We start from the raw sequence: 144,179 nt of genomic DNA on the forward strand, positions 1-144,179 counted from the left end.
TCCCTATCCACATTTGTTTGCAGGGGATTTACCTACATGTTGCTGCCTTTTGCAGCCCTCTAGCTCTTTCCTGGGCTTTTTTACAGCCTTTTTAGTGCCGTAAAGTTCGGGTCCCCATTGGCTTCAATGGGGTTCGGGTTCGGGACGAAGTTCGGATCGGGTTTGGATCCCGATCGGCCGAACTTCTCGAACCCGAACATCCAGGTGTTTCGCTCAACTCTATTGGAGAATCATGTTCTGCTGCCAAATTTACCTCATAAATGCACCACCCTCATTTATAGGCAGATTCTAAGTGAGAGCTATTCTAGCGTACCGCCCTGGGTTGCTGAGTGGGGAAAAGAACTCCACCTTGAATTTAGTGACACTGACAGTAAATGGATTCAGAAATCTTCTCACAGCTTTTCCAAGTGCATAAAAATTCAAGAAAACTCTGTTAAGACAGCGTTGCGTTGGTACAGAACCCCTGAGTTCCTTTTTAAAATCCGGTTGCTCTCTACGGATCTTTGTTGGAGGTGTGCTGCTGCCACCGGATCCTTATCCCACATCTGGTGGTTATGTCCTGCCATCAGATCCTTCTGGACAGATGTAGAAAGCGCCATTAACAGGATCTGTGCAATGACCCTGAAACTTTCAGCCCAGCTAGTACTACTCTGGATCCCTACCCCAGATTTTCGCCCCGGATAAAAATAACTTGGCCACGCATCTGCTTATGGCCGCAAAGCTCTTAATCCCAGTAAAATGGAGATCAGTTGACCCACCAGTAGGGTCCAACAGATATGCCAGATGGAGGAACTGATAGGCTGGACATACCATAGCAGAAATAGATTTTTACAGATCTGGCAACCGTGGTTAGATTATAGGACAAACCTTCTCAACGCTCAACAGTGGGACTCTGATTAAGGATATGGGAAGACGGTCACTTCTTTCAATCATTATGCAGAACCCCCTTTTTTATTTTTTTATTTCTTTTATTTATTTTTATTTCATTACATTCCTTCTTTTCGGCACGCCTCCTATCCTCCCCTGTAGTTGTCTCCATTGATATAGTCAAAACTTGTTTGTGCCAGGTTATCTATAAATATACATAACCTTAGATAAATATAACTAGTCTTAGTTATATAGACGTTCCTGAGCGGGACCCTAACTGCACCTTGGGTTGACACACTGTTAGGGCTGTTATCCCCATCCCACCTCCCCTCCTCTTACTGTTATGTATCTAATGTTACCCGCATTTGTTTTGTAAGATCAATCACTTTAAGGGCCCCTTGCCCTAGCTGAGTGGTTGTCACATCCTAACCTGTATTGTTAGGCTATGCCTTCGATGATCTATGACTAGATTTGATTGTGATGTGTCACCTGCTGTACTGCGCTACATGCGATTTGGTGATATTTCTTTGCTTGTCTAATAAAAAGAGATTTCAAACATTGAGGTTCTGATTAGTGGTCTGACCTGAGGTGTAATGAAAAATATTATTTTTTTCCATATTGTCCTCCCCCAAAACCTATGTGCGTCTTATAGGGTAAAACGTTGTGGAGTGAAAGAAGATGTAGTGTCGAGGATTGAGAAAGGTATGTTCAGATGGTTAGGAATACCCTTATGAAGTAAATAACAATGTACCTTACTATATATTTGAAGTTTAAAAAATTTGGCTCTCAAAAAAATAAAAATCGCTGTTTTGTCGATATTTGGCTCATTTTACTAATAAGGTTGCCCACCACTGATCTAGGGTAATACAGCGCCATATACCTCCTACATTCAGTGACGTCTCTTTGATGTAGATGTTCTCTTTCCTCATCTTCTCCTTTCAGAGTTCAGATCAGACCATCATTTTTCATCAATTTTTCATCCATTTTTGCAGTTTGACAAAAAAATAATAATCTTAGTTTACTACTTTTCCATAATTCTCGCATCTTTTGGACAAATCATCCTACTACCCCCAATACTGTGCCGCTGGGCTCCCCAATATTATACTGCATAAATGCCCTTATAATACTAGTACCATGCAGAGCCCCCCATATAAAATACCCCTTTTTTGTGGCCTCAGTAGATGCCCCTATAGTGCCCCCAAATAATGTGCTAGTAAAAAGGGACCCCCATAATGCCATAATGCCCCCCAATAAAGTGCCAGTAAGTGTCCCCATAGATGCCCCCAATCATGTGCCAGTATCAAGTGCCTCTCTCTTCTTCCCACATGTCCCAGTATCATAGTGCCATCTCTCCCCCAATGTGCCAGTACCAAGTGCCTCTTTCCTTCCCCCTAATGTGCCAGTATTAAGTGCCAAACCCGCCCATGTGCCAGTATCAAGTGCCTCTCTGCTCCCCCCCATGTCCCAGTATCATAGTGCCATCCCTCCCCCCCCCCCCAAAGTGCCAGGATCAAGTGCCTCCCCCGTGTGCTAGTATCATAGTGCCATCTCCCCCCAATGTGCCAGTATCATAATGCCATCTCCCCCCAATGTGCCAGTATTAAGTGCCTCTCTCCTGCCCACCCCCCCACCCCACATGTGCCAGTATCATAGTGCCATCTCCCCCCCTCCAAATGTGCCAGTATCAAGTGCCTCTCTCCTTCCCACCCACCCCCCATGTGCAAGTATCATAGTGCCATCCCCCCCAATGTGCCAGTATCAAGTGCCTCTCTCCTTACCCCCCCCCCACATGTGCCAGTATCATAGTGCCACTCCCCTCCCAATGTGCCAGTACCAAGTGCCTCTCTCCTTCCCACCCACCCCCATGTGCCAGTGTCATAGTGCCACCCCCCATGTGCCAGTATCAAGTGCCTCTCTCCTTCCCCCCCCATGTGCCAGTATAAAATGCCTCCCGCTCCCCCCATGTGGCAGTAACAGTCAGGTATAAAAAAAACAAGAAAAACACTTATGCTTACCTGCATGTCAGCCTATATGTCCATATATGGAGTCAGTGCTTGTGTATTCTAATTTAGCCTCTATTTCAGAAAAGTTTCTGCTGGGACTCAAACCCAAAACCTTCTGTATCAGAGGCAAAGCACTTAACCACACAGCTATAAGAGCTGCATAGCCACTGACTGAGTGTGCAGGGGCAGATGTCATGTGCATAGATGTAGCAGAGCTGGGTGTGCTGGGGCAGCAGTCAAGTGTATAGATGTAGCAGAGCTGGGTGTGCTGAGGCAGCTATCATATATAGAGATATAGTAGAGCTGAGTGTGCTGGAGCAGCTGTTATGTGTATAGATGTAGCAGAGCTGGGTGTGCTGGGGCAGCTATCATATATATAGCTATAGCAGAGCTGAGTGTGCTGGGGCAGCTGTCATATAGAGATATAGCAGAGCTGAGTGTGCTGGGGCAGCCTAGCAGAGCTGGGTGTGCTGGGGCAGCTGTCATATAGAGATATAGCAGAGCTGGGTGTGTTGGGGCAGCTGTCATGTGTATAGCTGTACATGGTTATAACAGCTATAACAGAGTCTACAGTATAAATAAGTGGGTATGCAGCTCTTATAGCTGTGTGGGTAAGTGCTTTGCCTCTGATACAGAGGGTTGTGGGTTTGAATCCCAGCAGACACATCTCTCCCTCTCCTGCTGCAGCAGAGGCAAGGTCCTGGCAATACAGATGACTATGCCTGGGATTTGTCGGATTTGAATCTAGTATTGTGCAAGTTGTGACACAGGCAGGGTGTCTATACAGTAGTAAGGGTGCTGCCGGGAGGTGAGAGAAGGCCGCCGTCGTTACAGTATGTGGTGTTTGTGGCAGTCGCTACACCAGCCAAGGAGCCTCCTTGCTGCCGGCCGTGCGGCAGTGAAGTCTACCGGCCTAACGGGAATTTTCACGGTAGGCCAGTCCGGACCTGGTTGTCTGTAACTTTTTGCTTTTTGTCATCCAGCTGAGCTGCAGAGCTCAGACTGGGAATGATGATCAATGTCTCAGCCGAGACAAGATCCTGACTTTCTTCTCTATCTCAGGTAGCTCCTAACATGCACACCCTACCCCTAGCAGGGGGTGGGCTACACTCACTCTAACTTCCTTCTCTCTCCATACTGCAGGAAATGGACACAGCCCACTCTGGTCACAGAGGGGGGAACTAAGCTGGAATGAACTATTCCAGCTTAGAAATACTAAACTGAACCTAAGTCCTTGCTAACACATTGCCATCTGCTGGTGAACATGGAAATTGCAACTATATACATTTAACATGGTTTATAATGAACAGTTGTGAGGATATAATGTAAAATTACATCAGATGACAATGTAAAGGCTCTTAACAGATTTTAGCGGGGTAGAAGAGTTTTTTTAACACAACCCTGGGGTGTTACACATCCACCTAAGGTAGTCGCACACGCTCAGTTTAAAGGGGTTGTCCGGGTTCAGAGCTAAACCCGGACATACCCATAATTCTACCCAGGCAGCCCCCCCTGACATGATCTCGCAGGGCAAGGGCTCTTTTATTTACAATAACACACTGCCGGGCGGAGGCTTCTGACGTCTGAACCCAGACAATCCCCTTTAAATCTTCAACTGCCACCAGCCATATCTTCTTTTAGAAGTTTTGTCAGTTATAGGGAAAGAACTGAACCAGAAATGACAGGACCCCTGAGAAAGGACAGACCCCTTAGAAAAGAGATGCCCCCTGAGACACACAGCCTGGGCTGCCAGCTAATAAATCTAGCAGAGTAATTGTAGCAATAGATGTGGAGATCTCTGGATCCATGTGCGCACGGCGCTGGTTCTAGCTTTGTTAGAAAGAGATTGGCATGTACGACATGATGTCTGAGTTGAATGTTTTACATCAATCATGGCATAACCCATTTAAGAGATTAAGCATGTATTTACACAAGACCTTGTTTTTCATAGATTTGTTATTTTTCTTGACAGCAATTTTCATAATCATAGCAAAGTCACGCTGGTCTTTATGTGCTATAGAAAGAGAAGGCAAACAATATGCAGATTAGTAAAACCAACTAACCATTCACCCTACACCTCATGTTTATGTGAATCAAATAATTTCTTCCAACCTATTAATGTGTAAATACATCATCATAATTAATTATATGAGGACAGTGCAGCAAGAAGGGCACATAAACAGTTCTCGGAAGCCCATTCAAAAGTTATCTAAATGGCTGTATCTCCTCTGTCACAGGAGAGCATATCATTACCAGCATCTCACAATGCAGCTACTGTATGCAGCTACAGACATCTAATATCACCCTGGGCTCCTAGAACACAAAATAACAAAAAGGCAGAATAAAGGAGCAGACACCAGTATAAAGGTTCATACAAAGCAATACATTGGTGATAATACAGTCTTGATCAAAAGTTTAAGACCACTTGAAAAATGGCAAAATCATATTTTACATTGTTGGATCTTAACAAGGTTCCAAGTAGAGCTTCAACATGCAACAAGAAGTAATGAGAGTGAGACAAAACATTTTTTGAGCATTCAATTAATTTAAAATAACGATTAAACTGAAACAGGCTGTTTTTCAGCTGATCCAAGGTTTAGGACCACATGCCTTCAAAAGGCCAAATCTGTGCAAAGATGTGGATTCATTGTCATTTTCTGTCAGGTAGTCACACGTTGTAATGGCAAAGGCACAAAAACTCTCCCTTTTTTTTAACGTGGTCGGGTGGTTGAACTGCATAAGCAGGGTCTCTCACAGCGCACCATCGCTGCTGAGGTGGGACGCAGTAAGAGAGTCATTTGGAATTTCTTAAATGATCCTGAGGGTTATGGAACAAAAAAGTCAAGTGGAAGACCCAAAATAAATTTAATCAGCACTGAGCCGGAGGATCCAATTGGCTGTCCGTCAAGACACTGGACGATCCTCGACCCAAATTAAGGCCCTTACTGGTGCTGACTGCGGCCCCATAACCATCAGACGGCACCTGAGATTGAAGGGCTTCAAAAACAAAAAACGTCTTTAAAGACCTCGTCTCCTTCAACGCCACAGAACTGCTCATTTGGACTTTGCAAGAGAGCACCAAACATGGGACATTCAAAGGTGGAAAAAAGTTTTATTCTCTGATGAGAAAAAATTTACCCTTGATGGTCCTGATGGTTTCCAACGTTACTGGCATGACAAGCAGATCCCACCTGAGATGTTTTCTACGCGCCACAGTGGAGGGGGCGCCATAATGGTCTGGGGTGCTTTTTCCTTTAGTGGAACAATGGAGCTTCAGGAAGGGCAGGGGCGTCAAACGGCTGCTGGCTATGTCCAGATATTGCAGAGAGCATTCCTCATGACTGAGGGCCCTCGTCTGTGTGGTAACAACTGGGTTTTTCAACAGGACAACGCTACAGTACACAATGCCCGCAGGACAAGGGACTTCTTCCAGGAGAATAACATCACTCTTTTGGCCCATCCTGCGTGTTCCCCTGATCTAAATCCAATTGAGAACCTTTGGGGATGGATGGCAAGGGAAGTTTACAAAAATGGACAACAGTTCCAGACAGTAGATGGCCTTCGTGCGGCCGTCTTCACCACTCACCTCATGGAAACGCTTGCACTCACCTCTCACCTCATGGAAACGCTTGCAGCAAGCATGCCGAAACAAATTTTTGAAGTGATCAACAATAATGGCGGAGCTACTCTTACTGAGTTCATGTTGTCAGAGTGCAGAGATAATAAACACAGTGATGTCAGAGTGTAGAGATAATAAACACAGTGATGACACGAAACAGGGATTATAAGGAATGATCCCACCCTCAAGAATGTGTTACCCATTTCACCAGTTGTTACCTTTAGGCCTCTTTCAGACGGGCGTTGCGGGAAAAGGTGTGGGTGCATTGCGGGAACATGCACAATTTTTCCACGCGAGTGCAAAACATTGTAATCAGCATGTTTGGTACCCAAACCCGAACTTCTTCACAGAAGTTCGGGCTTGGGATCGGTGTTCTGTAGATTGTATTCAGAATGCTATTATTTTCCCTTATAAACATGTTATAAGGGAAAATAATAATGATCGGGTCTCCATCCCAATCGTCTCCTAGCAACCGTGCGTGAAAATCGCACCGCATCCGCACTTGCTTGCAGATGCTTGCGATTTTCACGCAACCCCATTCATTTCTATCGGGCCTGCGTTACGTGAAAAACGCAGAAAATAGAGCATGCTGCGATTTTCACGCAACGCACAAGTGATGCATGAAAATCACCACACATGTGAACAGCCCCATAGAAAAGAATGGGTCGGGATTCAGTGCGGGTGCAATGCGTTCACATCACTCATCGCATCCGCGCGGAATACTCGCCCGTGTGAAAGGGGCCTTAGTAGGCCTCAGAATCTGAAGGGATTATTGACAATCAGCACCCTCAGAGCAAGTCCAGTTACAGCTTTCACCTCCACTAGCCAACCCTTTGGCTGCTATATATGTGGCAGCTCTTTGTGCACCTTTTGAGATGTTATTGCCCCTGGTACCACTCTCTACTCTTCCTATTTCACTGGTGAATCCTTTCATACTAAAAATCATCTGACCTGCCAGCTGCTTTGTGATCTATCTACATTCGTGTAGTTGAAATATACAGTACGTAGGCCGCACTGCACAACCCATTAGAGTCAGGTTAAACAAAAACTGGTATAATAGCCTTAAAGGCCTCCATACACACAGTGTGTCCGAACACTTTGCTCTGGTACATGACATGGACCTCAGTGACCTTTGACTGGTGGTCATTGATGACATCCCTGTGTCCTATACGTACAGTACATCCAGATTCACCAAAATAGTAAATAGAGAATCTTTCTGTATTTTCAAGTTAAATACATTATTTCCAGTTGGCCTTAATGAGACCATCAAACGTTAGTGTCTTTTTATATACATATATCATTTTATAAGTTTGATCTTGTTTATGTGTGTTCTACATATGGTATTATTCATGTTCTATCTTTATAGTAAGGTGACAGTGGTAATGAATAGGGATGAGCGAACTCGAACTGTATAGTTCGGGTTCGTACCGAATTTTGGGGTGTCCGTGACACGGACCCGAACCCGGACATTTTCGTAAAAGTCCGGGTTCGGGTTCGGTGTTCGTCGCTTTCTTCGCGCTTTTGTGACGCTTTCTTGGCGCTTTTTGAAAGGCTGCAAAGCAGCCAATCAACAAGCGTCATACTACTTGCCCCAAGAGGCCATCACAGCCATGCCTACTATTGGCATGGCTGTGATTGGCCAGAGCACCATGTGACCCAGCCTCTATTTAAGCTGGAGTCACATAGCGCCGCCCGTCACTCTGCTCTGATTAGCGTAGGGAGAGGTTGCGGCTGCGACAGTAGGGCGAGATTAGGCAGATTAACTCCTCCAAAGGACTTGATTAACTGATCGATCTGCAGCTGTGGATCATTGAGCTGCTGATCCTCAATTGCTCACTGTTTTTAGGCTGCACAGACCGTTTGTCAGTCACATTTTTCTGGGGTGATCGGCGGCCATTTTGTGTCTTGTGGTGCGCCAGCACAAGCTGCGACCAAGTGCATTTAACCCTCAATGGTGTGGTTGTTTTTTGGCTAAAGCCTACATCAGGGTGAAGCTGTCACACCAAGTGCATTTAACCAGCAATAGTCTGTTCATTTTTTGGCCATATACAAAATCAGGGGCAAGCTGCGCCTGTCACCAAGTGCATTTAACCCTCAATGGTGTGGTTGTTTTTTGGCTAAAGCCTACATCAGGGTGAAGCTGTCACACCAAGTGCATTTAACCAGCAATAGTCTGTTCATTTTTTGGCCATATACTAAATCAGGGGCAAGCTGCGCCTGTCACCAAGTGCATTTAACCCTCAATGGTGTGGTTGTTTTTTGGCTAAAGCCTACATCAGGGTGAAGCTGTCACACCAAGTGCATTTAACCAGCAATAGTCTGTTTATTTTTTGGCCATATCCCAGTCTAATTCTGTCACTAAATCCATACCGGTCACCCAGCGCCTAAATACTAGGCCTCAAATTTATATCCAGCTAAATCTGTCCCTAGTGCTGTAGCTGGGCGAGTTATTTAGTGTCCGTTCAAGCACATTTCTTGTTCTGGGTTGAAATACAATTCCCAATTTAGCAATTTCATAATTTAGTGGTTTCTGCTATATCAGAGCTATTTGAAATCTATCCCTAAAAGGGTATATAATATTCAAGGTGCACATTGGGTCATTCAGAATAACTTCACACACACCCGCTACTGTGTATTTCCAAGTCTAATTCTGGCACTAAACCCATACCTGTCACCCAGCGCCTAAATACTAGGCCTCAAATTTATATCCCGCTAAATCTGTCCTTAGTGCTGTAGCTGGGCGAGTTATTTAGTGTCCGTTCAAGCACATTTCTTGTTCTGGGTTGAAATACAATTCCCAATTTAGCAATTTCATAATTTAGTGGTTTCTGCTATATCAGAGCTATTTGAAATCTATCCCTAAAAGGGTATATAATATTCAAGGTGCACATTGGGTCATTCAGAATAACTTCACACACACCCGCTACTGTGTATTTCCAAGTCTAATTCTGGCACTAAACCCATACCTGTCACCCAGCGCCTAAATACTAGGCCTCAAATTTATATCCCGCTAAATCTGTCCTTAGTGCTGTAGCTGGGCGAGTTATTTAGTGTCCGTTCAAGCACATTTCTTGTTCTGGGTTGAAATACAATTCCCAATTTAGCAATTTCATAATTTAGTGGTTTCTGCTATATCAGAGCTATTTGAAATCTATCCCTAAAAGGGTATATAATATTCAAGGTGCACATTGGGTCATTCAGAATAACTTCACACACACCCGCTACTGTGTATTTCCAAGTCTAATTCTGGCACTAAACCCATACCTGTCACCCAGCGCCTAAATACTAGGCCTCAAATTTATATCCCGCTAAATCTGTCCTTAGTGCTGTAGCTGGGCGAGTTATTTAGTGTCCGTTCAAGCACATTTCTTGTTCTGGGTTGAAATACAATTCCCAATTTAGCAATTTCATAATTTAGTGGTTTCTGCTATATCAGAGCTATTTGAAATCTATCCCTAAAAGGGTATATAATATTCAAGGTGCACATTGGGTCATTCAGAATAACTTCACACACACCCGCTACTGTGTATTTCCAAGTCTAATTCTGGCACTAAACCCATACCTGTCACCCAGCGCCTAAATACTAGGCCTCAAATTTATATCCCGCTAAATCTGTCCTTAGTGCTGTAGCTGGGCGAGTTATTTAGTGTCCGTTCAAGCACATTTCTTGTTCTGGGTTGAAATACAATTCCCAATTTAGCAATTTCATAATTTAGTGGTTTCTGCTATATCAGAGCTATTTGAAATCTATCCCTAAAAGGGTATATAATATTCAAGGTGCACATTGGGTCATTCAGAATAACTTCACACACACCCGCTACTGTGTATTTCCAAGTCTAATTCTGGCACTAAACCCATACCTGTCACCCAGCGCCTAAATACTAGGCCTCAAATTTATATCCCGCTAAATCTGTCCTTAGTGCTGTAGCTGGGCGAGTTATTTAGTGTCCGTTCAAGCACATTTCTTGTTCTGGGTTGAAATACAATTCCCAATTTAGCAATTTCATAATTTAGTGGTTTCTGCTATATCAGAGCTATTTGAAATCTATCCCTAAAAGGGTATATAATATTCAAGGTGCACATTGGGTCATTCAGAATAACTTCACACACACCCGCTACTGTGTATTTCCAAGTCTAATTCTGGCACTAAACCCATACCTGTCACCCAGCGCCTAAATACTAGGCCTCAAATTTATATCCCGCTAAATCTGTCCTTAGTGCTGTAGCTGGGCGAGTTATTTAGTGTCCGTTCAAGCACATTTCTTGTTCTGGGTTGAAATACAATTCCCAATTTAGCAATTTCATAATTTAGTGGTTTCTGCTATATCAGAGCTATTTGAAATCTATCCCTAAAAGGGTATATAATATTCAAGGTGCACATTGGGTCATTCAGAATAACTTCACACACACCCGCTACTGTGTATTTCCAAGTCTAATTCTGGCACTAAACCCATACCTGTCACCCAGCGCCTAAATACTAGGCCTCAAATTTATATCCCGCTAAATCTGTCCTTAGTGCTGTAGCTGGGCGAGTTATTTAGTGTCCGTTCAAGCACATTTCTTGTTCTGGGTTGAAATACAATTCCCAATTTAGCAATTTCATAATTTAGTGGTTTCTGCTATATCAGAGCTATTTGAAATCTATCCCTAAAAGGGTATATAATATTCAAGGTGCACATTGGGTCATTCAGAATAACTTCACACACACCCGCTACTGTGTATTTCCAAGTCTAATTCTGGCACTAAACCCATACCTGTCACCCAGCGCCTAAATACTAGGCCTCAAATTTATATCCCGCTAAATCTGTCCTTAGTGCTGTAGCTGGGCGAGTTATTTAGTGTCCGTTCAAGCACATTTCTTGTTCTGGGTTGAAATACAATTCCCAATTTAGCAATTTCATAATTTAGTGGTTTCTGCTATATCAGAGCTATTTGAAATCTATCCCTAAAAGGGTATATAATATTCAAGGTGCACATTGGGTCATTCAGAATAACTTCACACACACCCGCTACTGTGTATTTCCAAGTCTAATTCTGGCACTAAACCCATACCTGTCACCCAGCGCCTAAATACTAGGCCTCAAATTTATATCCCGCTAAATCTGTCCTTAGTGCTGTAGCTGGGCGAGTTATTTAGTGTCCGTTCAAGCACATTTCTTGTTCTGGGTTGAAATACAATTCCCAATTTAGCAATTTCATAATTTAGTGGTTTCTGCTATATCAGAGCTATTTGAAATCTATCCCTAAAAGGGTATATAATATTCAAGGTGCACATTGGGTCATTCAGAATAACTTCACACACACCCGCTACTGTGTATTTCCAAGTCTAATTCTGGCACTAAACCCATACCTGTCACCCAGCGCCTAAATACTAGGCCTCAAATTTATATCCCGCTAAATCTGTCCTTAGTGCTGTAGCTGGGCGAGTTATTTAGTGTCCGTTCAAGCACATTTCTTGTTCTGGGTTGAAATACAATTCCCAATTTAGCAATTTCATAATTTAGTGGTTTCTGCTATATCAGAGCTATTTGAAATCTATCCCTAAAAGGGTATATAATATTCAAGGTGCACATTGGGTCATTCAGAATAACTTCACACACACCCGCTACTGTGTATTTCCAAGTCTAATTCTGGCACTAAACCCATACCTGTCACCCAGCGCCTAAATACTAGGCCTCAAATTTATATCCCGCTAAATCTGTCCTTAGTGCTGTAGCTGGGCGAGTTATTTAGTGTCCGTTCAAGCACATTTCTTGTTCTGGGTTGAAATACAATTCCCAATTTAGCAATTTCATAATTTAGTGGTTTCTGCTATATCAGAGCTATTTGAAATCTATCCCTAAAAGGGTATATAATATTCAAGGTGCACATAGGGTCATTCAGAATAACTTCACACACACCGCTTCTGTGCATTTCCAAGTCTAATTCTGTCACTAAATCCATACCGGTCACCCAGCGCCTAAATACTAGGCCTCAAATTTATATCCAGCTAAATCTGTCCCTAGTGCTGTAGCTGGGCGAGTTATTTAGTGTCCGTTCAAGCACATTTCTTGTTCTGGGTTGAAATACAATTCCCAATTTAGCAATTTCATAATTTAGTGGTTTCTGCTATATCAGAGCTATTTGAAATCTATCCCTAAAAGGGTATATAATATTCAAGGTGCACATAGGGTCATTCAGAATAACTTCACACACCCGCTACTGTGCATTTCCAAATCTAATTCTGTCACTAAACCCATACCTGTCACCCAGCGCCTAAATACTAGGCCTCAAATTTATATCCCGCTAAATCTCTCGTTACCGCTGTCCTGTTGTGGCTGGGAAAGTTATTTAGTGTCCGTCAAAGCACATTTTTTGTTCTGGGTTGAAATACAATTCCCAATTTAGCAATTTCATAATTTAGTCGTTTCTGCTATATCAGAGCTATTTGAAATCTATCCCTAAAAGGGTAGATCATATTGAAGGTGCACATAGGGTCATTCAGAATAACTTCACACACACGCTTCTGTGCATTTCCAAGTCTAATTCTGTCACTAAATCCATACCGGTCACCCAGCGCCTAAATACTAGGCCTCAAATTTATATCCCGCTGAATTTGAATACAATACATTGGGCCAAATAATATATTTGTTGTTGTGGTGAACCATAACAATGAGAAAAACATCTAGTAAGGGACGCGGACGTGGACATGGTCGTGGTGGTGTTAGTGGACCCTCTGGTGCTGGGAGAGGACGTGGCCGTTCTGCCACATCCACACGTCCTAGTGTACCAACTACCTCAGGTCCCAGTAGCCGCCAGAATTTACAGCGATATATGGTGGGGCCCAATGCCGTTCTAAGGATGGTAAGGCCTGAGCAGGTACAGGCATTAGTCAATTGGGTGGCCGACAGTGGATCCAGCACGTTCACATTATCTCCCACCCAGTCTTCTGCAGAAAGCGCACAGATGGCGCCTGAAAACCAACCCCATCAGTCTGTCACATCACCCCCATGCATACCAGGGAAACTGTCTCAGCCTCAAGTTATGCAGCAGTCTCTTATGCTGTTTGAAGACTCCGCTGGCAGGGTTTCCCAAGGGCATCCACCTAGCCCTTCCCCAGCGGTGAAAGACATAGAATGCACTGACGCACAACCACTTATGTTTCCTGATGATGAGGACATGGGAATACCACCTCAGCATGTCTCTGATGATGACGAAACACAGGTGCCAACTGCTGCGTCTTTCTGCAGTGTGCAGACTGAACAGGAGGTCAGGGATCAAGACTGGGTGGAAGACGATGCAGGGGACGATGAGGTCCTAGACCCCACATGGAATGAAGGTCGTGCCACTGACTTTCACAGTTCGGAGGAAGAGGCAGTGGTGAGACCGAGCCAACAGCGTAGCAAAAGAGGGAGCAGTGGGCAAAAGCAGAACACCCGCCGCCAAGAGACTCCGCCTGCTACTGACCGCCGCCATCTGGGACCGAGCACCCCAAAGGCAGCTTCAAGGAGTTCCCTGGCATGGCACTTCTTCAAACAATGTGCTGACGACAAGACCCGAGTGGTTTGCACGCTGTGCCATCAGAGCCTGAAGCGAGGCATTAACGTTCTGAACCTGAGCACAACCTGCATGACCAGGCACCTGCATGCAAAGCATGAACTGCAGTGGAGTAAACACCTTAAAACCAAGGAAGTCACTCAGGCTCCCCCTGCTACCTCTTCTGCTGCTGCCGCCTCGGCCTATTCTGCTGCTGCCGCCTCGGCCTCTTCCTCCGCCTCTGGAGGAACGTTGGCACCTGCCGCCCAGCAAACAGGGGATGTACCACCAACACCACCACCACCACCTCCGTCACCAAGCGTCTCAACCATGTCACACGCCAGCGTTCAGCTCTCCATCTCACAAACATTTGATAGAAAGCGTAAATTCCCACCTAGCCACCCTCGATCCCTGGCCCTGAATGCCAGCATTTCTAAACTACTGGCCTATGAAATGCTGTCATTTAGGCTGGTGGACACAGACAGCTTCAAACAGCTCATGTCGCTTGCTGTCCCACAGTATGTTGTTCCCAGCCGGCACTACTTCTCCAAGAGAGCCGTGCCTTCCCTGCACAACCAAGTATCCGATAAAATCAAGTGTGCACTGCGCAACGCCATCTGTGGCAAGGTCCACCTAACCACAGATACGTGGACCAGTAAGCACGGCCAGGGACGCTATATCTCCCTAACTGCACACTGGGTAAATGTAGTGGCAGCTGGGCCCCAGGCGGAGAGCTGTTTGGCGCACGTCCTTCCGCCGCCAAGGATCGCAGGGCAACATTCTTTGCCTCCTGTTGCCACCTCCTCCTTCTCGGCTTCCTCCTCCTCTTCTTCCACCTGCTCATCCAGTCAGCCACACACCTTCACCACCAACTTCAGCACAGCCCGGGGTAAACGTCAGCAGGCCATTCTGAAACTCATATGTTTGGGGGACAGGCCCCACACCGCACAGGAGTTGTGGCGGGGTATAGAACAACAGACCGACGAGTGGTTGCTGCCGGTGAGCCTCAAGCCCGGCCTGGTGGTGTGTGATAATGGGCGAAATCTCGTTGCAGCTCTGGGACTAGCCAATTTGACGCACATCCCTTGCTTGGCGCATGTGCTGAATTTGGTGGTGCAGAAGTTCATTCACAACTACCCCGACATGTCAGAGCTGCTGCATAAAGTGCGGGCCGTCTGTTCGCGCTTCCGGCGTTCACATCCTGCTGCTGCTCGCCTGTCTGCGCTACAGCGTAACTTCGGCCTTCCCGCTCACCGCCTCATATGCGACGTGCCCACCAGGTGGAACTCCACCTTGCACATGCTGGACAGACTGTGCGAGCAGCAGCAGGCCATAGTGGAGTTTCAGCTGCAGCACGCACGGGTCAGTCGCACTACAGAACAGCACCACTTCACCACCAATGACTGGGCCTCCATGCGAGACCTGTGTGCCCTGTTGCGCTGTTTCGAGTACTCCACCAACATGGCCAGTGGCGATGACACCGTTATCAGCGTTACAATACCACTTCTATGTCTCCTTGAGAAAACACTTAGGGCGATGATGGAAGAGGAGGTGGCCCAGGAGGAGGAGGAGGAGGAGGAGGAAGAGGGGTCATTTTTAGCACTTTCAGGCCAGTCTCTTCGAAGTGACTCAGAGGGAGGTTTTTGGCAACAGCAGAGGCCAGGTACAAATGTGGCCAGCCAGGGCCCACTACTGGAGGACGAGGAGGACGAGGATGAGGAGGAGGTGGAGGAGGATGAGGATGAAGCATGGTCACAGCGGGGTGGCACCCAACGCAGCTCGGGTCCATCACTGGTGCGTGGCTGGGGGGAAAGGCAGGACGATGACGATACGCCTCCCACAGAGGACAGCTTGTCCTTATCCCTGGGCAGCCTGGCACACATGAGCGACTACATGCTGCAGTGCCTGCGCAACGACAGCAGAGTTGCCCACATTTTAACCTGTGCGGACTACTGGGTTGCCACCCTGCTGGATCCACGCTACAAAGACAATGTGCCCACCTTACTTCCTGCACTGGAGCGTGATAGGAAGATGCGCGAGTACAAGCGCACGTTGGTAGACGCGCTACTGAGAGCATTCCCAAATGTCACAGGGGAACAAGTGGAAGCCCAAGGCCAAGGCAGAGGAGGAGCAAGAGGTCGCCAAGGCAGCTGTGTCACGGCCAGCTCCTCTGAGGGCAGGGTTAGCATGGCAGAGATGTGGAAAACTTTTGTCAACACGCCACAGCTAACTGCACCACCACCTGATACGCAACGTGTTAGCAGGAGGCAACATTTCACTAACATGGTGGAACAGTACGTGTGCACACCCCTCCACGTACTGACTGATGGTTCGGCCCCATTCAACTTCTGGGTCTCTAAATTGTCCACGTGGCCAGAGCTAGCCTTTTATGCCTTGGAGGTGCTGGCCTGCCCGGCAGCCAGCGTTTTGTCTGAACGTGTATTCAGCACGGCAGGGGGCGTCATTACAGACAAACGCAGCCGCCTGTCTACAGCCAATGTGGACAAGCTGACGTTCATAAAAATGAACCAGGCATGGATCCCACAGGACCTGTCCGTCCCTTGTCCAGATTAGACATTAACTACCTCCCCATAACCATATATTATTGGACTCCAGGGCACTTCCTCATTCAATCCTATTTTTATTTTCATTTTACCATTATATTGCGATGCTACCCAAAGTTGAATGAACCTCTCCTCTGCCTGTGTGCTAGGCCTAAATATATGCCAATGGACTGTTGCAGTGGTGGCTGACATGAAGCCTGATTCTCTGCTATGACATGCAGACTAATTCTCTGCTGACATGAAGCCAGATTGTCTGTTACGGGACCTCTCTCCTCTGCCTGGGTGCTGGGCCTAAATTTATGACAATGGACTGTTGCAGTGGTGGCTGACGTGAAGCCTCATTCTCTGCTATGACATGCAGACTGATTCTCTGCTGACATGAAGCCAGATTGTCTGTTACGGGACCTCTCTCCTCTGCCTGTGTGCTAGGCCTAAATATATGCCAATGGACTGTTGCAGTGGTGGCTGACGTGAAGCCTGATTCTCTGCTATGACATGCAGACTGATTCTCTGCTGACATGAAGCCAGATCCTCTGTTACGGGACCTCTCTCCTCTGCCTGTGTGTGTGCTGGGCCTAAATATATGCCAATGGACTGTTGCAGTGGTGGCTGACGTGAAGCCTCATTCTCTGCTATGACATGCAGACTAATTCTCTGCTGACATGAAGACAGATTCTCTGTTACGGGACCTCCCTCCTCTGCCTGGGTGCTGGGCCTAAATATATGCCAATGGACTGTTGCAGTGGTGGGTGACGTGAAGCCTCATTCTCTGCTATGACATGCAGACTAATTCTCTGCTGACATGAAGCCAGATTGTCTGTTACGGGACCTCTCTCCTCTGCCTGTGTGTGTGCTGGGCCTAAATATATGCCAATGGACTGTTGCAGTGGTGGCTGACGTGAAGCCTCATTCTCTGCTATGACATGCAGACTAATTCTCTGCTGACATGAAGACAGATTCTCTGTTACGGGACCTCTCTCCTCTGCCTGTGTGTGTGCTGGGCCTAAATATATGCCAATGGACTGTTGCAGTGGTGGCTGACGTGAAGCCTCATTCTCTGCTATGACATGCAGACTAATTCTCTGCTGACATGAAGACAGATTCTCTGTTACGGGACCTCCCTCCTCTGCCTGGGTGCTGGGCCTAAATATATGCCAATGGACTGTTGCAGTGGTGGGTGACGTGAAGCCTGATTCTCTGCTATGACATGCAGACTAATTCTCTGCTGACATGAAGACAGATTCTCTGTTACGGGACCTCTCTCCTCTGCCTGTGTGTGTGCTGGGCCTAAATATATGCCAATGGACTGTTGCAGTGGTGGCTGACGTGAAGCCTCATTCTCTGCTATGACATGCAGACTAATTCTCTGCTGACATGAAGACAGATTCTCTGTTACGGGACCTCCCTCCTCTGCCTGGGTGCTGGGCCTAAATATATGCCAATGGACTGTTGCAGTGGTGGCTGACGTGAAGCCTCATTCTCTGCTATGACATGCAGACTGATTCTCTGCTGACATGAAGCCAGATCGTCTGTTACGGGACCTCTCTGCTCTGCCTGTGTGCTAGGCCTAAATATATGCCAATGGACTGTTGCAGTGGTGGGTGACGTGAAGCCTCATTCTCTGCTATGACATGCAGACTGATTCTCTGCTGTCATGAAGCCAGATTGTCTGTTACGGGACCTCTCTGCTCTGCCTGTGTGCTAGGCCTAAATATATGCCAATGGACTGTTGCAGTGGTGGGTGACGTGAAGCCTCATTCTCTGCTATGACATGCAGACTGATTCTCTGCTGTCATGAAGCCAGATTGTCTGTTACGGGACCTCTCTGCTCTGCCTGTGTGCTAGGCCTAAATATATGCCAATGGACTGTTGCAGTGGTGGGTGACGTGAAGCCTCATTCTCTGCTATGACATGCAGACTGATTCTCTGCTGACATGAAGCCAGATTGTCTGTTACGGGACCTCTCTCCTCTGCCTGTGTGCTAGGCCTAAATATATGCCAATGGACTGTTGCAGTGGTGGCTGACGTGAAGCCTCATTCTCTGCTATGACATGCAGACTAATTCTCTGCTGACATGAAGCCAGATTGTCTGTTACGGGACCTCTCTCCTCTGCCTGGGTGCTGGGCCTAAATTTATGACAATGGACTGTTGCAGTGGTGGCTGACGTGAAGCCTGATTCTCTGCTATGACATGCAGACTGATTCTCTGCTGACATGAAGCCAGATCCTCTGTTACGGGACCTCTCTCCTCTGCCTGTGTGTGTGCTGGGCCTAAATATATGCCAATGGACTGTTGCAGTGGTGGCTGACGTGAAGCCTCATTCTCTGCTATGACATGCAGACTGATTCTCTGCTGACATGAAGCCAGATTCTCTGTTACGGGACCTCTCTCCTCTGCCTGTGTGTGTGCTGGGCCTAAATATATGCCAATGGACTGTTGCAGTGGTGGCTGACGTGAAGCCTCATTCTCTGCTATGACATGCAGACTAATTCTCTGCTGACATGAAGACAGATTCTCTGTTACGGGACCTCTCTCCTCTGCCTGTGTGTGTGCTGGGCCTAAATATATGCCAATGGACTGTTGCAGTGGTGGCTGACGTGAAGCCTCATTCTCTGCTATGACATGCAGACTAATTCTCTGCTGACATGAAGACAGATTCTCTGTTACGGGACCTCTCTCCTCTGCCTGGGTGCCGGGGCCTAAATATCTGAGAATGGACTGTTCCAGTGGTGGGTGACGGGAAGCCAGATTCTCTGCTATGGAACCTCTCTCCAATTGATTTTGGTTAATTTTTATTTATTTAATTTTTAATTTAATTCATTTCCCTATCCACATTTGTTTGCAGGGGATTTACCTACATGTTGCTGCCTTTTGCAGCCCTCTAGCTCTTTCCTGGGCTGTTTTACAGCCTTTTTAGTGCCGAAAAGTTCGGGTCCCCATTGACTTCAATGGGGTTCGGGTTCGGGACGAAGTTCGGATCGGGTTCGGATCCCGAACCCGAACATTTCCGGGATGTTCGGCCGAACTTCTCGAACCCGAACATCCAGGTGTTCGCTCAACTCTAGTAATGAATACAGTGATGTCACAGTACAGAGATAATAAACACAGTTTATTTCCTTAATCCAGGTCTCTCCACCTCCATTGTGTTTCTTGTCTTCTGCTTATCTTGTGCCAGTGTACTTTTTCTCCTCTGTACGCCACATCATCCTCTGGTTGTATACTGCATTATACCTCTGACTACTGCCTGTTTCTAATCACGGTTTCCCTTCACTCTGGCTTTTTGGGATTTTCGCTCTGTATATTCTAGGTGTGTACATTAATGTTTACCTGTCCCTAGGTAACGCTTGTGATCATGGGGCGGACACAGACAGCAGAGGGCCTCTGTGCAAAGAATGTACAGTGGGATGCGAAAGTTTGGGCAACCTTGTTAATCGTCATGATTTTCCTGTATAAATCGTTGGTTGTTACGATAAAAAATGACAGTTAAATATATCATATAGGAGACACACACAGTGATATTTGAGAAGTTAAATGAAGTTTATTGGATTTACAGAAAGTGTGCTATAATTGTTTAAACAAAATTAGGCAGGTGCATATATTTGGGCACCACAAAAAAGAAATAAAATCAATATTTAGTAGATCCTCCTTTTGCAGAAATGACAGCCTCTAAACGCTTCCTGTAGGTTCCAATGAGAGTCTGGATTCTGGTTGAAGATATTTTGGACCATCCCTCTTTACAAAACATCTTTAGTTCATTCAGGTTTGGTGGCTTCCGAGCATGGACAGCTCTCTTTAAGTCACACCCCAGATTTTCAATTATATTCATGTCTGGGGACTGAGATGGCTGTTCCAGAACGTTGTACCTGTTCCTCTGCATAAATGCCTTAGTGGATTTTGAGCAGTGTTTAGGGTCGTTGTCTTGTTGAAAGATCCAGCCCCGGCGCTGCTTCAGCTTTGTCACTGAATCCTGGACATTGGTCTCCAGAATCTGCTGATACTGAGTGGAATCCATGTGTCCCTAAATTTTGACAAGATTCCCAGTCCCTGCACTGGCCACACAGCCCCACAGCATGATGGAACCACCACCATATTTTACTGTAGGTAGCAGGTGTTTTTCTTGGAATGCTGTGTTCTTTTTCCTCCATGCATAATGCCCCTTGTTATGGCCAAATAACTCAATTTTAGTTTTATCAGTCCACGGCACCTCATTCCAAAATGAAGCTGGCCTGTCCAAATGTGCTTTAGCCCACCTCAAGCGGCACTTTTTGTGCTGTGGGCGGAGAAAAGGCTTCCTCTGCATCACTCTCGCATACAGCATCTCCTTGTGTAAAGTGCGCCGAATGGTTGAACGATGCACAGTGACTCCATCTGCAGCAAGATGATGTTGTAGGTCTTTGGTGTTGGTCTGCGGGGTGACTCTGACTGTTCTCACCATTCGTCGCTTCTGTCTATCCAAGATTTTTCTTGGTCTGCCACTTCGAGCCTTAACTTGAACTGAGCCTGTGGTCTTCCATTTCCTCAATATGTGGAAACAGACAGCTGAAATCTCTGAGACAGCTTTCTGTATCCTTCCCCTAAACCATGATGGTGAACAATCTTTGTCTTCAGGTCATTTGAGAGTTGTTTTGAGACCCCCATGTTGCTACTCTTCAGAGAAAATTAAAAGAGGAGGGAAACTTACAATTGACCCCCTTAAAAACTCTTTCTCATAATTGGATTCACCTGTGTATGTAGGTCAGGGGTCACTGAGCTTACCAAGCCAATTTGAGTTCCAATAATTAGTTCTAAAGGTTTTGGAATCAATAAAATGACAACAGTGCCCAAATTTATGCACCTGCCTAATTTTGTTTAAACAATTATAGCACACTTTCTGTAAATCCAATAAACTTCATTTCACTTCTCAAATATCACTGTGTGTGTCTCCTATATGATATGTTTAACTGACATTTTTTATCGTAACAACCAACGATTTATACAGGAAAATCATGATGATTAACAAGGTTGCCCAAACTTTCGCATCCCACAGTACCTGGGTAAGGCATACTTTAACAGAGTAAGGCTACTTTTATACCTGCGGCACTACGCTCCAGCCACCTGATCCGGCAGAAAATGTAATGAATCGGCGGAACACAAACCGCAGCATGCGGCCCCATTATAGTCAATGGGGCCGGCGGGCATTCTGTCTGGATCCAGTGAATTCCAGCAGGCTGTTCTCTGCTGGAACAGCCTGCCAGAATCACTAACGCAGATGTGAAAGTAGCCTAATACAGGTCCACATACCTCTTCCATCCAGTGATGTCTCCTTTGATGTAGATGTTCTCTGTCCTCATCTTCTCCTTTCAGACCAGACCACCATGATGATTTATTTCAGCCATCTCTTCTCTCTGCAGAGTTTGACAGACATCTTAGTGTCCTACTTTTCCATCATCCTCCCACCTTCTGAACACCCCATCCTGCCACCCCCAATACTGTGTCTGCTGGCTCCCTATACAAGTTGACCATTCAATAATTATTGGCACACTGTGCCCAGGAAACAGTGTCCCTGACACTAATAGTGTAAACATAATGTTCCCCAAAAATGTGTGCCAATGCCCCCTACTGTGTGCCCAAAAATCCTTTTAGTTCCCACAGTTGAGACAAGGTCCCCATAGTGCCCTATAATTTGCCCCAGTATAAAATACTCCTATATTGTGTCCCAATAGTGCGACTCCCCTTATGCCCATGGTGCCTGACAATGTGCCAGTATAAAATGCCCCCATAATGTGTGCCAGTATAATTCCCCTATATAATGACCCCAATAGTGCTCCTCTCCCCCCTTCTCCATAGTGCCCCCCATGTGTGCCAGTATATAAGATAGGGTCCCCAGTAGATGCCCCCATAGTGTTCCCCCTTTTCCATAGTGCCCCCATATGTGCTAGTATATAAGATAGGGCCCCCAAAGTTCTCCTTCCCTCCATAGTGCCTCCCATGTCTGCCAGTATATAAGATAGGGCCCCAGAAGATGCCACCATAGTGCTCCTTTCCCCCCTTCTCCATAGTGTCCCCCACGTGTGCCAATATATAAGATAGGGTCCCCATAGTGCTCCTCCCTCTCCATAGTGCCCCCCATGTGTGCCAGTGTATAAGATAGGCAGGCCCCCCATATGTCAATTGCACAGGACCCCCCCCCCCCATATGTCCTTTCTCAAAACCCCCAGAGTCAGGAGGACCCACCTAATATCATTTGTTATTTATTTATTCAGGCACCCCCCATAGGCTCATTCAGGGCCCCCATCAGACCTCAGATCAGACTAAAAATAAATAATTAAAACTTACCTCTCCTGCTCCGCTGCTCTCCATGTCCGCCAAGGTGTCCTGATGTAAGTGCCTGCCCTGCTGGTCTCCAACAGCCCGAGCTGCACAGTCACGTGACCTGACTGCGTACAGTGTCAGGTCATAGTGTGCGCTGTAAGCAGTTATGCTTGAGGAGACCAGGGAGGAAGCGGAGCCGGAGGGGTAAGTAAGCACTTCTCTATACCGCCACCCTCTCTCTCTTGCATACTAGAGGGGGCCCATTCATAGTAGTGAGCGCTTCTGGAGGCGCTCACTAGTATGATACTTCCCTGCATAACGGAAACGGGACAGATCCGTTTTACAACCCATAGACTTCTATTATGATGGAATGAATAACGGAATGCCTCTAAAGGCATTCCGTTATGCATTTCATCATAGAATTGCGTTATGGTCCGTGGTAAAGGAATACATAACGCAGTTCTGCTTTTACCACCAAACAAAGTGTGAACGAATTTCAAAATATGAAATTCGCTCATCTATAGTTGTGATATATATCCTGTTAATTATCGCTGTATTTGCAAGGCTCTGTGGAAAGGGTTAATGGACACTGAGGGACTGTTAGGACTTTGAATGAGAAGCTGGTAAGTTTCCACAGATGCCATAGAGTTTAAAGAAGCGTGTTTTGGAGGGGAAAAAAAGACGTTGTTTACCACCAAACCCACACAGACCGACCTTTTGATTGTCTGGTTTTAGCTATGTCGTTATGTCTGGAAACTTGTTTTTGTTTGGAAAAACTGCTATGTCATTGCCATTGAGTATCATTGAAGCTCTAATGTAAGTCTATGCGAGACGGAAAGTGTAACATTGAATTTGTTTGTGTCGAGATTCACCACTCCACCCCTCCCACTAGAAGGTTCTAGTCTAGTAAAACTGTATATAAGAAGAGCAGTCATAGCCCCTAGTGTGCTGCAGTTAGGGACCAGTGCTTAGAAGAGGAGACTCTGCCAGACTACTGAGTGACCAGAAGACGATGCTGAGACGTGGATACGCTGTCACAGACCCTAGATCACAATTCTTGGACCATGGTACCAGCCTTCTGAAGAGAGAGAGAGGGACAGTTAGCTTAGTACTTTCATCAGCATCAAACCCTTCTTCTGCCAGGCAGGAAACTGGAAAAGCCCGCCCTATGCCTCGCCAGTATTGTTTTGCACATGAATTCCTCCAGTACAGAAGCACTCTGGTTTACTACAGACCCTTACTTTCTGGACTTATTTCCCATTGGGGTGGACCACTCTTTACGATCCCTTTCGGAGCGCAGCAACACATGGTGACACCACGACGATGTCCGCGGGACCCAGAGTAGCGTTGGGGCCACCCCAAACCCAGCCACTACAATGTCACTTCCTGTCATTCAATACTCATATTTCCCCTTTGCTTGTTTTAATCATTTAATCATTTATTTTTAGCACAGCCGTCCTAATGCTGGGATCATTTTTCAATTTCCTTTATATGCTGTTTTTGCATCATGTATTTATCAGTGTTTCACACATTACAACCAATTATATACCATTCACTTCCAGGTCATCATCGTGTATATCTTGTACCTACTTTGATGAAGCAGACTGATGAAGATGGCATGAAACACGTAACAGTTTTTTTAATTAGTTTTTATATGTTTTTATGCAATAACACCTACCTTGAATTATCCGGTGCAGCGCGCTGTTTTTATTTGCTACCTTTTTGTCTTCAGTACAGAGATAATAAACACACTGATATCACACTACAGGGATTTTTTTATAGCCATGTCACCTACCAAGATAATAAAAACAGAGATGACACATTATAGGGATAATAAGTCAAGTGATGTCACAGGACAAGGACAATAAACACAGTGATATCACAGTGACATAGTAGCATAGTTTATAAGGCTCAAAAAAGACATCTGTCCATCCAGTTCAGGGTACTTTCACACTAGCGTTTTTCTTTTCCGGCATAAAGTTCCGTCACACAGGGGCTCTATACGGGAAAAGAACTGATCAGGCATATCCCCATGCATTCTGAATGGAGAGTAATCCGTTCAGGATGCATCAGGATGTCTTAAGTTCAGTCGTTTTGACCGATCAGGCAAAAGATAAAACCGTAGCATGCTACGGTTTTATCTCCGGCGAAAAAAACTGAAGACTTGCCTGAATGGCGGCATTTTTCCCCATGGGAATACCGGAATGCCGGAACCGTCCTTCCGGCCTGCACATGCGCAGACTTGTAAAAATGTGAAAAATATGAGACGGATCCGTCTGTCCGCATGATAAGCGGAGAGACGGATCCGTTCTTGCAATGCATTTGTGTGACGGATCCGCATCCGGATCCGTTTCACAAATGCTTATGGTCACATCCAAATCGGTGGACCACACTGCCGCAAGTGTGAAAGTAGCCTCAGCCTGTTATCCTGCAAGTTAATAGTAAATACAGGAATAGTATACACAGTGCTTTAACAGTACAAGGATAAAAGAGGGAAGGAGTACTAGAACCACCATCCTTGCTTATATCCAGCTATCAGGGATAATCTGCACTGTGAATTGTTTGGAACTGTTTTGATACTGTTGCATAAACAATAACTCCAATTCAGGACATTAGTAAAGAGAAACATATATTTTCTCTTTACCATTTGCCAGCCACTGCACCTACATCTCCTGCCTTGCTCCCATACAACACTAATAACACCAAGCCCACCCCACCTACTATCAGCTCCAACATCAGCGTGTGCCCTGAGGGAAGAAAGGGTGCACCCCCTTGTCAATGCCCAACCCACTGTCAACACAATACCCAGGCCCGAACCGCTGAACAATACCTGCCCTGATGATGGAAACCCTGTATCATTAAGCTAGTTTGGAGGCTTAGAAAGAAAGCTAAAAGACCTGTGATGATGTAATTACAGGTCTTGAACCTTCTAAGAGTAAAAGAACTGCACTGTCAATAGGGTAGTTCTCCAGTTAGGCTACTTTCACACTAGCGGCACGGACCTTCGGCAGGCTGTTCCGTCGGGTGAACAGCTTGTCGGATCCGTCCTGCCGCTAGTGAACGTGTGCCCCCGGACTGCCGCTCCATCCTCATTGACTATAATGGGGGTGGGGCGGAGTTTCGGCAGAGGCATGGCAGCGCATGGCGAGAGGCTGACGGAATAAAACTACGACATGTCCGACATTTATTCCATCAGTCTCTCACCGTGCGTTGCTGTGCTTCCTCCGGAAATCCTCCCCGCCCCCCATTAAAGTCAAAGGGGAGGGAGCAGCAGTCCGGGGGCACACGTTCACTAGCGGCAGGATGGATCCAACAGGCTGTTCACCCGACGGAACAGCCGGCCGGAGGTCCGTGCCACTAGTGTGAAAGTAGCCTTAGGGTGGTGCAGGTGCATAGAAGAACTGCAAGAGAGGCTCTCTCCCTTCAAGGTTGAGAAAAGAATGGATTGGTTTAAAGGAGGTCCTCCCTCTGGAGTCAGTAATCTAGGCTGAACGTAACCCCAGCCCTTAGCCCTAACCCCAGCCCTAAACCTTAACCCTAGGTCCTAACACTGAGCCCTAACCCCTAACTAACCCTAAAAATACACTAGTCCTAAACCTTAACTCACACAGCAGCATTTAGGCTAAAAAAAAGTGCTTATGCACTTTACCTGTGTAGCCTAGAGCCACATTACCATCGGCAACATGTGACCAGCGACGTCCTTTTACCCACTCCATTCTATCTTCTACTGTCCCACCAACTCCAGCCTCACTGTGTACTGCAAGTGTCCAAGAGAGGTGAGAATATAGAGACAATACTGCAGCCAGTGTGATGGGTAGTCAGGAGACAATACTGCAGCCAATGTGGGAGGAGTTGTCAGGGGACAATACTGCAGCCAGTTGAGAAATTTTACTAGTACTACTCAGAGTGTGCCTGCTGTGTTAACTCCATTTAGTTCCCCACGATAATAATTTTCCATATTAACTCCACAACAACCAAGCGCTGTACATGTCATTATGCTCATTACCCATTGCAGTCACCTTTTCTATGAACTGGCCATAGGATTTTCTATTGCCGCTTACCTCACGGTTCTCCTTTTGTCACACGTGTAATGACCGGTGTCACGCACAGGGAGGAAAACAGGGAAAGCCCTGCCTAAGGGAGAGGGAAAGGTGGTGACCCCTTACTCACCTTGCGGCTGGCACCTGACTGCCCTGACGTCCCTAGACGGGTTCCTCACCCGTGCGGCGATCACGTGCCTAAACCCTGGCTTTCCCTGAAATGAGCCCTAGAGAGTGAACGGGCCGGTGGGATCGCTAGTCCTCACCACTGCACTAAGAGGGAAACACCAGGGAGAGGACAGACAAACACAGACAAACACAAACACCCAGGTGGACGACAACAACTGTCCACAAAGGTCCAACAGGGATCCGGAGGGTAGCGTTCTGAATCAACAGTCAAAGAACGCAGCAACACAGCTCCAGTGGGTCAGGATAGATGTCCAGGCAGGAAGCTCTATCTCTGGCAACCAGAGAAGTGTGAGAGAGGAATATAAGGAGGTTTGGGAGTGCTGGACAAGGAACAGCTGAGGAGAAGGAGCTACGGATCCCTGAGTGAGCCAAAAGGGTTTGCAAAGCAAACCCAGAAAGCTACCATAAGGAAAACAGCCCTATCTTAAATAGAGCGTGCAGCCAACCGCTGCGACTTCCTGACCCCGGGTATAACGGAGTCCGGCGTGGTTCTCGATACCCTCGTGACAGTACCCCCCTCTCTACGAGGGGCCTCCGGACACTCAGGACCAGGTCTCTCAGGATGAGAGGCATGAAAAACCCGAACTAACCTGTCGGCGTTTACCTCAGACGCAGGAACCCACATTCTTTCCTCGGGACCGTAACCTCTCCAATGCACCAGATATTGAAGAGAGCGGCGGACCCGACGAGAATTAACAATTTTGGATATCTGAAATTCTAGATTACCATCCACGACAACAGGAGGGGGTGGCAGCGGTGATGGTTCTAGAGGTGGAACATATTTTTTGAGTAACGACTTATGAAAAACATTATGAATTTTAAAAGTCTGAGGTAACTCCAGGCGAAAAGCCACGGGGTTGATGATGGCTACAATTTTGTAAGGGCCAATAAACCTAGGACCCAGTTTCCAAGAGGGAACCTTCAATTTAATATTCCTAGTAGACAACCACACATAGTCATTCACTCCTAGGTCCGGACCTGGCGACCGTCTCTTATCAGCCATGCATTTGTATTTACCTCCCATATTTTTCAAGTTAGCTTGCACCTTCTGCCATACCGATGAAAGAGATGACGAAAAACGTTCCTCTTCGGGAACCCCAGAAGACCCCCCCCTCTTTGAAAGTACAGAATTGGGGATGAAAACCATATGCACCAAGAAATGGTGACTTGCCAGTGGATTCCTGACGACGATTATTTATGGCAAACTCAGCTAACGGTAAAAATGACGACCACAACTCTTGGTTTTCAGACACAAAACATCTTAGATATGTCTCAAGGTTTTGGTTGGTTCGCTCAGTCTGTCCATTCGACTGAGGATGGAAAGCTGAGGAAAAGGACAAGTGTACCCCCAAACGGGAACAAAAAGCTTTCCAAAATTTAGAAATAAACTGGGTACCCCGATCCGAAACAACATCGGAGGGGACCCCGTGAAGCTTCACGATTTCACTGACGAATACCTGAGCAAGAGTCTTAGCATTAGGTAGTGCGGGTAACGCAATAAAGTGTGCCATTTTGCTAAACCTGTCCACTACTACCAAAATCACTGTTTTACCCGCAGACAAAGGTAAGTCAGTGATAAAATCCCTTGACAGATGTGTCCACGGTCTATTGGGAATGACGAGTGGTAATAGAGACCCTGCAGGACGTGTATGTGAAACTTTTGCGCGCGCACAGGTAGAACAAGAAGACACAAAATCCAATACATCCTGACGCAACCTTGGCCACCAAAAACGACGAGACAATAGCTCCAAGGTTGCTTTACTACCCGGGTGCCCAGCAAGTGCAGAATTATGATGTTCCTTTAATAATTCGAAACGTAGGTTCAACGGTACAAACAATTTCTCTGAGGGGCAAGAGACCGGGGCGTCCCCCTGGGCCTCTAACACCTTCCCCTCCAAAACAGAGTGTACCGCAGAGACAACCACTTCTATTTGTAGAATGGGCACCGGATCACTCACATTACCCCCTCCAGGGAAACAACGAGATAGTGCATCAGCCTTGGTGTTCTTTGCCCCAGGACGATAGGTAATAACAAAGTTAAACCTGGTAAAAAATAGCGACCACCTAGCCTGTCTAGGGGTGAGACGCTTAGCTGATTTGAGGTACAGGAGATTTTTGTGGTCCGTAATCACAGTGACGGGGTGGACTGCCCCCTCTAAGAAGTGGCGCCACTCCTCAAACGCAAGTTTAATAGCTAATAGTTCCCTATTGCCAATATCGTAGTTCTTTTCTGCTGCAGATAGTTTTTTCGAAAAGAAAGCACAAGGACGCCCTTTGCCAGGAGACGGACCCTGAGACAGCACCGCCCCCACTCCCACCTCTGACGCATCGACTTCAACAATAAAAGGCTGAGAGACATCAGGTTGGACTAGTACAGGTGCTGAGGTAAACCTCTCTTTTAGAGAGGAAAAAGCAACTTTAGCGGCGTCAGACCATTTAGAAAAATCAGTCCCCTTCCTAGTCATGTCAGTAAGCGGTTTTACAATAAGTGAATAATTTTTAATTAATTTCCTATAGAAATTTGCGAAGCCCAAGAACCGTTGTAGTGCTTTGAGGATCTCAGGAAGATCCCAATCTAAAATTGCCTGGACCTTCCTAGGATCCATACGGAAACCTGAAGCAGATAAAAAATAACCCAGGAATTGTATTTCCTGAACGGCGAAGACACATTTTTCAATCTTAGCATATAATTCATTCGTCCGTAGGACCTGCAGTACTTGTCTGACATGCTCCTCATGTGTTCTCAGATCAGACGAATAAATTAAAATATCATCTAGGTATATTACCACAAACCTGCCGATTAGATGACTAAAAATGTCATTAACGAAATGTTGAAAGACGGCAGGAGCATTGGTCAGACCGAAAGGCATAACTAGATTTTCATAATGCCCCTCAGGGGTGTTAAAAGCTGTCTTCCACTCATCCCCCTCCTTAATACGAATCAGATTGTAGGCCCCCCTAAGATCAAGTTTGGAGAACCACCTAGCACCCGCAATCTGATTAAACAGGTCAGGAATGAGAGGAAGAGGGTATGGGTCTCGGATGGTTATCCGATTTAATTCGCAAAAATCTAAGCAAGGACGCAGGCCCCCATCTTTCTTTTTAACGAAGAAAAACCCTGCAGCCACGGGTGAAGAAGAGGGCCTGATGTGTCCCTTAGCCAAGCTCTCGGAGATATAATCTTTCATGGCTTGTCTCTCTGGACCTGAAAGATTATATAACCTGGTCTTGGGTAATTTTGCGCCGGGAATAAGGTTAACCGGGCAATCATAAGGACGATGAGGTGGTAACTTCTGACAACCCTTTTCAGAAAAAACATCCTCAAAATCCGAAATAAATGTAGGTAGAGTAGTTATGGAGGCGACTAAGCAATTGCTATTTAAGCAATTTTCTCTGCACTGCTCACTCCACTCCAATATCTCCCTGGCCTGCCAATCCACTACTGGATTGTGCGCTACCAACCAGGGAAGACCCAGCACCACCGGAGTGGGAAGCCCCTCCAGAACATAACCTGAAAGCATCTCGTTATGGTGGTCCCCTACCCGAAGGTGTATATTATGAACAATGTGGGTGAGGTTTCTCTGAGACAGGGGAGCAGAATCAATAGCGAATATGGGAATGGGTCTCTGTAACGTACAGAGAGACAAACCCAAAGTGCGGGCAAAATGGGCATCTATCAAATTAACCCCTGCTCCACTGTCTAAAAAGAAAGAAATAGTCTCCGTCTTATCACCAAAAACAATAACCGCTGGCAACACAAATTGCGATGTACGTATGGAGGAGACGTATACCCCCCGGCTGACATCCTCCACACAGCCTGGGGTTAGTAGTTTTTCTGATGGTCTTTTGTTTCTGAGGAAAGAAGGACAGACATTAATGAAATGACCCCTCTCCCCACAAAAAAAACAAACCCCACGCCTACGGCGAGCCTCAGGAGGACGGACCTGACGAGTAGTTCCTCCTAGCTGCATAGGCTCGTCTAAGTCCGTACAGACTAACTGCTGCTTGAGAGGAGTTACCAATCTCTCCGGATCTTTCAACCTGTCCCTAAGGCGTCTCTCTATACGGATAGAAAGGGACATAACCGCATCAAGGGAAAAGGGGGTCTCATATAATGCAAGCGCATCCTTAACCCTTTCGGATAACCCAGAGCAGAACTGACTCCTGAGAGCCGGGTCGTTCCATTGGGTATCCGTAGCCCACCTACGGAATTCAGAGCAATACTCCTCTACCGGCCGTTCTCCTTGTAAGAGTCTCCGTAATCTTGATTCAGCCAGTGCTACTCGGTCAGGGTCGTCATATATGAGACCCAAGGCCCCGAAAAACTCATCCACTGACCGAAGAGCCTGGGAATCAGTAGGTAAAGAGAACGCCCAGGACTGCGGGTCCCCCTGCAGCAGGGAAATAACAACCCCCACCCGCTGATCTTCATTACCAGAGGAGTGAGGGCGCAGTTTAAAATATAACTTACAGGCCTCACGGAATGCCAAAAACTTGTCCCTTCCCCCAGAAAATCTGTCAGGGAGAGGGACCTTGGGTTCCGCAACAACCTGGTTACCAGTAGCAACCGCTGGGCTTGCGGTCAGTTGTAATTGCTGCTGTTGCTGGAGGACCGACGCCTTCAATCCTACCACCTCCAAAGACAGGCCATGAAATTGTTTGGACAGAGCAGCAATTTGATCCATACTGGATTCTAAGTAGGTAAAAAAAAAAAATATATATAAATATTTTTATTTTTTTATTTTTTTTTACCTACACAAAAGATAATGTAATGACCGGTGTCACGCACAGGGAGGAAAACAGGGAAAGCCCTGCCTAAGGGAGAGGGAAAGGTGGTGACCCCTTACTCCTCTTGCGGCTGGCACCTGACTGCCCTGACGTCCCTAGACGGGTTCCTCACCCGTGCGGCGATCACATGCCTAAACCCTGGCTTTCCCTGAAATGAGCCCTAGATAGTGAACGGGCCGGTGGGATCGCTAGTCCTCACCACTGCACTAAGAGGGAAACACCAGGGAGAGGACAGACAAACACAGACAAACACAAACACCCAGGTGGACGACAACAACTGTCCACAAAGGTCCAACAGGGATCCGGAGGGTAGCGTTCTGAATCAACAGTCAAAGAACGCAGCAACACAGCTCCACTGGGTCAGGATAGATGTCCAGGCAGGAAGCTCTATCTCTGGCAACCAGAGAAGTGTGAGAGAGGAATATAAGGAGGTTTGGGAGTGCTGGACAAGGAACAGCTGAGGAGAAGGAGCTACGGATCCCTGAGTGAGCCAAAAGGGTTTGCAAAGCAAACCCAGAAAGCTACCATAAGGAAAACAGCCCTATCTTAAATAGAGCGTGCAGCCAACCGCTGCGACTTCCTGACCCCGGGTATAACGGAGTCCGGCGTGGTTCTCGATACCCTCGTGACACATGTGGTCATATCCTCATGCCTAATATAATTATCGGGATCAACAGGTACTGCCTTCCACAAAGTCAGACTCAGCACACATATTTTCCTCTGCTGTCACCATTCCCATGAACTTGGTAGATGGTTTTCTTAAGCCACTCATTTCATGGTACTTTACATGGGTGGACAGGCCACTGCCTCCTAAAAAAATCTATGTATAAACAGCAGCAGAAGATGAGCATACTGATCTACAGCCAGCGCTATGAATATTTGATTTATAGATTGGTCTGTGTCGTCTGATCAAAAAACAAACAAACATATGATTACCATAGCTATATGAAAAAATAAAATAATGCATGATAGAACACTGAATATGGTTTATATAAACCAAATTCTAAATGTAGGTAGACCCAGGGGGCATAGCTATAGTGGGAGTAGAGTCAGAGGTTATACCTAGGCTCTTGATCCTGAGGAGGCCAATGACTACTCTGCCACTTACAGATGTAGTAGAGTTAACACTCACACTTTCTGAGATGTGTTATCTAAACTAAATGCGTTAAGCAAACACCTTCAATTGCTTTTCAATGGCCTTTGTTTCAAGATAACGCGATGAGTTAAGAAATGTAAGTTAAGAGTTTGTGTGTTACCCCTGGTACATCTGTATAAAGGCACATGGTTGGTGGGGGCTTCTCTACACATTTTGCAATGGATCCCAGGAGCTTCAACTTACAACTTGACCTTCTAATTTCTGGATAACTTAAAACCTGTTAAATAATATGGATGATATTGAAATTTGTATTCTCAGTTCCTTTCTGTTAGGGTACTTTCTTACTAGCGCTTTCCGGTATTGAGTTCCATCACAGGAGCTCAATACCGGAAAAAAAACGGATCGGTTTTATCCTAATGCATTCTGAATGGAGAGCAGTCCGTTCAGGATGCATCAGTTCAGTCCCTCTTACGTTTTTGGACTGAGAAAATACCGCAGCATGCTACAGTTTTCTCTCCGGCCAAAAACACTGATCACTTGCCAGAATGCCGTATCTAGCATTAATTTACATTGAAGTGTATTAGTGCCGGATCTGGCATTAAGTGTTCCAGAAAAACGTATCCGGCTTTCCGGTCTGCGCATGCGCAGATTTTTAAAAATGCAAAAAAATAAAAATTATACCGGATCCGTTTTTCCGGATGACACCGGGGAGACGGATCTGGTACTGCAATGAATTTGTCAGATGGATCCGCATCTGTCTCACAAATGCATCCGTTTGTGTCCGGATTGCCGGATCCGGCAGGCAGTTCCGGTAACAGAACTGCCTGCCACAAGTGTGAAAGTAGCCTTAGGCGTAGATTAGAAATTCATTGGAAGGTTGACTACCGCCTAAAATCACAGATGCAATTTCCATATATAGAGAGAATTAAACAATGTTATAACATATCTAATTTGGATTATTTTCTAATATTGTGAACTAGAAAACAGAAATCCATGATTTGTGCCAGATGATACAGATCTATAAAATGAATCCCCCTCCCCCGCTAATTAGAAACAGATGGAAAATGAAATGTAATTTAAATACAAAATCTTACAGTCACTTATACTAAAAGAAGAGGTAACAAAATGCATGTATTTCACAGCAAGGAACATCTAAAATTAACAAATAGCATTACTATAAATCCTTCAAATCAAGCACATCATGCATAATGTAATTAGCTGAAATGCCGTGAACCGTGTTTCTTCAGCTCCATCACAAATAGATGGAAAAACACATCTATTGAAGTTATGGAGTATCATATTTATATGTGCAATGTGCCAGCCTGCAGGGGAGCGGTGGAGAGGATGGAATTGGGGGCTGCAGCAATTAGGGTGGTTGTAGTCCTCACAGTGACTAACCCTGCTCCATCGCTCTCCCATGCTAGACCTGCACTAATGGGAAGGGCACAACCCTTTTTCCTCTCGGTGCACATCCTGAATTTTGGGGTCTCCTGCCTGGAGGTGGCCTTTGGTGTTAGATAAGCAGTGGGGTGCATGGAGAACAAATGACCAGTCCTACTTGGTTAAAACAAAGTATAGTCTCTTTGTTACTGAGTTGATAATGAGTGGCACAGGACAAGAAATGGGCGCAGTTATATATCACAACATAAGCTTTTACCTAAGGATGTGCATAGGGGGTGGAAATGATAAAAGTCTCCTCCAAGTGTCTCTCTAACTATACAGTGAAATCTTGCTGACTTACCAAAGGGGTGCAATAAATGTTAACATTTCTCTGCAATGCTGAGGCAGTCCTAGAACAGATGGACAGTCCATCTCAGTACTGTGGAGGCAAAAACCTCAGTCACAAGCAGTGAAGTCTACAGCCAAAAATATTACCTTTCACTGACTTTCTTGTCCAAGCCCTGTCCCTTTTTTATTGGTCCTAAAAAGTGATGAGCGAACCTTTTAAAATTTCAGTTTTGCTAAAAAAAAATTGAAAGTTCGGTTTGGACCTGAATAGATTCTACTCGAGCCAAAGTTGCTCCAATTTCCCTTAAATTGGGATATCACTCTCTCTAGTCTCCTAGAACTCAGAATTTTTAGGAAAATATGTTATCTCTTTTTGGCTTTTTGTTAATTTTTTATGAATTTTTGCTTTTTCTCTCCCCCCTATAAGCTCTTGAACACAATGACAGTAATAGCAAATAATATCAGAGTGACACTGACATACATAGCTATGGCTAAAGGCATGGTCAACAGTAGGGATGAGCGAACCCGAACTGTATAGTTCGGGTACGTACCGAATTTTGGGGTGTCCGTGACACGGACCCGAACCCGGACATTTTCGTAAAAGTCCGGGTTCGGGTTCGGTGTTCGTTGCTTTCTTGGCGCTTTTTGAAAGGCTGCAAAGCAGCCAATCAACAAGCATCATACTACTTGCCCCAAGAGGCCGTCACAGCCATGCCTACTATTGGCATGGCTGTGATTGGCCAGAGCACCATGTGACCCAGCCTCTATTTAAGCTGGAGTCACGTAGCGCCGCACGTCACTCTGCTCTGATCAGCATAGGGAGAGGTTGCAGCCGCGACGTTAGGGCGAGATTAGGCAGTGATTAACTCCTCCAAAGGACTTCATTCAGAGATCGATCTGCAGCTGTGGATGATTGAACTGCTGCTATTGAATTGCTCACTGTTTTTAGGCTGCCCAGAGCGTTTTTCAGTCACTTTTTTCTGGGGTGATCGGCGGCCATTTTGTGTCTTGTGGTGCGCAGCACAAGCTGCCACCAAGTGCATTTAACCCTCAATGGTGTGGTTGTTTTTTGGCTAAATCCTACATCAGGGTGAAGCTGTCACACCAAGTGCATTTAACCAGCAATAGTCTGGTTATTTTTTGGCCATATACTACATCAGGGGCAAGCTGTCACCAAGTGCATTTAACCCTCAATGGTGTGGTTGTTTTTTGGCTAAATCCTACATCAGGGTGAAGCTGTCACACCAAGTGCATTTAACCAGCAATAGTCTGTTTATTTTTTGGCCATATACTACATGAGGGGCAAGCTGTCACCAAGTGCATTTAACCCTCAATGGTGTGGTTGTTTTTTGGCTAAATCCTACATCAGGGTGAAGCTGTCACACCAAGTGCATTTAACCAGCAATAGTCTGTTTCTTTTCTGGCCATATACTACATCAGGGTGAAGCTGTCACACCAAGTGCATTTAACCAGCAATAGTCTGTTTATTTTTTGGCCATATACTACATCAGGGGCAAGCTGCGCCGTTCACCAAGTGCATTTAACCCTCAGTAGTGTGGTTGGTCAAGCTGTCACACCAAGTGCATTTAACCATCAATAGTGTGGTTATTTTTTGGCCATATCCCAGTCTAATTCTGTCAGTAAACGTATACCTGTCACCCAGTGCCTAAATACTAGGCCTCAAGTTTATATCCAGCTAAATCTGTCGTAACTGGTGTGGCTGGTCAAGTTATTTAGTGTCCGTCAAAGCACAGTTTTTGTTCTGGGTTGAAAAACAATTCCCAATTTAGCAATTTCCTAATTTAGTGGTTTCTGCTGTATCAGGCCTACTTTAAATTTATCCCTAAAAGGGTATATCAGATTCAAGGTGCACATAGGGTCATTCTGAATAACTTCACACACATGCTACTGTGCATTTCCAAGTCTAATTCTGTCATTAAACCTATACCTGTCACCCAGCGCCTAAATACTAGGCCTCAAATTTATATCCCGCTAAATCTGTCGTTACTGCTGTACTGTTGTGGCTGGTCAAGTTATTTAGTGTCCGTCAAAGCACAGTTTTTGTTCTGGGTTGAAATACAATTCCCAATTTAGCAATTTCCTAATTTAGTGGTTTCTGCTGTATCAGAGCTATTTTAAATCTATCCCTAAAAGGGTATATAAGATTCAATGTGCACATAGGGTCATTCTGAATAACTTCACACACACGCTACTGTGCATTTCCAAGTCTAATTCTGTCAGTAAACCTATACCTGTCACCCAGCGCCTAAATACTAGGCCTCAAGTTTATATCCAGCTAAATCTGTCGTTACTGCTGTACTGTTGTGGCTGGTCAAGTTATTTAGTGTCCGTCAAAGCACAGTTTTTGTTCTGGGTTGAAATACAATTCCCAATTTAGCAATTTCCTAATTTAGTGGTTTCTGCTATATCAGAGCTATTTTAAATCTATCCCTAAAAAGGTATATAAGATTCAAGGTGCACATAGGGTCATTCTGAATAACTTCACACACACACGCTACTGTGCATTTCCAAGTCGAATTCTGTCAGTAAACCTATACCTGTCACCCAGCGCCTAAATACTAGGCCTCAAATTTATATTCAGCTAAATCTGTGGTTACTGCTGTGCCTGTATTAGTGTAATACGGTACCTAAATAGATAGCCAGATAGTGTTAGGTGTCTGTAAAAAAAGGCCTGAATTTGAATTCAATATATTGGGCCAAATAATATTTTTGTTGTTGTGGTGAACGATAACAATGAGGAAAACATCTAGTAAGGGACGCGGACGTGGACATGGTCGTGGTGGTGTTAGTGGACCCTCTGGTGCTGGGAGAGGACATGGCCGTTCTGCCACATTCACACGTCTTAGTGTACCAACTACCTCAGGTCTCAGTAGCCGCCAGAATTTACAGCGATATATGGTTGGGCCCAATGCTGTTCTAAGGATGGTAAGGCCTGAGCAGGTACAGGCATTAGTCAATTGGGTGGCCGACAGTGGATCCAGCACGTTCACATTATCTCCCACCCAGTCTTCTGCAGAAAGCGCACAGATGGCGCCTGAAAACCAAGCCCATCAGTCTGTCACATCACCCCCATGCATACCAGGGAAACTGTCTGAGCCTCAAGTTATGCAGCAGTCTCTTATGCTGTTTGAAGCCTCCGCTGGCAGGGTTTCCCAAGGGCATCCACCTAGCCCTTCCCCAGCGGTGGAAGACATAGAATGCACTGACGCACAACCACTTATGTTTCCTGATGATGAGGACATGGGAATACCACCTCAGCACGTCTCTGATGATGACGAAACACAGGTGCCAACTGCTGCGTCTTTCTGCAGTGTGCAGACTGAACAGGAGGTCAGGGAGGAAGACTGAGTGGAAGACGATGCAGGGGACGATGAGGTCCTAGACCCCACATGGAATGAAGGTCGTGCCACTGACTTTCACAGTTCGGTGGAAGTGGCAGTGGTGAGACCGAGCCAACAGCGTAGCAAAAGAGGGAGCAGTGGGCAAAAGCAGAACACCCGCCGCCAAGAGACTCCGCCTGCTACTGACCGCCGCCATCTGGGACCGAGCTTCAAGGAGTTCCCTGGCATGGCACTTCTTCAAACAATGTGCTGACGACAAGACCCGAGTGGTTTGCATGCTGTGCCATCAGAGCCTGAAGCGAGGCATTAACGTTCTGAACCTTAGCACAACCTGCATGACCAGGCACCTGCATGCAAAGCATGAACTGCAGTGGAGTAAACACCTTAAAACCAAGGAAGTCACTCAGGCTCCCCCTGCTACCTCTTCTGCTGCTGCCGCCTCGGCCTCTTCTGCTGCTGCCGCCTCGGCCTCCTCTGCTGCTGCCGCCTCGGCCTCTTCCTCCGCCTCTGTAGGAACGTTGGCACCTGCCACCCAGCAAACAGGGGATGTACCACCAACACCACCACCTCCGTCACCAAGCATCTCAACCATGTCACACGGCAGCGTTCAGCTCTCCATCTCACAAACATTTGAGAAAAAGCGTAAATTCCCACCAAGCCACCCTCGATCCCTGGCCCTGAATGCCAGCATTTCTAAACTACTGGCCTATGAAATGCTGTCATTTAGGCTGGTGGACACAGACAGCTTCAAACAGCTCATGTCGCTTGCTGTCCCACAGTATGTTGTTCCCAGCCGCCACTACTTCTCCAAGTATCCGATAAAATCAAGAGTGCACTGCGCAACGCCATCTGTAGCAAGGTCCACCTAACCACAGATACGTGGACCAGTAAGCACGGCCAGGGACGCTATATCTCCCTAACTGCACACTGGGTAAAGGTAGTGGCAGCTGGGCCCCAGGCGGAGAGCTGTTTGGCGCACATCCTTCCGCCGCCAAGGATCGCAGGGCAACATTCTTTGCCTCCTGTTGCCACCTCCTCCTACTCAGCTTCCTCCTCCTCTTCTTCCACCTGCTCATCCAGTCAGCCACACACCTTCACCACCAACTTCAGCACAGCCCGGGGTAAACGTCAGCAGGCCATTCTGAAACTCATATGTTTGGGGGACAGGCCCCACACCGCACAGGAGTTGTGGCGTGGTATAGAACAACAGACCGACGAGTGGTTGCTGCCGGTGAGCCTCAAGCCCGGCCTGGTGGTGTGCGATAATGGGCGAAATCTCATTGCAGCTCTGGGACTAGCCGGTTTGACGCACATCCCTTGCCTGGCGCATGTGCTGAATTTGGTGGTGCAGAAGTTCATTCACAACTACCCCGACATGTCAGAGCTGCTGCATAAAGTGCGGGCCGTCTGTTCGCGCTTCCGGCGTTCACATCCTGCCGCTGCTCGCCTGTCTGCGCTACAGCGTAACTTCGGCCTTCCCGCTCACCGCCTCATATGCGAGACCTGTGTGCCCTGTTGCGCTGTTTCGAGTACTCCACCAACATGGCCAGTGGCAATGACGCCGTTATCAGCGTTACAATACCACTTCTATGTCTCCTTGAGAAAACACTTAGGGCGATGATGGAAGAGGAGGTGGCCCAGGAGGAGGAGGAAGAGGGGTCATTTTTCAGCACTTTCAGGCCAGTCTCTTCGAAGTGACTCAGGGGGAGGTTTTTGGCAACAGCAGAGGCCAGGTACAAATGTGGCCAGCCAGGGCCCACTACTGGAGGACGAGGAGGACGAGGATGAGGAGGAGGTGGAGGAGGATGAGGATGAAGCATGGTCACAGCGGGGTGGCACCCAACGCAGCTCGGGCCCATCACTGGTGCGTGGCTGGGGGGAAAGGCAGGACGATGACGATACGCCTCCCACAGAGGACAGCTTGTCCTTACCCCTGGGCAGCCTGGCACACATGAGCAACTACATGCTGCAGTGCCTGCGCAACGACAGCAGAGTTGCCCACATTTTAACGTGTGCGGACTACTGGGTTGCCACACTGCTGGATCCACGGTACAAAGACAATGTGCCCACCTTACTTCCTGCACTGGAGCGTGATAGGAAGATGCGCGAGTACAAGCTACTGAGAGCATTCCCAAATGTCACAGGGGAACAAGTGGAAGCCCAAGGCCAAGGCAGAGGAGGAGCAAGAGGTCGCCAAGGCAGCTGTGTCACGGCCAGCTCCTCTGAGGGCAGGGTTAGCATGGCAGAGAGGTGGAAAAGTTTTGTCAACACGCCACAGCTAACTGCACCACCACCTGATACGCAGCGTGTTAGCAGGAGGCAACATTTCACTAACATGGTGGAACAGTACGTGTGCACACCCCTCCACGTACTGACTGATGGTTCGGCCCCATTCAACTTCTGGGTCTCTAAATTGTCCACGTGGCCAGAGCTAGCCTTTTATGCCTTGGAGGTGCTGGCCTGCCCGGCGGCCAGCGTTTTGTCTGAACGTGTATTCAGCACGGCAGGGGGCGTCATTACAGACAAACGCAGCCGCCTGTCTACAGCCAATGTGGACAAGCTGACGTTCAGAAAAATGTACCAGGCATGGATCCCACAGGACCTGTCCATCCCTTGTGCAGATTAGACATTAACTACCTCCCCTTAACCATATATTATTGTACTCCAGGGCACTTCCTCATTCAATCCTATTTTTATTTTCATTTTACCATTATATTGCTAGGCTACCCAAAGTTGAATGAACCTCTCCTCTGTCTGGTTGCCGGGGCCTAAATATATGCCAATGGACTGTTCCAATGTTGGCTGACGTGAAGCCTGATTCTCTGCTATGACATGCAGACTGATTCTCTGCTGACATGAAGCCAGATTCTCTGTTACGGGACCTCTCTCCTCTGCCTGGGTGCTGGGCCTAAATATATGCCAATGGACTGTAGCAGTGGTGGCTGACGTGAAGCCTGATTCTCTGCTATGACATGCAGACTAATTCTCTGCTGACATGAAGACAGATTCTCTGTTACGGGACCTCTCTCCTCTGTCTGGGTGCTGGGCCTAAATATATGCCAATGGACTGTTGCAGTGGTGGCTGACGTGAAGCCTGATTCTCTGCTATGACATGCAGACTAATTCTCTGCTGACATGAAGCCAGATTCTCTGTTACGGGACCTCTCTCCTCTGCCTGGGTGTCTGGGCCTAAATATATGCCAATGGACTGTTCCAATGTTGGGTGACGTGAAGCCTGATTCTCTGCTATGACATGCAGACTGATTCTCTGCTGACATGAAGTCAGATTCTCTTTTACGGGACCTCTCTCCTCTGCCTGGGTGCTGGGCCTAAATATATGACAATGGACTGTTGCAGTGGTGGCTGACGTGAAGCCTGATTCTCTGCTATGACATGCAGACTGATTCTCTGCTGACATGAAGACAGATTCTTTTTTACGGGACCTCTCTCCTCTGCCTGGGTGCTGGGCCTAAATATATGCCAATGGACTGTTCCAATGTTGGGTGACGTGAAGCCTGATTCTCTGCTATGACATGCAGACTGATTCTCTGCTGACATGAAGCCAGATTCTCTGTTACGGGGCCTCTCTCCTCTGCCTGGGTGCTGGGCCTAAATATATGACAATGGACTGTTGCAGTGGTGGCTGACGTGAAGCCTGATTCTCTGCTATGACATGCAGACTGATTCTCTGCTGACATGAAGCCAGATTCTCTGTTACGGGACCTCTCTCCTCTGCCTGGGTGCTGGGCCTAAATATCTGACAATGGACTGTTGCAGTGGTGGCTGACGTGAAGCCTGATTCTCTGCTTTGACATGCAGACTGATTCTCCGCTGACATGAAGCCAGATTCTCTGTTACGGGACCTCTCTCCTCTGCCTGGGTGCTGGGCCTAAATATATGACAATGGACTGTTGCAGTGGTGGCTGACGTGAAGCCTGATTCTCTGCTATGACATGCAGACTGATTCTCTGCTGACATGAAGCCAGATTCTCTTTTACGGGACCTCTCTCCTCTGCCTGGGTGCTGGGCCTAAATATATGCCAATGGACTGTTCCAATGTTGGGTGACGTGAAGCCTGATTCTCTGCTATGACATGCAGACTGATTCTCTGCTGACATGAAGCCAGATTCTCTGTTACGGGACCTCTCTCCTCTGCCTGGGTGCTGGGCCTAAATATATGACAATGGACTGTTGCAGTGGTGGCTGACGTGAAGACTGATTCTCTGCTATGACATGCAGACTGATTCTCTGCTGACATGAAGCCAGATTCTCTGTTACGGGACCTCTCTCCTCTGCCTGGGTGCTGGGCCTAAATATATGACAATGGACTGTTGCAGTGGTGGCTGACGTGAAGCCTGATTCTCTGCTATGACATGCAGACTGATTCTCTGCTGACATGAAGCCAGATTCTCTTTTACGGGACCTCTCTCCTCTGCCTGGGTGCTGGGCCTAAATATATGCCAATGGACTGTTCCAATGTTGGGTGACGTGAAGCCTGATTCTCTGCTATGACATGCAGACTGATTCTCTGCTGACATGAAGCCAGATTCTCTGTTACGGGACCTCTCTCCTCTGCCTGGGTGCTGGGCCTAAATATATGACAATGGACTGTTGCAGTGGTGGCTGACGTGAAGACTGATTCTCTGCTATGACATGCAGACTGATTCTCTGCTGACATGAAGCCAGATTCTCTGTTACGGGACCTCTCTCCTCTGCCTGGGTGCTGGGCCTAAATATATGACAATGGACTATTGCAGTGGTGGGTGACGTGAAGCCTTATTCTCTGCTATGACATGCAGACTGATTCTCTGCTGACATGAAGCCAGATTCTCTGTTACGGGACCTCTCTCCTCTGCCTGGGTGCCGGGGCCTAAATATCTGAGAATGGACTGTTCCAGTGGTGGGTGACGTGAAGCCAGATTCTCTGCTATGGGACCTCTCTCCAATTGATATTGGTTAATTTTTATTTATTTTATTTTTATTTTAATTCATTTCCCTATCCACATTTGTTTGCAGGGGATTTACCTACATGTTGCTGCCTTTTTGCAGCCCTCTAGCCCTTTCCTGGGCTGTTTTACAGCCTTTTTAGTGCCGAAAAGTTTGGGTCCCCATTGACTTCAATGGGGTTCGGGTTCGGGACAAAGTTCGGATCGGGTTCGGATCCCGAACCCGAACATTTCCGGGAAGTTCGGCCTAACTTCTCGAACCCGAACATCCAGGTGTCCGCTCAACTCTAGTCAACAGCATTAACAAACAGCGTGTTCAAAAACATGTTTCGATTTTTTATAATACAAAGCTTCTATAAATTGTCCTTTAAACAGGAGCAGATGATGTTTAAACACCCACGCTGTTATGAGGAAAAAAACATTGACTTGTTGGGAGACCAAGCGTCCAAAAATTGTGCTTTAATGGGGGCACTGGGGGTCATTTTACTGTATGGGGGTCACTGGGAGTCATTCTACTGAATGAGGGCTCTGGCAGTCATTATACTGTATGGGGGGTCACAGGGGATCATTATACTAAATGGGGGGCACTTGTGGTCATTATACTGTGCAGGGGGGGGGCACTGGGGTCATTATACTGTGTAAGGGGCCCTCACACAGTATAATGACCCCCCCCCCCAGTGGCCCCCTTCTACAGTATTATAACCCTGGCCCCCTCACAGTGTAATGACCCCCTCCCAGTGGCCCCCTCACATACTTATCATTGCTGGAGTGCAGGGGATCCGGCAGTCCTTTCATTCACTAACCACAGATGATCTCCCTGCATTTCTTCTCTCCTCCGGCCCAGCGCAGCAGTGATACAGACATCATGACATCACCGCCGGGCCGGGCCTGGAGTATTGAAGGAGCGCAGGAAGATGAGATGTGGTTAGTGAATGAAAGGACCGCCATCTCCCCTGCACTCCAGCAATGAGCGCTTCCATCTGTATTGATGGAGGCGCTCATAGCAGCCGACCCGGCACCCCCCTGAGAGCACTGGGACCCCCCAGGAGCAGTGGGCCCGGCACTTGCCCAGGTATGCCGGGTGCTGACGCCAGCCCTGGCCTTGAGTATTCCTTTAATTTTCATGTCTTATATCGGACTCACTGAAAATACTGTATTTAATTCCCAGTGCAATGAGTTAAAATCACAATGAACATCATAATAATCTAATTCTGACAGGTTGATTGAACAATTACGAACTAGAATAGACTGCAATAAAGTCACATTGCCAATGCAAAGATAAAAAATAAGGGAATAATTAATGGTCCTGCCTCAAAACTGCTCAAATAAACATGAATAGATCATCAAGAATCCGCTACGTTTACCGCCAATTATTTCACTTTGATTGGATATTTCTGGAAATCTATTATTACAGAGCAGATTTTCCAGTTGATGCCTGGAGGATAGGCAAAGCTATTGTATCTAATAATATGAATAGATTATGTCTACATTCGAGATGACATCTCCATATTGTAAATTATTTAACCTCCCCTCCTCTCGAAATGACAGAACATCAGGTGAAGCGACACTCTTTCTATCGAAATGTCTCATTTCCAGGGCCACGTCTCACATTTCCATGATAAATGACATATTGTCCAGAACATGGTATTTATCGTACATCTCCAGCCACCTGCACATTTTCATTTGTGTAAACTCAGTCATAGGAAATTAAATCCAAATTGCAGCAGGGAGGAAATGTACGAATTAATTGATAAACTGCAGACAGACCACTGTGAGCTTCAGTGTGATCAAAATTGTGTATCAGTCACAGCTGAAATTGCATTTCCTCCTTTTGGCTTTGTAGAAAGTCACATCAAGTAATTAGTGGGTAGAATGGGATTTTTAAAATTTAGAGTAAGGCCTCATGCACACGACCGTGCTGTTTTTAGCGGTCCGCCCGTGTTGCCTATATAAAGCGCGGACAAGAATAGGACATGTTATATTTTTTTAAAGGAGCCGCGGAACGGAGCCACGGATGCGGACAGCACACGGAGTGCTGTCCGCATCTCTTAGAGGCCCCATTGAAGTGAATGGGTCCGCATCCGAGCAATTAAAACGGCGGCTCGGATGCGGACCCAAATAACGGTCATGTGCATGAGGCCTAATGCTTTGATTTTGCTCCATTCCCCTACAAAAAAATTGGAATTTTTGCAAAATGTATTAAAAAGGAAAAATTAAAATTTTTGGATGTTTCTTCACATTGGAGTCCATCTGTGGTAAATTCCGTTGATCGGGTATGATTTGGAAAAACTCATCCCTGTCTATAGAAGGTGTCACAGCTCATAATGCATATCAGAGCAAAGAACAAGTCATAAGGAGGAAAGAACTGCCTGCAGAGCTCAGAGACTGGATTGTGAGGAGGCACAGATCTGGAGAAGGGTACAAAACATTTCTGCTGCATTGAAAGTTCCCAAGAGAACAGTGACCTCCATAATTCTAAAAAATTGAAAAAGTTTGGAACAACCAGAACTGTACCTAGGGCTGGCTGCCCCACTAAACTTAGTAAAGGGGGAGAGGGGCATTGGTAAAAGAGGTGACCAAGAACCCAATGGTCACTCTGGCTAAGTTCCAAAGATCATGTGTGCAGATGGATGAAACTTCCAGGAGGTCAACCATCACTGCAAAATTTTTCTAATCTGGGCTTTATGCCACAAAGAAGCCTGTCCTCAATAAAATACACATAAAAGCCCATCTGGAGTTTAAATAAGCACCTAAAAGACTCTCAGACTGTGATAAACAAGGTTATCTGGTCTACTGAAATCGAGATTAAACTTTTTGGCTTCAATTCTGTTATATCATTCCTGGAGGAAACCAGGCACTGCTCATCATCTGCCAAATACCAGCCCTACAGTAAAGCATGGTGGTGGCATCTTGTTGTGCAGGTGTATTTCAGTAGCTGGGACAGGGAGACTGGTCAGAGTTGAGAGAAAGCTGAATGGAGCAAAGTACAGAGATATTCTTGTCCTTGTCCAGAGGCATTTTTTTAGTCAGTTCAACCATCTTCATACTTTAGTCTATACTGTATCAATATATGTATACCAAATACCGAATGCATTAAAACTATGATTACTAAATAATAGTGTTGATCGAGCACCAAAGTGCTCTAGTGCTCGAGTAGAACACTTTGAGATGCTCGGGTGCTCTACAGAGCCCCTGAGCACAATGGAAGTTAATAGGAGAACCCGAGCATTGAACCAGGCATCCCCTGCTCTGAAGAGGGGAGGGTGTTTGGTTCATAAAAAAAGGTCAGAAATTGATGGAAAGACCAATTAAATGGTTTGGGAACAGCATGGGGAAGATGTCTGGATGCATCTTGGACTCCCAGGTCGCTGCTGGGAACAATGTTGTCCGAGTAGTACGCCACTTTTACAGACTGGCAATAATACGCACCAAACCGAAGATAAAATCGATTTTAGAGGAAAAATAGTTAGAAAACATTCTTTCCTGTTCAGGTAGTGGGACTCCTACACTCATAAAGCCTATGCACTAAGTGAAAGGTCTGCCAAAAATTACAAGGAAGCGGCACTCCAATACACCCTTTATTACACATAAAGGAGGGCATCATACACAGCCTTGAAAAATTATGATTGCTGGCCTGCTGGTGACCCTCTAAAACATTAGTGGCGAGGGACTGCTGCTGAGCTGACCATCTAAAACATTATGGGCGAAGGGCCTGCTGGTGACCCTCTTAAACATTATGGTTGAGGGCCTGCTGGTGACCCTCTAAAACATTAGGGGTGAGGGTCTGCTGCTGAGCTGACCCTCTAAAACATTAGGATTGAGGGTAACCTAATAAGCATGTTGATATGATGGAGGAGGAGGAGGAGGATGAGAAAAGGAAGATTGAACCATATACCCTTTTTTGTGGTGGAAGGGGTGCATGGGAATACAGTGTATTCAATACACTATAAAAGCCACATTTAAAGTACCTTTATGTTCAGCCGCTTTCCTCTGGTGGAGTACAGAAGTCAGGGGCAATCCAGGCCTTGTTCATTTTGATAAGAGTCAACCTGTCAGGCGTGTCCTGGGCACCTGCAGGAATAGCAGCGTGAAAGCCGAGCTCCGCCACCTGAACTCATAAGGGAGACTTATATGCTTCCTTAGTGCAGCTCATGGGGAAGAAACTACACCTCAAGCACCCCAACAGCTCCCAGGTTCCCAGCAGGGCAAACTCCACGCTTGACGCTTATCTCCGCCGACCTCCTGCGAGAGCACTTACAGCGGCCTGCTTCCATCCTCTGCATTTGGTGAGTGCGGACCTGCAGCAGCACTAGAGGGTCTCCCGCCACGGAGCGAGACACGCGAGCGCTCCTAGGGACTTACCTCCCTATCCCTGTCGACGAGGGTATTTCCCCCCAGGTCCCCTGGGTGCCCCGCAAAGGACATTGTCGAAGCGACCATAAGGCCAGACTACGTGGCCAATCAAACTGCCATTATGCCATCAAAAGCAGCGCCTAAGGAAACTAAAAAGGCGGCTACACCATCCCAACGGCGCCGAGAATGGACTGAGCCCCCTGGTGACCCTATTGAACTGGTTCATCACCGGCCAGGAGTTGAGAGTGACGCTGCTGCTTGGGATCACTTATCAGATTCTATGGATGAAGGGGAAGAGGGATCCATACTATCCACACAGACCTCTGCACTCCTCCACCAGACCCTGCAACATCTACCCACCAAAGCAGACTTCAAAGTGTTAATAGAAGAGGTCAGAAGTGCTTGCAAGTCTGAAATATCCTCCCTCAGGCAAGATTTTACACAGTTGTCTGGTCGCATGGACTCCATAGAAACAGAACATGACGACACACGCAGAAGTGTCGCCCACCTACAATCTATCATAACCTCTCAGTCTCAAATTATTAGAGAAAACACTCGTCATTTGGAAGATTTGGATAATAGAGGACGAAGAAACAATATTCGCATTAGAGGCCTGCCTGAGTCTGACGCGGATGAAAACTTGCAGGACATATTGTCAGATCTCTTTAACGCTATATTGGGAACTCAGAAGCCGCAAACTATTAAACTAGACCGAGCCCACAGAGCACTGCGCCCCAAGTCCTCTGCTGCGCAGCCATGAGATGTGATCTGCTGTGTGCATAATTTTCAGCTAAAAGAATGTATAATGGCCAGATCCATGCGGTCTATCGATTTCCGTGGTAGAACCGTCCAATTATTTCAAGATCTCTCCTGGTGGACACTCCAGAACGTTGAGTTCCAGCGCATACTCATGTCGCACAATAGTCAGTGAGCTCACAATTGCAAGCGCTGCTGCAGCGTTGCCAGACCGGCGGCAGCTGTAGATGACTTTCGGAAATAGGCACACACACGGCACACCTTCACCAGTAGCTCAGGCAAATTGGGGTAGGTTTTGAGAAACCGCTGAACCACTAAGTTGAACACATGGGCTAGGCATGGTATGTGTGTGAGCTTTCCAAGCTTAAAAGCCGCCACCAAGTTACAGCTATTATCAGACACAACCATGCCTGGTTGTAGGTTTAGTGGCGAGAGCCACAGCTCAGTCGGGTACCTTATACCCTGCCACAGCTCTGCGGCGGTGTGCTGTTTGTCACCTAAGCTAATTAGTTTCAGCTCGGCCTGTTGCCGTTTCCCCACTGCAGTGCTACACTGCTTCCAGCTACTGACTGATGGCTGACTGGTGCTGCAAGATGACAATTCTGAGGTGGAAGTGGAGGAGGAGGTGGCGGAAATCCTGATGGAAGTAGGGCCCGCAATCCTCGGTGTCGGTAGCACCTAAGCCACCTATGCCATCCCAGGGAATGACTAGCTCCCAGCCTTCGCAACGTTCACCCAGTGTGCCGTCAGGGAAATGTAGCGTCCCTGGCCAAAAGTACTTGTCCATGTGTCAGTTGTTAAGTGGACCTTCCCAATAACTGCGTTGGTCAGGGCACGGGTGATGTTATGGGACACACGCTGGTGTAAGGCGGGGATGGCACACCAGGAAAGACGGGGACTGAGTAACGGGGGATGGCCGCCGCCATCAGGCGCGGAAAGCCTCAGTGTCGACAAGCATAAATGGCAACATTTCCAGGGCCAGCAATTTGGAAAGGTGCGCCTTTAGTGCTATGGCCTGTTGGTGGGTGGCTGGGTATTTGCTCTTTTGTTCAAAGGCCTGGGGTATGGACATCTGTATGCTGCGCTGGGACACAGAAGAGGATGTGCTAGCTGTTGGTGCTTGTGAAAGTGTAAGCAGGAGGCATCCGGTCCTGTGTCTTGGACAGGGGATTAGCCAGCACGTAACACAGGGGAAGAGGAGGCAGTGGTGTGACCCACAGACACTGATTGTGGACCCAGGCCTTAGGCCCACATATTAGGGTGCTTTGATGCCATGTGGCGGATCATGCTGGTGTTGGTGAGGTTGCTAGTGTTCACGCCCCTGCTCATTTTAGTATGGCACAGGTTGCAAATGACCATTCTTTTATCGTCCGCACTTTCCTCAAAAAAGCGCCAGACTGCGGAACACCTACCCCTTGGCAAAGGGAGATTTCCACAAGGGGGTGCTCCGGGGAACAGTTGTGGGCCTGTTTGGTGTCACTCGCCTTCTCCCTTTTGCCACCCCACTGCCTCTTCCGGCCTGTTGCGGTGCTGCAGATCCCTCCTCCTCTGTGCTGCTGTCCTCGCTCGGCTTGCACCCTTCCCAGGTTGGGTCAGTGATTTCATCGTCCGCTACCTCCTCTTCCACTTCCTCACTCTGGTCATCCTTCTGACTTGTTGACCTAACAAGAACCTCACTTATTGACAACTGTGCCTCATCCTCATCATCAACCTCTTGAGTCACTAACTGCCATTAACTTATTGGCAACTCTGTCTCATCATCATAATCCACCTTGTGAAACACTAATTGCCATTCCCCACTGTCATCTTCTTCTGACTGTGGATGCTTAAGTGTTTGGGAATTAGTGCACAAGATCTCCTCATGTCCCTCTTCAAGCGGGCTTGGCGAGAGGCCCAAATCAAGGAATGGCGCTGAAAAGAGCTCCTCGGAATATCCGAGTGTGGGATCATTTGTTTGACAAGACTCTCCATGTTAAGAGGAAGGAGGATCAGGGTGAGGATTAAGACTGGACTTTGTGGAAGACAAGGTGGTGCTTAACCGACTGGAAGCATTCTCTGCTGCAATCCAACTGACCACCTGGTTGTAATGGTGTGACTTTGAGAGTGGTGTCCTGTGCCGCCCTGCAAACTGGGACATGTAGCACACTCGTGGAAGAGTGTGTTTCTTGTGCTCTGGCAGCAGACATGGTTTCACCGCGCCCAGGTCCACGGCCTCTGCGTGCACCATCAGCAGCACAGCTACTTCCCCGTCTCTTACTGCTCACCTTGAGCATATTAAATGGTATATATGCTTGCAAGAATGTCACACGTACAGTAGCTCAGGTTTTGTAAGTGTATGGGCAAATAAATTACACTGAATGTCACAGATATTTTGGATGCGCAAACATTATACTGGAGATGTAGCGCAGGTTATGTCGCTGTCACCAGCGGCCAAACAATTGCGCTGAATGTCACAGATATTTAGGATGCGAAAATGTAACACAACAGATGTAGCAGAGGTTGTGTCACTGTCAGCAGCAGCCAAACAATTGCACGCAATTTAGCGCAGGTTGCGCTAATAATATATATGATATTGCAGCCAGATTAAACAATAGTCCTTAACAGAACTTTTGGGTCTCTAACACCTTTCAGCAGTAAACTCTGCCGGGAAAAAAAACTATTCCAGTCCCTACACTATCTGTCCCTTCTGCTGCAGCTCTCCCTGACTAAGACTGAGCCGAACCACATGTCATCGGGTGCTATATAGCACCTGATGACGCGTTCCGACCAGCCAATCACTGTAATGCTAGTAACCAACATGGCTACGGCATTACAGTGTGTACTTCCCCTCATGTTTATTGGCTGGGTAGCAGCCAAAAAACGTGCTGGGAAGAGACTCGGCCGAACACCGCGATGTGCCGAACATCGCAATGCTCGAGTCAAAATGGTGTTTGGCTGAGCATGCTCGCCCAACACTCCTAAATAGCCAATCACGTTGTATGGAGCCCATTTATGTATTGATATACGCCACTTTTGTGGTGTATATCAGTCACAGATTTAGTCGCAAGCCATTTGGCAACAAAATCTGCGACTTTTCTCCACTCATGCCACTTTCCCAACAGGTCTAAAAAAGAGGGTGTGGCGTGGGCAGGGAAGAGGGTGGGCTGGCAGGCTCATCTCATTCATCATTTCCTATGCCAGTTTTTGGTGTACAAAAGGACTTAAATCTACGCCAGCAAGGGAGCTTGCGTGGATTTTAGATTGTCACACATCCTACTAAAGGAAGGCTTAAAGTTATGTAGAGGCCTGTGCTTCCACATAACTTTTGCATTTCCTCCAGCAGTGCAGGCACAATTAAGACTGTATCATTGCCTGAAAAGCAAATGCAGTTTATTAGTATACCAAAAAGTGAGCTGTCCGCCCTATATAGTACCACATCAGGCCTCAGGTGGCAAAAACCAGAGGGGTAACAAGATTTACCTGATATATGGTTGGGGTGTCAAGGGCCAGCTCCACTAATCACATCCTCCTAGTCTAGCATGTATTCACTGGGGAAGCAAGAAGAGGAGGGGCAAGTGTGCACATCCTGTATGTATGCTGCAAAAGGAGTTAACAGGCCAGTAGTTACCTTTACTAGGCAGGATTTATAAGCCCTCCCCATAGTGAGCAGTAGAGTGAGAACAGTGGGAGACATAGCAGGGAGAGTAAGCAAACATAAAACAGCCCTGTATAAGAGACCAGCCAGAGTGGAGAGAAGTCTAAACCTTTTTTTAGAGATTTTTGTGCAGCATTCCAAATGCAGTGTTTAGAGGTGGTGCATGCAACAAAGACTGTGGAGATAACTTGTCTAAAAAGATAAATTGTCCAGGAGAGGTAAGGCTTTGGGAGCCTGGACATACTTTGGAGGTAGACCGAGGAAATGCTAAGAACTGCATCACACAGTTGAAATCTGTAGTGTGGCATTGTGAGTACGGAGAAGAGTAAGGGAAAGTGTGAAAGCGGCAAAAGAAGAGTTGCACCCATATGTCTGGATCCTTGAGCTTGACGGAAAAGTGCAGTGTTGGGAAGAATAAATCAGAGAGACAATTACTGTTATCCACATTTGCAGCTTGTAAATCTGTTAGAACTGTGGAGGTTGCAAAACTGTGTAAGATCTGCTAAAAAATGTTACTGTACTCTAATGTGTAACAGACTGTGTCATAGACTAGAGAACCCAACTCCTCCCAAATCGTGCTGACAGGGGTGACCTTCCAGGTTGTCTATAGGTAAGCAAATCTGCTATCCTGCATGCAAGAGGCTACCTACCTAAAGTATAAGGGGCTGTTCAAATTGAGTTATTTTGTATATTGAATATTGTATATTGTGGATTTTTGGTGCGGACTGTACCAATGTTCCTCTGGTAGCCATGTGGTGTCTTCCACCCATTGTTTTCAATTTGAGGTGGGCCAGTGGTTTAAAGCCACAACCTCGCCAAGAAGGGACATGTCCCTTCTTTGTGTAGTGTAGCTTCTGAAAGCGGCAGTGGCTGTCCACTTGCAGCTTAGAAACATAGAAACATAGAATGTGACGGCAGATAAGAACCATTTGGCCCATCTAGTCTGCCCAATATACTGAATACTATGAATAGCCCTGGCCCTATCTTATATGAAGGATGGCCTTATGCCTATCCCATGCATGCTTTAACTATTTAACTGTATTTGCAGCTACCACTTCTGCAGGAAGGCTCTTCCATGCATCCACTTAGCTCCATCCAATGGACCTTATCCATGAGTTAACAACCACAGCAGAAACTGCAGCAGTTTTTGTCGCTGTAAACGCAGCAGATTTTGACATTATCAAGATCTGTCGTGTAAACGGACCCTAAATGTGCTGTTTGTATTGTAAGTTTTTTTTAAGTACTGATTGGTTCTGTCCATTTAATTCCCTTTCATTATTACCATTCTCTGTAATGAGGTTCTTTGTAATCTAGTACCCATCCCCCATTGGCCTGATAAGACCCACATTCCTGAGTGATCTCAGTGACAGGTGTGCTGCACACTGGAGGAGGGGCTAAAATGTTTAAACTCTGACACACATTCCCTCAGGGCACTCCATTGAAGACTCCATTCTAGGTAGGATGTAAGTATTGATTTGACCTATTTCTTGTACATCCTAATGCAGGGATGCTCAACCTGCGGCCCTCCAGCTGTTGTAAAACTACAACTCCCACCATGACCTGCTTAGGACAGTAGATGTAGGCTGTCTGAACATGCTAGGAGTTGGAGTTTTGTAACAGCTGGAGGGCCGCAGGTTGAGCATCCCTGCCCAAGGGTGTTGTCCATGTGCTACGACATGGTGACCGGAGTGCCACCCCATATTGTATGTTGCATATTTGTGATGTCTATTTGCTTTTTATTACTCAGTATGTGATTTGTTTGTGTTATTTACTTAGTAAATATATTTATTCACTTAGCCTGCGTAAGCTTATTCATTCTCAAATCTTTAGAATTCACATTATGTTAGACTGTTCAATGCGTTTCTGTGCTCAGATACTCTTGGCGGTTCTTCAGGAACATAGGCTAACAGTAAACAAAGTTGTAATCTGCTCACCATCACTGGTATCGTGTATCAGCAGAGCCCTCCAGCACTAATGTGGCTGTGACTGGCCGTCGGGACCCCAGCTCTTGCATAGGTCAGACTCCTACCATTGAGGGGTGTATGCTATTGATGGCAGATCAATCAGTTGTGGGGGTGTGGATCAAGCCATGCTTCTGATGGTGTGCAATCTTTCAGTAGTTTAAGACATGCCTCCCAACTACAACCAATGCATGCTAGGAATTTGGAGGATACGTAAAGAGAACTTAGATTGATCAGTACACAAAATGGATGATGTGATTAGAAGCAAAGTGTCTCATAAATTATGTAAACAAAAAATTCCCTCTCTTCTAAAATGTACTTTTCTAAAACTTCAATGTGGCAGATTTTAGAAGCAAAAGAGGAATGGGTTAAACTCTGTGAATTACTACTGCTAATGAAAGTCTCTGTGGGTTTAGATGACAGCAAGTATCAGATAAGGGAAAATAAGTCTCTTACCAAAGTACTACAATTCAGATCCCTTACTTAGAACCCTCATTATAACAAACATTGGGTTGATGTGTGCAAAAAGTTGATGTGTGGGAGCGGAGATCACATTTTCATGTATTCTTAAAGCTGGGCATGCCTGATATACAGTACATGACTGATTCATTGAGGTGACTATGTGGATCATGAGGTCATTAGTATGGTTTGGCCAAAATACATTTTTGCATTGCGTTTCATATCGTTGGCAGACTTTCTATCTGATGTAAAATCGTTGTGCTTACTGGCCCGGCAATAAGATTAAGTAAAAGGTCGGTGACTGAATTTATCAGATAGGTTGCCATGGAGCCATTGCGTAGCTCAATGTAAAATTGACTGGTGCTACAAAACCACTTAAGAACTCGGAGCCTTGCTGTCTCAGATCTACATAGAGGGCATTTCGTTACAATGGATATTTTCAGAGCTTTTGCTTACAATGACATGTATATATCCACCAAGAAATACAAATATAGTGAGATATTGCTTGGAGTGATGATATGCTACAATAAAAATCCATAAGAACAATATAATCATGTGTAGATTTTTCTGTTTATGCTCTAGGCTAATAACTTGCCCAAGAACACTGACATGATGTATGTTATAGATATTACTTTAGATTGATACCAGCATAAAGAGACCTAGAAATCACAGCGGCTTTAATCTATATCCCAGAATGAAGATGTTCCCTTGATCAAGATTCATGTTTCAAACATGTTGGGGGAGCAAGTTAGTTTATTATTTTAAAAATGCAGTTTGTTTCTCAATGTTAAAAAAGGGAGAGTTTTTTTGCCTTTGCCATCACAACGTGTGACTACCTGACAGAAAATGACAATACATCCACATATTTGCAAAGATTTGGCCTTTTAAAGGCATGTGGTCCTAAACTTTTGATCAGTTGAAAAACAGCCTGTTTCAGTTTATTCGTTGTTTTCATTAAATTGAATGCTCAAAAAATGTTTTGTCTCACTCCCATTTCTTCTTGTTGCATGTTGAAGCTCTACTTGGAACCTTGTTAACCCTTTCATGACCAAGGGTCATTGATGCCCCAGTGTCCAGGTCAAAATTTACAAATCTGACATGTGTCACTTTATGTGGTAATAGCTTTGGAACACTTTTACTTATCCATGCCATTCTGAGATTGTTTTCTCGTGACACATTGTACTTCATGATAGTCATATATTTGAGTCAATATATTTCACCTTTATTCATGAAAAAATCCCAAATTTACCAAAAATTTAGAAAAATTCACAATTTTCTAAATTTCGTTTTCTCTGCTGCTAAAACAGAAAGTCATACCTAATAAAATATTTATTACTTAACATTCCCCATATGTCTACTTTATGTTGGCATCATTTTGGAAATGTCATTTTATTTTTTTAGGACTTTAGAAGGCTTAGAAGTTTAGAAGCAATTCTTACAATTTTTAAGAAAATTTCCAAAACCCACTTTTTAAGGACCAGTTCAGGTCTGAAGTCACTTTGTGGGGCTTACATAGTGGAAACCCCCCATAAATGACCCATTGTAGAAACTACACCCCTCAAGTTACTCAAAACTGATTTTACAAACGTTGTTAACCCTTTAGGCGTTCCACAAGAATTAAAGGAAAATGGAGATGAAATTTCTAAATTTCACATTTTTGGCAGATTTTCCATTTTATAAAAAAAAAATCTTTAACACATTGAGGGTTAACAGCCAAACAAAACTCAATATTTATTGCCCTGATTCCACAGTTTACATAAACACCCCACATGTGGTCGTAAACTGCTGTACGGGCACACGGCAGGGCACAGAAGGAAAGGAATGCCATACGGTTTTTGGAAGGCAGATTGTGCTGGATTGGTTTTCTGAACGCCATATGTTTTTTATTTTTCTGCCGATCGTCTTGTGCAGGGGCTAGTTTTTTGCAGAAAGTGTTGAGGTTTTTATTGGTACCATTTTTGGGTACATAGGATTTTTTGATCATTCATTATTACACTTTATGGGGGGGCTTCAACGCAGCCAATAAACGTGCAGGTAAGTACTGCCCTTCACTTTAATGCATAAGCCGTGTTGGTTACTGGCACGTGTACGGCTCAGTGTTAGTCAGGGAGAGCTGTGCTGAAGAAAGGAAAGATAGTGTAGGGAGTGAAATTTTCTTTTTTTCAGTTGAAAAACTTGTCAGAGACCCAAAAGTCATTTTAACCTCTTACAGACCCAGGGTGTACCTGTACGCCCTGATGTCCGAGTCCTTAAGGACACAGGGCATACAGGTACGTCCTGTGTATTTCCGATCACCACTGCACGGCGGGCGGTGATCGGAATGGTGTGCCTGCTGAAATCATTCAGCAGGCACCCTGTGACAATGCCGAGGGGGGTCCTGTGAACCCCCCGTATCGGCTATCGCTGCTAAGCGCAGGTCAATTCAGACTGAGAACCCCATAAAGTGCCATCAGGCATATAAACATTTAGGGAGAGCTTTAGGTTAGGTGTCCCCCCAGGGGTGTTGCAGCTTGTCCCCCCCAACATATTTTGGGGCGCAAGCGCAGATCCCTCTACCTCCACATATGAGGTATTTTCTGACTCAAAAGAAATTAGGCTTTTTCTCCTATTAACTCTTGTCAAAATTATATAAAAGGGGCTACAAGAACATGTTAATGGTAAAAAAAGGAGATTTTGAATTTTCTCCTCCACTTTGCAGCTATTCCTGTGAAACACTTAAAGGGTTAACAAACTTTCTGAATGTAATTTTGAATACGTTGAGGGGTGCAGTTTTCATAATGGGTTCATAAAGACCCTCAAATTCACTTCAAAACTGAACTGGTACCTGAAAAAATCATGAAATTTTCATGAAAAATTGGAAAATTGCTGCTCAACTTTGAAGCCCTGTAGCAGCTTCAAAAAGTAAAAACATGTCAACTTTTTGATGCCAACATAAAGTAGACATATTGAATATGCGAATCAATATATAATTTATTTGGCATATTCATTTTTCTTACAATCAATACATAATTTATTTGGCATATTCATTTTTCTTACAAGAAAAGAGTTTCAAAGTTAGAAAAATGAAAACTTTTCCAATTTTTCATGAAATTTGGGAATTTTCACAAGGAAATGAGGCAAGTATCGGTGAAAATTTACCACTAACATGAAGTAGAATGTGTCACGAAAAAACTTTCTCGAAATCAGTATGATAGGTAACAGCATCTAAGAGTTATTAATGCATAAATTGACACTGGTCAGATTTGCAAAAAATGGCTTGGTCCTTAAAGGATAACTGTCACACTTAGAACCTAATTTCAATTTTCATATATGTAGTTACTAATAACATGATATTCCAGAATCAGTTACTATTAGACTGACTGACCCCATATTCAATAAGATTCAGCCCTTAGAAACCAGTCTGCATAAAACTGCAATTTCACTATTCTGTTAAGATGGCCGCCACTACCCTCACCCTGAGGCTAATCCCGCCTGCCCTCACTAGCCAGTAACAATAGCCCCCCAAAAGTGTCAGTAACCAGAGCCCTCCACCTAAAGGGTTAATCTCCTGCAGCACAAAGGGGTCCTCTTACCACATGTTGCTTTCATTTATACACTGAGCAGACAGCAGATCTCCCTTCTCTGCTCTGCGCTGCTTCAACTCTGCATTCTCCAGCTCTGCTGAGTGAGGGAGCGTCTGCCAAGCGCAGGGACAGGGAGAAGTGCACACAGCCCAGGCACTGTTATCAGCTGCTGGGGAGGACCTGGCTTTAATCTTTTACTTACAGTCCCTGGCTGTCTGTAATCTGACCTTGCTCTCAGCCTGCACGCTGCGTCCTCCGTCCTTCAACACATAGACGGACCCTGCATAGCAACCTGATTTTAAGCACAGGTAAAAGTAGGCAGTACAGGGAACAAAACTGTGGAATTAAGGGGCAATTGAATACACAGTGAAAAGTTGAAATAGGGCCACCAAGGAGATATTAATCACCACAATCCAATACTCCAAAAAATATATATATATATGACAGTTATACTTTAAAGTGAAAATAAGCCCGGTTAGATAGTCAGCTAAGCAGTAGAGATGTCGCGAACATAAAATTTTCCGTTTGCGAACGGCGAACGCAAATTTCCGCAAATGTTCGCAAACGAGCAATAGACTTCATTAGGAGGGTGAATTTGAAAACCCACAGGTACTCTTTGTGGCCACAATAGTGATGGAAAAGTTGTTTCAAGGGGACTAACACCTGGACTGTGGCATGCCGGAGGGGGATCCATGGCAAAACTCCCATGGAAAATTACATAGTTGACCCAGAGTGTGGTAAGTTGAAATCGCAATTCAATTTATAGAACTTGAATTAATTGCATTGCGATTTCAACTTTCTCAAATCCGACAGTACATTCTAGCATGGAGTCGTTCCCATGGTGATGGGGACGCTCCATGAGCACGGAAGTCGGCAGAAGTTCTAAGTTGAAATCGCAATGCGATTTATAGAACTTCAATTAATCGCATTGCGATTTCAACTTAGAGCTTCTGCCGACTTCCGTGCTCATGGAGCGTCCCCATCACCATGGGAACGGCTCCATGCTAGAATGTACTGTCGGATTTGAGAAAGTTGTAATCGCAATGCGATTAATGCAGGTTATATTAATCGCATTGCGAATTCAACTTAGAGCTGCTGGGTTCCTAATGGTTGTATTGTTAGAATATAACGAAGATTGAGAATATAGTGCTATATTCGTTATATTCGTCAATTCTAGCAATACAACCATTAGGAACCCAGCAGCTCTAAGTTGAATTCGCAATGCGATTAATATAACCTGCATTATTCACATTGCGATTACAACTTAGATCTGAGTTCCTAATGGTTGTAGTGCTAGAATTGACAATGAATATAGCACTATATTCTCAATCTTCGTTATATTCTAGCAATATAACCATTAGGAACCCAGCAGCTCTAAGTTGTAATCGCATTGCGATTACAGCTTTGTGACACTGCAGCTTCAGAATTTATCTAAGATGGCTGCTGTCCCTAAGATGGCTGCTGTTCTTGCTATTTGATAGGCGGTGGGAGGTTCTGGGAGGGAGGGTCTGCTGCTGATTGGCTGGAATGTGTCTGCTGACTGTGAGGTACAGGGTCAAAGTTTGCTCAATGATGACGTATAGGAGGCGGACCGAACATCGCATATGTTCGCCCGCAGCAGCGAACGCGAACAAGCTATGTTCGCCGGGAACTATTCGCCGGTTAATAGTTCGGGACATCTCTACTCAGCAGCAGACCCTCGCCCGTAATGTTTTAGAGAGTCACCAGCAGGCCCTTGCTCCTAATGTTTTTGAGGGTCACCAGCAGGCCATCAATCATAATTTTTTGACTCTTATCAAAATGAACAAGGCCTGGATTGCCCCTGACTTCTCTACTCCACCAGAGGAAAGCGGCTGAACATAAAGGTACTTTAAATGTGGCTTTTATGGTGTATTGAATGCACTGTATTCCCTTGCACCCCTTCCACCACAAAAAAGGTATATGGGTCAATCTTCCTTTTCTGATCCTCCTCCATCATATCAACATGCTTATTAGGTTACCCTCAATCCTAATGTTTTAGAGGGTCAGCTCAGCAGCAGACCCTCACCCCTAATGTTTTAGAGGGTCACCAGCAGGCCCTTTCTCCTAATGTTTTTGAGGCTCACCAGCAGGCTATCAATCATAATTTTTCAAGGCTGTGTATGATGCCCTCCTTTAGGTGTAATAAAGGTTGTATTGGAGTGCAGGTTCCTTGTAATTTTTGGCAGCCCTTTCACTTACTGCATAGGCTTTATGAGTGTAGGAGTTCCACTACCTGAACAATTGTACCACAATGATTATGTGAATGCGGCTTTTCATTATGTGATATAAAGGTTGTATCGGAGTGCCTCTTTCTTTTAATTTTTGGCAGCACTTGCACTTTATCTACAAGTAAATATACAGGAAAGAATGTTTCCTAACAATTTTTCTTCTAAAATCATAGAAACATACAATGTGTCGGCAGATAAGAACCATTTGGCCCATCTAGTCTGCCCAATATACTGAATCCTATGGATAGCCCTTGGCCCTATCTTATATGAAGGATGGCCTTATGCCTATCCCATGCATGCTTAATCTCCTTCACTGTATTTGCAGCTACCACTTCTGCAGGAAGGCTATTCCATGCATCCACTCTCTCAGTAAAGTAATACTTCCTGATATTACTTTTAAACCTTTGCCCCTCTTATTGTAAACTATGTCCTCTTGTATCAGTTTTTCTTCTTTTAAATATTCTCTCCTCTTTTACCTTGTTGATTCTGCGTCCTCCGTCCTTCGGACCATGCCTAGCAGCCCTATTTTAAGCACAGGTAAAAGTAGGCAGTACAGGGAACAAAGATGTGGAATTAAGGGGTAATTGAATACACAGTGAAAAGTTGAAATAGGGCCACCAAGGAGATATTAATCACACAATCCAATACTCCAAAAAAAATAATAATACGACAGTTATACTTTAAACCTTTGCCCCTCTAATTTAAAACAATGTCCTCTTGTAGCAGTTTTTCTTCTTTTATATATTCTCTCCTCTTTTACCTTGTTGATTCCCTTTATGTATTTAAAAGTTTCTATCATATCCCCTGTGTCTCGTCTTTCGTCCAAGCTGTACATGTTAAGGTCCTTTAACCTTTCCTGGTAAGTTTTATCCTGCAATCCATGTACCAGTTTAGTAGCTCTTCTCTGAACTCTCTCCAAAGTATTAATATCCTTCTGGAGATAAGGTCTCCAGTACTGAGCACAATACTCCAACTGAGGTCTCACTAGTGCTCTGTAGAGCGGCATGAGCACCTCCCTGTTTCTACTCCTAATGCCTCTCCCTATACACCCAAGCATTCTGCTAGCATTTCCTGCTGCTCTATGACATTGTCTGCCTACCCTTAAGTCTTCTGAAATAATGACCCCTAAATCCCTTTCCTCAGATACTGAGGTTAGGACTGTATCACTGATTTTATATTCTGCTCTTGGGTTTTTACGCCCCAGGTGCATTATCTTGCACTTATCAACATTAAATTTTAGTTAAAGGTAAAAATAGTAGGGCACACCACCACTTGATGTCAAACGGATATTTATTATAACATATACTATCTAGAACATATAAAATACAATCAAATACGATAAAATTGTTAAAATGTAAATACTAAAATATAGTCATCAATACAAATCAAATGTAAGTAAATGGATTCGGCTACGGCCGCAAATTTCCTTATATGATGGTAGCTTCAATATATGTCTTTGAAGATTACAATTTCATCCTATAATTTCAATGCTGTTTAAAAAGTCACTTGTATCTATGTGTTTTAACACTGAGTTGTGGCAATGCCGCAGAAAAAAGAAGAAGACTTCTACCGGAGTGGTTTTACTCACTATTTTTAGATAATGCCGGCTTCCTTATCACTCGTGGCGTCCCACGTACAGTGAGAGTCTCTTATAGGCTGCGGCAGAAAAAAATGAAGTGTAGACTTGCGGGATCCTCGGTGATTGTGAATTGGTTGTATCGTCTCACAGGTCACCTGGCAGTATATGCCCTCTGCGTTGTTTGTTCACAGTGTGCAGGGTTAACTTTCACCAGGAAATAAAAGACTCAGCGTAAAGACGAATGTTCTTTTCCATAAAGTGCAACTTCACCGATCCCTTCTTTAAAGTGCTTATAGGTCTTCAAATCTGTATATCATGGGCTTCATTACCAAACGCGTTTCGGAGACTAAGGCTCCTTCTTCAGTGGTTAAGTTCCCATGAGAATGGCATGTCTTTATATACCTATACAGGTGCGGATTTAATTAATTGATTGGCTCCAGCCGTCTTGTAGGGAGTGACGTGAATTCTTTTTCAAAGTTCATGATGACAGACTTTTTCTTTGTTTCAGCCTTTATTTCTAATTTAAACTTATATAAAACTTATTTAAAAGGCATATTAAATCAATATATTGCATATGTTATAAATATATAAATATATCCAAATAAATTTAGAATAAAAATAAAAAGGTTAAGTTATAATTTACAACGACATAAATACTGCATTTTATAATATTTATATCATGTGAATCTGTTATCTTCATACACTTAACATTGCGGCCGTTTAAAGTATCGCAAACAGAGAACAAAAATAAGTACATCGACCGCCATGCGGTATGCGTGCGTTTTTTATTTATTATTTGCGGTAATATTCATACTGCGTTTTTACCATATTTATATTCTCTGTCCGTACTAATGCTATTACTATTTAATTGTACCCCACAGTTTCGCATTGATCACATGTGGTTATAAAAATATAAAAATATAAAAATATATATTTTTAAAAAAGATAATTTTAACTATGTTATACAAATTTTATATAAAATTATTTATACACTTTATATAGCAGCAATAAGGCTCGGAACGCGGGCATGGAGCAGGAAGCGTGATGGGAGGAGTTTCCACCAGGGGGAGGCCCGGAAATTTTAACGACTCACGGGTCTCTCCCTGGTGAGAACTCCCCCCAACTCGGACAAGTCACAGGAACCCATATATTTCTATTTCTGCGTTTAAACCTGCAGGGAGTAAGGTGTTAAACTCAAAGATATGTCTTGATTCAATTCTCGACATTCTTTTTATATGATCTCCGCCTCTCCAATCAATTTCTACTTTTTCAAGGGCTGAAAAAGTAAGACCCTTTGGGTCCTGGTTATGCACAGTTTTGAAGTGGTTTGACAGGGTATGTTTTTCGTATCCCTTTTTTATGTTCGAAATATGTTCCGCTATACGGACTCTAAGTTGTCTCTTAGTCCTCCCCATCATATAAGGAAATTTGCGGCCGTAGCCGAATCCATTTACTTACATTTGATTTGTATTGATGACTATATTTTAGTATTTACATTTTAACAATTTTATCGTATTTGATTGTATTTTATATGTTCTAGATAGTATATGTTATAATAAATATCCGTTTGACATCAAGTGGTGGTGTGCCCTACTATTTTTACTTCTTTTTGAAATATTTTTTAAAGGATTGGGTGAATCCTTTTTGTAGGTGCACCCTTTCATTGCCTGAGCAGTAGGTGAGCCCTCTCCAAGTACTTGAATTAACTCTATATTTTCACCCATTGAGAGTGAGCTCCCTCTGTTTCAGAAAATGGACATTTGGAGCCATATGGAAAATAAGCGTTTAAAAGTGGAAACTTTTTCATTTGATAAAAATAATGATATTCAGAGATTTGGAAAATTTATTGCAAAAACAGCTAAAACAACGCTGGGAAATTAGAGCCTTGAGACAATATATTATACAAGGGATAATACCATCAGGATTGTTATTGACCAAAATCCCAGCATATGATCTATCTAATATTGAGTTTGATACAGAATGGAATAATTTCCTGCAAACACAATCTATTATGCTAATGGAAATGATCATAAAAAGAAGATCGCAGATTTTGGAGCAATTAACAACCCAAATAGAGGAATTAAAAATAGTGATGGTTAATTTACCAAAAAATGAAGAATATAAATTATGGCAAGAAAGAGTTTGTAAAAATATTGATAAGATTGAATATGACATAATTACCAAAAAGAGTAAGAAGATTCGGAACGCGAAAAAGGAGCCAAGGAAAGAACCCCAAAAAAAGACTAATAGTCAGTATACAAAATCGACTATAGAATTGCAGGGGACCCAGAATATAGATCAGGGAGAATTTAATATCCCGACCTCTAATAGATATGAAGTATTTACAGAGAATCATTTTTTAGACCAAACTCCACCTCATCACAAAGTAAGATCACGACAAAGAACACCAAGACAATCACCTCAGTCACATGTAGTACAGACAGAGTCCCCAACACACCGATACAATTTACGACACAGAAATATCAGTCGGGACCATTATTATCACAGGTCTCACCAACAATACAAGACTCCTCAATCGAGGACACGACACGAGGAACCACAGAATACACAGAGATACCAACACCAATCACAAAGACACGAAAAAGGAAATTACGTCGGGGACTCAAACAGAAGAAAACACAACAATCACTACAATTAAATAACTCAGATTCAATTGTTAATCTGAGTACATTTATCCTTACTCCGTCACAAATTCACTTACTTAATAAAGGCCTAAAATTTGCACCTTCAAGTCAACTAAATAAGTTTGATACATTAATAGGCATAGAAAAATATATAAGGAAACTTTGCCTAAAGAAATACTTCATCAAAAATCCAGTAATGAGTGGAATAAACCCAATAGAAGGTAGGAAATATGTACATACGGACGTAAAAAGTAAATCTGTAAAATACCCACGACAAGAGATCAGTGAGGAAATGATAGCCTTTAGAAAAGCAGTAGAATTTGACATCAGAAAAATTAAAACAAATAATAGAGAAAACAATTTATCTAAAGCAGAGATACAGGCAATAAAACAATTACAAAAAGACCAGAAAATAATAATACGTCCGGCCGATAAGGGTGGAGCTATTGTAGTATGGGATGTAGATAATTATAATAAAGAATGTGTCAGACAATTGTCAGACACAACTACATATAAACGTTTACGTAGCGACCCAACAGCAGAATTTTATAAACAACTACTAAATTTATGCGAGGAAGGGCAAAAAGCTGGCATTTTATCTCAACAAGAATTTCATTACATTACCAATAGCCCATGTAGGCTGCCAGTTTTTTATTGCATTCCCAAACTGCATAAGGATCCGATAAATCCACCAGGACGGCCAATAATTTCTGGCATAGGTTCACTTACAGCTAATCTCTCGCATTATATTGATAAACTACTACAGCCAGCAGTTAAAACAATTGGATCCTACATAAAAGATACTACTTCTATAATACAAATAATAGAAAAATTAAAGTATAACCCTGAATGGACTATAGGGACATTAGATGTACAGTCTCTATATACTGTGATTAATCATAAACAGGGGATAGAAGCTATGGGATACCAATTACAAGAAATGAATCAATTACCCATAGAACAGATCCAATATTTACAAAAAATTACACAATATATTTTAGATCATAATTATTTCTGGTTTAATTCTGATATATATTTACAAATTTGCGGTACTGCGATGGGCACCAGGTTTGCCCCCAGCTATGCCAATTTGTTTATGGCTAATTGGGAACGGAAAAACATTAATCCCAAGCTGGGGTCAAACCTGGTGCTCTGGAAAAGATATATAGACGATGTCCTCTTCATATGGAAGGGAGACCAAGAATCGCTGGATGCCTTTTTGAAAGATATAAATAAAAACGACTGTAACTTACGGTTTGTAGGAAACATCAGCCAGGTGAAAGTTGAATTTTTAGACCTTCAAATTAAAATAGAGGATAATAAACTGGTTTGTAATACATACTGTAAACCAACTTCAAAAAACAGTTATATCTTATACAATAGTTGTCATCTACCGCAATGGCTCCTTAATATACCAATGGGGCAGTTTAGAAGAATTAGGAGGAATTGTTCAAAATTGGAGGACTTTGAGGAAGAGGCAGTAAGGTTGAAAGATCAATTTCTAGAAAAACAATATCCTGAGAAAATTCTAGAAACAGCTATAAATACAGTCAGACAAATAGAACGAAAATCTTTCTTTGACATAAAGACTAAATCGGAACAGAAAGATGGAAATATGAGATTAATTCTACCTTTTAATACCCACCATAAAAAAGTGAAGTATATAATAAATAAGCACTGGCACTTTATAAATAAAGATAGGGTGATAGGACATTTAATTCCCCAGTTTCCGCAAATTTCATTCACTAAAGCACCGAATCTAGCATTAATAGTAGCGCCTACAATTCCAAAAAGAAATAAAAACAAAGTAGGTTTGTCCATACAGGAATGGACAAATACCACTGGCTTCTTTCGGTGCGGAAAATGTATGGGTTGCAAAAATACCATATTTCCCAAGAGAACACTGACAGTAAAATCGATGACAAATTCCCATGAACATACAATTAAAGAGTTCCTCACTTGTAACTCTAATAGTGTTATCTATATTATGCAATGCCCCTGCAAAAGACAGTACGTGGGGAGGACTAAGAGACAACTTAGAGTCCGTATAGCGGAACATATTTCGAACATAAAAAAGGGATACGAAAAACATACCCTGTCAAACCACTTCAAAACTGTGCATAACCAGGACCCAAAGGGTCTTACTTTTTCAGCCCTTGAAAAAGTAGAAATTGATTGGAGAGGCGGAGATCATATAAAAAGAATGTCGAGAATTGAATCAAGACATATCTTTGAGTTTAACACCTTACTCCCTGCAGGTTTAAACGCAGAAATAGAAATATATGGGTTCCTGTGACTTGTCCGAGTTGGGGGGAGTTCTCACCAGGGAGAGACCCGTGAGTCGTTAAAATTTCCGGGCCTCCCCCTGGTGGAAACTCCTCCCATCACGCTTCCTGCTCCATGCCCGCGTTCCGAGCCTTATTGCTGCTATATAAAGTGTATAAATAATTTTATATAAAATTTGTATAACATAGTTAAAATTATCTTTTTTAAAAATATATATTTTTATATTTTTATATTTTTATAACCACATGTGATCAATGCGAAACTGTGGGGTACAATTAAATAGTAATAGCATTAGTACGGACAGAGAATATAAATATGGTAAAAACGCAGTATGAATATTACCGCAAATAATAAATAAAAAACGCACGCATACCGCATGGCGGTCGATGTACTTATTTTTGTTCTCTGTTTGCGATACTTTAAACGGCCGCAATGTTAAGTGTATGAAGATAACAGATTCACATGATATAAATATTATAAAATGCAGTATTTATGTCGTTGTAAATTATAACTTAACCTTTTTATTTTTATTCTAAATTTATTTGGATATATTTATATATTTATAACATATGCAATATATTGATTTAATATGCCTTTTAAATAAGTTTTATATAAGTTTAAATTAGAAATAAAGGCTGAAACAAAGAAAAAGTCTGTCATCATGAACTTTGAAAAAGAATTCACGTCACTCCCTACAAGACGGCTGGAGCCAATCAATTAATTAAATCCGCACCTGTATAGGTATATAAAGACATGCCATTCTCATGGGAACTTAACCACTGAAGAAGGAGCCTTAGTCTCCGAAACGCGTTTGGTAATGAAGCCCATGATATACAGATTTGAAGACCTATAAGCACTTTAAAGAAGGGATCGGTGAAGTTGCACTTTATGGAAAAGAACATTCGTCTTTACGCTGAGTCTTTTATTTCCTGGTGAAAGTTAACCCTGCACACTGTGAACAAACAACGCAGAGGGCATATACTGCCAGGTGACCTGTGAGACGATACAACCAATTCACAATCACCGAGGATCCCGCAAGTCTACACTTCATTTTTTTCTGCCGCAGCCTATAAGAGACTCTCACTGTACGTGGGACGCCACGAGTGATAAGGAAGCCGGCATTATCTAAAAATAGTGAGTAAAACCACTCCGGTAGAAGTCTTCTTCTTTTTTCTGCGGCATTGCCACAACTCAGTGTTAAAACACATAGATACAAGTGACTTTTTAAACAGCATTGAAATTATAGGATGAAATTGTAATCTTCAAAGACATATATTGAAGCTACCATCATATAAGGAAATTTGCGGCCGTAGCCGAATCCATTTACTTACATTTGATTTGTATTGATGACTATATTTTAGTATTTACATTTTAACAATTTTATCGTATTTGATTGTATTTTATATGTTCTAGATAGTATATGTTATAATAAATATCCGTTTGACATCAAGTGGTGGTGTGCCCTACTATTTTTACCTTTTTTTGAAATATTTTTTAAAGGATTGGGTGAATCCTTTTTGTAGGTGCACCCTTTCATTGCCTGAGCAGTAGGTGAGCCCTCTCCAAGTACTTGTATATAATTTTAGTTGCCAGATTTTCGACCATTCCTCTAGTTTTCCTAAATCCTTTTCCATTTGGTGTATCCCTCCAGGAACATCAACCCTGTTACAAATCTTTGTGTCATCAGCAAAAAGACACACCTTACTATCGAGGCCTTCTGCAATTTCGCTGATAAAGATATTAAACAATATGGGTCCCAGAACAGATCCCTGAGGTACCCCACTGGTAACAAGACTCTGGTCTGAATATACTCCATTGACTACAACCCTCTGTTGCCTGTCCCTCAGCCACTGCCTAATCCATTCAACAATATGGGAGTCCAAGCCCAAAGACTGCACTTTATTGATAAGCCTTCTATGAGGGACAGTATCAAAAGCCTTACTAAAGTCTAGATAAGCGATGTCTACTGCACCTCCTCCATCTATTATTTTAGTCACCCAATCAAAAAAATCAATAAGATTAGTTTGACATGATCTCCCTGAAGTAAACCCATGCTGTTTTTAATCTTTCAATCCATGGGATTTTAGATGTTCCACAATCCTCTCCTTAAGTATGGTTTCCATTAATTTCCCCCGATTCCTCTCTACTACCTTCCTTGTGAATAGGTACAACATTTGCCAATTTCCAATCTTCTAGGACGACGCCTGTTGCCAGTGATTGGTTAAAAAAATCTGTTAATGGTTTTGCTAGTTCACCGCTAAGCTATTTTAATAGCTTTGGGTGTATCCCATCAGGCCCCTGTGACTTATTTGTATTAATTTTAGACAGCCGACTTAGAACCTCTTCCTCTGTAAAGACACATTTATCAAAAGATTCATTAGTCTTCTTTCCTAACTGAGGTCCTTTTCCTTCATTTTCCTTTGTAAAAACTGAACAGAAGTATTCATTGAGGCAGTCAGCTAGTTCTTTATCTTCTTCCATATACTTTCCTTCTTTTGTTTTTAATTTGGTAATTCCTTGTTTTAGTTTCTTTTTTTCATTTCATCTTTGGTTTTGTGCCTATTAGTGTCAGTCTGTAAAAGTGGCGTACTACTTGGACAACATTGTTGCCAGCAGCGATCTGGGAGTCCAAGATGCATCCAGACATCCTAACCATGCTTTTCACAAACAATTTCGATGGTGTTTCGAACTATTTCTCACCTTTTCCTATGAACCAGACAACCTCCCCTCTTCAGAGCAGGGGGTGCCTGGTTTAATGCTCGGGTTCTCCCATTAACTTCCATCTCGAGATGTTTGACCCGAGCACCTGAACACCCGAGTACTTTGGTGCTCGATCAACACTAGTAAGAATCAATTGACCCCTATTTCCAGATCTCTTCTGGAGCTTGCAGAAATGTTGCAAATGGACCTTTGGACCACCTCTGGCACCAGGCTTGGGATACAATTCCTACTTCTGCACAAAAAAATGGCAGTTTCCCCATTCTAAGTATTATATTTCAGTTGGTGATATATAATCAGTTTAATACAACAGGCCCTACAATTGTTGTTACAAATGCTAATTATTGATCAGGTTGCATAAAATTTATATATTCTTGGGTGTGATCAGTTAGGAGCTCCCCTTGTGATAGTGTCATGGTAGATTTTTTGTATGATCCCTAAACGAGGGTTCTAACCATGTTTTCTGCAATGCTCCAAATCTTAAAATATAGTCTACAAACAAGCAAAAGAATTGGAAAAAAATGCAATTCCACCACACTTTTATGGGTTGTGTTTTTACAGAGTGCACTATGCGGTAAAACTAACTTGTGGTCTTCATTTTATGGGTCAGTACAATTGCAACAATACCACATTTGTATTGTTTTTATAGTTTTTCTTGCGTTTTAATACTGAATAAAAAATTTACGTCTGTAATGCTCCCTCCCTGTGATAGCTTCCCTCATTTGCTACTGTGCGGCCATTTCCTGACTTTGATGGGCGGGGTTAGGGTGAAATAGGAGTGAGGAGGATGCGGCCCCTGCGGGGACTAACATGTGTCCCCTGGGCTGACAGATACCCGGGATCCAGAATCAGAGGTCCCCAGTGCTCCCAGCTTTGTCCTCCCAGGCTCTTTGGGAGTTCTATGAACTCCAGGATGCAATGCTGCAGCACACTCTCTGCCTGGTGCGCAGGTGTGTAAGGGTGTCCAGTGAAGGATACGATGTGGCAGGCGGCGGTTGCAGGGCCTGGGTGTGAATCGACTGCAGAAGAAGCCGGAGGGGGAGGAGGAGGCACGGCGGAGCTGGGCACAGCAGTGGGCCTGCGAGCAGGTGTGGGCGGTGCAGCGGGGCGTGTGGAGCGCTGTGTGCTTATAGCTCCCCGCACCATGCATGCCCAGTGTAAAAATCGGCACACACACACGGACACAGTGCACTTACATAGCGCTTTTATGTAGGATATTTTAATAGTATGGAGATTTTCGCAGCAATGCCCTTAACCCCTTAGCTACCGTAGTTTTTTTTTTTTTTTTTTCGTTTTCATTTTTCTTCCCTATTTTCCGTGAGCCATAACTTTTTTATATTTATGGTCACATAGCTGTATGAGGGCTTTCTTTTTGTGGGACAAGTTGTACTTTCTAATGCCACCATTAATTATGGTATAAAATGTAGTGGGAAGCGGGAAAAAAATTCCAAATGGGATGTAATTGGAAAAAAAACGCAATCCCTCCACCGTTGTACGGGTTTTGTTCCGACGGCATTTTGTTTATGGCAAAACTGACCCATGCCCTTCATTCTCTGGGTCAGTAGGATTGCAATGATACCCCATATGTATAGGTTTTTTATGTCTAAATAGTGTAAAAATAAATTTAAATTTTGAGAAAAATGTTTTTTTTTTACATCACCATATTCTGACCCCCATGAGCTGTTTAGGGGCTAATTTTTTTGCGGATTTATCTGTAATTAATTTTTTATACCACTTTGGAGTGTCTGTGACTTTTTGATCACATTTTATTACATTTACAAATAGATATTAGAGAAGGCTCACCTTCTGATTAAAATATGGAATGGGTGCACCTACAAAGAAGAATTCACCCGATCTTCTAGAAGGTAATTGTAAAAATAGAAAAGTAGCAGGGCACACCTTCACTCAGCTGCACATGGAGACTTTGTAAAGGCAATATATTTATTCTAAATTGTATACAAAATTGCAGTATTTTTCGCTTTATAAGACGCACTTTTTTCCCCCTGTTCATTCATAAAGTGAGATAAGCAGGCAGGCGGCGCATGACTGAGGGAGCTGCAGCAGGCGGCGCATGACCGAGGGAGATGCCGGTCTGCGCCGAACAGTGCGTATTCATTTAGATATAGATCAGATTGAATTTACTGCACTGGGCCCCGCCATGAGTGTCCCCGCCTCCTCCCTCCACACTGATGCATCTGATGGGGGATCTGTGGATGACACTTATGGGGATCTTTGGATGACATACCGGTAAATGTCATCCACAGAGCCCCATAAGTGTCATCCACAGATCCCCCATCAGTGTAATCCACAGATCCCCCATCAGTGTAATCCACAGATCCCCCATCAGTGTCAACCACAGATCCCCCATCAGTGTTATCCACAGTTCCCCATAACAGTGCGTCATCCACAGCTCCCCCATAACAGTGCGTCATCCACAGATCCCCCATAACAGTGCATCATCCACAGATCCCCCATAACAGTGCGTCATCCACAGATCCCCCATAACAGTGCGTCATCCACAGACCACCATTAGTTTAAAACCTACCAAAAGCACACCTTTTGGTTCAAAATATTTTTTTCTTATTTTCCTCCTCAAAAACCTAGGTGCGTCTTATCATCAGGTGTGTCTTATAGGGCGAAAAATAAGGCACATAAAATACACATGTAGAGAAATATAGACATATATTAAAATATACCAAAAATAAAAAGTATTAATAAAATCATAAAAAGTATAGTCCTGGTGGATCCCTGATGTGTTTGAATAACAATCCCAATAAAGTGGTTCTGTATAAATGGCGTTATTCGTCCGGTAACTTCACTGCCCCAACTAATATCGCGGTGGGGCGTACTCGAGTTAAAATCTATAGTCAGATGGAATTCTCAGTATAATCGCTTGTATTTACTTGGTTAGATTGCTTTATATATTTGGTATAGTACCTCAGATATCGCTGCCTGCATATACATTCACTCGGCGCTGGTTTACTCACTGTTCTGCTGAGTTTGCCGGTTATGCTTCGTCTATCGTGGTGTCCCACGTGTAGCTCGGTTGTTGCAGGCAGTAATCTGGCTTCCAGGAGACTTGTCTGCGGGTTTAGAGATCTTCGTTAGCTGTTTGTGGGTGTGCCGTACTAGAGATTTCCTGATGATATTCTTGTGCAGGTGATTAGTTAAGCGCAAGGTCAGGTTTCACTGGAATTGTCTATTTTTCGGCATTTCCTTTACAAATCGCGTTATCGATCCTTCTCCCTGTGTATTACTTGAAGCGCTTCAGTGTTCCTGTCTTGTACTTTATTTCATGAGATTGTTGATCACCATACGCGTTTCAAAGTTAACTAAGACTCCTTCCACAGTGGCTATTTTTTCTCATGAAAATGATCAGATCCCCTGCTACACACCCTAGGGTGTTCACTTGGAGACAGCGACACTGCATGTATCCATGCAGTGTCGTGGCAGCTCTAAATATTACTGTGCCTAGTGGCACCAGGGATGACATTGTTTTAAAGAGGAAGGTCTAGCTGGGTTTTACCAGTTCGGGGTTGTCCTTGCACAGTCTTCCTATGGCAGCTTTTATTGGATAGTGCAAACTGTCCAGGGACACCCCCAACTGATAAGACTTAGCTAGACTTTTATTTGAAACTGATGCAAGAAATAATAGAGGAATGGCCCAACATAGATGCTCCAGAACTCATATTACATGACGAATGCAAGTAGTTACTAAAACAGACACATCAGTAGAGGCGACGGGTCCTTTTTAATTACTTGGGTAAAACCATATTAGTAGCTATTAAACAATTACTTGTCCTCCCTTCACTGGCCCTTGAAACAAGTACTGAATTACTAATATATGGTTGATTAAACCTTGTTCCCCCTAAATCATATAGGTTTTTGCCTTGTAACACCCCACGTGGATCACCATCAACCATCATATTTGGAAGTGGCTCAAGAGCGAAACATTATCAGGACTTCTCATGTAGAGAAATTGCATTATATGCAGCCAGAAGGGTCCCAGAAATGTAATGGCAGTCAACTTTGTACAATGTATGACTTTAAAATGACGACTTTGACAAAGTTTTTGGAAAAAGTTTCTTTAGAAGTTATATACATCCCTTCATGTATCTAGGGACACGGCCAAGGATGGCAGAAGATAAGAGTGACATTAATACACTGTCAAATAGACAGGAACTGCAAGTGCTGTGAAGATTTTATTCCAACATGCTGACAGAGTTGTGCCAGCCCGTGGTTTATTACAATGTTCTAAAATTACAAGAATAATTAGCAATATATAGAAGGACCCATCACTCCCTGTCAGCGCGATTAAGCCCAGAATGTCTTACCTAGTCTGACAGGTCGAATAAATAGATCTGGGAAATAGATCTAATGAAGCGCTGTGCACTAGACAAGCCATAGGACTCATTTTGTTCTCTGCTTGGCATCCATCATACTTTGGTTGCCTTAAGGCATGAGATAACTGGTTGACATTTTCAGCATATCTAGAAAGATTACAGGATATTCTATTCACTTACCTTAGACTTTTAAGGTGACAAATGCATTAGTAATGCTATACAGTAGTCTATAAACAAGAGTAGGAGGTGTGGAATAACCAGATCTCAATTAGGTAGACAATGTTCAACAAATGATAACATCACTAAAAAAGTTTCATGTAAAGAAACCTACAGTTATGAAAAGTTCTAGTCATCATTTTTCATTGTATGTAAAGATATCACTTACGGTAATGTCGATGAACTTCATGGTTTTGACGTATCTTTGACATTGCAGAAGGCTAGAGCAGCGATGCACAGACTTGGTTGACTATAACTCTTAAGGCGCATTTACACTGTACCGACGAGCAGACAATTAGGGTACTACCACACACTTAGGTTTCCTGAGGCAGTTTTGAAAGCCAAAACCAGGGGTGAATTCAAAAAAGAGGAGAAGTCGTATCTGTCCTTTATACTTTCTCTCCTTTTATGGTCCACTACTGATTTTGGCTTCCAAAACTGCATTCAGAAGCCTGACTATGTGGTCTTACCCTAATCGAGAAGGAACCGTTCCTTCCCGATAACTGGCTGCTCGTGAGTGGAGATGAAGAGCAGCATTTACATGTAGCAATCACCTCCACTGTATGGAGAAGAGTAATTGCTATTGCCATTGCTCATCATCATACAGATTTATTGTTTCTGGGCAGCAGACCTCTGTTCACGCAACATGGTTGAGGTGTCTGCATGAAATATAAATTCACTCAATGATCGAGCATTTTGCTGGTTCATACGGTGATCTGCAGCACCTTTAAACGGAAAGATTATTGGGAACGAGAGTTCATGGTAGTGTTCCTTCCCAATAATCTGCCCGATAATCAGGCAGCATAAACCCACCATTATACCAGATGAATACTATAGCTTCATAAGAATTATCCAAACCCATGTTCTCAATATAAGGACATTCAGAAATGTCTGCTATTTTCTCATCAAAATGTCTTCCATTGTTATGTCAGTCGTCTGGTATGGTAATTTACAGTAATGTACAGGCAGTAGAGAAGACCCCAAAACATATGCCCATTTGTGTAATAAGAGTTCTTGTGTGCTGTAGAATATATGTGTATATCCTAAAAATGTATAGTGGTAAATGCATATGGAGTCTGAAAGTCGGCCATTTGATGGTAAGGTGTGTCTTCTCGATGGTAAGGTGATGACACAAAGATTTGTAACAGGTTTGATGTTCCTGGAGGGATACACTAAATGCAAAAGGATTTAGGAAAACTAGAGAAATGGTCAAAAATCTGGCAACTAAAATTTAATGTTGATAAGTGCAAGATAATGCACCCAAGAGCAGAATATACAATCAGTGATACAGTCCTAACCTCAGTATCTGAGGAAAGGGATTTAGGGGTCATTATTTCAGAAGACTTAAAGGTAGGCAGACAATGTCATAGAGCAGCAGGAAATGCTAGCAGAATGCTTGGGTGTATAGGGAGAGGCATTAGGAGTAGAAAGAGGGAGGTGCTCATGCCGCTCTACAGAGCACTAGTGAGACCTCATTTGGAGTATTGTGCTCGGTACTGGAGACCATATCTCCAGAAGGATATTGATACTTTGGAGAGAGTTCAGAGAAGAGCTACTAAACTAGTACATGGATTGCAGGATAAAACTTACCAGGAAAGATTAAAGGACCTTAACATGTATAGCTTGGAAGAAAGACTAGACAGAGGGGATATGATAGAAACTTTTAAATACATAAAGGGAATCAACAAGGTAAAAGAGGAGAGAATATATAAAAGAAGAAAAACTGCTACAAGAGGACATCGTTTTAAATTAGAGGGGCAAAGGTTTAAAGTATAACTGTCGTATTTTTTATTTTTTTTGGAGTATTGGATTGTGTGATTAATATCTCCTTGGTGGCCCTATTTCAACTTTTCACTGTGTATTCAATTACCCCTTAATTCCACATTTTTGTTCCCTGTACTGCCTACTTTTACCTGTGCTTAAAATAGGGCTGCTAGGCATGGTCCGAAGGACGGAGGACGCAGAAGCAGGCTGCATGCAGGGTCACATTTAGTGATGAGCGGGAGGTGCCATATTCGATTTTGCGATATTTTGCGAATATTCGATTGAATATTCGTGTTATATTCGTCGAAATCGAATATTCGTAATTATTCCATTTATCGCGAATAATATGCGATTTAATTAATCTCGTATTGCGATTTTTCTTTTGATAGTATAAGGCAACGTTCCTATGACTAATTGACTATGGCTAGGCTAATATGTGTATTTTACGAATATTCGATATATTTCTCTAACTTCGTCTTTTAGAATATTCGTAATATTCTAAAAGACGAAGTTAGAGCAATATTACGAATTTTTGTAAAATACACATAGATTGTAATTTAGCTAATACAGTACTATAATGCTTTTTTTTTTTTGCCTCTTCTGAACTTTAGCTTTGGAAAATATGTACACTATTAAAAAAAATTACTATAGCAGTATATTAGCTAAATTACAATTTATATGTGAATTTTATAAATATTCTTAATATTGCTCTAACTTCGTCTTTTAGAATATTCGTAATATTGCTCTAACTTTGTCTTTTAGAATATTCGTAATATTGCTCTCACTTCGTCTTTTAGAATATTACGAATATTCTAAAAGACGAAGTTAGAGCAATATTACGAATATTCGTAAAATACACATATAGTGCTATATTCCATATTCGTTAATTCTAGCCTAATATGGAATATAGCAGTGCTAAGTTGAAATCGCAATTCGATTAATTCAAGTTATAATAATCGAATTGCAATTTCAACTTGGACCTGGTTTAGTTGTGATTAAAAATTAGCACTGCTAGATTCAAAATCAGTTAAGTTTGTTAATTCTAGACCCATTCCATTTGAGAGACCCAGCAGCAGCATCAAGTTGAAATTGCAATGCGATTAATATAACTCAAAGTAATCGCATGGCGATTTCAACTTAGTACTGCTATATTCCATATTTGTTATTTCTAGCCTAATATGGAATATAGCAGTGCTAAGTTGAAATCGCAATTTGATTATTATAACTTGAATTAATCGAATTGCAATTTCAACGTAATTCTCAAATCCGACAGTACATTCTAGTATATGGAGACGTTCCCATTGTGATGGGGACGCTCCATGAGCACGGAAGTCGGCAGAAGCGGCAACGGGCACTGACTGGAGCAGCCAGGAAGCCAGAAATCCTAAGGACGGGTAAGAACAACTTTAGGGAAGTGGGAAAGAAAAAAAAAAAAAATATTCGATTTCGCGAATATATAGAACTATATTCTAAATATTTGCGAAATCTCGAAGTTACGATATTCGAGAAAAAAGTTTGCAATTCGAATATTCACGCTCAACACTAGTCATATTACTGACAGACAGGGAGTGTAAGTAAATGATTAAAGCCAGGTCCTCCCCAGCAGCTGATAACAGTGCCTGGGCTGTGTGCACTTCTCCCTGTCCCTGCGCTTGGCAAACGCTCCCTCACTCAGCAGAGCTGGAGAATGCAGAGTTGGAGCAGCACAGACCAGGGAAGGGAAATCTGCCGTCTGCTCAGTGTATAAATGAAAGTAAATGTGGTAAGAGGACCCCTTTGTGCTGCAGGAGATTAACCCTTTAGGGGGAGGGCTCTGGTTACTGACACTTTTGGGGGGCTATTGTTACTGGCTAGTGAGAGCAGGCGGGATTAGCCTCAGGGTAAGGGCAGTAGCAGCCATCTTAACTGAATAGTGAAATTGCAGTTTTATGCAGACTGGTTGCTAAGGGCTGAATCTTATTAAATATGGGGTAAGTCAGTCTAATAGTAACTGATTCTGGAATATCATGTTATTAGTAACTACATATATGGAAATTGAAATTAGGGTCTAAGTGTGACAGTTATCCTTTAAAAGTAATATCAGGAACTATTACTTTACTAAGAGAGTAGTGGATGCATGGAATAGCCTTTCTGCAGAAGTGGTAGCTGCAAATACAGTGAATGAGTTTAAGCATGCATGGGATAGGCATAAGGCCATCCTTCATATAAGATAGGGCCAGGGGCTATCCATAGTATTCAGTATATTGGGCAGTCTAGATGGGCCAAATGGTTCTTATCTGCCGACACATTCTATGTTTCTGTTTCTTCTGATACTCACTGTCTTTCTACCTAGGTTTCTCGTCCTTTGACTTTGCTCTGTTCTTTTTGCTATGCTTCTTCATGGTTGCCAGGTGCTGATTTTCAATCCACTCTTTGGCTAAAGGGCTTAAAATGGTTTTCTGAGATTTAACTGATGACCTATCCTCTGGAGAAGTCAACAGTATCTGATCAGTTGGGGTCCTGGGGGTCCCCGGGACTCCTACTGATCAGTTGTTTGAGAAGGCTCTAGCGCTCACACTAGTACCACGGCCTTCTCGTAGCTTAGCCTAAGACATATGACGTCCGTTCATCAGTCTCTTGCAATGCGGCTATCCAGACAAGATAATTGATAGAACATATATAAATGCATCCAGCCCCCAAGAGGTTAACCCTAGGTCTGAAGCTAATAAGGATAGAGCAGTGTTCACATTTGACTACACCCCTATGGCTGTCACCATGTCACCGCCACTTCTGTGAGAAGGTCTGACAGACGTCCTTTTCTACCTTTTGCATGATGTTCTTTGTTTTGGTTTCACTTTCGCATCTCATTTCCTTCTCCCAGGTGTCACCTATTTAGACTAATCCTCTTTCCTTTATATTCCCTCCCATACTGCCTCACTTTGCAGTTTATACTACTTCCTGGATTGAAGTGTTCACTGCTGTAGACTTATGCTGCTGCTTGTTCAGATAAGTCCTTTCATGTATTGTGTTTCCTTGCTGGATTGATTCTAGGTGACCCTGACTCCCTCCGTATGAAGTGCAGGGAGTCGGTGGTCGTGTCCCCTCACTATTATAGGCTTTTCAGGTGTCACACAGTCTAGGTACGTAGGCATGCAATCGTCTACCTCTGAGACCCTTGTATGTGCTTAGCAGTCAGGGTGAGCTCTTAGGATTTTATAGGGGTCACCTATATGCTCCTTAGTTTGGGATCAAGCCAGTCGGACGTTTATTCATAACTTCCAGCTATCTGCAACATCATCCGTGACACACCATCAGGAGTGCTATTCTTAAAAATTGGCACATTACAGCACAGGATAATCTCTTGAAAGAAAAAACACAATGTACTCCTATTGTCAGCTTTAAAAGTAAAACAATTAGGGATGTCATTGTGAGGAGTAATTTTCAAACACCAGAACGAAATTGGTTAGAAAAATGCCCCCTTAAAGGTAACTTTGTATGCGGCCACTGCTCCATGTGTAAATACATGTATAGAAAGATATTTTTCTAGTTAGGAGGTACTGAGTGCGTGCTCAATCAATTTATCTCTAGTAACATTTTAAAATGTGCAGGGATTAAAGTTGTCCAGCCCCTAACATGGGGTGGTGATAGAGGTCGTATTTTACTCCAGAAAGGAGTTTTCATACATGTGTCATTCATTTAATCAGTGACGAAGGTGTGGGAGTATTTATGAACCACGCCGATTCAGTCACTGACGGCTTGAAAAAGCCCAACAAGAGCAAAACGGCTGTTGCCTCCTAGCTTTGTTTGGCCCGCATGACGCTGACCTTTTAATGTGAATAAAGCTACAAAGAGTATTTTTTGGTGAGTGCCGCATTCTTTTTTCTTTTCTCTCCTTTGTTGCATGTTTTTCATGCTGAGCACCCCCGCTACTCACATTCAATCAGTGCAGCACCAGATTAAATCCCACACCTACAGCAGCGCCGACTGTATCCTCTACATATTACTGTTTTTGGGATGTTTGGACCAGAGAGGGAAAATCGGACAGCTGTGATTTGTTATCATCTCCAATGGCGGGAAGGATTCCCCTTTTTAAACCCGGTTATCTGGTGATTCGTGTCAGTTGGGGCACAGAACAGCTATAATACCAAGCCTCAACCACGCTCCCCCATTCAGTCGCAATGTTTGTTGTAGGGGTGTTGTCATCCAGCTTTTGCTGGGTGGACTTGTTTTATGACTGCAGTATGGTATGTTGGTTTTAACTATTTATTTATTAAAAGGTATATATTTTATTATAAATTATTCTGTTTTTTATTTATTAATTATCTAACCTTAAATAAACATTGCGGCCAATTTTATCCACACATGGAAGTGTCTTTATTTATTGTTTGTCTGTTTCAGTAAGTAATGGGAGTTGTGCTGCCAAGGGGCTGAGCTGAGATACCAAGCCCAGCCACTATAAAATGTACGGTGAGTTGATAGAAGACCACCCTGCTACGGCGAGTGCCGATGCCTTCTCAAACAGCTGGGGTCAGATACTGATGAACTATCCAGAGGATTTGGTCTGAAGTTTAGGAACAAATCCTAATTTCCTCATGCTTCATGGTAACGAATCAGGTTTTCCTAAAATGGCAGCTGCAGGTGTTACAACGCGAAACTAAGTGTAGAGGAGGCAAGCCCAGGAACACAAGATCACCCATAATGCCGTGCAGCCAGCCATATGACAGATATCCATCCCCTGTGATGTCACAGCCCTATAATATCCTCATCCCACCAGTCATTGTCATTGTCCTGTTAGCTGAGAGCAGGGAGAGACATGGCAAGCACTCATGCGTTAGGGACAGTGTTGCTGAAAACAATTATTATTGTTTATTATTATTAACTTTATTATTCCGGCACCTGTGTGCCAACCAATACCATCCATTCTGCACCTCCTAGGGGGGCCAGCTCTTAATGATGACCATCCTTATCTTTTGCTGGCTTTACCTCCTAGAAATGTCAGCAAGATGCAGAGAGAGGAGGAGCTGGATGTTCCTGATGACATATTCTCATTGATATTAGATTATGTGGAAAAGGAGGAAAAGCAGATGGCAGAAGAAGGGCTCCCACCTGTAGCACAGTGGAGCTCTGGGGTTGGAGAGGTGAGTATGCCAGCATATTGTGCCCCCACCTAACCAGCCAAACCCCATGCCAGCAACTTTTTAAAAGTGCATTAAAGTTTTCGCGCAGCCATCAACAATGATCTTCATTATTAAATAAAAGGCAGCTGCAGGCTAATTGGCCATGTGATTCTTCACCGTAGCATGGCTTTGTGTGGCCTGGCTATGTGTGGCCGTACCATAAGGCAGAGTGTCCTGGGTATATTTCTGATTTATAGCGATTTGTGACTAATTAAATCGTAACAAATCGAATTTCTTGGGAAACTTCGGCAAAGCTGCCAAATCAAATTTTTTAAAACTTCGCTCATCTGTAGTCATCAGTAAAAAAGTCTCCAAAAACCCCTTTAAAGGATAAAAAACAGGGAGCATATATGTTTGATGGCACAGCAGTGCGACGGTACATGGTAGGGCTTAGCGGTTCTATATGGTAGAGCTTAGTGGTGCGACCATGACCTTGTCTGCTGTCTGGAATCACTCACTTCCATCTGACCTTTGGCTTTACCAAGCCATTAATTGCTAGCTCTTCTGCAGTTGCTCTTGATCAGAAGCTATAAGGAGGGACGCAAGCCAAGGGAGTACCCTGCTACAAGAACCATGCCTAGCTGGGGGTTCAGAGTGAAGACAAGGACTTTTTTATACAGTCAGGTCAATAAATATTTGGACATCGACACAATTCTAACATTTTAGGCTCTATACACCACCACAATGGGTTTGAAATGAAACGAACAAGATATGCTTTAACTGCAGACTGTCAGCTTTAATTTCAGGGTATCTACATCCAAATCAGGTGAACGGTGTAGGAATTACAACAGTTTGCATATGTGCCTCCCACTTGTTAAGGAACCAAAAGTAATTGGACAGAATAATCATTAATACTTGGTTGCAAATCCTTTGCAGTCAATTACAGCCTGAAGTCTGGAACGCATAGACATCACCAGACGCTGGGTTTCATCCCTGGTAATGCTCTGCCAGGCCTCTACTGCAACTGTCTTCAGTTCCTGCTTGTTCTTGGGGCATTTTCCCTTCAGTTTTGTCTTCAGCAAGTGAAATGCATGCTCAATCCTATTCAGGTCAGGTGATTGACTTGGCCATTGCATAACATTCCACTTCTTTCCCCTAAAAAACTATTTGGTTGCTTTTGCAGTATGCTTTGGGTCATTGTCCATCTGCACTGTGAGGCGTCGTCCAATGAGTTCTGAATCATTTGGCTGAATATGACTAGATAATATTGCCCGAAACACTTCAGAATTCATCCTGCTGCTTTTGTCAGCAGTCACATCATCAATAAATACAAGAGAACCAGTTCCATTGTCAGCCATACATGCCCACGCCATGACACTACCACCACCATGCTTCACTGATGAGGTGGTATGCTTAGGATCATGAGCAGTTCCTTTCCTTCTCCATACTCTTCTCTTACCATCAATCTGCTACAAGTTGATCTTGGTCTCATCTGTCCATAGGATGTTGTTCCATAACTGTGAAGGCTTTTTTAGATGTCGTTTGGCAAACTCTAATCTGGCCTTCCTGTTTTTGAGGCTCACCAATGTTTTACATCTTGTGGTGAACCCTCTATATTCACTCTGGTGAAGTCTTCTCTTGATTGTTGACTTTGACACACATACACCTACTTCCTGGAGAGTGTTCTTTATCTGGCTTTCTTATTGTGAAGGGTGCTTTCTTCAGCAGGGAAAGAATTCTTCGGTCATCCACCACAGTTGTTTTCCGTGGTCTTCCGGGTCTTTTGGTGTTGCTGAGCTCACCGATGCGTTCCTTCTTTTTAAGAATGTTCCAAACAGTTGTTTTGACAACGCCTAATGTTTTTGCTATCTCTCTGATGGGTTTGTTGTGTTTTTTCAGCCTAATGATGGCTGATGACTGATAGTGACAGCTCTTTGTATCTCATCTTGAGAGTTGACAGCAACAGATTCCAAATGCAAATAGCACACTTGAAATGAACCCTGGACCTTTTATCTGCTCATTGTAATTGGGATAATGAGGGAATAACACACACCTGGCCATGGAACAGCTGAGAAGCTAATTGTCCCATTACTTTTGGTTCCTTAATAAGTAGGAGGCACATATGCAAACTGTTGTAATCCCTACACCGTTCACCTGATTTGGATGTAGATACCCTGAAATTAAAGCTGACAGTCTGCAGTTAAAGCATATCTTGTTCGTTTCATTTCAAATCCATTGTGGTGGTGTATAGAGCCAAAAATGTTAGAATTGTGTCGATGTCCCAATATTTATGGACCTGGCTGTATCTAGACCTTTGCTCTGTGTAGCCTCTATGATGTGTATTCGGAATAAATAGTCCATTTGTCAGTGTAACAGCATGTGCTTTTTCTTTTGCGAAAATCACAAAAGCTGACTTGTATTAAGAAAATCCAATAGTAAAAACTCTAGAATTCATCACCAGCAGGTTCATGGTATTGTGTTCTCAGAGGTTTTAGTCTGTAGAATAGATAAGTTGGTCTTTTATGCTGATACACTCGGTCTGACTTGTCCATTAGCCATTTCAGGTCACTAATGGAGCCCATTCCATCATGTACACTGTATACTACAAAATAATAAAAAAAAAAAGGAAAGAAATTGTTGGGCATGCGGTATAGCACGGAATTGATATAAAAATCTAAAATATACAGTTATTTCTTAATAATTTCATATTTCAAAAAACATATAGATAAATACTGTATGATTGCATTTGTACAACCTACCTGCCAATAGGTAATAAAGTACATACAATTAGGGTCAATTCTAGCTTTTCTACTACCTGAGGGAAAATGGAAATGGTGCACCCCCCCATCTCATTAAAAATCTAAGGTAAAAAGGGAAAGTAGACAACTGAATATACTGCACACATAAATATATGCTAGCAATGTATATACCGCACACACTAATTTATACCAGCAGTGAATATACCGTACACATTAGATAATGATAAGATTAAGATAATGGGTTGCATCAAAAGGGGCATAGATGCCCGTGATGAGAACATAGTCCTACCACTTTACAAGTCACTAGTCAGACCACACATAGAGTACTGTGTACAGTTCTGGGCTCCTGTGAACAAGGCAGACATAGCAGAGCTGGAAAAGGTACAGAGGAGGGCAACTAAAGTAATAACTGGAATGGGGCAACTACAGCACCCTGAAAGATTATCAACATTAGGGTTATTCACTTTAGAATAAAGACGACTGAGGGGAGATCTAATTACTATGTATAAATACACTCACCTAAAGAATTATTAGGAACACCATACTAATGCAGTGTTGGACCCCATTTTGCCTTCAGAACTGCTCAGGTAGCCCGTGGCATTTAAACGATGGCCAATTGGCACTAAGGGACCTAAAGTGTGCCCAGACAACATCCCCCCACACCATTACACCACCACTACCAGCCTGCACAGTGGTAACAAGGCATGATGGATACATGTTCTCATTCTGTTTACGCCAAATTCGGACTCCACCATCAACAGAAATCGAGACTCATCAGACCAGGCAACATTTTTCCAGTCTTCAACAGTCCAATTTTGGTGAGCTCGTGCAAATTGTAGCCTCTTTTTCCTATTTGTAGTGGAGATGAGTGGTACCCGGTGGGGTCTTCTGATGTTTTAGCCCATCCGCCTCAAGGTTGTGCGTGTTCTGGCTTCACAAATGCTTTGCTGCATACCTTGGTTGTAACGAGTGGTTATTTCAGTCAACGTTGCTCTTCTATCAGCTTGAATCAGTCGGCCCATTCTCCTCTGACCTCTAGCATCAACAAGGCATTTTCGCCCACAGGACTGCCGCATACTGGATGTTTTTCCCTTTTCACACCATTCTTTGTAAACCCTAGAAATGGTTGTGCGTGAAAATACCAGTAACTGAGCAGATTGTGAAATACTCAGACCGCCCCGTCTGGCACCAACAACCATGCCACGCTCAAAATTGCTTAAATCACCTTTCTTTCCCATCCTGACATTCAGTTTGGAGTTCAGGAGATTGTCTTGACCAGGACCACAACCCTACATGCATTGGAGCAACTGCCATGTGATTGGTTGACTAGATAATCGCATTAATGAGAAATAGAACAGGTGTTCCTAATAATTCTTTAGGTGAGTGTATATCAGGGGTCAGTACAGAGATCTCTCCCATCATCTATTTATCCCCAGGACTGTGACGAGGGGACATCCTCTGCGTCTGGAGGATAGAAGGTTTGTACACAAACATAGAAGAGGATTCTTTACGGTAAGAGCAGTGAGACTATGGAACTCTCTGCCTGAGGAGGTGGTGATGGTGAGTACAATAAAGGAATTCAAGAGGGGCCTGGATGTATTTCTGGAGCGTAATAATATTACAGGCTATAGCTACTAGAGAGGGGTCGTTGATCCAGAGAGTTATTCTGATTGCCTGATTGGAGTTCGGAAGGAATCTTTCCCCCCTTAAGTGGGGATAATTGGCTTCTACCTCAGTTTTTTTTTTTTGCCTTCCTCTGGATCAACTTGCAGGATGACAGGCCGAACTGGATGGACAGATGTCTTTTTTCAGCCTTATGTACTATGTTACTATGTTACAGAAATATGTACCAACATTGAATATACCGCACACAAATATATACCCCCCTATTGTGTGCTCTGGATAGGTCATAAGTATCTGATGAGTGCTGATCTGACTCCTGGGACCCCTGACGATCAGCTATTTGAGAAGGCAGTGGCACTCGCAGCAGCTCCGTGGCCTTCTCTCAGCTCACTAAGCACATTGTATAGCAGCTGTTCTTGGTATCGCAGCTCAGACACATTTACTTCAATGAGGCAGAGCTACGCCTAGGCCATGTGACTGATGAACGTGACGTCACATGGCCTAGGGAACACTATGAGAAGACCACGGCGCTATTGCGTGTGTTGGTGCCTTCTCAAACAGCTGATTTGCAGGGGTTCCAAGTGGACCCCCATTGACCAGATACTGATGACCTATCCAGAGGATATCATCAGTATAATAGTCCCGGAAAACCCCTTTAATAAAAAGGATGACATTTCAAGGATAATTATAACAAAAAATATCAATCCAATGTTATATATGCTGGGGGGGGGATATCATTTCACACACAAAATGCCTTAATTAGAGAATAGCAACATATTCAATCAAAATGTAATTACAGATCACTTATCTTAATTAGTAGAGTTGAGCGAACACCTGGATGTTCGGGTTCGAGAAGTTCGGCCGAACATCCCGGAAATGTTCGGGTTCGGGATCCGAACCCGATCCGAACTTCGTCCCGAACCCGAACCCCATTGAAGTCAATGGGGACCCGAACTTTTCGGCACTAAAAAGGCTGTAAAACAGCCCAGGAAAGAGCTAGAGGGCTGCAAAAGGCAGCAACATGTAGGTAAATCCCCTGCAAACAAATGTGGATAGGGAAATGAATTAAAATAAAAATTAAATAAATAAAAATTAACCAAAATCAATTGGAGAGAGGTTCCATAGCAGAGAATCTGGCTTCCCGTCACCCACCACTGGAACAGTCCATTCTCAGATATTTAGGCCCCGGCACCCAGGCAGAGGAGAGAGGTCCCGTAACAGAGAATCTGTCTTCATGTCAGCAGAGAATTAGTCTGCATGTCATAGCAGAGAATGAGGCTTCACGTCAGCCACCACTGCAACAGTCCATTGGCATATATTTAGGCCCAGCACCCAGGCAGAGGAGGGAGGTCCCGTAACAGAGAATCTGTCTTCATGTCAGCAGAGAATTAGTCTGCATGTCATAGCAGAGAATGAGGCTTCACGTCAGCCACCACTGCAACAGTCCATTGGCATATATTTAGGCCCAGCACACACACAGGCAGAGGAGAGAGGTCCCGTAACAGAGAATCTGGCTTCATGTCAGCAGAGAATCAGTCTGCATGTCATAGCAGAGAATGAGGCTTCACGTCAGCCACCACTGCAACAGTCCATTGGCATATATTTAGGCCCAGCACACACACAGGCAGAGGAGAGAGGTCCCGTAACAGAGAATCTGGCTTCATGTCAGCAGAGAATCAGTCTGCATGTCATAGCAGAGAATGAGGCTTCACGTCAGCCACCACTGCAACAGTCCATTGGCATATATTTAGGCCCAGCACCCAGGCAGAGGAGGGAGGTCCCGTAACAGAGAATCTGTCTTCATGTCAGCAGAGAATTAGTCTGCATGTCATAGCAGAGAATGAGGCTTCACGTCAGCCACCACTGCAACAGTCCATTGGCATATATTTAGGCCCAGCACACACACAGGCAGAGGAGAGAGGTCCCGTAACAGAGAATCTGGCTTCATGTCAGCAGAGAATCAGTCTGCATGTCATAGCAGAGAATGAGGCTTCACGTCAGCCACCACTGCAACAGTCCATTGGCATATATTTAGGCCCAGCACACACACAGGCAGAGGAGAGAGGTCCCGTAACAGAGAATCTGGCTTCATGTCAGCAGAGAATCAGTCTGCATGTCATAGCAGAGAATGAGGCTTCACGTCAGCCACCACTGCAACAGTCCATTGGCATATATTTAGGCCCAGCACCCAGGCAGAGGAGGGAGGTCCCGTAACAGAGAATCTGTCTTCATGTCAGCAGAGAATTAGTCTGCATGTCATAGCAGAGAATGAGGCTTCACGTCAGCCACCACTGCAACAGTCCATTGGCATATATTTAGGCCCAGCACCCAGGCAGAGGAGGGAGGTCCCGTAACAGAGAATCTGTCTTCATGTCAGCAGAGAATTAGTCTGCATGTCATAGCAGAGAATGAGGCTTCACGTCAGCCACCACTGGAACAGTCCATTCTCAGATATTTAGGCCCCGGCACCCAGGCAGAGGAGAGAGGTCCCGTAACAGAGAATCTGTCTTCATGTCAGCAGAGAATTAGTCTGCATGTCATAGCAGAGAATGAGGCTTCACGTCAGCCACCACTGCAACAGTCCATTGGCATATATTTAGGCCCAGCACCCAGGCAGAGGAGAGAGGTCCCGTAACAGACAATCTGGCTTCATGTCAGCAGAGAATCAGTCTGCATGTCATAGCAGAGAATCAGGCTTCACGTCACCCACCACTGCAACAGTCCATTGTCATAAATTTAGGCCCAGCACTAGTGTTGAGCGGCATGTCCCATATTCGAATTCGCGAAATTTTGTGAATATTCGAAAGAATATTCGTAAAATATTCGCGATTATTCAAATTCGTTATTATTTCGCATATGCGATAATTCGAATTATCGCATAATACATATGCTATGCAAAATTCACATGTGCGCTAATGAAATCGCCTTACGAAGATTCGCAACTCAATTCAATCACTAATGTATGAATGCAATGCCCTTTGCCTCTGTTCTGGGACAAGTGTAGATATTCGCATGTGCGCTAATAAAATCGCCTTACGAAGATTCGCACCTCAATCACTTTCTAGGGAATGTGAGACTTTTGGGAATCAATCGAGATACAGTGGGGGGTGATGACAGTAGTTGACAGAGTACAGATCAATGTAATCTGTAAGGTGGAAAGTAAAATAAAAAATACGAATATTCGTAAATCGAATTTTACGAAGTTCTACGTATTCGCGAATATGGTGCTATACTATATGAATGCACAGGCCTTTGCCTCTCTGTTCTGGGGACAAGTGTAGATATTTGCATTTGCGTTAATAAAATCGCCTTACGAAGATTCGCAGCTCAATTCAATCACTAATGTATGAATGCAAAGCCCTTTGCCTCTGTTCTGGGACAAGTGTAGATATTCGCATGTGCGCTAATAAAATCGCCTTACGAAGATTCGCAACTCAATTCACTAATGTATGAATGCAAAGCCCTTTGCCTCTGTTCTGGGACGTGCCGATATTCGCATGTGCGCTAATAAAATCGCCTTACGAAGATTCGCGCCTCAATCACTTTCTAGGCAATGTGAGTAAGATCTGAGCTGTTGGACCTTTGGGAAACAATCAATTATATGTGTACTGTAATTTTGTGGGGGGGGGGGGGGAAACAAAAAACGAATATTCGTTTTTACGAATATATAGCACTATATTCGAAATATTCGCGAAATCGCGAAGTTGCGATATTCGCGAAAAAAATTTGCTTTTCGAATATTCGCGCTCAACACTACCCAGCACCCAGGCAGAGGAGAGAGGTCCCGTAACAGAGAATCTGGCTTCATGTCAGCAGAGAATCAGTCTGCATGTCATAGCAGAGAATGAGGCTTCACGTCAGCCACCACTGCAACAGTCCATTGGCATATATTTAGGCCCAGCACCCAGGCAGAGGAGGGAGGTCCCGTAACAGAGAATCTGTCTTCATGTCAGCAGAGAATTAGTCTGCATGTCATAGCAGAGAATGAGGCTTCACGTCAGCCACCACTGCAACAGTCCATTGGCATATATTTAGGCCCAGCACCCAGGCAGAGGAGGGAGGTCCCGTAACAGAGAATCTGTCTTCATGTCAGCAGAGAATTAGTCTGCATGTCATAGCAGAGAATGAGGCTTCACGTCAGCCACCACTGCAACAGTCCATTGGCAGATATTTAGGCCCAGCACCCAGGCAGAGGAGGGAGGTCCCGTAACAGACAATCTGGCTTCATGTCAGCAGAGAATCAGTCTTCATATCATAGCAGAGAATCAGGCTTCACGTCACCCACCACTGTAAGAGTCAATTTTCATAAATTTAGGCCCAGAACCCAGGCAGAGGAGAAAGGTCCCGTAACAGACAATCTGGCTTCATGTCAGCAGAGAATCAGTCTTCATATCATAGCAGAGAATCAGGCTTCACGTCACCCACCACTGCAACAGTCAATTGTCATAAATTTAGGCCCAGCACCCAGGCAGAGGAGAGAGCTCCCGTAACAGAGGATCTGGCTTCATGTCAGCAGAGAATCAGTCTGCATGTCATAGCAGAGAATGAGGCTTCACGTCACCCACCACTGCAACAGTCCATTGGCATATATTTAGGCCTAGCACACAGGCAGAGCAGAGAGGTCCCGTAACAGACAATCTGGCTTCATGTCAGCAGAGAATCAGTCTGCATGTCATAGCAGAGAATGAGGCTTCACGTCACCCACCACTGCAACAGTCCATTGGCATATATTTAGGCCTAGCACACAGGCAGAGCAGAGAGGTCCCGTAACAGACAATCTGGCTTCATGTCAGCAGAGAATCAGTCTGCATGTCATAGCAGAGAATGAGGCTTCACGTCACCCACCACTGCAACAGTCCATTGGCATATATTTAGGCCTAGCACACAGGCAGAGCAGAGAGGTCCCGTAACAGACAATCTGGCTTCATGTCAGCAGAGAATCAGTCTGCATGTCATAGCAGAGAATGAGGCTTCACGTCACCCACCACTGCAACAGTCCATTGGCATATATTTAGGCCTAGCACACAGGCAGAGCAGAGAGGTCCCGTAACAGACAATCTGGCTTCATGTCAGCAGAGAATCAGTCTGCATGTCATAGCAGAGAATGAGGCTTCACGTCACCCACCACTGCAACAGTCCATTGGCATATATTTAGGCCTAGCACACAGGCAGAGCAGAGAGGTCCCGTAACAGACAATCTGGCTTCATGACAGCAGAGAATCAGTCTGCATGTCATAGCAGAGAATGAGGCTTCACGTCAGCCACCACTGCAACAGTCCATTGGCATATATTTAGGCCTAGCACACAGGCAGAGCAGAGAGGTCCCGTAACAGACAATCTGGCTTCATGACAGCAGAGAATCAGTCTGCATGTCATAGCAGAGAATCAGGCTTCACGTCAGCCACCACTGCAACAGTCCATTGTCATAAATTTAGGCCCAGCACCCAGGCAGAGGAGAGAGGTCCCGTAACAGAGAATCTGGCTTCATGTCAGCAGAGAATCAGTCTTCATATCATAGCAGAGAATCAGGCTTCACGTCACCCACCACTGTAAGAGTCAATTTTCATAAATTTAGGCCCAGAACCCAGGCAGAGGAGAAAGGTCCCGTAACAGACAATCTGGCTTCATGTCAGCAGAGAATCAGTCTTCATATCATAGCAGAGAATCAGGCTTCACGTCACCCACCACTGCAACAGTCAATTTTCATAAATTTAGGCCCAGAACCCAGGCAGAGGAGAAAGGTCCCGTAACAGACAATCTGGCTTCATGTCAGCAGAGAATCAGTCTTCATATCATAGCAGAGAATCAGGCTTCACGTCACCCACCACTGCAACAGTCAATTGTCATAAATTTAGGCCCAGCACCCAGGCAGAGGAGAGAGCTCCCGTAACAGAGGATCTGGCTTCATGTCAGCAGAGAATCAGTCTGCATGTCATAGCAGAGAATGAGGCTTCACGTCACCCACCACTGCAACAGTCCATTGGCATATATTTAGGCCTAGCACACAGGCAGAGGAGAGGTTCATTCAACTTTGGGTAGCCTCGCAATATAATGGTAAAATGAAAATAAAAATAGGATTGAATGAGGAAGTGCCCTGGAGTCCAATAATATATGGTTATGGGGAGGTAGTTAATGTCTAATCTGGACAAGGGACGGACAGGTCCTGTGGGATCCATGCCTGGTTCATTTTTATGAACGTCAGCTTGTCCACATTGGCTGTAGACAGGCGGCTGCGTTTGTCTGTAATGACGCCCCCTGCCGTGCTGAATACACGTTCAGACAAAACGCTGGCTGCCGGGCAGGCCAGCACCTCCAAGGCATAAAAGGCTAGCTCTGGCCACGTGGACAATTTAGAGACCCAGAAGTTGAATGGGGCCGAACCATCAGTCAGTACGTGGAGGGGTGTGCACACGTACTGTTCCACCATGTTAGTGAAATGTTGCCTCCTGCTAACACGTTGCGTATCAGGTGGTGGTGCAGTTAGCTGTGGCGTGTTGACAAAAGTTTTCCACATCTCTGCCATGCTAACCCTGCCCTCAGAGGAGCTGGCCGTGACACAGCTGCCTTGGCGACCTCTTGCTCCTCCTCTGCCTTGGCCTTGGGCTTCCACTTGTTCCCCTGTGACATTTGGGAATGCTCTCAGTAGCGTGTCTACCAACGTGCGCTTGTACTCGCGCATCTTCCTATCACGCTCCAGTGCAGGAAGTAAGGTGGGCACATTGTCTTTGTAGCGTGGATCCAGCAGGGTGGCAACCCAGTAGTCCGCACAGGTTAAAATGTGGGCAACTCTGCTGTCGTTGCGCAGGCACTGCAGCATGTAGTCGCTCATGTGTGCCAGGCTGCCCAGGGATAAGGACAAGCTGTCCTCTGTGGGAGGCGTATCGTCATCGTCCTGCCTTTCCCCCCAGCCACGCACCAGTGATGGACCCGAGCTGCGTTGGGTGCCACCCCGCTGTGACCATGCTTCATCCTCATCCTCCTCCACCTCCTCCTCATCCTCGTCCTCCTCGTCCTCCAGTAGTGGGCCCTGGCTGGCCACATTTGTACCTGGCCTCTGCTGTTGCCAAAAACCTCCCTCTGAGTCACTTCGAAGAGACTGGCCTGAAAGTGCTAAAAATGACCCCTCTTCCTCCTCCTCCTCCTCCTCCTCCTGGGCCACCTCCTCTTCCATCATCGCCCTAAGTGTTTTCTCAAGGAGACATAGAAGTGGTATTGTAACGCTGATAACGGTGTCATCGCCACTGGCCATGTTGGTGGAGTACTCGAAACAGCGCAACAGGGCACACAGGTCTCGCATGGAGGCCCAGTCATTGGTGGTGAAGTGGTGCTGTTCTGTAGTGCGACTGACCCGTGCGTGCTGCAGCTGAAACTCCACTATGGCCTGCTGCTGCTCGCACAGTCTGTCCAGCATGTGCAAGGTGGAGTTCCACCTGGTGGGCACGTCGCATATGAGGCGGTGAGCGGGAAGGCCGAAGTTACGCTGTAGCGCAGACAGGCGAGCAGCAGCAGGATGTGAACGCCGGAAGCGCGAACAGACGGCCCGCACTTTATGCAGCAGCTCTGACATGTCGGGGTAGTTGTGAATGAACTTCTGCACCACCAAATTCAGCACATGCGCCAAGCAAGGGATGTGCGTCAAATTGGCTAGTCCCAGAGCTGCAACGAGATTTCGCCCATTATCACACACCACCAGGCCGGGCTTGAGGCTCACCGGCAGCAACCACTCGTCGGTCTGTTGTTCTATACCCCGCCACAACTCCTGTGCGGTGTGGGGCCTGTCCCCCAAACATATGAGTTTCAGAATGGCCTGCTGACGTTTACCCCGGGCTGTGCTGAAGTTGGTGGTGAAGGTGTGTGGCTGACTGGATGAGCAGGTGGAAGAAGAGGAGGAGGAAGCCGAGAAGGAGGAGGTGGCAACAGGAGGCAAAGAATGTTGCCCTGCGATCCTTGGCGGCGGAAGGACGTGCGCCAAACAGCTCTCCGCCTGGGGCCCAGCTGCCACTACATTTACCCAGTGTGCAGTTAGGGAGATATAGCGTCCCTGGCCGTGCTTACTGGTCCACGTATCTGTGGTTAGGTGGACCTTGCTACAGATGGCGTTGCGCAGTGCACACTTGATTTTATCGGATACTTGGTTGTGCAGGGAAGGCACGGCTCTCTTGGAGAAGTAGTGCCGGCTGGGAACAACATACTGTGGGACAGCAAGCGACATGAGCTGTTTGAAGCTGTCTGTGTCCACCAGCCTAAATGACAGCATTTCATAGGCCAGTAGTTTAGAAATGCTGGCATTCAGGGCCAGGGATCGAGGGTGGCTAGGTGGGAATTTACGCTTTCTATCAAATGTTTGTGAGATGGAGAGCTGAACGCTGGCGTGTGACATGGTTGAGACGCTTGGTGACGGAGGTGGTGGTGGTGGTGTTGGTGGTACATCCCCTGTTTGCTGGGCGGCAGGTGCCAACGTTCCTCCAGAGGCGGAGGAAGAGGCCGAGGCGGCAGCAGCAGAATAGGCCGAGGCGGCAGCAGCAGAAGAGGTAGCAGGGGGAGCCTGAGTGACTTCCTTGGTTTTAAGGTGTTTACTCCACTGCAGTTCATGCTTTGCATGCAGGTGCCTGGTCATGCAGGTTGTGCTCAGGTTCAGAACGTTAATGCCTCGCTTCAGGCTCTGATGGCACAGCGTGCAAACCACTCGGGTCTTGTCGTCAGCACATTGTTTGAAGAAGTGCCATGCCAGGGAACTCCTTGAAGCTGCCTTTGGGGTGCTCGGTCCCAGATGGCGGCGGTCAGTAGCAGGCGGAGTCTCTTGGCGGCGGGTGTTCTGCTTTTGCCCACTGCTCCCTCTTTTGCTACGCTGTTGGCTCGGTCTCACCACTGCCTCTTCCTCCGAACTGTGAAAGTCAGTGGCACGACCTTCATTCCATGTGGGGTCTAGGACCTCATCGTCCCCTGCATCGTCTTCCACCCAGTCTTGATCCCTGACCTCCTGTTCAGTCTGCACACTGCAGAAAGACGCAGCAGTTGGCACCTGTGTTTCGTCATCATCAGAGACATGCTGAGGTGGTATTCCCATGTCCTCATCATCAGGAAACATAAGTGGTTGTGCGTCAGTGCATTCTATGTCTTTCACCGCTGGGGAAGGGCTAGGTGGATGCCCTTGGGAAACCCTGCCAGCGGAGTCTTCAAACAGCATAAGAGACTGCTGCATAACTTGAGGCTGAGACAGTTTCCCTGGTATGCATGGGGGTGATGTGACAGACTGATGGGGTTGGTTTTCAGGCGCCATCTGTGCGCTTTCTGCAGAAGACTGGGTGGGAGATAATGTGAACGTGCTGGATCCACTGTCGGCCACCCAATTGACTAATGCCTGTACCTGCTCAGGCCTTACCATCCTTAGAACGGCATTGGGCCCCACCATATATCGCTGTAAATTCTGGCGGCTACTGGGACCTGAGGTAGTTGGTACACTAGGACGTGTGGATGTGGCAGAACGGCCACGTCCTCTCCCAGCACCAGAGGGTCCACTAACACCACCACGACCATGTCCACGTCCGCGTCCCTTACTAGATGTTTTTCTCATTGTTATGGTTCACCACAACAACAAATATATTATTTGGCCCAATGTATTGTATTCAAATTCAGCGGGATATAAATTTGAGGCCTAGTATTTAGGCGCTGGGTGACCGGTATGGATTTAGTGACAGAATTAGACTTGGAAATGCACAGAAGCGTGTGTGTGTGAAGTTATTCTGAATGACCCAATGTGCACCTTGAATATTATATACCCTTTTAGGGATAGATTTCAAATAGCTCTGATATAGCAGAAACCACTAAATTATGAAATTGCTAAATTGGGAATTGTACTTCAACCCAGAACAAAAAATGTGCTTTGACGGACACTAAATATCTTGCCCAGCAACAACAGTACAACGGTGGGTAACGAGAGATTTAGAGGGAATTAAATTTGAGGCCTAGTATTTAGGCGCTGGGTCACCGGTATGGATTTAGTGACAGAATTAGACTTGGAAATACACAGTAGCGGGTGTGTGTGAAGTTATTCTGAATGACCCTATGTGCACCTTCAATATTATATACCCTTTTAGGGATAGATTTCAAATAGCTCTGATATAGCAGAAACCACTAAATTATGAAATTGCTAAATTGGGAATTGTACTTCAACCCAGAACAAAAAATGTGCTTTGACGGACACTAAATATCTTGCCCAGCAACAACAGTACAGCGGTGGGTAACGAGAGATTTAGAGGGAATTAAATTTGAGGCCTAGTATTTAGGCGCTGGGTCACCGGTATGGATTTAGTGACAGAATTAGACTTGGAAATGCACAGAAGCGTGTGTGTGAAGTTATTCTGAATGACCCTATGTGCACCTTCAATATTATATACCCTTTTTGGGATAGATTTCAAATAGCTCTGATATAGCAGGAACCACTAAATTATGAAATTGCTAAATTGGGAATTGTACTTCAACCCAGAACAAAAAATGTGCTTTGACGGGCACTAAATAACTTTCCCAGCTACAACAGGACAACGGTAACGAGAGATTTAGAGGGATTTAAATTTGAGGCCTAGTATTTAGGCGCTGGGTGACAGGTATGGGTTTAGTGACAGAATTAGACTTGGAAATACACAGTAGCGGGTGTGTGTGAAGTTATTCTGAATGACCCTATGTGCACCTTCAATATTATATACCCTTTTAGGGATAGATTTCAAATAGCTCTGATATAGCAGAAACCACTAAATTATGAAATTGCTAAATTGGGAATTGTACTTCAACCCAGAACAAAAAATGTGCTTTGACGGACACTAAATATCTTGCCCAGCAACAACAGTACAGCGGTGGGTAACGAGAGATTTAGAGGGAATTAAATTTGAGGCCTAGTATTTAGGCGCTGGGTCACCGGTATGGATTTAGTGACAGAATTAGACTTGGAAATACACAGTAGCGGGTGTGTGTGAAGTTATTCTGAATGACCCTATGTGCACCTTCAATATTATATACCCTTTTTGGGATAGATTTCAAATAGCTCTGATATAGCAGGAACCACTAAATTATGAAATTGCTAAATTGGGAATTGTACTTCAACCCAGAACAAAAAATGTGCTTTGACGGGCACTAAATAACTTTCCCAGCTACAACAGGACAACGGTAACGAGAGATTTAGAGGGATTTAAATTTGAGGCCTAGTATTTAGGCGCTGGGTGACAGGTATGGGTTTAGTGACAGAATTAGACTTGGAAATACACAGTAGCGGGTGTGTGTGAAGTTATTCTGAATGACCCTATGTGCACCTTCAATATTATATACCCTTTTTGGGATAGATTTCAAATAGCTCTGATATAGCAGAAACCACTAAATTATGAAATTGCTAAATTGGGAATTGTACTTCAACCCAGAACAAAAAATGTGCTTTGACGGACACTAAATATCTTGCCCAGCAACAACAGTACAGCGGTGGGTAACGAGAGATTTAGAGGGAATTAAATTTGAGGCCTAGTATTTAGGCGCTGGGTCACCGGTATGGATTTAGTGACAGAATTAGACTTGGAAATACACAGTAGCGGGTGTGTGTGAAGTTACTCTGAATGACCCTATGTGCACCTTCAATATTATATACCCTTTTTGGGATAGATTTCAAAGAGCTCTGATATAGCAGGAACCACTAAATTATGAAATTGCTAAATTGGGAATTGTATTTCAACCCAGAACAAGAAATGTGCTTGAACGGACACTAAATAACTCGCCCAGCTACAGCACTAGGGACAGATTTAGCTGGATATAAATTTGAGGCCTAGTATTTAGGCGCTGGGTGACCGGTATGGATTTAGTGACAGAATTAGACTGGGATATGGCCAAAAAATGAACAGACTATTGCTGGTTAAATGCACTTGGTGTGACAGCTTCACCCTGATGTAGGCTTTAGCCAAAAAACAACCACACCATTGAGGGTTAAATGCACTTGGTGACAGGCGCAGCTTGCCCCTGATTTTGTATATGGCCAAAAAATGAACAGACTATTGCTGGTTAAATGCACTTGGTGTGACAGCTTCACCCTGATGTAGGCTTTAGCCAAAAAACAACCACACCATTGAGGGTTAAATGCACTTGGTGACAGGCGCAGCTTGCCCCTGATTTTGTATATGGCCAAAAAATGAACAGACTATTGCTGGTTAAATGCACTTGGTGTGACAGCTTCACCCTGATGTAGGCTTTAGCCAAAAAACAACCACACCATTGAGGGTTAAATGCACTTGGTGACAGGCGCAGCTTGCCCCTGATTTTGTATATGGCCAAAAAATGAACAGACTATTGCTGGTTAAATGCACTTGGTGTCACAGCTTCACCCTGATGTAGGCTTTAGCCAAAAAACAACCACACCATTGAGGGTTAAATGCACTTGGTCGCAGCTTGTGCTGGCGCACCACAAGACACAAAATGGCCGCCGATCACCCCAGAAAAATGAGACTGACAAACGGTCTGTGCAGCCTAAAAACAGTGAGCAATTGAGGATCAGCAGCTCAATGATCCACAGCTGCAGATCGATCAGTTAATCAAGTCCTTTGGAGGAGTTAATCTGCCTAATCTCGCCCTACTGTCGCAGCCGCAACCTCTCCCTACGCTAATCAGAGCAGAGTGACGGGCGGCGCTATGTGACTCCAGCTTAAATAGAGGCTGGGTCACATGGTGCTCTGGCCAATCACAGCCATGCCAATAGTAGGCATGGCTGTGATGGCCTCTTGGGGCAAGTAGTATGACGCTTGTTGATTGGCTGCTTTGCAGCCTTTCAAAAAGCGCCAAGAAAGCGTCACAAAAGCGCGAAGAAAGCGACGAACACCGAACCCGAACCCGGACTTTTACGAAAATGTCCGGGTTCGGGTCCGTGTCACGGACACCCCAAAATTCGGTACGAACCCGAACTATACAGTTCGGGTTCGCTCATCCCTATTAATTAGTCATTTTATTTTACAATATTAATTTAAACAAAGAACTTATTTAACTTAATATTTAAAAACTCATTACATGTATGGTAATTATGTAGCCTACTGGGACTGATGCACATATAATAATAACAACTCTCCAGGTGCATTGCCTCTTATATGCCTGTCATGTCCCATGTCTTCATTGTTCATTATCATTAGTGTCATCATTGCATTGTATTGTATTGCTGCATAAGCTTGTCCCTCTTGTCTCCCTGTATGTTGCCCTGTTCTTGCAGCCCTTCGCTCCTTCTTGCCAGTAATAGCCATTTTATATTATAGCTGCGCTGGTGTTTTCATGTGCTCCTCAACTCTGCCAAATCATCACCTTTTCACCTACTGTTTTGGTGCATAACTACAAGACTTCAGCATGGAATCAATTCCTCTGGATTCTTCATATATGTCTGAGCAGTTGAGTTGATCGCTGTCTGATGAGAGTCTGAAGTAAGTACACAGTTCAATACAGACTGCCATTGTTACATGGAGCCACAGAGCACAACACTTCTCAGGATATTGAGTCAGAACAGTGAAAAGATTGTTTAGAAATGCAGAGCAGCTCTCCGCTTCAGCATATATAGCCACCCACAGCTGCAGTGTCGGTGCAGAGACAGGCGCCCATCACTGTGCATTGTGATTAGCAGCTATACCTCAACCGCAGCATCTAATCTTCTAGCAATATCAGCTTATTTCTGCATCCTTTTTATCCTGTCTGTGTGAGAACATGGCTGAAGGCAGCACTGTACAGAATGTCCAGCCAGGGCCAGCCTTTGGGGTGTGCGAGCTGTGCGGGGCGCCGTGGCAACAAGGGCACCCTGGGCCAGACTGCAGACAGCAAGGAGGCTCCTTGGCCAGTGTAGCAACTGCCACAAACACCACATACTGTAACAACATGCAGGACAGCAGCGGCCTTCTCTCACCTCCCGGCAGCACCCTTACGACTGTATAGACACCCTGCCTGTGTCACAACTCATTTAATAGATTCAAATCCAACAGGCATAGTCATCTGTATTGCCATCCTCAGGAGAGGGAGAGATGTGTCTGCTGGGATTTGAACCCACAACCTTCTGTATCAGAGGCAAAGCACTTGTGTTTGCAAAGAGCACTTGTGGCTGCACAGTGGCTGCATAGCCACTGACTGAAAAAATTTGAGACTTCTACTGTAGACTCTGTTATAACCAGTGTACATCCATACACATGACAGCTGACCCAACACACCCAGCACTGCTATAGCTCTATATGACAGCTGCCCCAGCATAATCAGCTCTGCTATATCTCTATATAAGACAGATGCCCCAGCACACCCAGCTCTGCTACATCTATACACATGACAGCTGCCCCTCAGCTCTGCTATATCGATATATCTCTAAGTATTACTATACAGTAGATAGATATATAGAGATATAGCAGAGCTGAGTGTGCTGAGACAGCTATCATGTGTATAGATGTAGCAGAACTGGGTGTGCTGGGGCAGCTGTCATGTGTATAGATGTAGCATAGTTGGGTGCGCTGGGGCAGCTGTCATATATAGAGATATAGCAGAGCTGAGTGCACTGGGGCAGCTGTCATGTGTATGGATGTACACTAGCTATCAAAGCTATAAAGGAGTCTACAGTAGAAGTCTCATATTTTTCAGTCAGTGGATATGCAGCTCTTATAGCTGTGTGGTTAAGTGCCTTGCCACTGTTACAGAAGGTTGTGGGTTTGAGTCCCAGCAGAAACTTTTCTCAAATACAGGCTAAATTAGAATACACAAGCACTGACTCCATATATAGACATACAGCGCGGGACACAGGAAGAGGCTGCATAGCATCGCTGACATGGAGGTAAGTATAAGTGTTTTTTTTTTTTAAATACCCGACTGTTACTGCCACATGGGGGGAGCGGGAGGCACTTGGAACAGGCACATGGGGGAGGGGGGTTGGCACCTGATACTGGCACATGGGGGGAAGGAGAAAGGCACTTGATACTGGCACATGGGGGGTTGGCACTATGATACTGGCACATGGGGGGGAGAGAGGCACTTGATACTGGCACATGGGGGGGTTGGCACTATGATACTTGCACATGGGGGGGTGGGAAGGAGAGAGGCACTTGATACAGCAAATTGGGAGGGGGGGAGATGGCACTATGATACTGGCACATATGGGGGGTGGGAAGGAGAGAGGCACTATGATACTGGCACATTAGGGGGGGGGGGATGTACGGTATGCCAGACCTTGCAGGGGAATTATGTATGAGGTCATGGTGCAATAGGTGGGCCAAGGTAAAAACAGTTCTGGTTATTTCATTAGTGAAAAGAAGAATGGCACAAGGATTCTCTGGGGCACACTCTGGTGTAAGGGACACTGGCCAGATGTGGGTTTGAGGTGCCCTTGGTGGTCTGTATTAATGTGCCAGTGGCAATGTCCCTTGTAGTCGTGACGCCAGTACCTTTTGGATGGAGGTACAACCATTTACTGCAGTGTTAATAGAGGAACTGAGTCTGAGGCAAGCAGGGTGAACCTCCAAATGGCACTTTCCTGATGATGACTCTTGATTACAATACATCCATAGGCATTAAACAGTCTCTTGATACAATCCGGCATTAAGCACAATCTCCCATGTATATGGGGAAAGGGAAATGCAAATCCTCAATGAAGTACAGGCTCTTGTAATACATAAGAAGACGACTGCTCAGAATAGGCTGGTAATAATGAAAGTCGTACACTGGTAACAACTCCCTCCGGCCTGATCCTAATCCTTGACTAAAAAGGGGCTTTTCTGAATCCTGAAACTTCTATTCCAATGTTGTTCTGACAGTTGGCCTGACTGTCCTCAGGATTTAAACTGGAGATGTAGATACTTCAAGCTGTCTCCTACACCTACTACAAAGGTGCCTAATAAGTCCTCTGGTAATGACTATCTTGCTAATCCTTTGTCTTGCATAAACGCGATAATTCCTTATATACTCGGCTGCATACAGTTTAAACATTGGTCACCCTAGAGCGATCTATAGCAGTAGATTGCTCACCTCTAGGAAGAATGATTGCAGGCCTTAACCCTGGGCTGTGGAGCCGACAGGGACAGAGTAAATAGGCTAGGAAGGGGCCTCCCTCCAGATATTCAGCTACATGGCTGCTGCTTTCTTGAAGGCTCATGAGAGAACTGCATTCAACTGAACTCTTACTTGGATTTACCTGAGCTCATCTGCACTGGTCTGGATTCACCTCAACCAGGAACTGAACTGAAGGAGAGAGGCACATTGGGGAGGGGGGGGGCAGATGGCACTATGATACTGGCACATGGGGGGGGGAGAGAGGCACTTGATACTGGCACTTTTGGGGGGGCAAGATGGCACTGTGATACTGGGAGATGGGGGGAGAGAGGCACTTGATACTGGCACTTTGGGGGGGGGGGGCAAGATGGCACTTTGATACTGGGAGATGGGGGGGAGAGAGGCACTTGATACCGGCACTTTTTTTTGGGGGGGTGAGATGGCACTATGATACAGGGACATGGGGGGGAGAGGCACTTGATACTGGCATATGGGGGGGTCGGCACTATGATACTGGCACATGGGGGGTGGGAAGGAGAAAGGCACTTGATACTGGCACTTTTGGGGGGGCGAGATGGCACTATGATACTGGAACATGAGGGGAGGAGAGAGGCACTTGATACTGGCACATGGGGGGAAGAGATGGCACTATGATACTGGCACATTGGGGGGAGAGATGCCACTATGATACTGGCACTTTGGGGCGGGCAAGATGGCACTATGATACTGGGACATGTGGGGGGGGGAGGCACTTGATACTGGCACATGATGGGGGGCATCTATGGGGACACTTACTGGCACATTACTGGGGGCATTATGGGGGTCCCCTTTTACTGGCACATTATAAGGCCCTTAATCATACCCAGTGTCACCCATAGCCAGTCTCCTGCCCCCTTAATCATACCCTGTCACCTTTGCCTAGTCCTCTGCCCCCCTTAATCATGCCCAGTGTCACCCAGAGCCAGTCCCCTGCCCCCTTAATCATACCCAGTGTCACCCAGAGCCAGTCCCCTGCCCCCCTAAATCATACTCTGTCACCTTTACCCAGTCCCCTGCCCTTCTTAATCATACCCAATGTCAACCAAAGCCAGTTCCCTGCCCCTTAATCATACCCAGTGTCACCCATAGCAAGTCCCCTGCCCCCCTTAATCATACCCTGTCACCTTTACCCAGTCCCCTGCCCCCCTTAATCATACCCAGTGTCAACCAAAGCCAGTCCCCTGCCCCTTGATCATACCCAGTGTCACCCTTATCCAGTCCCCTGCACCCTTATTCATACCCAATGTCTGTCACCCTTAATTTAAGGGGGGCAGGGTGTAATTGAGGGGGCAGCGGACTGGGTAAGGGTGACACTGGGTATGATTAAGAAGGGCAGGGGACTGGGTAAAGGTGATAGGATATAATTAAGGGGGGCAGGGTACTGGCTCTGGGTGACACTGGGTATGATTAAGGGGGGCAGAGGACTGGGCAAAGGTGACAGGGTATGATTAAGGGGGCAGGAGACTGGCTATGGGTGACACTGGGTATGATTGTACTTGTTTGCACTTGCACTTAAATTATCTGTTACAAAGATTGTTTTCCTCTTTGTGTATGTTTAGGTGAACTGGGGGGGGGGGGGGCACAAGATTAGCTCGCCTGAACACCTAAGGCCAGCCCTGGATATGGACTTTTACCACAACCTAGTGAAAGAGATAGATGCCTAACTCTCCCTACATGGAAGGTCAGAGAAAATCTTGAGAGCAGGAAACTTGAACTTTCTTCCAAAGTCTCTGGTTTATGCCAAAAACTGCTTACCATATTTTTCGCCTCATACAGTGGGGGGAAATGCCCCTGCGTCTTATGGGGCGAATGCTGCAATTTTACATCGCCATTTGCGATGGGGGAGGGAGGAGGGGCCGGTGTCATGCAAATGCGGCGGGACTGGTGCGGTCACTGTACTCCAGCCCCACCGCTCACTCACTGCTTTATTGCCTAAACATTTTATAATAATAGCTTTAATTGACGCTCCGATCCCCAGCCCCATCTGTACTACTTACTAAATGTCCTGTAGCAGGCAGAGCAGGGCGGGCGGCCGGCTGGAACTCACTGACGTCACGTGCCTGCGCTGCCTACTTTATGAATGAAGTTCGCAGGCGGCGCAGGCACGTGACGTCAGTGAGTTCCGGCCGGCCACCTGCCCTGCTCTGCCTGCTACAGGACATTTAGTAAGTAGTACAGATGGGGCTGGGGGAATCTGTGGGTGACACATATATAGCAGTGCCATCCACAGATCCACCCTCCATAACAGTGCCATCCACAGATCCCCCGTAGTAGTGTCATGCACAGACCACCATTAGTTCAAAACCCACCAAAAGCACACCTTTCTTATTTTCCTCCTCAAAAACCTAGGTGCGTCTTGGTAATTATATTTCCACCATCTCTCAGCCTGCTTGTAATGACTCACCACCAGAGGGAGCCCTAGTGCAACTTTCCACAATGTATGAGCTGTATTTAATTGCAAGCGCTGAATACTTTAATCTGTTAGTAACAGGGGTCAAGTCCTGGGAAAAAAAGTGTGGGAACTCACCCAAGATCCACTGCAACCCCCCCCCCCCCTCCAAAAAATAAAAAAGCACAGAAAATCTAGCATGCTGTAATTTGTGTCGCTGCGGACTAAAAAATAAATTAAAAAAATAGCACTTTTAGAAAAGTTTGTCCTGGGATTCGATCTCATGACCTCTACACAGCAGAAGCAAGGCATATGCCCTCACAGCTATGAAAGCTGTCTAGCTTGCTACTTAAAAAAAAATATATATAAGACTTCTACTGTAGGTAACTTTGCCCACTGTGTATGGATGTAGCAGAGCTGGGTGTGTTGGGGCAGCTGTCATGTGTATGGTTGTACACTAGGTATCAGTACACAAGGTATCAGTAGAAGTATCAGAAAAAGAAAAAAAAACACTTTTAGAAAAGTTTGTCCTGGGATTCGAACTCATGACCTCTACACATTACAGGCAAGGCATTTACCCTCACAGCCATAAAAGCTGTTGAGGTAGTTGCTTAAAAAAAAAAAAAACTAAGACTTCTACTTATACCTAGTACCTAGTGTACTGATACCTAGTGTACAACCATACACATGACAGCTGCCCCAACACACCCAGCCCTACATCCATACACAGTGGGCAGCTGTCATGTGTATGGTTGTACACTTGGTATCAGTAAACTAGGTATCAGTAGAAGTCTTATAAAAAAAAAAAACACTTTTAGAAAAGTTTATCCTGGGATTCGAACTCATGACCTCTACACATCAGAGGCAAGGCATTTACCCTCACAGCCATAAAAGCTGTCAAGGTAGCTGTTTAAAAAAAAAAAAAATAAGACTTCTACTTATACCTAGTGTACTGATACCTAGTGTACAACCATACACATGACAGCTGCCCCAACACACCCAGCTCTGCTACATCCATACACAGTGGGCAGCTGTCATGTGTATGGTTGTACACTAGATATCAGTACACTAGGTATAATTAGAAGTCTTATTTTTTTTTTTTTAAGCATTTACCTAGACGGCTTTCATGGCTGTGAGGGTAAATGCCTTCCTCTGATGTGTAGAGGTCGTGAGTTCGAATCCCAGGACAAGCTTTTCTAAAAGACATTCTAAATGATCTCGTAGTGAAGGAGATGATGTCATTAGGGGGTGGGGTGCCATGAGAGGAGTCGCAGGCAGCGGCACCGCACAGACAGCTTCCTCTCAACTGAAGCCGCCCCTCCTCCCTTAACCTGCCCTGCACAGTGCGCTCCGTCTCCCCCTGTGAATCTGATTCAGCCGTGTTCTCCTGGCTTTAGGCTGAAAGGGAACGGCGTTCCTGCCATGAAAAAAGTGCAGGAATGCCGTTCCCATGCATTCCCCCTCCACTCGACCCCTGGTTAGTAAGACTCCAGATTCTCTAGAACAGTGTTTCCCAACCAGTGTGCCTCCAGCTGTTGCAAAACTACAACCCCCAGCATGCCTGGACAGCCTTTGGCTGTGTGGGCATGCTGGGAGTTGTAGTTTTGCAACATCTGGAGGCACACTGGTTGGGAAACACTGCTCTAGAAGAATTGCTTAGCTTCCAATGACTTCATCTTGAACATAAAAACCTAGTAAGTAAAACCAAGTCCAAAATAGCATCAAGAATTGCTCAACTGCAGAAAACATCATCTTGTGTTTCTAAATCTGCCAGGCATTCCAAAAGATAATGTAAGGGTATTTTCACACTTGTGGCAGAGGATTCCGTCGCCGGAACTGCCTGCCGGATCCGTCAAAAAGCATGCAAACTGATGGCATTTGTCAGCATCCTGATCTGTAAGACAAATGCATTGAAATGCCGGATCCGTCTCTCCGGTGTCATCAAGAAAAATGGATCCGGCATTTATTTTTTTTCACGGTCTCAGCATGCGCAGACTGTAATGCTGGATCCGTTTTGCCAGAACACACGGGGCCGGATCCGGATCCGGCAATAATGCATGTCAATGGGAAACCGTAATGGTCCAGCTTCACGTGTAACTAGACATACAGGTATAGACTTTAAACCAGCTCATGGGCTGAATGCCTAAGCAGTTGCATATGTTCCTATGTCTCTTAATCATACTACCACAAACAATATTAACAGTACTACTCAACCTATCATTTTCTGTCTGAAGTGAGAGAAGTCAGACATGTTAGAGTTTGCATGGCCCGCTGGGTTCTTACTAAAACTGGCCTCACTAGGTTTGTTGATCAGCCTGTGAAATACAGAGGCTGTAAATGTGCGTTCAGGACGGCAATTGATCAATTCAGCACTAAAGCTGCGGAAGAACTTGACCTGCTAGTCAGATAGCTCGGCCCACAATCTGCACTGCAGAATGTGTCAAGAGACTCAGATCTGTCCACATGAATAACCCTACAACAGGTCTCATTGCTGCTTGGAAATGACTAGAAGGGAGCTATGGCAAATAAGAAGCCATAGAAAACACTGTTTAAACGGCTTCAAAGTTTCCCAAAAATATCAAAGATAATGAGAAATTCCAGGAGCTCAGTGATCTGCTCCTAGAATTCCAGCTGGCCAAAGTAAACACTGACCTACCTGGCCAATAATGCCAATCTCGGCCTTCTGGTCTTCCTGCTGAAGAAAGAAAATATGGGGGAGGAAGACTGGGAGTGAAGGGGCTGATAGAGAAGCAAGAATGATGTAAATTATCTGACAGTAGGGGGTGTGCTGGGGGGTGTACAGTCTGCTTAGTGGAGCTAATATGTGGAGTGTACTGGGAATTCATTGACTGCTATGGAACACACTGGGAAAAAGTGCAACTGTTATGGAGAAATTCAGCAAAGAAGTGGCCAAAGCAGGGGTAGCGAAATCAAGGGTTGGTGCAGCCAATGCCATCTTCAATCTATGGCTGATGCCAGTCAGCCGAAGGAGTAATAAAACCATAAGACAGGAAGGAGTGGACCAATAAGGTCTTGCTCTGACGTGATAGCTGGCAGGCGTAAAATGACGACCAAATGTAGAACAAGAAGACCTTTATCTGATGTTTAAAATCAAGGTCTGAGTGTATGTAAATTTACTTTCTGCTCTTTGCATGTAGGGTTACATTTGATATCACTCTTCAGTAAAGTAACATTTGTTTTGCAAGAGCTGGTGTCGGAGTTGCTTTCTTCATTCTAAACTTTGCTGTATCCCACCCCGGTACACGACTTGCAGCATGGTGGCAATAGTGACAGAAAGAAATTCAATTAATGTTGTTAAATTGATGTTGGTGAAGTTCAGGGCAAAATAATTATGATCAGGCCATGGATCTAAAGGCCTATCTATCGGTATCCCTGATAATGTGTGTTTACATTTTAATTAGGCCCTTCAGTATTGCGGAAATAAGAAGAGGAGACTCAGGGATGGACAATGGGAAGGCTTCAGGCGGCACTCGATGTGAGAAGTGCACCACAATCTTCTGCTTTATTCTGGACGAGTAGAACATATTAAATCCATACTTGATGGGCAAAGCCTAAGGTCACTGAGATATAAATCGGGTACTCATATTAAAGGACATTTATGGCATATAGTTAATATTTGCCATAAATGTACGATAGATGAGGGTCCCACCTCTGAGACCCGCTCCTATCTCAAGAAAGGAAATGACGAGCATCCTCTACATTCACTGCTATAAGACTTCCTATTGCAGTGGATGGAGAAAGCTGCGCATTAGCGACTTACTGTCCATTCAAAGTGGGGACCTATTCTTGTCATAAGAAGTGGGACTCACACTTATCGGGCATTGATTGTATTGATCTAATATTTAAAGTTGTGTATGTATGTCTGCTAAAGGAATCTGCACCGTCGCATTTACAATCATGACAATTGGCACAAGGTACATCAGGTGTCCAGGAAGCTGAGGGTCTCAGTTCTCTATCACATACCGTTCCTGAGATATTCCCAAAAAACGCATTAGCCAATAGAAGCCCAGTCACGTGTCCCTTATCAGCCAATAGAAGCTTGCAGACCTTTAGTCTCCACAAATGCACAGTTTTACACCAGGTTTTCATAACAACCCAGCCATTTTTCTTCACTGCTGTAGGTCAGCTTTAAAGGGGGCAGGGCATTGTGGATGACACTGTTAAGGGAGTGGAGGTCACAGTTAAGGGGGCAGGTAGGGTGGCCATTCAGGCCACCCTGAAAAGATAGACTAAAAAACCCCACCTTCAGGTCCCACTAAGCCACGACCCCGACTCGGTTAGGCCCACTCCGCAGCCAACGGGGCTTGAAAATATGAAGGTAAAAATGATCTTCTGTCAGCTGCAGGGGTGGGAGGGAGGGTGACTTTCTCCCTGCAGCTCACGCTCAGACAGCACAGTGCTGCTGTCTGAGAGTAAGCTGTTCAAAAGGACATCCCTGTGTCCATCCAGGCCCTGCACCGGACGGAGGACAGGGACTTTGAAAGCCAGATTGTCCGGCCTAAAACCGGACCTCCGGCCACCCTAGGGGCAGGCTGCTGTGGAGGTTGCAGTTAAGGGGATGGTCCACTATGGAGGTCAGTGTTAAGGAGCAGATTGCTGTAGAGACCACTATTAAGGGGGTGAGGTGTTGTGGAAATCACTGTTAAGGAGATGGGGTACTGTGGAGATCACAAATAAAGGGGCGGCTGCTGTGTAGGTCACTGTTAAAGGGGAAGGCCGCTGTGGATGTCACTGTTAACTGGAGGGATGCTGTGGAGGTCTCTGTTAAAGTGGCAGGGAACAGTAGAGGTGACAGTTAAGGGGACGGTCCGCTATGGAGGTCAGTGTTCAGGGGCATGGTGCTGTAGAGGTCACAATTAAGGGGGCGGGTGTTGTGGAGGTCACATTTTAAGGAAACGGAGCTCTGTGGAGGTCACTGTTAAGGGGGCGAGTTATTGTGGAAATCACTGTTAACGAGACAGGGTACTGTGGAGGTCACAAATAAAGGGCCAACCACTGTGGAGGTCACTGTTAAAGGGGTGGGCGCTGTGGAGGTTACTGTTAAGGGGACGGCGGACTGTGGAGGTCACTATTAAAGGGGAAGCTGCTGTGGAGGTCACTTTTAAGGAGACAGGGTACTGTAGAGGTCACTAATAAAGGGGCGGATGCTATGGGGGTCACTGTTAAAGGGGAGGGCACTGTGGATGTTACTGTTAAGGGGGCAGGCCGCTGTGGAGGTCACTGTTAAAGGGGTGGGCACTGTGGAGGTCACTGTTAAGGGAGAAGCGGCTGTGGAGGCCACTATTAAAGGGTCAGTGGGTTACTGTCACCACCAGACATCTGAGAAGCTCTGACAGATGCCTTTCAGAACCTCCTCCTTGAGCTTCCTTTGTTTTGCTTTCAGTTCCTCATCTCGTTAGCCTCTCTCAGCTGTCATGTAGTTGGACTGATTGCATCCCTTTAAATTCCTCCCCATAGTGCATCAGTGTGCGGTTTATATTTCTTCCTGGAGTGTGTGTGCATGCTGATCCTACTTCTCAGTCTTCTACAAGATAAGTGTTGTGCATTCTTTTGTGTTTTTCTGTTTGCTGGATCCCAGGTGACCCTGACTCCCTTCGTATCTAGTGTAGGGAGCCGGTGGTCATGTCCCCTCACTATTATAGGGTGTTCAGGTGTTATACAGTCGAGGTAGGAGGATATGCGGTCATCTACCATTGGGATTATCACATAGGCTGAGCAGTATGGGAGAGTGCCAGGTCTGATGTAGGGCTCTCCCTTTTTGTTCCTTAGTTTTGGATCCAGTGAGTCGTATATTCATTTTGTGTTGTCTTGTTTCCTGTACACCTTCCGTGACAGTTACTGTGAGGTCGCTGTTAATGCAGTGGGGTACTGTGAGGTCACTGTTAAGAGAGCAGGGTACTGTAGGAGTTAAAGGGGCAGTCGCTGTGGAGTTCTCTGTTAAGGGGGGCGGGAATGGTGGAGGTCACATTTAAGGGAACTATAACCTATGGTCAGTGTTAAGGGGCAGGTGATGTAGAGCTCACTGTTAAGGGGACGGACCCCTGAGGAGGTCACTGTCAAGGGGGTTGGGTGCTGTGGAACTGACTGTTAAAGGGGCAGGCTGCTGTGAAGGTCAACGTTAAGGGAGTGGGCTGCTGTGGAGGTCCGATTTTAAGGAGGCAGGGAACTGTGGGGGGGTCAGTGTTAAGGGGTGGGAGCTGTGGAGGTCACTGTGACAGGGGCGGGGTACTGTAGATGTCACTGTTATGGGGGATACTGTCGATATCTTTTAACAACACACAGAAACATTACATAAAATAGAAATATACCTGTGTGAAGCCGGGTCCTTCTTCTAGTATGTTAGAAAATGGCTAGTTGGAAATATTCTTTTAAAGGGCATCTGTCATCAAATTTGTACCTATGACACTGGCTGACCTGCTACATGTGCGCTTGGCAGCTGAAGGCATCTGTGTTGGTTCCATGTTCACATGTGCCCGCATTGCTAAGAAAAGCGATGTTTTATTATATGTAAATAAGCCTCTAGGAGCAACGGGGGCATTACCATTACACCTAGAGGCTCTGCTCTCTCTGCACTTTAATTGACAGGGCCAGGCAGTGAAAACATCATCACGCCTGGCCCTGTCAGCCAGAGTGCAGATGGCGCGGCAGCTGCACAGAGAGCAGAACCTCTAGGTGTAACTGCAACGCCGCTTGCTCCCAGAGGCTCATTTGCATATATTAAAACATAATTTTTCTCAGCAATGCGGACACATATGAACATGGGACCAACACAGATGTCTTCAGCTGCCAAGCGCACATGTAGCAGGTCAGCCGGTGTCATAGGTACACATCTGCTGACAGATTCCCTTGAACATTAGAAATGCCAACTTTTTTCATTACCAGGAACTTCCAAATGACTTCCTCTCGCTTTCACACCAGGAAGATCCTGAACTTATTTAATTCTTAATAGAGGCATTTCTTTATTATCTTTATATCTATTTGAACAGTGAGAACTTATTTCATGTTCTCTCGCAGTGGGTGATGTTAAGGTTAGGCTTTGAACGCCTATAATCAGTGCATTGCTTTGATGAGGTATTCTTTTGATCAGTATCTGGTTTATTACTTAAACATATATACATATTAAAGGATATTTTTTTACACTAAAGTGCGCAAAATGGCCATTAACAGCAACATTCTTTAATCCTGAGCTCATGTTCTCGCTCTTCAAAATAGTGTAATATCAATGTAAATCCACATGATGTGCAATTAGTAACAAGCAGCAAATTAAATAAAAATCAATTTCTGAATGAGGCTTTGATGGGAGTGCTACTCAGTTTTATTGGACATTAGATCATTTTCTAAGTGATATGCTGGAATTCAGTTTTTCTTAGATGTGGTGCTGGATTGATTTACCAAAAATTTGAGTTCTGTTTGTGAGTGGTGCCACGGTATCCATGCAGTAATCCACTTAGTGCTACCACAATTTGAAAACTGACCACTCTGCATTAGCCAGTTTGTTTCGATACATGACTAGCACAGCAACCAAAATGTCTGCCCTTAGTGAAAAAAATCTGTAAGGTAGACAGACCTTAAGTATGATCTTTATGGTCCTTAAGTGGTATGTGTGGCTTTTTGCTATAGATGGTGGAAGGAAACAGATGGACACAGATGTAACTGGAACAAAGACTTTACTGTTCACAAGAGGGGCAACAAGCAATAGACTTGATGGTTACAGACTCAGATGGGGCAACAACTTAGGCTACTTTCACACTCGCATTTTGGCTTTCCGTTTGTGCGATCCGTTCAGGGCTCTCACACGTGGTCCAAAACGGATCAGTTTTTGCCCTAATGCATTCTGAATGGAAAAGGATCCGCTCAAAATGCATCAGTTTGCATCAGTTCAGTCTCCATTCCGCTCTGGAGGCGTTTTGGTGTCTGTCTGACGAAACTGAGCCAAACGGATCCATCCTGGCACACAATGTAAGTCAATTGGGACGGATCCATTTTCACTGACACAATCTGGCACAATAGAAAATGGATTCGTCCTCCATTGACTTTCAATGGTGTTTAAGACGGATCTGTCTTGGCTATGTGAAAGATAATACAAACGGATCCATTCTGAACGGGTGCAGACGGTTGTATTATCTGAACGCATCCGTCCATGACGGATCCGCACAAAACGAAAGTGTGAAAGTAGCCTTAATTATTGCAATAGTTTCAGTTTGCGGTCACAGGATTAGGCCTCATGCACACGACCGTTGTGTGCATCCGTGGCCGTTGTGCCGTTTTCCGTTTTTTTTCACGGACCCATTGACTTTCAATGGGTCCGTGGAAAAATCGGAAAATGCACCGTTTGGCAGCCGCATCCGTGAGCCGTGTTTCCTGGCCGTGAAAAAAATATGACCTGTCCTATTTTTTTCACGGCCAACGGTTCACGGGCCCATTCAAGTCAATGGGTCCGTGAAAGAACACGGATGCACACAAGATTGGCATCCGTGTCCGTGATCCGTGGCCGTAGGTTTTAGTTTCATACAGACGGATCCGAAGATCCGTCTGCATAAAAGCTTTTTCTGATCTAAGTTTTCACTTCGTGAAAACTCATTTCCGACAGTATATTCTAACACAGAAGCGTTCCCATGGTGATGGGGACGCTTCTAGTTAGAATACACTGCAAACTTTGTACAAGACTGCCCCCTGCTGCCTGGCAGCACCCGATCTCTTACAGGGGGATATGATAGTACAATTAACCCCATCATATCCCCCTGTAAGAGATCAGGGCTGCCAGGCAGCAGGGGGCAGACCCCCCCCCCCCTCCCCAGTTTGAATATCATTGTGCGGCCCCCCCCCCCTCCCCTGTTGTTAACTCGTTGGTGGCCAGTGTGCGCACCCCCCTCCCTCCCTCCCTCTATTGTTTTAATACATTGGGGCCAGTGTGCGCGCCCCCCCCCCAACCCCCCCTCCCTCCCTCTATTGTTTTAATACATTGGGGCCAGTGTGCGCGCGCCCCCCCAACCCCCCCTCCCTCCCTCTATTGTTTTAATACATTGGGGCCAGTGTGCGCACCCCCCCAACCCCCAACCCCCCCTCCCTCCCTCTATTGTAATCATCATCGGTGGCAGCGGAGTAGAAGATTTTCATACTTACCTGCTTCTTGCTGCTGCGATGTCTGCGTCCGGCCGGGAGCTCCTCCTACTGGTAAGTGACAGGTCTGTGCGGCGCATTGCTGTCACTTACCAGTAGGAGGAGCTCCCGGCCGGACGCAGACATCGCAGCAGCAAGAAGCAGGTAAGTATGAAAATCTTCTACTCCGCTGCCACCGATGATGATTACAATAGAGGGAGGGAGGGGGGGGGGGGGGGTTGGGGGGGTGCGCACACTGGCCCCAATGTATTAAAACAATAGAGAGAGGGAGGGAGGGGGGGTTGGGGGGGCGCGCGCACACTGGCCCCAATGTATTAAAACAATAGAGGGAGGGAGGGGGGGGGTTGTGGGGGCGCGCGCACACTGGCCCCAATGTATTAAAATAATAGAGGGGGGGTTGGGGGGCGCGCGCACACTGGCCCCAATGTATTAAAACAATAGAGGGAGGGAGGGGGGTGCGCACACTGGCCACCAACGAGTTAACAACAGGGGAGGGGGGGCCCACTGGCCACCAATGAGTTAAAAACAGGGGGGGGGGTCTGCCCCCTGCTGCCTGGCAGCACCTGCCAGGCAGCAGGGGGCAGTCATGTACACAGTTTTTTTGTATATTCTAACCTGAAGCGTCTCCATCACCATGGGAACGCCTCTGTGTTAGAATATACTGTCGGAAATGAGTTTCACGATGTAGCTCATATCCGACAGTATATTCTAACATAGAGGCGTTCCCATGGTGATGGGGACGCTACAAGTTAAAATATACCATCGGATTGGAGAAAACTCCAATCCGATGGTATAACAGAACTCCAGACTTTACATTGAAAGTCAATGGGGACGGATCCGTTTGAAATGGCACCATATTGTGTCAACTTCAAACGGATCCGTCCCTATTGACTTGCATTGTAATTCAGGACGGATCCGTTTGGCTCCGCACGGCCAGGCGGACGCCAAAACGACTTTTTTTTCATGTCCGTGGATCCTCCAAAAATCAAGGAAGACCCACGGACGAAAAAACGGTCACGGATCACGGACCCACGGACCCAGTTTTTGCGGGCCGTGAAAAAAAACTGTCGTGTGCATGAGGCCTTAGTTTATTTTCTTTTGTCTTCCTTGGGTGACAACAGTCCTGTCATGTATGCAGGTTGACAGGCCGTGGCAACTGTTCTTGTGGCACACTATGCACACTCTCAGCCACAGACCATGGCAACATGCTCTCTGCACATAGACTTCTATGCTGCTCTTCACACAGGCATTCCTGTACTGGTGGTACACTGACAGACCTGGCTCCTCGTAGGTCCACTATTGCTTCAAGGGTACAGGGGCTAGGAAGTTCAAGTCAGATAGCCCTGCTCCAGGATACCCTTCTCTGTTGTGTGTTACTGCTTTATTGACCCTCTCTAGGTTCAATTGATGAACAGCACTCACCTCCACTAGCTAGCTAACTATCAAGCAGGACAAGCAGGTTCAAAGCACCTGCAGCAAGTCTCATAGACTGCCTTACCAGTGCTTGGTCCAGATATATCGATCAACAGCTACAGCCATATGCACAAGCACTCCCCACATACTTAAAGGACACAAAACATACATTACAAACGTTGAACAAAGTTAAATGGAGAGAGAATTACATAATTGGCACATTGGATATCAAATGTCTTTACACAGTTATTGAAAATCAAAAAGGAAGTGAGGCAGTTAAATACTTTTTGAAAACTAAAGGGGAAATGCCCGAGACACAAATTAACCACCTCCGGACCGCCTAACGCAGATGTGCGGTCCGGAGGTGGCGGCCCTGCGCAAAGTCACGCATATATGCGTCATCTCGCGAGGGCCGGGATTTCCTGTGAACGCGCGCACACAGGCGCGCGCGCTCACAGGAACGGAAGGTAAGCGAGTGGATCTCCAGCCTGCCAGCGGTGATCGCTCGCTGGCAGGCTGGAGATCCGAATTTTTTAACCCCTAACAGGTATATTAGACGCTGTTTTCATAACAGCGTCTAATATACCTCCTACCTGGTCCTCTGGTGGTCCCTTTTGTTAGGATCGACCACCAGAGGACTCAGGTAGGTCAGTACAGTCGCACCAAACACCACACTACACTACACCCCCCCCCGTCACTTATTAACCCCTTATAAACCCCTGATCACCCATGATCACCCCATATAAACTCCCTGATCACCCCCCTGTCATTGATCACCGCCCTGTCATTGATCACCCCCCCTGTCAGGCTCCGTTCAGACGTCCGTATGATTTTTACGGATCCACGGATACATGGATCGGATCCGCAAAACGCATACGGACGTCTGAATGGAGCCTTACAGGGGGGTGATCAATGACAGGCGGGTGATCACCCATATACACTCCCTGATCACCCCCTGTCATTGATCACCCCCCTGTCACTGATCACCCCCCTGTAAGGCTTTATTCAGACGTCCGCATGATTTTTACGGATCCATGGATACATGGATCGGATCCGCAAAACACATGCGGACGTCTGAATGGAGCCTTACAGGGGGTGATCAATGACAGGCGGGTGATCACCCATATACACTCCCTGATCACCCCCTGTCATTGATCACCCCCCTGTCATTGATCACCCCCCTGTAAGGCTCCATTCAGACGTCCGCATGATTTTTACGGATCAATGGATACATGGATCGGATCCGCAAAACACATGCGCACGTCTGAATGGAGCCTTACAGGGGGTGATCAATGACAGGCGGGTGATCACCCATATACACTCCCTGATCACCCCCCTGTCATTGATCACCCCCCTGTAAGGCTTCATTCAGACGCCCGCATGTGTTTTGTGGATCCGATCCATGTATCCATGGATCCGTAAAAATCATGCGGATGTCTGAATGGAGCCTTACAGGGGGGGTGATCAGTGACAGGGGGGTGATCACCCTGATCACCCCCTGTCATTGATAACCCCCCTGTAAGGCTCCATTCAGACGTCCGCATGTGTTTTGTGGATCCGATCCATGTATCCATGGATCCGTAAAAATCATGCGGATGTCTGAATGGAGCCTTACAGGGGGGGTGATCAGTGACAGGGGGGTGATCACCCTGATCACCCCCTGTCATTGATAACCCCCCTGTAAGGCTCCATTCAGACGTCCGCATGTGTTTTGTGGATCCGATCCATGTATCCATGGATCCGTAAAAAATCATGCGGATGTCTGAATGGAGCCTTACAGGGGGGGTGATCAGTGACAGGGGGGTGATCACCCTGATCACCCTGATCACCCCCTGTCATTGATAACCCCCCTGTAAGGCTCCATTCAGACGTCCGCATGTGTTTTGCGGATCCGATCCATGGATCCGTAAAAATTATACGGACGTCTGAATGGAGCCTTACCAGGGGGGTGATCAATGACAGGGGGTGATCAGGGAGTCTATATGGGTGGCACAAGTAAGCGGAAATTTTTTGTTTGTTTTTGTTTTTGTTTTTTCTTACAAAGTCTCATATTCCACTAACTTGTGTCAAAAAATTAAATCTCACATGAACTCGCCATACCCCTCACGGAATCCAAATGCGGAAACATTTTTAGACATTTATATTCCAGACTTCTTCTCACGCTTTAGGGCCCCTAAAAAGCCAGGGCAGTATAAATACCCCACATGTGACCCCATTTCGGAAAGAAGACACCCCAAGGTATTCGCTGAGGGGCATATTGAGTCCATGAAAGATTGAAATTTTTGTCCTAAGTTAGCGGAAAGTGAGACTTTGTGAGAAAAAAACAAAAAAAATCAATTTCCGCTAACTTATGCAAAAAATAAAAAAATTCTAGGAACTCGCCAGGCCCCTCATTGAATACCTTGGGGTGTCTTCTTTCCAAAGTGGGGTCACATGTGGGGTATTTATACTGCCCTGGCTTTTTAGGGGCCCGAAAGTGTGAGAAGAAGTCTGGGATCCAAATGTCTAAAAATGCCCTCCTAAAAGGAATTTGGGCCCCTTTGCGCATCTAGGCTGCAAAAAAGTGTCACACATCTGGTATCGCCGTACTCAGGAGAAGTTGGGCAATGTGTTTTGGGGTGTCATTTTACATATACCCATGCTGGGTGAGAAAAATATCTTGGTCAAATGCCAACTTTGTATAAAAAAATAGGAAAAGTTGTCTTTTGCCAAGATATTTCTCTCACCCAGCATGGTTATATGTAAAATGGCACCCCAAAACACATTCCCCAACTTCTCCTGAGTACGGCGATACCAGATGTGTGACACTTTTTTGCAGCCAAGGTGGGCAAAGGGGCACATATTCCAAAGAACACCTTTCGGATTTCACCGGCCATTTTTTACAGATTTTGATTGCAAGGTACTTCTTACACATTTGGGCCCCTAAATTGCCAGGGCAGTATAACTACGCCACAAGTGACCCCATTTTGGAAAGAAGACACCCCAAGGTATTCCGTGAGGGGCATGGCGAGTTCCTAGAATTTTTTATTTTTTGTCACAAGTTAGCGGAAAATTATGATTTTTCTTTTTTTTTCTTTTTTCCTTACAAAGTCTCATATTCCACTAACTTGCGACAAAAAATAAAAAATTCTAGGAACTCGCCGTGCCCCTCACGGAATACCTTGGGGTGTCTTCTTTCCAAAATGGGGTCACTTGTGGCGTAGTTATACTGCCCTGGCAATTTAGGGGCCCAAATGTGTAAGAAGTACCTTGCAATCAAAATGTGTAAAATATGGCCTGCGAAATCCGAAAGGTGCACTTTGGAATTTGGGCCCCTTTGCCCACCTTGGCTGCAAAAAAGTGTCACACATCTTGTATCGCCGTACTCAGGAGAAGTTGGGGAATGTGTTTTGGGGTGTCATTTTACATATACCCATGTTGGGTGAGAAAAATATCTTGGTCAAATGCCAACTTTGTATAAAAAAATAGGAAAAGTTGTCTTTTGCCAAGATATTTCTCTCACCCAGCATGGGTATATGTAAAATGGCACGCCAAAATACATTCCCCAACTTCTCCTGAGTACGGCGATACCAGATGTGTGACACTTTTTTGCAGCCAAGGTGGGCAAAGGGGCACATATTCCAAAGTGCACCTTTCGGATTTCACCGGTCATTTTTTACACATTTCGATTGCAAGGTACTTCTCACACATTTGGGCCCCTAAATTGCCAGGGCAGTATAACTACCCCACAAGTGACCCCATTTTGGAAAGAAGACACCCCAAGGTATTCCGTGAGGGGCATGGCGAGTTCCTAGAATGTTTTATTTTTTGTCGCAAGTTAGTGGAATATGAGACTTTGTAAGAAAAAAATAAAAATAAAAAATCATCATCATTTTCCGCTAACTTGTGACAAAAAATAAAAAGTTCTATGAACTCACTATGCCCATCAGCGAATACCTTAGGGTGTCTACTTTTCGAAATGGGGTCATTTGTGGGGTTTTTCTATTGTCTGGGCATTGTAGAACCTCAGGAATCATGACAGGTGCTCAGAAAGTCAGAGCTGCTTCAAAAAGCGGAAATTCACATTTTTGTACCATAGTTTGTAAACGCTATAACTTTTACCCAAACCATTTTTTTTTTTTGCCCAAACATATTTTTTTTTATCAAAGACATGTAGAACAATAAATTTAGCGAAAAATTTATATATGGATGTCGGTTTTTTTTGCAAAATTTTACAGCTGAAAGTGAAAAATGTCATTTTTTTGCAGAAAAATCGTTACATTTCGATTAATAACAAAAAAAGTAAAAATGTCAGCAGCAATAAAATACCACCAAATGAAAGCTCCATTAGTGAGAAGAAAAGGAGGTAAAATTCATTTGGGTGGTAAGTTGCATGACCGAGCGATAAACGGTGAAAGTAGTGTAGTGCCGAAGTGTAAAAAGTGCTCTGGTCATGAAGGGGGTTTCAGCTAGCGGGGTTGAAGTGGTTAATTACATTGGGGAGTGCATCATGTTTATTTTAACTAAAAACAATTTTTTATGTTGGATGGCGGGAACACCAATATATCCACCCCAACGGCGAGCTCCGGGCGGGCCTCCTCCTCTTGCGACGTTTTATTGATGATATAGTTTTTATATAGGAGGGGGGAAAATAGCCTACAGGAATTTTTAAATAATATTAATAAAAATGATTTTTTTTTCTGGAATTCACTGCATTTTACAGTAGGAAAGAAGTACATTTTTTAGAGCTAACTATTTATATGGAAGGGGACAAAATCTGCACCAAGACGTTTAACAAGCCGACCAATGCAAACAGTTTTATAGCCATGGAAAGTTGCCACCTTCCGCGCTGGCTAGAAAATGTCCCAAGAAGCCAGTTTCTACGCATTAAAAGAAACTGTACACAAGAAGCTGAATATGAAAGGGAGGCAAAGTGTATGCAAAAGAAGTTAGAACACAAAGGTTATTATAGAGGTAAATTAACGCAACAAAAATTGGAAATAGGCCAATTGAACAGATCAACTTTACTAGAAGAACGAGAGACAGGAAAAACTAAGTTGGTGGAGGAAGAATCTATAATTCCACCATTAATTATACCTTATAATAGTCAAGCGGCACAATTCAGAAAAATTTTAAAGAAACACTGGGATACTCTGAGCTCATCCCCATAGAACCAAAATTTGTATACCGCCAGGCGAGAAATATAGGTAACCTTATAGAGTCCACAAATAGATGTACAACAACTAATAATAGCAGGGGTGCACTAGCCGGAAAAGAAGGGCGATTATTGGGCTTTTACCCATGCAAAAGATGCATGGGATGCATAAAATCACGTGACAAGAAGATTAAATTATACATAGAAAATACTGAAGGCTCATATAAACAAAAATCAAACAATTCATGACGTGCAATAGTAGTGGAGTAATATACACAATAACCTGCCCCTGCAACAAAATCTACGTTGTCGGCCCCCAAAAAAATAAAAAATAAAAATAGGGGAGCTTGTATACAATATACAGAGGAAATATGAGGGACATCTGTTGTCACATCACTATAAAGAAAGACATGGAGGGAAGTTTGCCTATTCAATCTTCTGTGGGGTAGAAGTAGGGAACAAAAACATAAGGGGTGGTGACCTCATTAAAAAAATGTCAAAGGTAGAAATAAAGTGGATATTTAACAAGGATACCCTAATACCAAATGGCCTAAATGCTGAAATAGAGCTTTTGGCGTTTGATTAAACATACATATGCTGAGGTACACTGTATGTCACTGTTAAACAGAAAACGAGGGGTTAAGGATTAACATCAGAAGGTGAGCGCATAAATAGGGAGCGCTAGAAGTGCCCTGTAATACTCCCTGAGGAAGGGCAACGTCTGTCCGAAACGCGTTGGAGGTTTTTGGGCACCTGTGGCAACCCTTAGCTACAGAAGTGACATCACTAGTCTCTCTGTGAGAGCGCAAACCGCTAACTCCGAACTTACCAGCATCACGTGACCAGCCGGGGCGTATGCTGTATAGCACAACAGGTATCTGTGACAGCACGGGATCTCAGATCCAATACAGCAGAGCGCGTACCTTAGGTATCCGTGACAGCGCGGGATCTCAGATCCAATACAGCAGAGCGCGTACCTCAACAAAGCAGCGCCGACTAACAAGGTAATATACCAATATATAATAGTAGCAATACTTTAAGATCGTAGTGCAATTGGAACATACATTATTGCATATGTTATAGTAAAATTTAATAGTACTTCCCCTTCTCTTGAGAGAGCGGTACCACTTGAAATACTTGATGTGTACTTACTATACGCGGCAGTTTGTGCGGTCCTGCTGCTGTACCGCAGCCACACAGGTTTAGCAAAGAAAAGCCCGCTACTGTAGCAATTAAATATTTTATACAAGTCTCAGTAAATAATTATTCTCCTGTCTCCTGTGACAACTCTGCATGCTACTGACCATGCCAAAGTCTATTTGTAAACAAAGGGAGGTTTTGGTTTTAATTGGACCCCATGCAGCCTGTCTTTCTGTTTCCTACCCTCATCAGTTGACTAGTGGGTTGTAGTGCATAGAAGAACTCATGAAAGAGCAGCTTACCAGGTCACAGGTGAAAGAGAACATGAGAGACACTGGTGTGTTGAGATACAACATTATTGACTCCTGTGGTGATTCGAGAGATGCTAATGTGAACTAGCTGCAAGCCCCGCTTTAATGAATTCAAGAGCTAAAGGGACTTGTTTTTAGAGCTTTTATTTACAGTGGATGTAAAAAGTCTACACACCCCTGTCAAAATGTCAGGTTTCTGTGATGTAAAAAAACAAGACAAAGATAAATAATTTCAGAACTTTTTCCACCCTTAATGTGACCTACTCAATTGAAAAGCAAACTGAAATCTTTTAGGTGAAGGGAGGAAAACTAAAAAACTAAAATAATGTGGTTGCATAACTGGGGATGTAGCGGTGTTCAGAATTAAGCAATCACATTCACAATCATGTTAAAAAGGAGTCAGCATACACCTGCCATCATTTAAAGTGCCTCTGATTAACCCCAAATAAAGTTCAGTTGGTCTTTCCTGAAATTTTCTTAGTCGCATCCCACAGCAAAAGCCATGGTCCACAGAGAGCTTCCAAAGCATCAGAGGGATCTCATTGTTAAAAGGTATCAGTCAGGAGAAGGGTACAAAAGAATTTCCAAGGCAATAGATATACCATGGAACACAGTGAAGACAGTCATCATCAAGTGGAGAAAATATGGCCCAACAGTGACATTACCAAGAACTGGACGTCCCTCCAAAATTGATGAAAAGACAAGAAGAAAACTGATCTGGGAGGCTACCAAGAGGCCTACAGCAACATTAAAGGAGCTGCAGGAATATCTGGCAAGTACTGGCTGTGTGGTACATGTGACAACAATCTCCCGTATTCTTCATATGTCTGGGCTATGGGGTAGAGTGGCAAGACGAAAGCCTTTTCTTACGAAGAAAAAAATCCAAGCCAGGCTACATTTTGCAAAAGCACATCTGAAGTCTCCCAAAAGCCTGTGGGAAAAGGTGTTATGGTCTGATGAAACCAAGGTTGAACTTTTTGGCCATAATTCCAAAAGATACGTTTGGCGCAGAAACAACACTGCACATCACCAAAAGAACACCATCCCCACAGTGAAGCATGGTGGTGGCAGCATCATGCTTTGGGGCTGTTTTTCTTCAGCTGGAACTGGGGCCTTAGTTAAGCTAGAGGGAATTATGAACAGTTCCAAATAGCAGTCAATATTGGCAGAAAACCTTCAGGCTTCTGCTAGAAAGCTGAACATGAAGAGGAACTTCATCTTTCAGCATGACAACGACCCAAAGCATACATCCAAATCAACAAAGGAATGGCTTCGCCAGAAGAAGATTAAAGTTTTGGAGTGACCCAGCCAGAGCCCAGACCTGAATCCGATTGAAAATCTGTGGGGTGATCTGAAGAGGGCTGTGCACAGGAGATGCCCTCGCAATCTGACAGATTTGGAATGTGTTTGCAAAGAGTGGGCAAATCTTGCCAAGTCAAAATGTGCCATGCTGATAGACTCATAGCCAAAAATACTGAGTGCTGTAATAAAATCAAAAGGTGCTTCAACAAAGTATTAGTTTAAGTATTAATTTTATTTTTGTATTTTTTTCTTCCCTCCACCTAAAAGATTTTAGTTTGTTTTTCAATTGAGTGGTACAGTTTATAGGTCACATTAAGGGTGGAAAAAGTTCTGAAATGATTTATCTTTGTCTAATTTTTTTTTACATCACAGAAACCTGACATTTCAACAGGAGAGTGTAGACTTTTTATATCCACTGTATATATATATATATATATATATATATATATATATGTATATATATATATATAGAGAGAGAGCATACTATCTACAGCTGCTCTATTGGTTTGGGTCTTTCAAATCAAGCAATCCATTTAAAGTGGTTGTCCACCTATTCAAAAGTCCTGAGCTGAAGTATGCTGGCATGGTGGATCGGGCATTCTGATTCTTGCTTTGTTCGCAGATACAGTTCCAGGAACTGACGCAAACTACTGACTGCTGGGGGTGCCATGCATCGAACCCCCACTGTTCTAAAATTGATGGCCTAGCCGGAGGATAGTTAATCAACATCTACAAGGTGGACAACTCCCTTTTGTATCAAACTTAAAGGGAATCTGTCACCTGCTTTTACCATTTTTAGCTGGCACCATCGCTATGTTCACTAAAGTACCTTATTTCCAGCAGTCTTCTGTTTACTTTATTTCGTTTTGTCCTTTTGCCCAAGAACGCCTCCTGATCCTAAAAATAACCTCCCACATCCCCGGCAAATGGTTCCGCCCCCTCCCCACGTCATAGTCTACCTTCTAGAAATGCCCCGTCCTTCTTCCTGTCGGCGGCCAGAAAACTCGCGCAGGCGCAGTACCGCCTGCGCGATCATCAACCTCCTCACGGCAACAGCGCTCAGTTTACATTACTGGGCTCAGCGCAGGCCCAGTGAGACTTTTGAGGCTGTTGCCCTCAGGAGCTTGATGATCGCACAGACGCAGGCCGCAGGCGGTACTGTGCCTGCGCAAGTTTTCTGGCCGCCGACAGGAAGAAGGACAGGGCATTTCTAGAAGGCAGACTATGATGTGGGAAGGGGGCGGAACCGTTTGCCGGGGCTGTGGGAGGTCAGGAGGCGGTCTTGGGCACTGCATGGGGGCATCACTGGGCAGCGGAGAAGGAAAAAAACGCCCCTCAGTGCACCTTGGAGCCTCATTAGCATATCATAAAAAGCACTTTTATATCAAAAGGACAAAACGAAATAAAGTAAAAAGAAGACTGCTGGAAATAAGGTACTTTAGTCAACATAGCGATGGTGACAGCTTAAAAAGGTAAAAGCAGGTGACAGATTCCCTTTAATAAAAGTTGCTGAATTTCTGAACTGAAATGTCTGAATGAGTTTGTAAATTTGTTCAGTTACCTTCTTCCTGGCTCTGCAGAGTTGCAATTTTAAGAAAACTTCAAAGATATTTCCACCTGGCTTAGTTCAAACATTTTTTTTTCCTCAAATACCTTCCCTTTTTATATTACTGATCAAACAATCTTAGCATAATGCTAGATTAATTGTCTGTTTTGCAAAATATGAATTCAGTTTTTTGGGAGCCGGCAAAATAAAATGAATCAGCAGATTTTTAAACAAAGTTTTAGGTTTCAATAAACTTGAAAGCGATTTACAGAATACCTTCTGTTGTGAGGATATTTATGCCAAGCTGCTGATCTTGACATCATATTGAAAGGCATTCTAGTCATTATTTGGGTTTCCTGGTTTCATGGAAATAAACTTCAAAGTAAATATACAGTAGTGGTCTAATGTTAAGAGAGGCCATTCTATTGTGATCAGTGGGGGTCTGATCACTGGGACCCCATTCAATCAGCAGAACGAAGGAACATGATGCTCCAGTGAAAAGTTTCATTTTCTTGCCATTCCCATTGAGAGCTTGCAAGAGCGCCGGACCATAGGAGTCAAGGGTGTGGACACCAAGGGGCGCACTCTCACAACCAGTTGTCAAACAAATTTCAATTTATTCAATGACGACACATTTCGGGGTACCGCAGACCCCTTTATCAAGTCTGGAGACAGGTCAGCAGGGTGGCCAGCATGGCCGCTGTTCGTCGGCACGTGGAGAACGCTGCCTGTACACAGCGTGCGCTTGCTGCTGAGGTTAAGGAGAAGTTGTGGGGAGGGGAGCTCAGCCACAGAAAAGTTCACTGGCAGGCTTCCAGGCGGCCTGCACGCCTGTTTACAGTCTTCAGCCTTCAGCACAGAGGACTCCACAGCTTCACAGTCAGATGGAGGTAGATTTGGTGCAACTCAGATAGGTGAGCAAACCACTTCTCCCTATCTGTGGATATAGTGTTGACATACTCACCCTATGAGCGCCTTTCTCTCCTCATTGCCACTATTTGCTGCATTGAGAGCTTGAAGAGTGGACATTTATGAAATTGTAGCAGAGTCAAGTTTCCATACATAGCTTTGATGCCTTGGATTCTAGAGCAAAAGCCATGTAAGTTGGGGATGACAAGGAGGACGCAGAGGTAAGATTCACTTAACTATAATGAAAGCTTAATAGGGTACTCTAAAGGTGGTCTAACTAGAGGTTGTGGGTGGTCTAACCATGCTGAAATCCCACCTTAAAGGGAACCTGTCACCGGGATTTTGTGTATAGAGCTGAGGACATGGGTTGCTAGATGGCCGCTAGCACATCCGCAATACCCAGTCCCCATAGCTCTGTGTGCTTTTATTGTGTCAAAAAAAACTATTTGATACATATGCAAATTAACCTGAGATGAGTCCTGTATGTGAGATGAGTCAGGGACAGGACTCATCTCAGGTTAATTTGCATATGTATCAAATTGTTTTTTTGACACAATAAAAGCACACAGAGCTATGGGGACTGGTTATTGCGGATGTGCTAGCAGCCATCTAGCAACCCATGTCCTCAGCTCTATACCCAAAATCCCGATGACAGGTTCCCTTTAAATCATATCTACCAGTACCTCTGTAAGCCTATTGTGCTTGAGTCCCACTATCTTGGCCAAGTACAGTATCTGGGTTCGGGAGACTAATCTCTTATATTTATGTCCTGATTAAAGCAAATTCCTATTCTGGCACCGTCAATGTGCTATTGATGCTTAAATCCATGGCGCAATAAAAAAAAAGAAATCATAGATGTGGTCACGTAGGGACTCTTAGCCTATCAGTCTAGTGGGTCACAGCATTCTCACATAGTTGGCACCTTGTTGTGATTCTCAAGGGGCTACTCAGACAGTACAATAAATAGCATTCATTACAGATTCCCTTTAATCCACACAAATTATCCATATTTCTGACTTTTTTTTTATCCATTTGTGTGAACCTTAGACAATTAAGAGCATAAACAGAGTAGACAAGTGGTAATTGAAGACCATTCACTTGAAAACTAATTATATTTCTTGCTTGAAAATAAAAAAATATGTTCATGGACATGAAATCATTCAGCAATGAATGCAGTAAAGGGTACATTTAGAAGTGTAATCAGATTTTTAGACCGGAAAACTTTCAGAAACTAATTAAAAGTGACCTTTAAGATGGTCGTTCTGAAAATGTTAGTGTTATAAGCAACTTGAAGAAATGTAATTGCATTTTTATGGGAAGTAAAATAACTGAAAGGACACATAGCACCAAGGAACATTCATGTAGGGCCTGAAATTGTATCAGCCCTTAATACTTTCTCTCCTTTTATGACCCATTTCTAAATTTTGACTTCAAAACGGCATCAGGAAACCTGACTGTGTGGCCGTATGGGTACTCTGCTGTGACTCACGCAGGTACATTTCAAGTTTACTTACACTGAACAAAAATATAAACGCAACACTTTCGGTTTGGCTCCCATTTTGCATGAGCTGAACTCAAAGATCTGAAACATTTTCTACATACACAAAAGACCCATTATTCTCAAATATTGTTACAAATCTGTATGAATCTGTGTTAGTGAGCACTTCTCCTTTGCCAAGATAATCCATCCCACCTCACAGGTGTGGCATATCAAGGTGCTGGTTAGACAGCATGAATATTGCACAGGTGTGCCTTAGACTGCCCACAATATAAGGCCACTCTGAAATGTGCAGTTTGATCACACAGCACAATGCCACAGAAGTCGCAACTTTTGAGGGAGCGTGCAATTGGCATGCTAACTGCAGGAATGTCTACCAGAGCTGTTGCCCGTGCAATGAATGTTAATTTCTCTGCCATAAGCTGTCTCCAAAGGCGTTTCAGAGAATTTGGCAGTACATCTAACCGGCCTCACAACCGCAGATCACATGTAACCACACCAGCCCACGACCTCCACATCCAGCATGTTCAGCTCCATGATCGTCTCAGACCAGCCACCCGGACAGCTGCAGTAACAATCGGTTTGCATAACCAAAGAATTTCTGCACAAACTGCCAGAAACCGTCTAAGGGAAGCTCATCTGCATGCTCGTCATCCTCATTGGGGTCTGGACCTGACTGAAGTTCGTTGTCGTAACCGACTTGAGTGGGCAAATGCTCACATGGTGTTTGACACGTTGGAGAGGAGTTCTATTCACGGATGAGTCCCGGTTTTCACTGTTCAGGGCAGATGGCAGACAGCATGTGTGGCGTTGTGTGGGTGAGCGGTTTGCTGACGTCAACGTTGTGGATCAAGTGGCCCATGGTGGCGGTGGGGTTATGGTATGGACAGGCGTATGTTATGCCACAGGTGCTTTTTATTGATGGCATTTTAAATGCACAGAGATACCGTGACGAGATCCTGAATCCCATTGTTGTGCCATTCATCCATAACCATCACCTCATGTTGCAGCATGATAATGCACGGCCCCATATTGCAAGGATCTGTACACAATTCCTGGAAGCTGAAAACATCCCAGTTCTTGCATGGCCAGCATACTCACCGGACATGTCACCCATTGAGCATGTATTGGATGCTCTGGATCGGCGTATACGACAGTGTGTTCCAGTTCCTGCCAATATTCTGCAACTTCGCACAGCTATTGAAGAGGAGTAGACCAACATTCCACAGGCCACAATCAACAACCTGATCAACTCTATGCGACAGAGATGTGTTGCACTGCGTGAGGCAGATGGTGGCCACACCTGATACTGACTGGTTTTCTGAACCCCCCACTCCCCCAGTAAGGCAAAACTGTGCACATTTCAGAGTTGTCTTTTATTGTGGGCAGTCTAAGGCACACCTGTGCAATAATAATGCTGTCTAATCAGCACCTTGATATGCCACACCTGTGAGGTGGGATGGATTATCCTGGCAAAGGAGAAGTGCTCACTAACACAGATGTATACAGATTTGTGAACAATATTTGAGAGTAATGGGTCTTTTGTGTATGTAGAAAATGTTTCAGATCTTTAAGTTCAGCTCATGAAAAAAGGGAGCAAAACCTAAAGTGTTGCATTTATATTTTTGTTCAGTGTGACATGCCCCTCATGGAAGCTGGCCTATTTTTTTACTTTTGGGCAGTGTTGGCCTCCTCCACCAATTTGGTGCTTCCGGCACGTGTCTTCAGGCTTCTGCATCTGACAGTATTGTAGCTCTATTCAATCAGAAGCCATTCCTAAAGCAAGCTAAAATAGTTAGGGGGTCCTACTGAACTTTTAGGGGGAACCGATGTTGCAGAGAAACCTGAAGCTCCTGGACTGGAAAGTGCAATCTGTACATGCTGCTTATGTACTTTAAAAAACTATTCTATGCATAGTCAGGGTTTGTCCCATATAATCATGTGATACAGACTCACAGACCTTTTCTATCCAAGGCATGCTTGCTCATACCTCTTTGGACCATGGCATTTGCCTGGTAATGACTCCTTGAAAGCATTTTTATTAGGGCTGGTGTGTGGTTTTTTTCCATATGTGTTTATGTGCCTTCCCTAATCCTAGAGGGGATGAGTTTTTAGTAAACACTAGGGCAAGTATCATAGTTGCCAAAAGTCCTGAATTTGCAGAGACTGTCCTTAATTTTTTGAGAAAATCCTGGCAAATTTGGGCTCTTCCGAACTAAAAATGGGTGTGGTTAATGTAAGCACCACCCATCAGTGGGTGTTATTGCCATGTTAGGGCGCTCCTGGGGGGCAAAGTGTAAATGCCCTGAATTTACCTACCAGAATGTCAGTAAAAGTGTGAAGTATAAAGAATACATCAGACAAGGATATAAGCAAATATATATATTTTTTATTTAATAATATATATTATATAATTTAAATATATAAAAAAATATATAAAAACAAACTGAATTTATGTTCTAAGATCAGGAAAAGTTGACAAGTTGTATGTAGAACACAGACAGAAGCACAAATAACTGGAAATTAATCAGTTTCTGGAAATAAATATGGAAATATATATATATAAATTAACACATTACCAGGCACATTAGAAATCTGTACAAATTAGTACAACACATCTGCCTCGTCATGAGCGCATGCTGGAAAATGCAGAGAGATTCATCACAGATCGTGGAAGGACATTCCTACTGGTAAATATTAACATATATTCGTTTTTTTTATATTTTATTATAAGGTCGTATAAATGTCAGTACCGTAGGAAAGCAAGGTTCAGAGAAGTGCGCATGCACAAAAGTACATAATATACTGACATATACATAAACATATAACAATGTTAATTTTTAATTTAACAGGAGAATACACGAGAGTTGACATAGAATTGCGTATATAAGCAATGATAGACATCAGCACGAGTTGAGACAGAAATGGACCTTGAGTGAGGAAGGAAGCCCTAAACGCAAGGAAAACTATAACCAATCAGTGGAGAGTTCTGTATTTTCTCCAGACCCCCCATATTTTTTTCAAATAAGGGAGAGTTATTAATCTCCCAGTGCGCAATCTGCTCTAAGTGATACACTTGATCGCACCGAGACAGCCATTGTGAGATAGCCGGTACTTCGGTCGATTTCCAGTTAGATGCAATCAGCACCCTAGCTACTGCTAATAGCTGTTGTTGAAGGCGAAAAACCTGGTGGGAACTACGTTGCGGTGTATTTAGTCCCAGTAGGCACTTTTGTGATATAAGTGAAAACTCATTACCCTGTAATTTGGTCAAAACCTCACAAACTCCTACCCGAAAGGGTTTCACTATAGGACACGACCACCATATGTGCAAAAAGGAGCCGTCTCCATTAGAACATCTCCAGCACAATGCTGAGTACGAAGGGAACATCCTATGCAGTCTGACCGGGGTGTAATACCACCTAGTAATCAACTTGAAATAGTTTTCTTGGAGGCGCACGCACCTAGAGATTTTATTTGTTTGTGATAGTAAAATTCTAGTCTTCTCTGAGGAGAACTTGAGGTTTAAGTCGCTTTCCCAGCTCCTAATAAAGGAAGGTTTATACAAATTGGTCCTCTCCAGAAGCGAAGAGTATGTCTTGGATTTTTTTTTACTAGGCTCTCTAATTCCCATGATCATTTGTTCGAAGTTCGTGGGGGTACTATTACTGGGTATCTGAACCCCAGCGATTGACTGCAAGAGATGGGACCTTTGGAAATGGGTTAGACCAGTGATGGCTAACCTTGGCACTCCAGCTGTGGTAAAACTACAACTCCGAAGATGCCCCCCTTGCTTGGCTGCTCTCAGAACCCTATAGAAATAAATGGAGCATGCTGGGAGTCGTAGTTTCACCACAGCTGGAGTGCCAAGGTTAGCCATCACTGGGTTAGACCCACAATTTGGGGGTTATCAAGAACGATCTCATCACCACTGTGAGATCCTAATATAAGATCCAATATTGGAGTCGAGTTTGCCCTAGTTCCCTCGTTAATTGTTGTTCTAAATTCTGGCGTAGAGTCCCACATAATGTCCCTAACTTGCAATAGAGGGGAGATTGGGCCTGTCAGTAGTTTATCTATCCTACACGAATACCAAACTTTGAGGGTGTCGCGCGTCAATGGATTTACTATTTGTTTCAGAATATAGGGTTGGTGATACTGAAAAGGAGGTCATCCGCAAATGCAGCTTGTGAGTGGGTGGTTTCTTTAATGGCTTGTATCTTTAGGTCTTGCCGTACAGCTTGTAACAGCGGTTCTATGCATAGGATAAAGAGGAGTGGGGAGAGAGGACAGCCCTGCCTGGTACCATTGCTAATTTTAAAAGCTGGGGATAGTATATTATTGACTAAGACTCTTGCACTGGGATTTTTATACATGGCCAATACTGCAACTATAAAGCTTTCTGGGATGCCAAAACTTTTCAGGGCTTCGCCCATGTATGCCCAGTCCACTCTATCGAAAGCCTTCTCAGCAACAGTGCCAAGAAGGACTAGTGGGGTAGATGTGCAGTGTGCATGTTGAATTATGTTAATCACTCTTCTTTCCCGCCCTCCCACAAAGCCCACCTGTTCCATGTGAATGAATTGAGGTAAGAGGGGTTGTAAACAGGAGGCCAGCATCTTAGCTAACAATTTCAGATCAGTGTTGAGCAAAGATATTGGTCTGTAACTGGCGCACAAGGAAGGGTCTTTTCCTTCTTTGGGAATAATGGTTATTTGGGCTGCTAGCATATGTGGATGTAAAGGTTTCCCCTCACAGATTGAATTACAAACTTGAAGGAGTTTAGGTAGTAGGATGTTTTGAAAATAGTCATAGTACTTCATAGACAATCCATCTGGGCCTGGGCTTTTATGAAGGGGAGAGTCCTTAAGGGCTTTTCTCAATTCTGTAATTGTGAACAGGCGAGATATCACCTGCGATTGTCTTTCCGTTAGCTTAGGCAGATCAAGGGAGGAGATCCATTGCTTTGTATTGGTAAATCTTGTTTGTCGCTCGTGGGGAGATGACGTTAGGTTTAAATTGTATAATTGGGTGTAGTACTCTGTAAAGCTAGCCGCGATTTGTTCGGTGTGATTAGGGTTTGGGCTGTTGATAACTGTATTTTTTGAATATATGAATGGGCCTTTCGCTTTTTCAGCTGGGATAACATGAATTTAGAGGCTTCGTCGTAGTATTTAAACTTGGCTGACAGAAATAATTTTGCTGAATTGGCATCTAAGATGTTCTTCATCTGGAACCTAAGAAGATCTAGGTTCTCTAGAACATCTAGGGTTGGAAGCTTTTTATGCATAGATTCCAAATCATGTATTTGGTTCTGTAGGTGAAGAATTTCTGCTTCCCTGCATTTCTTAAGGTGGGACCCTAGGGAAATAAAGTGTCCTCTCACTACCGCCTTATGTGCTTCCCATATGATGCCAGGGGAAATCTCGACCGAGTCATTGAGTTCAAAGTATTCCTCAATTTGCCCCTCCATATGTTTCTGATGAGTTGGGTTATGTAGGAGAGTTTCATTAATTCTCCAAATCCTTTCCTTTTTTGGGATGTCCTGCAGTTGGAAACTCATAAAAACCGGAGCATGATCCGATAACAATATGGACCCTATGGATGCTTTAACACAATAAGGCAGAAGTGAAGAGGACATCAAGACATAGTCTAACCTTTGGTACGAGGTATGTGCCGGGCAATAATATGTAAAGTCCTTATTTCTAGGATGCAAGGACCTCCAACTGTCTACTAGTCCGGAGTCAGCTAATTTGTTTCTGATATATCGAAGTGCAGTATGTGATAGCAATGATTTCCCTAGGGAAGTTTCTATGTCAGGCTGTAAAGCCACATTTAGATCCCCACCCAGTACTATTGGTCCTTCAGCGAATCTGTGGAGCTGGTGCACCCTAACCAGGGCGCTTGCGACGTATTCGGTGAGTATATACTTCCAAATAGAAACATAGAAACATAGAATGTGTCGGCAGATAAGAACCATTTGGCCCATCTAGTCTGCCCAATGTGTACATTTGTTGTCCTATTACACCTTTAATGAAGGCATACCTGCCTTCTGTGTCCACGAGAGACAAACACACCTCAAGAGGTATTTGCCTGTGGATTGCGATACTGACTCCCTTTGAAGCAGAATTTGGCGATGTGCTGTGGAACCAATGATTATAAGTCAGGTGACCAAGTCTAGGCACATGGGTCTCCTGCAGTAACAAGATATCTACTTTCTGCTTTTTCATCATAGCACAAATTTGAACTCTCTTAGCGGGTGCGTTCATGCCTCGTGCATTAAAAGAACATACTGTAATCACAGCCATTTACTTGCAGAAATATACAAGGTCCTACTGATAAAGCTAGTACTCATATACGTCTTATTCACCCTGAAGTCATCTATGTCAATCTCTAGGCAACACACATATTAACTGCTCTTGCTATAACATTCTCTGATATTATTTTCTTGTGTGAGGCTGGAATATCAATAAAAGGAACTAATACTCATTAAACATGAACTTGTCTCCTTTAAGGAGCAACAGGCGAATCTCAAACAAAAGTATGAGAACCGTGGGCGTAGGCTGCCACCTAGAGGATCAAGGAGGGTGAGCAGGCAGCTAAGGCAACACAGGCAGTACTCTGGGTTAAGGGGATGTCATCTACCAAAGACTCTCGGAGTGTGGTGAGATGGAGTTACATAAATCTACTCCCTCTAGAGAGTGAAGCTCTTCGGGAAATCTAGGGAACTAGAATTTTATACACGGAGAGACTGGCATAAGAGAAGGCACAAATCACATCAGACCTGAATCTTACCCAGTCTAGGTAAAATCCTAGGAAGTTGTTGTAAGAAAAGATCGGCTACTAAACAACACTCAGTCCTTATCTAATGTGGGGCTTGATCTGCAGGTCCGCAATGTCCATCTTTTTGTATACTCTTCTTAAATCGGCAAGCGCTCTCACTATCACTTTTCTGTCCGGGAAATTAATCAGCAGACCAAAAGGATATAGCCATCGGTAAGTAATCTTGCGATCCCTTAGTATGTCCAGCAATGGTTTGAGTGCTTTCCTCTTTTTCAAGGTCAGCAGGGATAAATCCTGGTAGATTAGAATATTAGAGCCAGCAAAAGCAATATGTGGCGTAGACCTGGCTGCTTTTAATATGCTTTCTTTAGTTTGGAAGTTGTTAGGCTTACATATGATGTCCCTTGGGGGATCCGATGGGCCCTGAGGGGGACATAGGGCTCTATGAGCTCTCTCCAAAGTGATGTCCATCTTTGACTCCTCATGCAGGAGGTCTTTGAAGAAATCTACCAGCGTTGGCATAATGGCGTCTGCTTGTATTGACTCCGGGAATCCTCTGAGTCTTAGGTTATTCCGCCTCCCCCGATTATCCTGATCCTCATGTTGATTATAGAGGTAGTTCAAGTGAGCTTGAGCATGGTCCATGTTATGGGATATGGCGGTATTAAAGTCCACTATAGAGACTTGCGTGTTTTCCAGCACTTCCACTCGTTCACTCTGTTGCTTCAGGTCTTGCTTGAACTCCTTCAGCTCCAGAACTAGCGGGTCCAGTACCTCCACTAGCAGTTGTCTCATGAAAGCTCTAGAGACTGGTAAGTCGTCTCTTGAGGTAGGAGCTGCTGCTTTGCAACCCCTGTCCCCCGTCCCCCGTCCTCCGTCCTCATTGTCATTGTGATTGTCTATATTGCCTTCTTGGCTAACTCCATTCATTCATAATTTATTTTCTAATAAAGATGTCTTCCACTTGATATAAAAATTCTAAATTCATGAGAAATCCAGAGAGTAACACTTTGCATTCTGCATTGCTTAGGAACGTTTGACGCCATGTACTTGGGAAGTGGTTGGAGCAGAGGAGGTCATACAAAGTTTTGCTATGGGGCCCTATGAGATCTGTGCAGGCCCTTATCTTATGCATACTTACCAACAGTACATAGTTAATACGGTTGAAAAAATATATAAGTAACATAGTAACATAGTTTATAAGGCCAAAAAAAGACATCTGTCCATTCAGTTCGCCCTGTTATCCTGCAAGTTGATCCTGAGTGCATCAAGTTCATCAACATTTTTGTGGAGAAATACAAGGCATGTAAGCCCTGCCCTAGAAACACCCCCAAGCCCTGCCAGGGCAGCACACTTACGGGTTGAGCTTACAGCAGAACAGCCCGAATATGCCAGGACTGTCTCAGAAATTTAGGCACAGTTCCTGCAAATTCGGACTCTTGGCCACTATGTTGGCCACTATGGTTATGTCACCCTTCCTATCTGCCTTCTGATGGTTAGCATCTGTAAAAAAAAAAAAAATTTCCATTTTAAAATGCCCTGTCTTGTCTATATTCATTAAAGAGAAGCAGCTAATAAAAGTATTATTGTTCCCTTGTTAGGACTCCCCTATACCCAGTTGGAAAATACAAAGCCAAGAAAAATCAATGAGACATGTTGTAGCGGAGTGTATTATTAATATTTAATAACCAAGGTCGTAGCGATCTAATAAAGGGAGGAAAAAAGATCTCCTTGAAGTCAGATGCGTTCAATTAGGAGATTCTCCTTAATTAGAGAAGCCTTTAATTGATGGACCAAATTCTCAGTGAAGGGTTTGCTGATGTTTAATTAAAGTTTCATCTCGATGTAATGTAGACTTTCATTTTGCTAAAAAAGCAATACTGCACTAATTTAAAAAATATATAATTCAATGCAACTGGAGGATGGCGGCGCATCCTGACAATGAGAACTGATTCGGGAGCTCGGAAAACCTTTTGAAACAATGTACAGTAAAGTTCTTTAACGCCAAATAACAAATCTATTTTTACATTTTGACTGCCACCTTCTTGGACTGACCTGCAAAGGAACAGGTGAATTCCCCGGTGGCCCTTCAGGCAGAAATGGGCCTTCATCCCGCCATATAAGTGGCACATGGCCCAGTACACTACCTCAGCCTGCCTACCTCAATATAATAAACTGGGTACCCAGGCTTGCCAGTATCCTCCCTATCCGGGTTTTCCACACAATTTCAGAAGGAACTTTCTTAAAAGGACATCAAAAAGGGTTGTTGTTTTTTTCATAGAGAACTTTTTTTTTGAATTTTTGGCAGTTTTTCTTCTTCATTTTAACACTACTATACCATTGAAAATTCAGTACAAGATATTGTTCTTCTGTAGCAGTCAGCACAAATGAGAAAGCCCCCTATATAGATGGGTATTGCATTATCAGTCTACCATTAACAACAGCAGATGTAGAATTGGCATAACAGTATAATGAGAAGACAAAATGGTGGGCACTAATAGGGCACTCTGAGTGGCAGCCCACATGCAAAAAAGAAAAACACACGTAAAACACCAAAATAAAAGTTCACCTTTATAAATGACTTCAACTTACAATTCATGAAAAATAGAAAAAAAAAAACAATGAAAGATAACAACAATTTAAAAGCACTAAGCCAAAATAAAGGAACATCCCCAACCTATGATAGGGTCGGGTGACTCCCCACGTGAGCCAATGCATATAATGTCTTCACGTGTTAACCAGCATATGTACAATTAAACGGGTACACATGATAACACAAGCATATGTAATAAAATGCAAAATCCTACCATACACAAATAAACAGACACGTTCTATAGGCCAAGATGGAGAAAGAAAAAAAGTTCTTTGTCTGCAAGACCTATCCTAAACTGCTTTTTTTTTTTCAGGCTTTAGTTCCCCTTTAAACAGGAACTGCTTAAGGCCTCTTGCACACGAACATGTGCGCCCCGTTGCCGTATGGCGGACCGCACTACGGAGTGCTTCCGTGGGGTTTTGTCCCGCACTTCCGTTCCGCAAAAAGATAGAACATGTCCTATCTTTTTGCGGAATGGCCGGATCGCGGACCCATTAAAGTGAATGGGTTTGCCATCCGCTGCGGCTGCCCCATGGACGGTGTTCGTGCATTGCGGCCCACATTTTGCGGCCCACATTTATTTAAGTTAGAGACAATGCTTCTGGGTGGTATTTTGTGCTGCACCGTGGTGTGTATTTGGCGCTGTTGGGGAGGTAATTTGTGCTGCGCTGTGGTGTTTATTTGTTGCTGTTGGGGATCTATTTTGTGTTGCACCGTGGTGTTTATATGCCACCATTCCGATCCTGACCTCTGGCACCCTTCACACGACAGGCCTTACACTGAAGACATTTGTGTGTAGCTTTTAAACTCTCCATTGAACTCAACTGGGAAAATCTGCAACATTAACTGACGTAATCTGCACCGCAGGTCAATTTTTTGCATGGAAAATTTCCACAACGCGTGGACATGATGTTTTTAATCTCATCCACTTTGCCATTACTGTATTGCACTGTGAATTTTCCATCTGAAGTTAACGGTTTGTGGGATCAGATGAAGCCCTGGCACCCAGACACACATTGAGAGGGCAGTACCTTGTTATGAATAGGAGGTGTGGGCTATATAATATTTATATGCATACACAGAAACACACATATAATATATCATAGCTTGCCCCTGAAGCGCTGTACATCCAGGGATTGCAGGGCAAGAGAGAAAGTCCCCAAGTTTCACGTGTCCCAGCTCCACAAACTACTCCACCCTATGACCACCCAAGTATCTTCCAATCTGTTGGCCAAAAGAATGTGGTCCAACTGTTTTTACAATGTGTCTTTGATATGCTAACAAGGGACACAATGTCCAAATGGCTTCTGAGCATACTGATGATTCAAGGGGCGCATATCACTGAATAATATCAGTATATACTACATCCAATTATTAGGTATATTTGTGAGGTCTTCGGACTGAGGGTCTGGCTGGGAACCAGATTTACCTGTAACATGACTCATATGTACAATGCTAACTGGCAGAGAGGGTTTCTCTGCCAGGTATACAGCAGACCATTCTATAATCCACACACTGACATAAACGTAGCAAAGCTTCTCAGTATAACTAAAAAATGTTTTAAAAACACAGCGGCCACAGAATAAAGATGGCCAACCTAGCAAGAGTTAGGGCTCCTTCACATAAGGGCTCATGCACACGAACGTATGTATTTTGTAGTCAGCTGGACCAACATAGAACAAACAGTAATAGGGACAATAATAGGACATGTTCTATTTTTCTGAGGAACAGAAATACGGACATACGGAAATGGAATGCACACGGAGTAACTTCCGTTATTTTTGCGAACCCATTGAAGTGAATGTCAAACAATTCAGACAGCACTCCAATGTTTATGATGCTTAATTGTTTTTTATTGGCCGGACATGGTGGTACACAAAGCAACATTTCGGGAACATAGGATGCCCTTCGTCAGGCTGATGTACAAAAATAGAAGAATAGGTACATGTAATTATACGACAAAGGAACATGATTGACAACAGTTTACGTGATTTGTAGTAAAAAACATATCAAAGTGATGGATCATGTCATTTCACCGGTAGGTATTTATCTGTATTTCATCGGTACGTGTTCATCCATAGATTTTATCAATAAATGTCATCAATAATTCTCATCGGTAATTCTCATCAATAAATCTCATCTGTTAATCTCATCAGTTAATCTCATCAATACTTCTATCACATAGTACATCTAGATGACAGAGTAAGGAGCGACCACCAGGGGTCACTGTGGTGCTGAAGCATAATTTACAGAACAATAGTGGAGGGATAGAGCTTTAACCCCTTAACGGACTTGCGGGACTTAAAGACCCGTGGTGTAAAGGGGTCTAGCAATCACTGATAGCCGGACCCCTGCTGCATGCGCCAACATCGGTGAAATCACCGTTGACCGCGTATTAACCCTTCATGTGCGGCGGTCAGCGCGGCGCGTGCGATGTCGGGCGGGGATCGGAGCTACCATCAGGTCCCCGTGCTACTGTGACTGGGACCCGATGGCATGGAAGGCAGCCCGATGCCGCTGCCTTCCGGTGGAGAGCCTGTGAGATCAAACCCCCTGGATCTCACAGGCAGGAAGCTGTATAAGTAATACACACTGTATCACAAAATCACAAAAAGTGTAATAGCAAGCAATCAAAAAGTCATGCGCACCCCAAAATAGTACCAATCAAACCATCATCTCATCCCGCAAAAATCACACCCTATCTAAGATAATCGCCCAAAAACTGAAAAAACTATGGCTCTCAGACTATGGAAACACTAAAACATGATTTTTTTTCGTTTCAAAAATGAAATCATTGTGTAAAACATACATAAATAAAAAAAAGTTGACATATTAGGTATCGCTGCATCCATAATAACCTGCTCTATAAAAATATCACATGACAACCCCTCAGGTGAATACCGTAAAAAAAAAACCTTTTTTTGTCACCTTACATCACAAAAAGTGTAATAGCAAGCGATCAAAAAGTCATACGCACCCCAAAATAGTGCCAATCAAACCATCATCTCATCCCGCAAAAATCATACTCTACCTAAGATATTCGCCCAAAAACTGAAAAAAATATGGCTCTCAGACTATGGAGACTATAATAGTTCCAATCATACCATCATCTCATCTAAAAAAAAAAATGAGCCCCTCATCAAGACAGTCACCCAAAAAATAAATAAAACTACGGTTTTCAGAAGGTGGAGACACAAATTTTTTCAAAAATGCTTTGTTATGTAAAACTGAGACAAACAACCAAAAGTCATATTTGGTATTGTCGTGTCCGTGACAACCTGCTCCATAAAAATACCACATGATCTAACCTGATCTAACCTGTCATATGAAAATAAATAAAATTTGTAAATAACAAAAAATAAAAACGGTGCCAAAGCTATTTCTTGTTACCTTGCCTCACAAAAAGTGTAATATAGAGCAACCAAAAATCATATGTACCCTAAAATAGTACCAACAAAACTGCCACCTTATCCCGTAGTTTACAAATGGGGTCACTTTTTTTGGAGTTTCTACTCTAGGGGTGCATTGGGGGGCTTCAAATGGGACATGGTGTCAAAAAAACAGTCCAGCAAAATCTGCTTTCTAAAAATCGTGTGGCATTCCTTTCCTTCTGCGCTCTGCCGTGTGCCCGTACAGCAGTTTACGACCACATATGGGGTGTTTCTGTAAACTACAGAATCAGGGCCATAAATATTGAGTTTTGTTTGGCTGTTAACCCTTGCTTTGTACCTGAAAAAAAAGGTGAAAAAAAGCAATTTTTTGTCACCTTACATCAAAAAAAGGCTGTTAACCCTTGCTTTGTAACTGGAAAAAATGGATTAAAATAGAAAATCTGCCAAAAAAGTGAAATTTTGAAATTGTATCTCTATTTTCCATTAATTCTTGTGGAATACCTAAAGGGTTAACAAAGTTTGTAAAATCAGTTTTGAATACCTTGAGGGGTGTTATTTGTAAAATGGGGTCATTTTTGGGTGGTTTCTATTATGTAAGCCTCACAAAGTGACTTCAGACCTGAACTGGTCCTGAAAAAGTGGGTTTTAGAAATTTTCTGAACAATTTCAAGATTTGCTTCTAAACTTCTAAGCCTTCTAACGTTCCCAAAAATAAAATGGCATTCACAAAATGATCCAAACATGAAGTAGACATATGGGGAATGTAAAATAAGAACTATTTTTGGAGGTAATACTATCTATTATAAAAGTAGAGAAATTAAAATTGAGAAATGTAGAATTTTTTTATAAATACAAATTATTATTTTTTAATTTTTTTTACCACGGTCATGAAGTAAAATACGTCCCGAGAAAACAATCTCAGAATGGCCTTGATAAGTAAAACCGTTTTAAAGTTATCACCACATAAAGTGACACATGTCAGATTTGCAAAAATGGCCTGGTCCTTAAGGTGAAAAATGTCAGGGTCCTGAAGGGGTTAAAGAAGGTAAAGCAAATTTTAGCACAGGTTCAAGACACAAAAGAGAGGTAAGATGTTACATAAGAAAAGCCTGTAGTGATGGGGATAAAAAACTGGCTTACCAGAAAAGTGTCAACTGGACCGACGGAAAGAGCCGGCGCTAGTGGAGCATATAGGGCGCCATGTTAAATAGGGTAGGGGGCGATCCTAATTGGCGCGACAGTGGCGCAGGCGCACGGGGCCGCCAATGGCGGCGTATGCATGTAGTGGCCCTATGACTACCGCCTGCAGTGAGTACGTCGGGCAGGGAAGGAGAAGGGCGGGCCCAGCAAGCCGGCCGGTAGAAGAGAGGAGTGGGCGGGTACGGCTGGAAGTGTAAAGCCTGCGACGCGCGCAGACGCATTGAGGCACTGGACGTGCGTGGGGGCCATATTGGATGAGGGCAAAGAAGCCCACAGTGAGAGATGGGACGCGCTCAGCGCACTCGGGCTAGGGAACTATAATAAGCCATATCAAACCAGGGCAGAAGCATAAAGGTGACAGACCTTTAAGAATGGGATAGGCCATACCATCACTGGTCAGTGACATCAGGGTGACGGAGTTAGGATGGTGATTTAGTACTAGTGCGATATAATTATAACTCCCATTAATCAATACAATAGTCCTTGTTAAGTCTATTAGGTTGCAAGGTGTTCAAACGACGGATCCATGACATCTCTCTCTTCTGTAGCTGCAGCTCACAGTTACCAACCCGTCTCAAGGGGAGTATCCAGTCAATGACCTGGAAACGCAATTGACTGACGGCATGCTTGTATTCCATAAAGTATTGAACCAGGGGGGATCTGTTTTATGGGTACGTATGTTGGATTTGTGTTGGGAGATGCGATCTTTGATTTTTTTGTGTAGTCTCACCAACATATCCCAATTCGCATGGACATTTGATTAGGTAAATAACATACCTGGTAAGACATGAGAAGTGTCCATTTATGTTATATATTATACCGGTGGTGGGACGCGAAAAGGTGGAGCCTTTGATAACGTTGCCACATTGTGCACAGGATAAGCATGGGTATGTACCCTTGTTGATGGTACCCGTGATCGTGCTTTGTATAGTGTTCCTTTTGTTGGAGCCAAGGTCGGAACTGACTAGTTTGTCCCTGATGTTTCTCGCCCTTTTGTAAGACATAAGAGGTTTCTCAGAAAAGATATTGGGGAAATTACTCGACAGGATGCGCCAATGTTTATATGCAGTATTCTAAATATCCTGACTCCTGACAGTGGGAGAATGTGGTGACACATGGAATGCGCGTGTTCTTGCAGTCATGTTTGCGGAACAAAAAAATCCCTCCTGTATTCCCAATATCAGAGGGTAAAGCGGATAGTCAGTGACACAGAAAACTGTGAGGTCAGACTTAATGAAATGACTGACAAGTAGAAAGGTAGATAAGACATGAGTAGAAAAAATTCCAAAGAAACCGCACATTGCTCTAATCATAAAATACCACCATACGGAAAAGAAACCTGATGTTGCCCATTCCTCACCATTTTAACTTACATAGACATACAATTGTTCAATTACGCTTCCAGATCATTGATAGCGTATCCAAACGCGACGTGGCTGCGACAGGCACAAACTTATGCTTAAAAGAGAGGCTTATTGGATTCATCGTCTCCAGACACTGGAACCTAGAGGACTAAACCGGGACTATGCATTAAATAGCTTTTTCTAAAACTTTTTTTGTTTTTTGATGATGATAATGACCATATATACACTTACCTAAAGAATTATTAGGAACACCATACTAATACGGTGTTGGACCCCCTTTTGCCTTCAGAACTGCCTTACTTCTACGTGGCATTGATTCAACAAGGTGCTGATAGCATTCTTTAGAAATGTTGGCCCATATTGATAGGATAGCATCTTGCAGTTGATGGAGATTTGAGGGATGCACATCCAGGGCACAAAGCTCCCGTTCCACCACATCCCAAAGATGCTCTATTGGGTTGAGATCTGGTGACTGTGGGGGCCATTTTAGTACATTGAACTCATTGTCATGTTCAAGAAACCAATTTGAAATGATTTGAGCTTTGTGACATGGTGCATTATCCTGCTGGAAGTAGCCATCAGAGGATGGGTACATGGTGGTCATGAAGGGACGGACATGGTCAGAAACAATGCTCAGGTAGCCCTTGGCATTTAAACGATGGCCATTTGGCACTAAGGGGCCTAAAGTGTGCCCAGAAAACATCCCCCACACCATTACACCACCACCACCAGCCTGCATAGTGGTAACAAGGCATGATGGATACATGTTCTCATTCTGTTTACGCCAAATTCGGACTCTACTATTTGAATGTCTCAACAGAAATCAAGACTCATCAGACCAGGCAACATTTTTCCAGTCTTCAACAGTCCAATTTTGGTGAGCTCGTGCAAATTGTAGCCTCTTTTTGCTATTTGTAGTGGAGATGAGTGGTACCCGGTGGGGTCTTCTGATGTTTTAGCCCATCCGCCTCAAGGTTGTGCGTGTTGTGGCTTCACAAATGCTTTGCTGCATACCTCGTTTGTAACGAGTGGTTATTTCAGTCAACGTTGCTCTTCTATCAGCTTGAATCAGTCGGCCCATTTTCCTCTGACCTCTAGCATCAACAAGGCATTTTCGCCCACAGGACTGCCGCATACTGGATGTTTTTCCTTTTCACACCATTCTTTGTAAACCCTAGAAATGGTTGTGCATGAAAATCCCAGTAACTGAGCAGATTGTGAAATACTCAGACCGGCCCGTCTGGTACCAACAACCATGCCACGCTCAAAATTGCTTAAACCACCTTTCTTTCCCATTCTGACATTCAGTTTGGAGTTCAGGAGATTGTCTTGACCAGGACCACAACCCTACATGCATTGAAGCAACTGCCATGTGATTGGTTGACTAGATAATCGCATTAATGAGAAATAGAACAGGTGTTCCTAATAATTCTTTAGGTGAGTGTATATGATTTTCTTACAGCGGACGTGAAATGAATTTATGACTACATACCGATAAGATGGAAGTCCTCTATGAACTATAATGATTCTCACTATGCCACAGACTTTTGTTATTCAGCAAACTCCCCCCCTCCTTTACTCCTCCCCTTTTGCTTCTCCTTCTGTTTACTGTTTGTTTACTTGGTTGCCATGACTACCTCAAGCAAGGTCTGAGGTTTGGTGGGTTATTTAAATAGGTGCTGTTTCCCTGTTTGTTCACAGTTTGACAAAGGCAGATTGTATGCCAAAACACTGGAATGTGATAATAAATCACAGCAAGATTATCCTAACAAGCGAGTGCTGGTCTCTTTTCTCCTTAACTAATAGACGCTGTGAGCATTAAGCGTCCCTAGGGCAGCATATTCCTTTTGTGATTTGAACCGACATTCATTTGATTTAAAAATAAAATATGGGCCTGGAAATCAGGCCATTCATGTAGTCCAGTCTTTAAAGATGGCATCCGCTTGACAGCACAGAGGATGCCATAACTGCCAAGTTTGGCTCAGGGGTAATGTCTGCGATAGGTGGTAATGCCGATTCTGGACATTTAACCCCTCAGATGCCGTAGTCAAATGTGACCATGGCATCTGGGAGTGCTAAAACTGGGAGTCTCACGCTTCCTGGCCCAGGCCGTATTCTCCTGGCTGAGATCAGGGAAGGCAATCTGTACTGCTAAAAGGCCTAAACCTTTACAAGGCTTACAGGCCAACTACTAGTATATTCCAATGCAAGCCTGTATATGGCAGCACTGCATTGGAATTTACTGAATTCAGTATTCAATAATGCATAGATACGCATTAGAGAAAGTCACCTAAGGTGAAAAAAAAAGTTTAAATCAGAGTGGTCCCTTGCTGTGCAGACTAACGAATCGGATCGCGGCAGTGTAAAAGTGCCTGTTCCAGGCTCTGATCTGCACTTTGCAGATCAAAGCCTGAAATCAGGTAATGTGTCCTCGTGGTCGTGCCCCCCGATCTGTGTGCCCCATCTGTGCCCCCCATGTGTGCCTCCAACCCCCCCTGTGAGCCCTGACTCTTTGCTGGGAAGTCGCTTTCCCGTTCGGCCATGTGTCCCCGCCCATCCATGTATCCTGCCCTCAACTGTGCCCCTGATGCGGTCCCCCCCCATTCATGTATCCTGCTGCCATCTGTGCCCCTTGCCTCCAATGCCCACCTGCTGTATTTGATGGCGGCGGCTCCGTTCCTGAGCCGCCACCATCAGCAGATAGTGTCAGCTGTATGCTGACACTCTGCTATAACCCCTTAGATTCCGCAGCAGCGGCATCCATGGGGTTAATAGAGGGAGGGGGCTCCCTCTCCCAAACATCGGGGCTGCCGCGCTGCGATGGCAACGCCCGATGGTTGCCATGGCAACCGGATGCTTTGCAAAGGCGTCTGGTGTTGCCATCTACAGTAATTCTGATAGTACTATACTTGGCAATGCAAGAGCATCGCAAAGTACAGTACAGCCATCAGCCCCACTGGATCTTCAAGATCCAAATGAGACTTGATAA

The sequence above is a fragment of the Bufo gargarizans genome, chromosome 4 (genome assembly GCF_014858855.1).
Source record: "Bufo gargarizans isolate SCDJY-AF-19 chromosome 4, ASM1485885v1, whole genome shotgun sequence".
Taxonomy (NCBI): domain Eukaryota; kingdom Metazoa; phylum Chordata; class Amphibia; order Anura; family Bufonidae; genus Bufo; species Bufo gargarizans.